Source organism: Dryas octopetala, chromosome 1, assembly GCF_963921425.1.
Source record: "Dryas octopetala chromosome 1, drDryOcto1.1, whole genome shotgun sequence".
Lineage (NCBI taxonomy): Eukaryota > Viridiplantae > Streptophyta > Magnoliopsida > Rosales > Rosaceae > Dryas > Dryas octopetala.
Genome location: NC_141366.1, coordinates 5,355,257 through 5,491,929, shown reverse-complemented (window position 1 = coordinate 5,491,929; position 136,673 = coordinate 5,355,257). Strand labels below are relative to the sequence as shown.

At 37.2% G+C, this 136,673-nt stretch overlaps 23 protein-coding genes and 1 pseudogene across 42 annotated transcripts in view; 18 read left to right on the top strand and 6 right to left on the bottom strand.

Annotated features, from left to right (window-relative positions):
• Positions 1–1,669: 1,669 nt before the first annotated feature.
• Positions 1,670–2,434, bottom strand: LOC147296879 (zinc finger BED domain-containing protein RICESLEEPER 3-like). The gene has a single exon (XM_086229776.1). The coding sequence runs from the start codon at positions 2,432–2,434 to the stop codon at positions 1,670–1,672; it is 765 nt and encodes a 254-aa protein (XP_086085902.1).
• A 2,922-nt stretch (positions 2,435–5,356) lies between these two features.
• LOC147296878 (histone H3.2) lies at positions 5,357–6,031 on the top strand. The gene has a single exon (XM_086235833.1). It carries the CDS (start codon positions 5,410–5,412, stop codon positions 5,818–5,820), a length of 411 nt encoding a protein of 136 aa, XP_086091959.1. The 5' UTR covers positions 5,357–5,409; the 3' UTR covers positions 5,821–6,031.
• Positions 6,032–6,252: 221 nt separating this feature from the next.
• Positions 6,253–7,501, top strand: LOC147296877 (trans-resveratrol di-O-methyltransferase-like; annotated as a pseudogene).
• Positions 7,502–8,219: 718 nt separating this feature from the next.
• LOC147296876 (uncharacterized) lies at positions 8,220–9,444 on the top strand. The gene is made up of 2 exons (XM_086229269.1): positions 8,220–8,501; positions 8,609–9,444. The coding sequence occupies exons 1-2, from the start codon at positions 8,334–8,336 to the stop codon at positions 9,194–9,196; spliced, it is 756 nt and encodes a 251-aa protein (XP_086085395.1). The 5' UTR covers positions 8,220–8,333; the 3' UTR covers positions 9,197–9,444.
• Positions 9,445–10,456: 1,012 nt separating this feature from the next.
• LOC147296875 (uncharacterized) lies at positions 10,457–12,894 on the top strand. Of its 2 annotated transcripts, XM_086247801.1 has the most exons (3): positions 10,457–11,233; positions 11,394–11,904; positions 12,774–12,894. In XM_086247801.1, the coding sequence occupies exons 1-3, from the start codon at positions 11,066–11,068 to the stop codon at positions 12,875–12,877; spliced, it is 783 nt and encodes a 260-aa protein (XP_086103927.1). In that variant the 5' UTR covers positions 10,457–11,065; the 3' UTR covers positions 12,878–12,894. The 2 variants fall into 2 exon arrangements, with proteins under 2 accessions (XP_086103927.1, XP_086103936.1); XM_086247810.1 differs by lacking the exon at positions 12,774–12,894 and having other exon boundaries at positions 10,460–11,233; positions 11,394–12,759.
• A 9-nt stretch (positions 12,895–12,903) lies between these two features.
• Positions 12,904–13,827, top strand: LOC147296874 (uncharacterized). The gene is made up of 2 exons (XM_086247821.1): positions 12,904–13,071; positions 13,148–13,827. Exons 1-2 carry the CDS (start codon positions 12,904–12,906, stop codon positions 13,667–13,669), a joined length of 690 nt encoding a protein of 229 aa, XP_086103947.1. The 3' UTR covers positions 13,670–13,827.
• Positions 13,828–22,433: 8,606 nt separating this feature from the next.
• On the top strand, positions 22,434–28,241 carry ETT (Transcriptional factor B3 family protein / auxin-responsive factor AUX/IAA-like protein). Of its 2 annotated transcripts, none has more exons than XM_086235795.1 (11): positions 22,434–23,364; positions 23,513–23,569; positions 24,004–24,186; positions 24,337–24,421; positions 24,557–24,647; positions 24,719–24,883; positions 25,057–25,176; positions 25,251–25,326; positions 26,248–26,407; positions 26,493–27,388; positions 27,933–28,241. In XM_086235795.1, the coding sequence occupies exons 1-11, from the start codon at positions 23,071–23,073 to the stop codon at positions 27,945–27,947; spliced, it is 2,142 nt and encodes a 713-aa protein (XP_086091921.1). In that variant the 5' UTR covers positions 22,434–23,070; the 3' UTR covers positions 27,948–28,241. The 2 variants fall into 2 exon arrangements, with proteins under 2 accessions (XP_086091921.1, XP_086091916.1); XM_086235790.1 differs by having other exon boundaries at positions 24,004–24,195.
• Positions 28,242–29,183: 942 nt separating this feature from the next.
• Positions 29,184–32,600, top strand: LOC147296872 (MLO-like protein 12). Its single transcript, XM_086229772.1, has 13 exons — positions 29,184–29,312; positions 29,408–29,620; positions 29,721–29,837; positions 30,234–30,294; positions 30,611–30,699; positions 30,806–30,880; positions 31,013–31,101; positions 31,265–31,314; positions 31,428–31,468; positions 31,594–31,767; positions 31,876–31,911; positions 32,032–32,160; positions 32,271–32,600. Exons 1-13 carry the CDS (start codon positions 29,184–29,186, stop codon positions 32,598–32,600), a joined length of 1,533 nt encoding a protein of 510 aa, XP_086085898.1.
• Positions 32,601–39,296: 6,696 nt separating this feature from the next.
• On the top strand, positions 39,297–40,126 carry LOC147296871 (glutaredoxin-C9-like). Its single transcript, XM_086256104.1, has one exon. The coding sequence runs from the start codon at positions 39,395–39,397 to the stop codon at positions 39,875–39,877; it is 483 nt and encodes a 160-aa protein (XP_086112230.1). The 5' UTR covers positions 39,297–39,394; the 3' UTR covers positions 39,878–40,126.
• A 2,964-nt stretch (positions 40,127–43,090) lies between these two features.
• On the top strand, positions 43,091–49,806 carry LOC147296870 (Guanylate-binding family protein). Its single transcript, XM_086229513.1, has 14 exons — positions 43,091–43,533; positions 44,652–44,813; positions 44,961–45,026; positions 45,282–45,425; positions 45,626–45,739; positions 45,943–46,044; positions 46,156–46,341; positions 46,456–46,545; positions 46,618–46,752; positions 47,031–47,153; positions 47,246–47,331; positions 47,413–48,025; positions 48,159–48,236; positions 48,311–49,806. The coding sequence occupies exons 1-14, from the start codon at positions 43,273–43,275 to the stop codon at positions 49,352–49,354; spliced, it is 3,204 nt and encodes a 1,067-aa protein (XP_086085639.1). The 5' UTR covers positions 43,091–43,272; the 3' UTR covers positions 49,355–49,806.
• Positions 49,807–52,763: 2,957 nt separating this feature from the next.
• On the bottom strand, positions 52,764–55,178 carry LOC147296869 (NAC domain-containing protein 73-like). The gene is made up of 3 exons (XM_086242819.1): positions 54,735–55,178; positions 54,427–54,619; positions 52,764–53,657 (listed from the first exon to the last, which is right to left on the bottom strand). The coding sequence occupies exons 1-3, from the start codon at positions 54,879–54,881 to the stop codon at positions 53,020–53,022; spliced, it is 978 nt and encodes a 325-aa protein (XP_086098945.1). The 5' UTR covers positions 54,882–55,178; the 3' UTR covers positions 52,764–53,019.
• A 4,105-nt stretch (positions 55,179–59,283) lies between these two features.
• On the bottom strand, positions 59,284–60,982 carry LOC147296868 (Protein kinase superfamily protein). The gene has a single exon (XM_086229181.1). The coding sequence runs from the start codon at positions 60,700–60,702 to the stop codon at positions 59,692–59,694; it is 1,011 nt and encodes a 336-aa protein (XP_086085307.1). The 5' UTR covers positions 60,703–60,982; the 3' UTR covers positions 59,284–59,691.
• An 8,333-nt stretch (positions 60,983–69,315) lies between these two features.
• Positions 69,316–73,311, bottom strand: LOC147296867 (HAESA-like 1). The gene is made up of 2 exons (XM_086249188.1): positions 70,478–73,311; positions 69,316–70,126 (listed from the first exon to the last, which is right to left on the bottom strand). Exons 1-2 carry the CDS (start codon positions 73,176–73,178, stop codon positions 69,735–69,737), a joined length of 3,093 nt encoding a protein of 1,030 aa, XP_086105314.1. The 5' UTR covers positions 73,179–73,311; the 3' UTR covers positions 69,316–69,734.
• Positions 73,312–83,745: 10,434 nt separating this feature from the next.
• LOC147296866 (protein DMP4-like) lies at positions 83,746–84,689 on the top strand. Its single transcript, XM_086250275.1, has one exon. The coding sequence runs from the start codon at positions 84,051–84,053 to the stop codon at positions 84,687–84,689; it is 639 nt and encodes a 212-aa protein (XP_086106401.1). The 5' UTR covers positions 83,746–84,050.
• Positions 84,660–87,250, bottom strand: LOC147296865 (Pentatricopeptide repeat (PPR) superfamily protein). Of its 2 annotated transcripts, XR_015123302.1 has the most exons (3): positions 85,404–87,250; positions 84,908–84,987; positions 84,660–84,794 (listed from the first exon to the last, which is right to left on the bottom strand). XR_015123302.1 is itself a non-coding variant. In XM_086250260.1 (2 exons), exon 1 carries the CDS (start codon positions 86,864–86,866, stop codon positions 85,427–85,429), a length of 1,440 nt encoding a protein of 479 aa, XP_086106386.1. In that variant the 5' UTR covers positions 86,867–87,250; the 3' UTR covers positions 84,848–84,987; positions 85,404–85,426. The 2 variants fall into 2 exon arrangements, 1 of the variants encoding a protein (XP_086106386.1); XM_086250260.1 differs by lacking the exon at positions 84,660–84,794 and having other exon boundaries at positions 84,848–84,987.
• Positions 87,251–88,308: 1,058 nt separating this feature from the next.
• APE2 (Glucose-6-phosphate/phosphate translocator-like protein) lies at positions 88,309–91,460 on the top strand. Of its 2 annotated transcripts, none has more exons than XM_086248987.1 (12): positions 88,309–88,641; positions 88,740–88,814; positions 88,916–88,981; positions 89,132–89,210; positions 89,355–89,475; positions 89,603–89,698; positions 89,893–90,005; positions 90,116–90,193; positions 90,295–90,411; positions 90,629–90,728; positions 90,860–90,960; positions 91,157–91,460. In XM_086248987.1, exons 1-12 carry the CDS (start codon positions 88,388–88,390, stop codon positions 91,172–91,174), a joined length of 1,218 nt encoding a protein of 405 aa, XP_086105113.1. In that variant the 5' UTR covers positions 88,309–88,387; the 3' UTR covers positions 91,175–91,460. The 2 variants fall into 2 exon arrangements, with proteins under 2 accessions (XP_086105113.1, XP_086105119.1); XM_086248993.1 differs by having other exon boundaries at positions 88,506–88,646.
• Positions 91,461–93,675: 2,215 nt separating this feature from the next.
• LOC147296863 (homeobox-1) lies at positions 93,676–103,909 on the top strand. 3 transcript variants are annotated; one of them, XM_086230181.1, is made up of 18 exons: positions 93,676–94,479; positions 94,580–95,032; positions 95,464–95,543; positions 96,581–96,982; positions 97,062–97,151; positions 97,229–97,393; positions 97,516–97,738; positions 97,985–98,085; positions 98,501–98,587; positions 98,688–98,840; positions 98,940–99,095; positions 99,175–99,384; positions 99,514–100,215; positions 100,300–100,854; positions 101,233–101,865; positions 101,950–102,054; positions 102,306–102,569; positions 102,818–103,909. In XM_086230181.1, the coding sequence occupies exons 1-18, from the start codon at positions 94,326–94,328 to the stop codon at positions 103,580–103,582; spliced, it is 5,298 nt and encodes a 1,765-aa protein (XP_086086307.1). In that variant the 5' UTR covers positions 93,676–94,325; the 3' UTR covers positions 103,583–103,909. The 3 variants fall into 3 exon arrangements, with proteins under 3 accessions (XP_086086307.1, XP_086086306.1, XP_086086304.1); XM_086230180.1 differs by having other exon boundaries at positions 93,678–94,479; positions 95,467–95,543; positions 102,815–103,909; XM_086230178.1 differs by having other exon boundaries at positions 93,678–94,479; positions 102,815–103,909.
• Positions 103,910–104,060: 151 nt separating this feature from the next.
• On the bottom strand, positions 104,061–106,112 carry LOC147296862 (uncharacterized). The gene is made up of 3 exons (XM_086230182.1): positions 105,721–106,112; positions 104,971–105,431; positions 104,061–104,684 (listed from the first exon to the last, which is right to left on the bottom strand). The coding sequence occupies exons 1-3, from the start codon at positions 105,883–105,885 to the stop codon at positions 104,246–104,248; spliced, it is 1,065 nt and encodes a 354-aa protein (XP_086086308.1). The 5' UTR covers positions 105,886–106,112; the 3' UTR covers positions 104,061–104,245.
• A 2,096-nt stretch (positions 106,113–108,208) lies between these two features.
• On the top strand, positions 108,209–118,291 carry LOC147296861 (uncharacterized). Its single transcript, XM_086236196.1, has 22 exons — positions 108,209–108,972; positions 109,060–109,174; positions 109,406–109,506; positions 110,121–110,212; positions 110,647–110,782; positions 110,917–110,985; positions 111,143–111,244; positions 111,445–111,543; positions 111,982–112,092; positions 112,482–112,688; positions 113,067–113,174; positions 113,576–113,671; positions 113,789–113,845; positions 115,056–115,202; positions 115,296–115,355; positions 115,481–115,585; positions 115,925–116,086; positions 116,244–116,317; positions 116,759–116,882; positions 117,313–117,401; positions 117,599–117,716; positions 117,806–118,291. The coding sequence occupies exons 1-22, from the start codon at positions 108,292–108,294 to the stop codon at positions 117,962–117,964; spliced, it is 3,012 nt and encodes a 1,003-aa protein (XP_086092322.1). The 5' UTR covers positions 108,209–108,291; the 3' UTR covers positions 117,965–118,291.
• Positions 118,292–118,656: 365 nt separating this feature from the next.
• On the top strand, positions 118,657–121,627 carry LOC147296860 (myosin heavy chain-like protein). 2 transcript variants are annotated; one of them, XM_086229068.1, is made up of 9 exons: positions 118,657–118,880; positions 118,953–119,080; positions 119,181–119,228; positions 119,379–119,492; positions 119,615–119,683; positions 119,802–119,858; positions 120,109–120,192; positions 121,129–121,212; positions 121,337–121,627. In XM_086229068.1, exons 1-9 carry the CDS (start codon positions 118,703–118,705, stop codon positions 121,412–121,414), a joined length of 840 nt encoding a protein of 279 aa, XP_086085194.1. In that variant the 5' UTR covers positions 118,657–118,702; the 3' UTR covers positions 121,415–121,627. The 2 variants fall into 2 exon arrangements, with proteins under 2 accessions (XP_086085194.1, XP_086085193.1); XM_086229067.1 differs by having other exon boundaries at positions 120,055–120,192.
• A 613-nt stretch (positions 121,628–122,240) lies between these two features.
• LOC147296859 (uncharacterized) lies at positions 122,241–122,957 on the top strand. Its single transcript, XM_086229711.1, has one exon. The coding sequence runs from the start codon at positions 122,321–122,323 to the stop codon at positions 122,768–122,770; it is 450 nt and encodes a 149-aa protein (XP_086085837.1). The 5' UTR covers positions 122,241–122,320; the 3' UTR covers positions 122,771–122,957.
• A 2,285-nt stretch (positions 122,958–125,242) lies between these two features.
• Positions 125,243–126,512, top strand: LOC147296858 (GATA zinc finger protein). Its single transcript, XM_086252777.1, has one exon. The coding sequence runs from the start codon at positions 125,285–125,287 to the stop codon at positions 126,209–126,211; it is 927 nt and encodes a 308-aa protein (XP_086108903.1). The 5' UTR covers positions 125,243–125,284; the 3' UTR covers positions 126,212–126,512.
• Positions 126,513–130,651: 4,139 nt separating this feature from the next.
• LOC147296857 (uncharacterized) lies at positions 130,652–133,096 on the top strand. 2 transcript variants are annotated; one of them, XM_086229578.1, is made up of 3 exons: positions 130,652–130,754; positions 132,244–132,402; positions 132,555–133,096. In XM_086229578.1, the coding sequence occupies exons 1-3, from the start codon at positions 130,743–130,745 to the stop codon at positions 132,828–132,830; spliced, it is 447 nt and encodes a 148-aa protein (XP_086085704.1). In that variant the 5' UTR covers positions 130,652–130,742; the 3' UTR covers positions 132,831–133,096. The 2 variants fall into 2 exon arrangements, with proteins under 2 accessions (XP_086085704.1, XP_086085703.1); XM_086229577.1 differs by having other exon boundaries at positions 130,675–130,754; positions 132,232–132,402.
• Positions 133,097–133,675: 579 nt separating this feature from the next.
• LOC147296856 (protein NUCLEAR FUSION DEFECTIVE 6, mitochondrial-like) overlaps positions 133,676–136,673 on the top strand; it is a 3,196-nt gene continuing 198 nt past the window's right edge. The window contains exons 1-6 of one of the 12 annotated variants that reach the window (XR_015123269.1): positions 133,676–133,904; positions 134,004–134,125; positions 134,934–134,971; positions 135,094–135,180; positions 135,700–135,771; positions 136,624–136,673. The exon at positions 136,624–136,673 is cut by the window's right edge and continues 198 nt beyond it. Coding sequence is in view for 8 of the 12 variants with exons in the window: in XM_086249962.1 (XP_086106088.1) it covers positions 133,750–133,904; positions 134,004–134,125; positions 134,934–134,971; positions 135,094–135,138 (360 nt within the window). In the remaining 4 variants the exon portion in view is untranslated. The other 11 variants (XR_015123275.1, XR_015123276.1, XM_086249962.1 and 8 more) reach the window with 11 other exon arrangements.

Sequence of the window (136,673 nt, the reverse complement as noted above, 5' to 3'; positions counted from 1 at the left end):
GGCCACTTCATAAAGGTTTACATTTTAATCATATAATGAGCTATTCTCCTGGTCAAGGCAAGAAACCTAAACAATCAAAACAAAATAAAGTGAGAATAGTCACACTTCATTAATTTAACCATCAACTGATTCAATCATGAGTTGCTTACCTCCTCCATGTTAGAATCAGCATTAGTTGAAACGCAAGTTTCAGATTCCATGACTTCTACCTCATTCGGGTTTGATTCTAATCATAAAACAAAAAAAATATATATTATTAGAAAACCTTAAAACAAATTAATTAGCAAACCTTAAAACAATTTTCAGATTACCTTTTATCTCCTTCCATAGCCAATCTCGAGCACACATCAAGGCCTCGATGGTATTTGAATGAAGCCAACTACGATGAGGGCTCACAATTCTGCCACTTGTACTAAATGCTGATTCTGAAGCTACTGTAGTAACTGAAATAGCCAAAATATCTCTAGCAATCAATTGCAATTTAGGATATTTGACCCCATTTGTCTTCCACCAAACTAATATATCAAAATCAGCATTCAATGGTAAAGAGACTCTTCTAGATACTGGTCAAACTCTAATCTCACACTGTGAGTGCTACTAGAAATAGCCAAATACTCAAGAAACTCTTGATCAACTTCAGGTGTAACATTTTCTGAAACAGTAGCAGTAGCATTAGAATCTTGAGAAGATTGATGACTTTGACTAGGTTTTTGTTGATACTCTCCAAGCAAGTCATACAATAACTTTTTAACTTCCTCAATCTTAAGAAAAGATGTGCCTCCATAGATTTTTAGGAAATAGAACTCAACGGACATCATCTTATACCTTGGATCCAAGATACTTGCAATTGCCATCAAGCAATGTATAGTATTCCAATACTTCTCAAACTTTGGTAGCATATTTGATGCCATTTCCTTCACCTCAGTCACATCTGACAAAACCCATTGTTCAATTGCCAACCTAATCTTGCAAATATTTGGAAAATAAAGATTGGCAGTAGGGTACTTGGACCCTGAAAATAAGTCAGACACATCATTAAAAAGCTTCAATTTTTCAGCTAGCACCTTTGTCTTTGACCAATCTTCTTCACTAGGCACTTTTTTGTATAGAGACTCATGCATTTTCAGCCGTGGAAAAACATCTTTATATTCCAATGCAGTGGTAAGCATGGAATATGTAGAGTTCCACCTAGTTTTGCAATCAAGCTCCAACTTTTTAGTGCTTGACAATCTTAATTGTCGAGCCACCTCGATAAACTTTTCTTCTCTCTTTTGAGTTCCGGTCCAAAATGCAACACTAGACCGAATAACCTCAATGCTCTCTTTTATAACATCTAACCCATCCCTCACCACCAAGTTTAGAATGTGCGCACAACAACGCATGTGAAAAAAGCGTCCTTGCAACAAAAGTGAACTAGAAGACAACTTCCCCAAAACTATATCAATCATGGCATCATTGGTTGTGCAATTATCTACAGTTAAAGTGGATACCTTACGATCGAGATTCCATTCCAACAAGCAATCCACCAAAACATCCGCAAGTACCTCCGCAGTGTGTGGACTAGGTACATATACAAACCTACCAAAAAATCATTCAAATTAAAAGAAAAATTAGTGAATTGATTACATCATAACATATTAAAAAAATTATAGCAAATAATTAAATAAATTTACCTCGCATGACGACTTTGCAACCTCCAATAATCATCAATAAAGTGAGTAGTGACAGTCATAAATCCCCTTTTTTGATTGCTAGATGTCCACATATCTGTAGTAACGGAAATTCTACTTTCATTGGTATCCAAGAGCTTCATTGTTTTATTTCTTTCAAACTCAAAAATCTTGAAGATGTCACTCTTAATAGTATTCCGAGAAGGAACCTTAAATAATGGATGTAAAGCTTGGGAGTACCTTTTAAACCCAACATGATCAACTATGGACATTGGATACTCATGGATAATAATCATAACACCAAGTTCCTTCCTTGCACTGTCATGGTCAAAGTTATACGTACCAAGTTTAAAGCTCCCATCACCACTTCTTGTAGGATTCAAGATTGATTGTGATATGCTTCTTTGTCTCTTCATAGGACAACATTTGATGTGATCATGTAAATGTTTTGTCCCATTCTTGCTATTCCTTCCTAGCATCCCACTACAATGATTGCAAACAGCTTTCATTTTGCCGGCAACAATACGCTTGCTGAAGTGCTCCCATACTTGTGACATACATCTCCTTTTACGTAAATTTTCACCCGTTGAATCACAAGTCATGGTATTTGGTACAGATTTGTCCCCCTCCTCAGTTGGTGTTGAATTTGATGATTGTGGAGTACTTGAGGGTCTTCGTGGCTGTGAAAGCTCTGTGAGTTGTGGCCCTTTTGAGTCTGTTTGATTTTCCTCATTTTCAGCACCATGACCGGAGCCACTAGTCATTTCTGTAGAGTCCATCTATAAACAATAAAAAGCAAGATGATGGCATGTGTCTGGCGAGACAGGATATGCCCAAATCTCCAAGAGTCCAAGAACGGCGCAGTCAGAGAGAGACCGAGTGCATGACTGAGACTCTGAGAGAGAATGAGAGATAGAGTTAGAGATAGAGAGTCAGAGAGTTTTTTTTTTCTTTTTTTGTGTTTAAGGTTTGGCGTATTAACAAACATACATTTATAAAATTATATATATATGTTAATACATTTAACAAACATACATATTAATACCCTAAACATATATATTTGTTAATTTACTTAAAAAATAATTTAACAAATATATGTTTTTTCATTTTTATAAAGCTTAGGGTTTAGGGTTTAGGGTTTGGGTTATTAATTTTATTATCTAAATTGAGTATAAATCTATAAATTGGAATAATAAGTTTAGGGTTTAGGGTTATTAATTTTATTATCTAAATTGTGTATAAGTATATAAATTGGAATAATAAGTTTAGGGTTTAGGGTTATTAATTTTATTATCTAAATTGTGTATAAGTATATAAATTGGAAGAATAAGTTTAGGGTTTAGGGTTTATGGGGTTTAGGCTTTTAGGGTATAAGGTTTAGGATATAGGGTTTAGGGTATAGGGTATAGGGTATATGGTTTAGGGTTTAGGGTATAAGATATAGGGGGTTTAGGGTATAGGGTTTAGGATATAGGGTTTAGGGTATAGGGTATAGGGTATAGTGTGTATGGTATATGGTATAGGGTATAGGGTGTATGGTATATGGTATAGGGTATATGGGGTTTAGGATATAGGGTATAGGGTTTAGGTTTTAGGGTTTAGGGTTTAGGGTATAGGGTATAGGGTATAGGGGTATAGGGGTTTAGGGTATAGGGTATAGGGTTTAGGTATAGGGTTATAGGGTTTAGGGTATAGAGTATACGGTTAAGGGTTATAGGGTTTAGGGTATAAGGTATAGGGTTATAGGGTTTAGGGTTTAGGTATTGGGTATAGAGTATAGGGTTATAGGGTATAGGGTTATAGGGTTTAGGGTTATAGGGTTTAAGTATAGGGTATAGGGTATATGGTATATGGTTTAGGGTTTAGGGTATAGGGTATAGGGGGTTTAGGGTATAGGGTTATTAATTTTATTATCTAAATTATGTATAGGGTTTAGGGTTTAGGGTTTAGGGTTTAGGTATAGGGTATAGGGTATAGGGTTATAGGGTTATAGGGTTATAGGGTTTAGGGTTTAGGTATAGGGTATAGGGTATAGGGTTTAGGGTTTAGGGTTTAGGGTTATAGGGTTTAAGTATAGGGTTTAGGGTTATAGGGGGTATAGGGGGTTTAGGGTATAGGGTTATTAATTTTATTATCTAAATTTTGTATAAGTATATAAATTAGAAGAATAAGTTTAGGGTTTAGGATTTATGGGGTTTAGGCTTTTAGGGTATAAGGTTTAGGATATAGGTATAGGGTATAGGGTTTAGGGTTTAGGGTTTGGTATAGGGGGTTTAGGGTATAGGGTTAGGGTTTAGGGTTTGGTATAGGGGGTTTAGGGTATAGGGTTATTAATTTTATTATCTAAATTGTGTATAAGTATATAAATTAGAAGAATAAGTTTAGGGTTTAGGGTTTATGTGGTTTAGGCTTTTAGGGTATAATGTTTAGGATATAGGGTTTAGGGTATAGGGTAGGGTATAGGGTATAGGGTATAAGGTTTAGGGTTTAGGTTTTAGGGGGTTTAGGGTATAGGGTATAGGGTTTAGGGTATAGGGTATAGGGGGTTTAGGGTATAGGGTTTTAGGGTTTAGGGTTTAGGGTATAGGGTATAGGGTATAGGGTATAGGGTTTAGGGTATAGGGTATAGGGGGTATAGGGTATAGGGTTTAGGGTATAGGGTATAGGGTTTAGGGTATAGGGTTATAGGGTTTAGGGTATAGGGTATAGGGTATAGGGTTTAGGGTTTAGGGTTTAGGGTTTAGGGGTTTAGGGTTTAGGGTTTAGGGTTTAGGGTTTAGGGTATAGGGTATAGGGGGTTTAGGGTTTAGGGTATATGGTATAGGGTATAGGGTATAGGGTTTAGGGTTTAGGGTTTAGGGTTTAGGGTATAGGGTATAGGGGGTTTAGGGTCTAGGGTTTAGGGTTTAGGTAGGGTTTAGGGTTTAGGTATAGGGTATAGGGTTTAGGGTATAGGGTTATAGGGTTTAGGGTATAGGGTTTAGGGTATAGGGTTTAGGTATAGGGTTTAGGGTTTAGGTATAGGGTATAGGGTTTAGGATTTAGGGTATAGGGTTTGGAGTTTAGGGTATTGAGTTTAGGGTTTTGGGGTTAGGGTTTTATTATCTAAATTGTGTATAAATATATAAATGGGAAGAGTGAACGCAAGAGAAATTTTTGGTCTGATGGGAAGTAGCTGCGGGAGAAAATTTGAGGTGCCGAGTTCGATCCCCTTCATTACATTTTTAATATTAAAATTTTGATTGTATATATTTGGTGTAGTCGGGGCGGGTTTGGGGTTGGCGGAGTCAGAACCATAACCTTTCTCGGCTCAGTGCAAAACACTGGAAACATTAAGCCCAATCATTGAGCATCCCGCTCCAAAAGGCAACAGAGCAGCCACGTCACCGATCGGTAATCCGTGTGCGAACCTCTCCAACCATCAACGCCCGTCGATTAGCAAGACATCTTGCGGCTACTGTCATCGCTTCACATCACCCCGCCAAAAATTTCAAACTCGCGCCCACTCACAACAAAAATACCTGCCACGTCAACGATCCGCATCTATAGTAACCCTACAAGTCACGCACAGCTGTCGATAAGGCTAGATAAATCAACAGTCACGATTATCCCCCCTCCCATCCCCAAGTTTTACACAGTCCTATAAAAGCCTCCAAAGCCACACTCACAAATCACTCAGCAAACAACCCCGCCAATCTCTGAAACCCTACAATTTCTCAACCTCCAATTCAATCTCTCAATGGCTCGCACCAAGCAAACCGCTCGCAAATCCACCGGAGGAAAGGCTCCTCGGAAGCAGCTGGCGACCAAGGCGGCGCGTAAGTCGGCTCCGGCCACCGGCGGCGTCAAGAAGCCCCACAGGTTCAGACCCGGAACCGTTGCGCTCCGTGAGATCCGAAAGTACCAGAAGAGCACTGAGCTTTTGATCCGAAAGCTCCCATTTCAACGCCTGGTTCGTGAAATCGCCCAAGATTTCAAGACCGACTTGAGGTTCCAGAGCTCTGCCGTGGCGGCGCTACAGGAGGCTGCGGAGGCGTACCTGGTCGGACTCTTCGAGGACACCAACCTGTGTGCGATCCATGCCAAGAGGGTCACCATTATGCCCAAGGATATTCAGCTTGCTAGGCGTATCAGGGGTGAGCGTGCTTGAGTTTGTAATGGGGTTTGGTACAGAAGGAGGAGTGGTACGGAAGGGTATGGATTTGATGAACGTCTAGTGTTCATTTTGGTGTCTTTGTTTTATGTAGGGTTAGATTGTTGTTTAGAGATGTAGATCAAATGTTGAAAGCTTGTAATGTAATATCTTCGTTAATTGAATTGAACGCTTGTTTTTGAATGGCATATGAAAGTTAAAGCTTTAATTCCCTGCTTTAATGTGTTTGATACTTTCTGACCAAAAGAAATTAAATATTGATGTTGAATCTAATAATGGGAATGAAATTTTGTACTGGGTTTTGAATACCTGGTGTGATAGGGCATGGACCTAAAAGCAATAGTTGGCTTTGTTAATATTGGGTTCATTAAGGTTTTGTTGTGCTTGTTAAATTTAGGTGGCAGTAAATAGTAATGTCATTGACCTTGCTAAGTGTAGGTAGCTGTAATGTCATTGCCCTTGCTAAGGGTAGGTAGCTGTAATGTCATTTACTTTCAGATCTTTATAAGGGTGGAGCTGTGACTTTTTTGTTCATGCCTTATTATCGCAGAATTATGGAAGGCCAGGAGGCAAGAGACTTGTTTCGAGCTCAATCTCATTTGTACAAAGTACAAACATGTATGCAACTTCATAAGTTCTATGTCACTGAAGTGTGCAGTTCAGCTGGGCATTCCAGACGCAATCAACAACTATGGTCAACCCATTACTCTCCCAGACTTGGTCACGGCACTTCAAATTCGCCTGATTGTGCACTCTGGCTTCTTTGCTACAAAACAAGTTTGTAAGAATCAAGAAGAAGAGGCATATGATCTTACACCGTCTTCTAGGCTCCTCCTGAAAGATAAGGTCCCTGGCTTGTCACCTTTTGTTTTGGGGGTGCTTGATCCAGTTCTTGCAACCCCATGGCATTTCTTGGGAAATTGGTTCCGGGGGAACGAGCTCACACCCTTTGAGAGTGCTCATGGGATGGGATTGTGGGAATATGGGGACCAAAACCCTGAATTTAACAGTCGTTTCAATGAAGCCATGGCCAGTGATTCTGGAATGATGAACTTGGTCATTAGAGAGAGTGCAAGCCCATTTTTGAGGGGTTGAGTTCATTGGTTGATGTTGGGGGTGGTACAGGAAAAGTTGGTAGGATCCTTTGTGAGGCCTTCCCTCACTTGAAATGCACAGTTCTTGATCTTCCGCATGCTTTTTTTCTCAAGGTATGCAATTTTCACTTTCAGTTATTCTTACCCTTGCTAAAAAATGTTCTGTTTTGGCATATATAATGTTAGCGGCTGTATAGCATATACAAGGAATGATATATTTCATGTTTCTTATTTATACTATATAAGACAAATGAGAATCCATGGTTTTGGTAATCTGATGGAAAATTTGAGTAATTGGCAGTGGACTTGACATATTTTGAGCGATGAGGAATGCTTGAAGGTTCTGAAGAAATGCAGGGAAGCTATTCCAAACAATGGTCAAAGAAAGGTTATCATCATAGACATAGTGATAAATGAGAAAGATGAACACGATTTAACTGAAGTAAAGCTCTTCTTTGACGTGTTGATGATGGTTTTGCTAACTGGAAGAGAGAGAAGTGAGAAAGATTGGAAGAAGCTCTTCCTGCAACTACAAGTTAACACCCATGTTTGGTTTAAGGTCACTCATTGAAGTTTATCCTTAGAAAAACAAACATGTACTGTCAGATTTATGTGACTGGTGTACTAATCAGGTCAACTTGCATACCGTGATGAATATATCAAATTACTGGAAGCATCCACTTCTCAATGAGTCGGGTCCAAATAAATTTTTAAATGCCAAGGAAAATTTTAAAAGAACATGAATGAACATCACCCCAAAGAAAGTCCTCATTCTGAAAGATCTATCTTTGAAATGAATATAATGTCAACTCCTTAAAATTTCCAATAAGTCCGCGCTGTCGCGGATGCATAGGAGATTACTCCAATTGAATAATTATTTTTATTAATAGAAAGAGTTGAATGATTATTGAGTTATAATGGTTAGGAGGCTTTTCCTACTTAGTCATTATCACCTTAAGCCCAACCTTTTTGCCTCGGAGGCTACATGGCCAAGACCAAAGCTGCAAACTAGAGGAATCAATACAAAGACCACCAACTCCACGCAACCACTCCAGTAACAGAGGGAGACCTCACAATTTGCATTTCAAGGTCTCCTCTCTGATAATCTTGCTCTTTTTTTGAGAAGTGTGGTAATCTTACTCTATGTATTAAGTCATCAGCACTTCTAGAAATTCAGTATTTTTCTTTTGAAGTGTCCTTATATTCTAATGTGTATTTGAAAATAAAATAAGCAAGTTGTTGTCATTGCAGCCCCATTAAGTTGAAGTCAAAGGTCCCTTAAACAAATCCCACAGGAAGTAAATGTGAATTCCTTCCTCCTATTATGGGAATGTATATAATCCCTTTCATAAATTAAAATATATTCACTCTGCCATTTTCATTACTCAGCAGTTTTGCAAACAAGGAAAGAAAATTATGGGTTTTGGAAAGGAGGACCTTGATTTGGTTTTGGTCCCAATTGGGTTGCTGATCATGTTTGTCTATCATATCATCCTTCTCTACAGATACTTTAATCTCCCTCACACCACAGTCCTTGGCTTCGAGAACAATGACAAAAAAGCTTGGGTTCATAGAATTATGCAGGTACTTAGAATCTCTCTCCATCTTTCAAATTTTATAACTTTCTCTGACCAATTTTAACCCAATACCAACTTAATTTTCTTTCCTATTCTGCCTACCTTCAATTGCAGGTTGAAAAAAGAGATATTGGCATGGCTCTCAATGTGATCTCATCGAACACATCAGCATCAACTTTCATGTGTTCCATCTCCTTGACTCTCAGTTCTCTTATAGGGGCTTGGCTTGGAAGCTCTACCAATAATGTGTTTGAGAGTGAAATAATCTATGGCAACACCAACCAAGCAACTCTGACCATCAAATACATATGCCTCTTGACTTGTTTTCTTTTAGGCTTTGCATGCTTTGTTCAATCAGCAAGGCACTTTGTCCATGCAAACTATCTGATAAGCACACCGGACAGTAACATTCCAGCCTGGTATGTGGAGATGGCAGTCATAAGAGGATGTGATTTCTGGTCACTTGGGCTCAGAGCTCTGTATTTTGCTCTTACTCTGCTGCTATGGTTTTTTGGTCCAATACCAATGTTAGTTTCTTCCATTGTTACGGTCATGGTCCTCCATTGCCTTGACACAAACACCAGACCATTGCATCAGCATGAGTTTCCGGGAAGTGAGATGGTTAAAAGGGTCGGTGAGAGATTGTCTGAGGTAGCTGTGAACATTCATCATCATAGAGAAAAAGTTGAAACTATGGTCTAATTGTTAATTTTGTTAAAAGAACCAAATTCTTGTTTGTAAATGCAATTATACATGCATTTTAATTTGGAGTTGTTGGGTAGTAGGTACCCCCTAGTTGTACTACCATTGAATATTAAGAATGTACTTTGATTCCAAAATGATCACCAAAAATGAGTTTTGGAAGCTATAAATGAGTTTTGCATTTCCTTTTTAAAATTATTTTTTATTGATTTGCTAGGACTAGTAGATATAGAATCTCTGCATCAATAGTTGAATTTCACCTAACCTGAAACGTGTTTTTTTTTTTTGGGGGCCATAACCTGAAACGTGTTTGAATACTCTATCTATAGGCAAATCAAGATATCAAGTTGTAAGATGTCTATAATATATTTGGAGGTAATTTGATTGACATAACTTGATTGAGTTGACTAAATAGAATTATTTTTTCACGATTATAAAGCAAGCTCACTGCTCACGTATGCATCATGCATGACTTGCTTTATAGGACATTACTGTCAAACCCACCTGTATATTGTATATATTCCAATCCATTATCCATGTTACACGCACATTTGACTTGCAATAGTAGACTAGTAGTACAACCCAAATTTTCCTTTGAACATAATTTAATCAATTAATCGACCCAACTATATATGTTATTAGGAATTATTACTAAACAAATTGAATTTAGATTTACAAAATTATTGAAAAGTACAGATAAGCTTTAAAAAAGCAGTATAAGATATGCTACGCTTATATTAATTTTTGGCTGAGAAACTTGAACCTAATCTGATGTTTCCATGGCAGCCACGCATGCAGGGCCAGCACCGTCTACATGTCACTACATCTATTAATAATAGAAATGGTACAGATCATCTTAGTTGTCTCTGCGATCATATGAACGTAATTTGTCTAAATAAGCTTTAGCTTCATCATACTTGTAAGGACCCATCAGGAAAACGACATATATAAATATGTTCATTTTTTTTTTGGCTTTGACACAAAGTTGCTTTCCATTGTGCCAAAACATTGGTTTTAGGTATCATTTTCTTGGACTGGATAGTTGTCTTGGTGAAGTGAAAAGGTTCACCAGCTCAAACAACTTAGGCCGAAGATGGTAGTCATTAATCCTTAGGCCAATTACTTAAACAAGATATATATATACTTTTTTTTTTTTTTTTTTTTCTGTTTTCTAATATTGGAGGGAATCGAATTATTAACCTATCCTCATCTTAACTAATTTCCCCACCCTCCCTCGTTGCTGGTTGAAATAAAAAAATAAACATAAGAAATATTAATGTAACATATAAAATAGATGTAGACCATGTGGTAGTAGTTTAGTCCTAAATTACCTTTTATAAGTACATTAAACTTGAGTGGTTCTAGTTTGTGAAATTAGTTTATGGTTATATGTGTGTGAATAAAAGAGTAAGTGGATTAAAAAACTCATTATCATTTTAAAAGAATCCATAAAATCTGGGATGGATAACTCTGTTGGACTTGCAGGCCCATTCCAGTTTTCAGACTGGATCATAGAACTACATGCCCAAATTATTGTATTGCAGCCCAGCTTTAATTGATGTCTGTAATATTGTTTTAAGGAATAAAGGAACCCACATAGAATATCCAGCATACGGTGAGTTGTGGTTTTAGCTCCAAGTATTTCCACTTCCTTTCATTTTTGGCAACAGCTTTCAATGTCAACTGGCTCCATACAAATCTGAAATTGGAAGTAAGCTCTCATTCCAGCCAATCCAAAGAGTTTTAAAGCGTACGTGCATTAAACAAATCCAAAACACAATGGACTGGTTCCAATATAAATAGAACAAGACCCCCATTTGCTTATTCCATTGCCATTAGCAGCACAAAGAGATAGGAAACCATCAAACAATGGAGTTTCTGGAGGAGTACATAGATGTGGTGTTGGTCCCAAGTGGACTGCTCATCATGTTTGTTTACCACCTCATCCTCCTCTACAAATACCTCAATTACCCTCTCTCCACATGCCTGGGTTATGAAAACAAGGACAAAAAGAACTGGGTTGGAAAAATTATGCAGGTCAGTACCATCTCCTTTTGTTGAGAGTATAAAATCCCCCGTCGAGAATTCTAAGCCTTAAGTCACAATATATAAGGTTTTTTCGTTTTTCTACTCATTGCCAATTGATTTTGCGTTATCTTCTTTAGTTTCCCAATTTACTTAATATTGGTGGCTGCAGGGTGCAGCTGTTACAAAGGATGTAAAAACAGCTGTTGATGTGATTTCCTCCAACACAACTGCAACTATGACCTTGGCAACAATCTCTCTAACCCTCTGCTCTCTCATTGGAGCTTGGATGGCAAACAACAACGACAACTTCATCCCAAGTGAAATAATATTTGGCAACAAAAGCACATCCATTATTTCTATCAAGTACATAACCCTGTTGACCTGCTTTCTCCTAGCTTTTTCATGCTTTGTTCAGTCAGCTAGGCACTTTGTTCATTCAAACTACCTACTAAGCACTCCTGGAGCTAATTCTGATTCAGATGTGAAAAAAACAGAGATAGCAGTTCAGAGGGGAAGTGAGTTTTGGTCACTGGGGCTTAGAGCACTCTATTTTGCTCTTAATTTTCTGCTTTGGTTTTTTGGACCTATACCCATGTTTGCTTCCTCTGTCATGACTGTGGTGATCCTATTTTTCCACGACTTTAAGAAATCAGTTAATAATCAAAAGGGTATAAATAAAGGTTTGATTTCTTGAGCATGAACTTTGTATAATTGAATCAAATTTTCATTGATGAATGCAAAAATTTCTGAAACCCAGACATCAGTTTTTTGTCGGGTTTTTTTTTTTTCTTCTTTTTTCTGATTCTTTCTTAATCCACCTAAGTCATGCTATTAAAAATTGTGTCTTCAACCACACGTTACATTATAAACCTAAGCATCATTTTGCATTTTGACTAATAGCAGTACAGCTCAAAATTAGAAAATTAATGTGGCATTTTTAAAAGTTTATAGTAGATTAAGCATTGTTTCATTTTCAGTTGTTATAAATATGAGATTCTATATATCACTCTAACATGGAACGTGAATATATCTATCAATAATTAACTTTATAAAATTGGCCTCCAAGTCCAGTAGTCTTATGTTGAACTAGCAGCCTAAATACAGAAGAACTTCTACATCATACTGGTCATTCACACTATTGTAACTTGTAAGTCTATACGACAAAGTTTATTATATTCATGTCATAGCATACAGAATACCTTCAAAATCATTGATAATTAAATTATTAGTGAAAAGATCTAAAAAACTAATCTAAAGTAATTAAAATTTAATTCCAAAGTCCTTTAAATACATGAGTTTTAATGGAAATTCGAGTTAGCGGGTTGTGATTTTGTGTTCTGTAAAGTAACAATCAAACCTAATCCGTTATCTTTCTGTTGAGTTAAAATTGTGTTAAAAGATTGCTACCCTAATGCATGAGAGGTAGTACAATAAGTGTAATATGTGTGACAATTGGAAGGTATTCAATATTCCCAAAGGCTGTAAAGGTCAACTAGCTCCATATATATATATATATATATTGGAAACTGAAAGCAGGTTCTGATTGCAGGCAATTCTAACAAAGTCAAAGCATGCTTTAAACAAATCACAAGCACCATGGACTCCTCCATTATAAGCACAAGAAGACCCTCTACTCCATTGTCACATTATTAGCAGCACCAAGAGGTAACTAGGAGACTATGGAATTTCAGAAGGAGTACCTAGATGTGGTGTTGGTCCCAGGTGGGCTGCTCATCATGTTTGTTTACCACCTCTTCCTCCTATACAAATACTTCCACCACCGTCTCTCCACATCCATGGGCTATGAAAACAATGACAAAAGAAATTGGGTTGGCAAAATTTTGCAGGTAAGTACCATCAGCCCTCTTTTTTTACCCAATTTTCTAAGCAAATTAATCCATTGATCCCCCATTTTAACTGCAGAGTGAAGATGTTAAACAGAATGTAAGCAGTGGGCTTGTTGTGATTTCCTCCAACATAAGTGCAGCTATGTACTTGGCAACAATCTCTTTAACTCTCTGCTCTCTCATTGGGACTTGGATGGCAAGCAGCAGCAATAACTTCTTCCCAAGAGAGATGATATATGGCAACACAGCCCCAGAAACTATTTCTATCAAGTACATGTGCCTCTTGATCTGCTTTCTCTTAGCTTTTTCATGCTTTGTTCAATCAGCCAGGCACTTTGTCCATTCAAGCTACCTGTTAAGCACTCCAGGAGCTACTGCCAATTTAGATGTGATTTATGTGAAAAAGGTGGAGAGAGCACTTCAGAGGGGAAGTGAGTTTTGGTCACTTGGGCTTAGAGCACTCTATTTTGCTCTTGATCTTCTGCTATGGTTTTTTGGACCTATACCCATGTTTGTTTCCTCTATCATAATGCTGATGATCTTGTATTGTCATGATTTCAAGTCAGAATCTGATGATCAAAAGGGTGCAGGTGAGTGAATCCCTGCTTCATATGCGGCTAGAAATGATGTATCTTGATTTCAAAGCACTGCTATGCATGTATTGTTGACTAATTCAAGTACAGCTCAAATATAAGGATTTTAAAAGATTAAGAAATTTTGTTTAGCAATTTTCAGTTTTGTAACGGGATTATTATATGAGATACTAACATGGAACGTGAATGTGTCTATTAATAATTAACTTTATAGTATTGACCTCCAAAATCTTTTTTTTTTTTTTTTTAGTTCCAACTCTTGAATTGTCATTCATGTGATAGTGGGCTGGATCTTTACTTCTCTCTCTGCCGTACTGAATATACTAGGGATGGGCCTGCTAAAGATACATGCACATTAGCCCTTAGTCTTTAAGGAAATGTTTGCCTTGACATGTGGGTTTAGGCTTACTTTTAGGGCCCATTTGATGTCATAGGCAGCATTTCACCGATCAATCAACCAGGGGCGGAATTACATGTGGGCCTGAGGCTCCGGCCCTCCAACCCACATGTAGTTCTATATATATTTTAGAAAAAATTTAAAAAAATTTATGAATTGTTTTGAAAATTTTAAGAAAAAATTATATAATAGCCCCCCACTTAATATTTTTAGATTTTTGGCGCCTCCAAAAAAAAATTTCTGGCTCCGCCCCTGCAACCAACTTTTAGGCTAAACCAAGTGAAATTTTAAAAGGATCCTACTGTTTGTTTTCTAAACCCTTACGTACTCACTATTGTTTGCTATCTAGAATTTAGAAAGCAAACAATAGAGTTTTTAAAAAAATTTCTAAACAGACAGTAGATATTGGTTGCAGGCTTGCAGCGCACCTAATTAGGCCCATTATGAAAATTTGACATTTTCTTTTGCGCATGATATTAATGTATGCTATAAATTTTAGAGACCAAAATGAAATACACCCCTCGATTTTCTTTTGGCCTCACAACTAAAAACACCCCTCGATTTTAATAAGCAAATTATGTAAAATACATAAATAAAAACAAAAAATCACAAAAAGAAAATCTATTTTTTGGTCAAACAAAAAAATCTATATAAATCCGGAAAAATAGGCATTCGATGTAGCACACTTATCATCTCATCCTGTGATTATAGCTCTGGGTCAGTCTCTGACGCCGAATTCAGTTTTGGCCCTTCGTGACCGTACGATCAAGGCAGCGTAACCTTATACGTAGCCGACAGCCTCTGCAGGGACAAAGACCGATCCAGTTCCTAAGTGGGTCCTATCCACCACATATCTCCCGCCACGTGTCCTCCGCATCTTGGGATATGAGTGCAAAAATTTCTGAGAGTAGATAGCCTGGGACGATAAATACATGCATTGCGGGGGTGATTATGCGGAAAGCCGGAAATGCCCTTATCAATTGCCCTCGAGGGACACGCGTACGGTGGGGAGGAAGCCAGAGAGAAGGAGCGTAATTACAAAAGAGTTTCATTGGGGCGCGTGCAGATGATTGACGTGACAAAAGTACGATGAAAGGCTGAGAGGGCAGAGGCAGGCAGCACCCGCGTAAAAGTCGAGGGGTCTCTGCAAAAGCGACGCCTTTAGTCATTTGGACCCTCATCAGTTGATCATGACCTTTTTCCCTACACTCCTAACCCACGCGCCACTGTGCGCGTCTCTATATGCATGTCGATTTCTGTGCTTGTATAGAAAATAAGAAATAGAAGAGAATGAAGAAGAGAGCGCCACGCGCGATGTTGCAGAGTGGGGTCAAGGTCCTTTGGTAGGGAATAGAGATTCCTGTTTGGGCTTGGGTCGAGACAATTAAGTGAGAGAATGGTGCTTGCTAGTTGCTGCTTAGCTTAGCTAAAACGGTGGTGGCCCACTGGGTTTCTAATGTATCACATGGTTGTGCAAGTGGGGACTAGGCTGAGTAGGTGGGGGTTGTGTGTATATTTCGATCGTAATGTGTCAACCAAACTAGATCAAAATATTTTTTCTGTTTTAAAGTTTTTGATTGCTATAAAATTACTAACCAAATTTGATTAAAAAAAACATTCAGAAATTCTTGTGTTTTTTCATTGTCTTTGAAGTTGTTTCAAGTCCATGAGAGTATAGAGCATTTGGAGACCTCGCAGTTGACTTTTATGGTTCTCGACCACTTATTGTGTCACAATTCAATAAAGTTTGAGGTTTCTAGGATTTGTACTTCAACCTGGATTGTAATTAGTTTATAAGTTAGAAATAGGTATTTAAGGCTTAGAAAAATATAAATTTCTCAAATCTTGATAAATCAAACTAAATAGTAACATATTGGTCAAAAAAAAAACTAAATAATAATATATACACGAGGAAATTGTTACAAGTATAAATTTATTTACATAACAGAATAACAGATATCGCATACAAACATATTTAAATAAAATGATGAATTAATGGCTGAAAAACAGATTATTATAAATTACTAGGAAATTAGAATGGTGTTGAATTGTTACCTACGTATAGACTGTGTTGTAGGGTAACGCTGCCGTTCCTCTTTTGGCAAATTTCAGCCAAGTGGAGGTACATCAGTTTCATCATATTTTGTGTGAATCCAAGAACCCACTTGCAAGTACTTCAATTACTTCATATTGATGGAGCAATAATTAATTGCGTTTTTACAATTTTACCATATGAAACAAAACAGATCGACAAGCAAAGGAGTAGGTCAAAGGACATAATGAGGAAGATTTTGGTTAAGAATCTTAATTAATTGATTGATCAGGATTAGGCATCATTAACAGAGCAGTATGATGTCATGTCACTAGGGTTATCAAGCTTTGTCTGTGTTGTGTGTTTTTTACCAAACGGTCTCAGTGACATTGCGCTATCATGGTTCACTTCTTTCGTCGTTGTCTGTCTTCAACTTTCCAAATTATCAAAAATGTCTTTTTGTAGCGTTTGCTTGAGAACGACAATAACTTTTAAAAGCTTGTTTGCTATATCGTATATGAAGATAACTTCTACTATTTCTATATACTTATTTTAGATATTATGTATTTATCTATGTTCTCTTTATATAATAATAATGTAAACTTAATCAAAAATGTCTTTACAATGGACTCCACATGTATGGTTGATTTTCTAGTGATTTCAATATATTCGCATTCGTACGTGACCGTGTTACTAAACTCTAATTATACCAACCAATGAGTTGGTTAAATTGTACATGTGTGATTCGAGCATCTTTAACAGACTTATCAAAAGTCTTTGACTGCTCAATTAGTCGTGACACGTTAAATAAATCATCTCTAATAATTAATACAAATGAAATTATCAAAATAAGGATTCAAAATTAGATCATCAGTTTTAACTAATGAATTTAACTCTTCAATTCTTAAAATATTTATAAAATATTAATTTGACTCTTTAAATTTTAATGAAATCTTTATTTGGTCATAAACACTTCAAGTTTTAATAATTAAGGTGACAGTCTTTAAACATGAGTAGTATTTTCCACCTCGGAAGGTGTTTGTGATTTAACTTTCGCTAACCCACATTATGATTCTAGATATTTTGTTTTTATCTACACAAATTATTTGTAGGAAGAGATTTATGTAAGCACCCATTATTATGTTGGACTCTCATCATAATTTATGAAATTTACTAGGGCTGTGTTTGACTATACTTTTAGAATATTTAAAAGTACTTTTAAACATTCAGAATATATAATGTTTGAAAGAAATTTGAGTAATTGAAGCAATTGTTAGTGCTTTTTTAATAAAGATCTTTCTCACCAGCGTTTCAAGTATATTTTTTTGAAGTATATATATTCCAAACAAACACTAAATCTAAGTAAAAGTAAAAAATAAAATTATACAAGACATCTGGAGAGAGTTGATAAAATTACTGCCATTTTCAATAACTTAAAAAAAAAAAAAAAACAAACAATGTGGGCAATTCCAGATTTCAATTGCCCTTAGCCTTAACTCTTAAGACCCTTAATAAATATGAACTGCCATATTAATCAAAAGCAGGTGGGTGCCCAAATAAATAAGAAGAGAAACAAATAATTTAAGAATCCAGGGTCAAAAGCAATAATTTAGGAATGAAAGGGTAAAAAAAAAATCTTAGTGCGGTGGGTGGGACTGACAGATAAGTTTAAAGTGAGGCAAAAGGGAAACAAATTATGATGCCATCCCACGCTCCTATAAAGGCAGCTGTGGACACGTCTGTTTCATACCACCCCACTTAATACACAAACAGAGTCACGCATCCCTATACTCTTCTTTTTTATAGCTTCAAACCCAAAAATTTTGATTTTGCTTTTACAATTTTATTTCATTTTCTTTTACAACTTTAAATGGGTAAAACAGTAAAACTATCTCAACTTAAAATGTATTATATGGTTCTTCTAAAAAAAAAAAAGTATTATATGCCAAATTTCATAGTTTCATTACCCGATTGCCTATAAATTAAAGTCTTGTACAATAATTCGAATTTATAATGCATGGAAACCTAGTAACACTGAATTAACTCATTAAGCTGCACTTGCATGGGTTGCATTGGTCCGGCCCCCAAGTGACAGAGCTCTTGCTGAGTTCTAAATGAAGCTAGATGCGGGTCTTGAATATCGAATTAATGTTTGTTATGAAGTTATGGATTCGGTAGTTGCAGATTTAAGAATCTTTTCTCGTTAGAGCAAAAAAATTATAATAAATTACTTATATGAACTCTTTTAAAGTATTTGATCAAGTAACTCGTGCTTTTTTTTCTTCTTTTTTTTCTATTATTCTTTTTCGAAAGGAGAATTAAGAAAATGTTGTTTATTACAAGATTAAGAAAAATATAAATATTACATTAAGTTATTAAGATAATTAATGAGACTAATTGAGTAGTAAATAGAGGCGATATACTTCACTCATTTTTTCATAAAACTTCATCACTAATTCCTATATAGATATATTAATCACACTCTAGTCAACTAGTCAAGTGGAGTCCCAGTGTCCCACTTAGCATGCAATTTTCTTTTATTTTCTTAGCATGAAATTTTCTTTTTAATAAAAAATGAAAGTCACACTCTTTTAATTTAGATTTGTTTAAATTAAGCTACCAATTGAGATTGTAAATAGCATAAAATACAAAAATTTAATTAGTAAAATTTAACTACGAGAATCTAATATGATTTCAAATCAAAACATGAGGACCAAAAATACAATTTATCCTAGAAAGAAATACCACTATTGGTATACAATGTTTCTCACCAAGTAATTTCAAATATATTTTGATTTTGATTTTTGTGACCATTAAGCTTGAGCAATATAAAATGGTCTGTACGAAACGCTCTCAAAAGGCGCGTGGTAATGGAAATGTTTCCTATACAGGATAAAAGCATAGACCGAGTCAATGCTCAAATGGGCATTGAGTTGTAACCCGATTTATCCGGGTTATTCACCAAAGCAGTACTTCTAAGCTAGAGGCTAGTACGCTATGAATACAGACCATAGCCTGTAGCCTTAGCCTATAGCCCTGTGGTTGGGTTCTTTCCAATTGATGATGGCACAGATAAAGACCTGTTCCTCTTCTGCAACACCTTTGTTTATTCATCAAGCAAATTTACAGATTTACCCTCTGGCACAGAGATTAGGATAATATATAATATACATATTTTTTTTGTGCAAATGTATAAATATATATTATATAATATATAATGAGTTAAATACACTTACACCCTGAGATTTATTGTCTTTTCACACATACCTTTGAGGTTTCAATAATTACACATACACCCTCTGAAGTTTCAAAATTATTACATATAACCCCTATAAGAGAAAAAAATAAATAAACAAAAAAAAATATTTGTATTGAGGTTGGACTTTATAACTTGAGTAATCTTATTAGGCCATTTACCCCTTAGCATCTATTTTTTGAATAATTTTTTATTTTTTTTATCTCATTATAGAGGATTATATGTAATAATTTTAAAACTTTAAGGGCTGTATGTGTAATTATTAAAACTTTAAGAGATATATATAAGTGTAATTCACTAAATATATAATATAGATATAGATATTACAATCATGTAAAGCTGAAGACTGCCAATTATGATGTCTACAAGGATGACACCTAAAATTTTAGTCACCATCTTCTTTGCAGTCTCTGTCTTTCCAACCTACATTGCCATTTAGGGTTCCTCAAATTTATGGATTCCAACAGTGACAAATAAATATCTGACACATGTTTTGTTTGTTTGTGTTTTGTACATCCTAATCACCTATGTTTGTTGAGAATATCAACAGTTAACTCATAATAACTCTATGGGTCCATATTTTTTATTACATGCTATACGCAGCTCTCCGGAAAATTTGTTTGAACAACTTTTGGATCTAGCTAGACTAACTTTTTTGGAAGTAATAGCTCCATCTTGCATGCCTTGTAATCTAACTCAAAATTTGGATGAAAATAAACAATGTTCCTCTTAGAAATACACACAAACCGTCAACAAAATCAATATGTTAGTATTTTAACTTAGGGATCCAAACCAGGTTAATAGAATCATCAAAACTCACCAATTTTTTTTTTTTTTTTTGAGTTAGGAAGAGAGGGATTCGAACTTTGGTGTAATTGTGGATAATTCTACGATCCTCCTAATTAGACTATCCAACAACAACTGCATCAAACCCCATAATATTTAATTGAATATTGATCGATTTAAATTGTATTAGATTTTAAATGTCTTTAGCTAAAAATTATATATAAACAAACCCCAAATTGAGATGCCTCATATTTTAAATTGTGGTCACTTAAAATTTTGTTTTTTTTTTATTAATCAATTGTTGTTTATGAGATTTAAACTCATAATATGTTTTGATAAAAAAAAAACTAAGTATCATCCACTTGACCAAATGATTATTGGCTTTTTTTTTAAGTATAGTTTGGCCATGTTTGTATGGATGAGTGTTCATTTTTATCTCATTTATAAGGAAATGGTTGTATGACTTTGATTCTTGATAAAGTAAAAAGTTGAATGTGTGATGCTATGTTATTTGTGGAAAAAAGAAGCTAAATTTTACTTTTAGTCCCTGTAATTTGAGATAGGTTCTACTTTTGTTCTTATAGTTTCAATTGTTATGATTTTAGTTCTGTATTTTATAAAATGTTGCAATTCAATAACATGTTAGCATTTGCGTCCATTAATTTGTGAAATTTATCATTGAATTGATAACAGTTTCTAAAATTTATAACCAAAATCCCAATAGTTTTTTAAGTACATGACAAAAAATGTAATAAATTTGATAATTTAATGAACAAAAATGTTAACGTGTCATTTAATTATAATAATTTATAAAATACATAACCAAAATCAAAATCATTGAAATTAAAAGAATCAAAGTAGAACCTAACCTAAACTACAGGGAATTTTAAGTAAAATTTGGCCAAAAGAAAATTATACATGCTAGGTTAATGTGCATACAGATGTTTGAAATAAAAGATGAACAAGCACGAACTTACCATGTGAAAATGTGCTACTCTATACAAGTATTTGACTCGGTCCACTTGAAAATAGTTGACATTCATCGTACAAGTATTTTCTACCCTTTTTATGCTTATATTTTAATTATTTTGACTTAATCACTTGGGCACTTTGTACTGCGTTTATGAATAAATAAGTGATGACTTTTATCTTCTCAAGTAGTCCGAAATTCCCAATAGGGACCATGCATGGATATTGCCAAGGACTGATATAATAAGCAATTTTGACTATAAAAGAATGCAATTCAATCTAGCATATTTTTATAGCTCCAAGTTTACAGAAAAATGAACTCACATCACTGTTCACTAGTATGAATTTGATCTTAATTAATCTGGAGAAAGGGAAGGACAATCTTTTACTTGTCCCCCATTTGGTTAGGCATAATGACCCACATTTGACAATGCTTTTTGCCTAAGAAACCAACAAATAATGAGCAAAAGGACTCCTATGGCAAAATCAAAACATGGGCAAATAAAGTAGTTGGGTAAATTGAAGCAAAAGTACTCTGATCAAGAATGCCGTAGTAAACACATTATGTGACTTTGAATATGGACCTATGGTTTTAAACCTTACCAACAAGGCTTGCCAAAGTTGAATGTGCATCACCTATCAGTATAGGGTGCAAAAATGGTAACGTAGTTTAGATCTGTGATGGGGAATAAGGGCTGTCCCGCCAAAGGACATATCCTAGAGCAGTAGTCTTTCAAACTTAATTAGCCATTTTAGATTTACTCATATTGTAATCCTTTTTTCCACAGTCTTCAACCAATAGGAGGAAAATTCAATCATACAAATATATTGTCAATCCTGCTTTAGTATCCAAAAATATAATATTTTTATCCTTAAATCTATTTATAGGTCATGTTAGTACTATAAACGAACTCTGTAATGGGTTTCGAGGGCAGTTATTTGTTAGTAAATTAATATTAGAAAAAAAAAGAAGAGGGAGAGGAGCCGAACAGGGTCTCTGAGAGAATGTGGTGGGCGATGAAGTAAGCTCTGGTTTCACAAAAAAGAAAGGGAAAATCTTTGTGTTCTGTTTTGGTTTTCTCAAAAAAAAAAAAAAAAAAAAGTTTTAAAATACATATAATTTGGGATTTTGGGGGGTTGGGAGGGAGAAAAGAGATTAAGGAAGGGAAGGGAAGGGAAGAGGGGATACGAGTGAGATTTGATGGAGTAGAAGGGGACAGAATAGACATCCGCCCGGAAATACAGGGAGGGCCGTACAGGGCACTCCCCTTTTCGGTCTCTCTGATATTAAATTGCAAATTAACTAACACATCAGTACATCACCACTCACTCCTCTCTCACTCTCTCTAACACACACTCTCATTACTCTCTCTTTCTCTTTCTCACTGTCTCTCTGCCACACATCACACCCAGCAGTTGCAGCGTTGCAGCAGCTGCTGCAGCTCAGCCCTGCAGACAGAAATTAGGAATTCAAAAAAGAAAAAGAAAAAAAACAACAACAACAACACCACCACCACCAACAAGACAAAACCCATAGTTTGCTTATTCAATTCAGCTTTTCTTTTTTTTTTCTTTTTTTTTTATTGGGTCTGTATTCAAATTTAATTTATTGGAAAAGCTTGATTTGATACCCAAAAGCCCCAGTCTTTCACCCCCAGAAAAAAAAGAGGAAAGAAAAGAGATAATAAGCAGAGAGAGAGAGCGCAAAGAGAGAAAAGAGAGAAAAGAGAGGTGGGCTGGAGTGTCCTTTTGAGCTTCTTTTAGCAAATGCCAAAGTTGCACTTAAACATCCTCACCCCCTCTCAAAATGCAGGCATGACTCCCCCTCTTCTGCTCTCTTCTTCTTACTCACTCACCTTCTTCTTCCTCCGCTTCTTTATATTATAAGCAACAGGGTCCCTTCTCCTTCTTCTTCTTCTTCTTCTTCTTCTTCTTCCTGTTGGGGGTGTCCGTACAGTTTTTGTTTATGGCGGGTCTCATCGATCTGAACAGTAGTACAACCGAGGAAGAGGAAACGCCGTCGTCTGGTTCCTCCTCCTCCTCTTCTACTTCCTCAGCCTCCGACGCTCTGGTTTCGGCCACGTCGGTGTGCTTGGAGCTGTGGCACGCCTGTGCGGGGCCATTGATTTCGCTGCCGAAGAAGGGTAGTGTGGTGGTGTATCTTCCACAGGGCCACTTGGAGCAAGTCTCTGATTTCCCGTCCTCCGCTTATGATCTCCCACCCCACCTCTTCTGTCGCGTTGTTGATGTCAAGCTCCATGTGAGTCTCTCTGCAACAATGCTTTGGGTTTTGCCTTTTTCGTCAATTATTTCTGGGTTTTTCTTTTTGCTATCTGGGTTTCAAATGTTTTCGTTTATGAGCAACTTGGTAAGAGTTTTCTTCTTCGTCTTCTTTGTTTTCGACGCAGGCGGAGACTGGTACCGACGAGGTCTACGCGCAGGTTTCACTCGTTCCTGAAAGCGAGGTGCGCTTTGTTCTGGGTTTGATTCTCTGCTTGTTTCCCTATAAAATGCATGAAAAGAGGAATTTGGTTGAAATTCCTAATGCTGATAATAGTTGTCTAAATAATTTCACAAATGAGTGTGCCAGTGCGGAGTATTTCATTTCTGAGAAACCAAAACAATTATAATTTGACATTCACTCTGTCTTTCTTTCCCGCTTTGGCATTTTCAAAGATGATGTTTTGTTAGTTAATCTCTCTGTCTCCATCTTTCCCATTTTGGCAGTTGGCATTCTTAGGAAACCACATAGGCTACTAAATTTTGAAGTAGTTACTTATCATTTATTCAATTCCATTTTCTATACTTCTCTTGGTGATTATGTCAATGCTTCTCATTTATGTGGTGTTATCTTGAGTAAAACATAGAGGTGATTTCATTTGTGCATTAATCTGTATAGGGTATTGAGCACAAATTGCGGGAAGGGGGAACTGATGCAGATGGTGATGAGGAGGATGTTGAAGCAATCGGGAAGTCAACTACACCCCATATGTTCTGCAAAACCCTTACTGCTTCAGATACTAGCACTCATGGAGGCTTCTCTGTCCCTCGTCGTGCTGCCGAGGATTGCTTTCCTCCCTTGGTATTTGCGGTTCATTTTGTTCCCCATCATGTAGTTCACTCTAATCTGTTTGAGACTTCCATCACCTGAAAGCACATTTCTAACAAATTTATGCGAGTCTAATCAAGTACAAGTTAGTATTGTTTTGAGATCAATAGATTGTGATTGTAGGATTACAACCAACAAAGGCCTTCACAAGAGCTCGTAGCAAAAGATCTGCATGGCCTGGAGTGGAGGTTCAGACATATCTATAGGGGTATGACATTTTTTGGGGTTTATCTTATCATGAAACTGTAGCAATCTTATTAGTGTTTTATTATGAACCATGTAAAATATAATGTTTTATGTTCAGGTTTCTCTTTTTTAATTCATTTTCTTTTGGTTTGAGTAGGGCAGCCGCGAAGGCATTTGCTCACCACTGGATGGAGTGCGTTTGTTAACAAGAAGAAGCTCGTCTCTGGAGATGCAGTGCTGTTCCTTAGGTATATAAAATCCTTCATTTCAAGAAACGTTGGATACTCTTATTCCCGCTTCTCATACGTATCTATAATAGGGGGGAGGATGGCGAATTGAGACTAGGAATTAGAAGGGCAACCCAGGTTAAAGGTTCTGCCACGTATCCAACTCTTTGTAGTCAGCAATTAAACTATAGCACTATCGCGGATGTGGTGAATGCTATATCTATGAAGACTGCTTTTAACGTCTACTACAATCCAAGGTAAATATGCTGCTGCATTCATTTAAGATATTCCTACAATAATCTTATAAGTAATCATTGTCTTTGAAACTTTAGACCTCTTTTTCCCTGTTTATGTTTATTTTATGCTGATTGGACTCCATGGTCTTCCAATTAATATGTATTGCCTATAACTGTCCATGTTGAACTTGTAGGGCCAGCTCATCAGAATTCATAATACCTCACCGTAAATTTTTGAGGAGCCTTGATCATTCCTTTTCTGCTGGAATGAGGTTCAAAATGCGTTTTGAAACTGAAGACGCAGCAGAGCGAAGGTTTGGCATGCTTGCATTTGAAGTAGTTAAAGTATTTATACTCAACATTTTAATGAAAATTTTGCTTTTGACAGATACACTGGATTAATAACTGGGATAAGTGAGCTGGATCCTGTAAGGTGGCCTGGCTCAAAATGGAGATGCCTAGTTGTACGTATTTTCTTCAGAGTCTTGTATATATATATTTTTTACTTGTTTTGGGAGGGGAGGGGGGTGGGGAGATCAAAGATAGAACTTCAAGGCCTAGTTGATTTTAGGTTTTAGATTCCCAGAACCTTGTTATGAACAAATTTGAGATAAGCCTTTTTGAACAGTGTTAAACCATTTGGCCACTGGACAAAAGTGCAACAAATGTTGTATCAGCTTCACCATATTCTAATTAGGATTAATTGCATCACTTATTTGTATGTATAGTGTGAAATGTCATGAGGATTTAGCACACTTTCTGGCTAAATTGTTTATTACGCTATGAAATGATAAATCGTCTCTAGTATTAGTCACAAAATTTGTCTTGTTGATTACTCACAGTCCTCCTGTGGATAGAAACTCTGGTTCTGTGATCAATTACATCTTGATTATTGTTAACACAGTTTCAACCACATCATATTAGAAAAAATGATTTTTTTAATGTTTCATAAACTTAGGTATTGCTTATTGTAGTTATCAACTTTAAGATCCTCAAACTATTAAGATTTTTTTTTCGTTGAGTTATTTTTGACTGCCTTCAATGTTTTGTTTGCTTAATTATCATAACATTTTTTTTTCTCTTTCTGTGGCATGACAATACTCAAGGAATTAAGTTTCGGATTTTGAGGAAATTTTGAGGTTCAAAAGTAAGGAAATTTCGAAAGAATTTCAATTTTGTTGGAAATTTAAACTAAAACAATTGAAACTTTTTACAAAATTTCGACAATTTCGTTTTGATAATATTTTGAAACCTCAAAAAAAAAGGAAATTTCTGCAAGGGAATTTTCAAATTTAATTCCATGACAATACTGACCTCTAATGTGAAGTATGTTCATGCCATTAGCACCAGATATGCTGGTTTCAAACATTTCTTTTCTCTTGCAGGTAAGGTGGGATGATATAGACACAAGTAAACATGGCAGGGTTTCCCCATGGGAAATTGAGCCATCTGGTTCTGTTTCCGGTTCCAATAGCTTAATGGCACCTGGTTTGAAGAGGGCCAGGATTGGCTTGTCTGCAGCAAAACCAGAATTTCCAGTTCCTAGTATGTCCTACATTTTGATTACGACATGTCATCTTTACACTTGTAGTTGAAACATCAGTGATTGTTTTAATATGTTTTTCTACAGATGGGATTGGAGCATCAGACTTTGGGGAATCTTTAAGGTTCCAGAAGGTCTTGCAAGGTCAAGAAATTTTGGGTTTTGATACTCCTCCTTTCAGTGGTATGGTTGGTCAGAGTCAGCATCCATCTGATACAAGGAGAGTCTTTCATGGTTCCAGTGGTTCTGCAAGTGCTGCTAGAGGGAATGGTCTCGGAATGAATTCTGACATTACCTCTAAAGGCATAGGCTTTGGTGAATCCTTCCGATTCCATAAGGTCTTGCAAGGTCAAGAAATATTTCCAAGCTCACCATATGGTAGAGCTCCAGCTACTAATGAGGCCCAGGAATATGGGGGCCCTGGAGTCTTTGATGGTTTTCAGGTGCCAAGCTTCAGAACTGGATGGTCTACCATGATGCAGAGTAGTAACGCACATGCGCACCCATCTGCCCCGTCTGTACAAGTGTCATCACCATCATCTGTGTTAATGTTCCAGCAAGCAATGAATCCAGTTGCCGAATTCAGTTCAGTATACAGTGGTCAGAACCAGGAGGAACAGAGAATTAAAAAACAAACTCCATATGTCTCTAAATCAGATGGTGGAAAGCAAACATCATCCTCCTTTTATGAACGCAACTTCAGCAGGGATGGTTATGGAAGCATGAATTCTTATAATCAACATGGTATTTCACCTCCTCCCCTTATAAGTCAATCAGTATTTAGGGGCAGTCAAGACACGGTTTCATCATGCAAAGGTAGCTGTAGACTCTTTGGTTTCTCATTGTCTGAGGAAAAACATGTCCCCAATAAAGAGGACCACTCCACCTCAAATCCTGGAGCTTCTTTATTTCCCAATGTTGGAGTGCGGTTTCATTCAAAGCCTCCATTGATGACTACAGCAGTTGGAATTACCTGTACCAAAGTAAGCAACCTCTCTGCTGTATGAGATGCGCTTTTCATTATTGCTTTGCAGTGTGTATCTTTTGTATGATACAGGATCACAAACAGGGGGATAGAAGTAGATACATTTAGTCTCTCTAAGATGGTATATAGTAGTGGGCTTTTGACTGGTGTGGAAAAAGGATGGAAAGTTGTTTACAAGGATAGTGAGGATTATACAGTGCTTATTAGAGATGATTCATGGCAGTAAGTGCCAAACTATTTACTTATTATCAATCTTTCTACTTTTTGTTTTATTTGCATCCAAGTATCAAAATCTACTCGCAGGTTCTTCAATGTCTGCATGGTATCAAAACTTAGATACCATGGTCAAATTTAGGGTCAAACTAGATGATTCGAAGTCATCATATAAGTGAACCGAGTTGATATGCAGAAGTTGCTTGCTGTTAGGTCATTTATTTGGTCAAATATCTCGTTCTGCTGCTATTGAGAATGATTTTTTCTATACTGATAGTCTTTTTCCCTTGAAGTTATATTCTGATTTTCTTGGTAACATTGTGTTGCAGGGAATGCTACCATAAGGACAAGAATTATGCCATGTACCGGTGAAGACTCTTGACACCGGAGGCTTAGTTCAGATTATGTGTGTGCTGTCATTTATATAACTTAACTTTGAGGTAAAAAATGTAATTAAGCGCTTCAAGTGACTTGATTGTATTATTATTGTTAATTCAGCTTTGAAAACAACAGTTTGTAGAATCTATTAATTAATTTCCTCAAGGACAGTCCTGAAAGAGGGCCTATCCAACTTAACAATGTCTTCCCAGTTGCAATTGTTAATCAATTTGTACATCGTCCCTAGATGATGTTTGTTCCATGATGGCCTGCTACATTCTGTTTTGTTCTTAATTATGTTATATTATATATCATAAACATAATTTTTGTTGAGTAGTTATTGTTGGAGAATAAACTAATTGAAAATTTTCAATTATTTTGATTCTCTCGGGTAGCATAACTGCTGAACAATAATTTTTGAGTAAAATTCTATTTTGCTTTCTCATATGAGCTTCTGAGGAAAACTAAGTTTTCACTATTTCTTTCCCTGGACTAAAATAGTTGACTTAACATCATTCTCATTGATATATGTATCAGTATCACTGCTGGTCCTATTTTCAACAAATTTGGACCAAATGTTAACCTGTAGAAATTTGCATGATATCAGCTATAATTGTGAGGAGCATGATTATTTTGAAGCTGGAAATTGCATGCAAGTCATGTGCTGTTGTAATCCGGGATTGAAAGCCTTAATTCATTGAGCTTTCGAATATTCTATTTTTAGTAGATGCACATCAATACAAGAAATTAATCAACTTTAAAGTCCATCCCAATTAAATTAATGACACATGCATATAACCCTAGGGAGTAGGAACCTCTCTCATTAATTAAGAAAAGAAAGTGACATCTCTGCTAATTTCTCTTACATTAAATTCATTAATTAAACAGTCCTCGTGGTCCATACCAGCACTTAATATAAAGAATAAATATGCTGTTGATTAGTCCCAGTTCCTGCTTTTTGATTCTCATATTTATTGAACGGAAGTGATAAATTGATCGAGCAGCAGTAGCGGTGTATAGGTTGGAAGAGAATGACAAGTGGGCTGTACGTGGTAGGCTGTGATGCGTTGGACTCGATCTTTGCCCAATTCAATATCTTATATATTGTATAATTCAGTTTGTATAATTGCTAAACAACAATTTGCTAGAGAAGTTATACCAACAACACTTGAAGACCCAGCTCACTCGTCAGATCGAGAGAGATGGCTGAAGATCAAAGCAGTACTACAACATCACTTGAAACTACACCGACATGGGCAGTGGCCACGGTTTGCTTTGTTTTGATTGTGATCTCCATACTCATTGAGTATTTGCTTCATCTTCTAGCCAACGTACGTACCTTAATTAACTTGCATGGATACTAATTAATTTATATATCTTGTTAATTATTTGCTAATTATAAGTTCATTTGTACGTACGTACGTAGTATTTTAATAAGAGGAGGAGGAAGTCTCTGATTCAGGCTCTTAATAAGATCAAATCAGAATTGATGCTGTTGGGGTTCATATCATTGCTGCTAACTGTGAGTCAAAAACCAATCGCAAATATCTGCATCCCAAAAAGCGTGGGTCAGTCTTTTCTTCCTTGCAAGACCTCCACCTTCGGTGATGCTGTGGAGGAAACCAAATGCGCTAAGCAGGTATACTTACTTATATAATTATTAATTAATGTCCACTAATTAACCAATCAATGATGATTAATTAATTATCAAACTTAATTAATATTGAACATGCATACAGGGAAAAGTGTCATTGATGTCTCGGGGGGGTGCGTATGAACTCCAATACTTGATTTTTGTGCTTGCAATCTTCCACGTTTTGTCTTGCGTCCTCACCTTCACTCTTGGTATGGCCAAGGTAATTTCAATTTCTCAATTCAGATACTTCTTCTACTTTTCTGCTGCCTTAATTAGTGTTACTATATATTACTTAATTAGTGTTACTGTATATTACGAACTTAATTTGATATCATATGCATGGGAACTGGGAAGTTTGGCCGTCTACTTTTGACTTTCAAAAACCTACAATTCACGTTCTAATTAGCTTCAAAAGAGAAAAAGGGAAATTGTAGAGGGACTTCCACAATTGTGAACTCTACCCAACAAACCTGTAATATAACTTTTTAAGACTAGGTTTTAATTAATTTCTTTCTTTTTCATAGATTTGGGCTTTAAACGCGGAAGTTGGATCCGAATTTGACCATAATAGTACTCACTAAGTCACTGACTTTTGTGTGAATATTTTATTTTTCAGATGAAGAAGTGGGAGTCTTGGGAGGCAGAAACGAGAACATTAGAGTATCAAGTTTTTTACGGTAATTAAGTTTCTTAATTTTTATATATAATTTATGAAAACAAAAAATTGCACAAAATATAGGTACACAACATATTTGTTCAATTAAAAATAGTAATGTTGAAACTTGAAAGATGATGGTGGGAACTGGGCAACCACAGTTCGCTATGACCAGCATGCTGTTCAAAGGCGGTCAACACTAATAAAAAAATGCCTAAATTGCGGTCGATCGGTGACAACTAACAACCATGCATGCTTTTGTTTTTTTATCTTAAAAACAAAAAAATCATGTGTTTTTGTTTTTTAAATTCACAAAAAGGAAACATGTTGGTGTGCAGATCCACGGAGGTTTCAGCTGACCCATCAAACCTCATTCGGGAAGCGACATTTGAAATGTTGGAGTGACCACCGCTTCCTCCGTTGGCCGGTAATTAAACTCAATCACCAATTAATGCTACTTCAATATTCATTCATCAAAATTAATTATAAACAAGGTTTAATGTTGTCCTTTGGCATCTATCTATTACTCACAGGCCTGCTTTGTGAGGCAATTCTATATCTCTGTTTCCAAAGCGGATTATTTCACTCTCAGACATGGATTTATAATGGTATTATTAACTTGTCAACTCATCCTCACTTATGTTATTTAATCTAAATATGGATGCACAAGTTTTAGTAGTTATAATAAAAACACATTGTAATTTGGTACTTCAATTCATTTTATTTTTCTGCTCTTCTAGGCCCATTTTGCAGAAGGGAGCAATTTTGACTTCCAAAAATACATAAGAAGGGCTTTAGAGAAAGATTTTGGCGTGGTTATGGGGATAAGGTAACATAATAATTAAGATGCCAATTCATGATCACAACAACATTCCTTTAACTGGGCATTGGGATAATAATAATTATTGGCTAGACCATAAAAAAGAAACTGAGAATTGGGATAATAATAATTATTATTATTAATTGTTGGACATTTTTATCATTTTTGGCAGCTGGTGGATTTGGATGTTCTCAGTACTGGTCATATTCTTCAATGCACAAGGTAACATGCCCTGTATCCACTTATTTAATTAATCAAATGGATCCAGCTATAAATATTATTAAGTTTGATTTGGCTGACTCTCCATTAATCATTAATTTATTGGGATACTGCAGGATTTTACAATTATTATTGGCTTCCCTTTGTTCCTTTAGTGGTAAGAAAATCAAATTTACTTAAAGCATGCGTGCATTGATTATTAACATAGAATTAATTAATTGTGATTAATTATAGATAAAAAAAAGTGCTGTAATTTTTATATGCATGCTTTGTTGTGTGCAGATGCTGTTGCTGGTGGGAACAAAGCTACAGGGCATCATAACCAAGATGTGTCTAGACAGCCATGATAAATCTCATGTTGTTAGAGGCACTTTGCTTGTGAAGCCCAGTGACCACTTTTTCTGGTTTGGCTGGCCCAAATTGCTCCTCCATCTTTTGCACTTCATACTGTTTCAGGTAAAATTCTTTAATTAATCCTATATTAATTCAAAGCCCATATAGATTGTAAAAAAATATCATCCATAATCATCTTTTAATTTATTGGCATTCTTTTGGAGCTTGCAGAATTCCTTTCAATTGGCTTTCTTCACATGGACTTGGGTAAGCATATCTTTCAATTTACTGTCTCAATTGATTCTTATGTACTATTGTTTTCTTTTTCCTTTTTGGAAAAAAGGGTTATCCCTTTACTAACATATGTAATTGTTTTGAAAAAAACAGTACAAATTTGGTTTGAGATCATGCTACCACCATGAAACAGAGGACATTGTCATAAGGCTGGCCATGGGTGTCATTGTACAACTCCTTTGTGGCTATGTCACTCTGCCTCTCTATGCTTTAGTCACACAGGTATTATATATTATATATACGATTGCCACTCTGTCACATTGAATGATGAAGAATTAATCTAGTTACATATATAAATTAAATTGGTGTGCATGTTGTTGATGTTGGTGCAGATGGGTACATCAATGAGAAAAGCTGTATTCACAGAGAACGTGGTTAAAGGGCTGAAGACATGGAGAGCCAGAGCGAGGAAGAACCTGGCTCTTAAGAGCTCAGCACGCCTCTCCTTGGATGCTAATTCGTCTCAAACTTCACTCTCAGTCTCACTAAACACTTCACTTTCTTTCAGTACTCATCATGATGCCTCATTCTCAACTGTGGAATTTGATCGACCATCTGATGATGCTGAGTATGTAGCACTTGAGATAATAAGGGGTGCGGGTGCCCAAACAGTTGCACAACCAAAACAACCAGCTCAGGCAGAGCTTCACCATCAAAATTAACAAGCTTTTTCATAATTAATAACTAAATTTCAAAGATGATCGATCAATATTACATGCTGTTACTCCATCTTTGGATGTGTTAGGGGGTGTACGTACAGTTATTATTACAGTTACTACTCATCTCGTCTATAATGTTCATAGCTTGAAGAGCTTAGGATTAGTGTAGTTTAGTTGGTAGGGTTATTTTTTGGACTATGAATGATTAATTGTTTGCCCCATTCAAGCTTTCCTCTTTTTTTCTTCTTGGATATGATTGTTTAGATTATCTCATGGCACATAATAGAATTTAGTAAGGGCTCATGGCAGTGGCTTTTGTCTGATTGTTTGGTATGATTAGGTCATATTGACGACTGATTAATTATAGTTTTATACACTTTAGGCCATGTGAATGGTCTATATACAAATATTCAGAGTGAACAAAATATTATACAAATCTATTATACGATTTGGTTGATGTATCCACGTCGCTAATTTTTAGCTTTGCGTCACAATATATAAGGTTATGGACTCTCTAATCGTTATTAATTGGTTTTAAATAAAATAAATTCTAACTTTTACATGATATCAAAGTCATATTATTTATGTGTTAGGCCTAGTACTCAATAATTAATCAACTTAACAATTTTGTTCCGAATTGATCAGAAAAGTGGCCATGGCAAATCTACAGCCACTAGCTTGAAACTGTTGTTTTGCCCTTAAGAAAGGGTGGTTTAATTATGAAGCTATTATTTGTTGTGTGTTTGCATAAAATTATACCTACAGTGCCTCATAAACTACGTCATTAGTTTCGCCTTAATGACGTTTAAAAGAGTACATGAACATATGATGTGGTTCACGGGGAAGGCTTTTGTCGTTGATGTTTTTATAAACTTGATGATTATGCAATTGTGGACTGATATATGCTGAAAAGACCTAAAGTAAGGAGCATTTACGCCGTTGATTCTTTGTGTTCACGTTAAGCATAGAGATTGTAGTGCAAAGTAGCTTTTTCGATTGTGTGATTTCCTACTTGTATACCCATTGGGGTTTTAGATGGGCCACACAAATCATTCATATCAATTATATTCAATCCAATGGGCCGGTGCGGTTTCAAAAAGTGGTTCCAACACATACCTTTTTTTTTTTTGAAGGATTTTCTAAACATCTAAACTTGTTGGTTGGACACCAAAGAGAAAAAGAAAGAGCAGAAAAGTAGAGAGAAATACGAGAGAGTTGGGATGAGAGAGGTGTTGTCCGGAAAAGTTTCAAGCTTTCCTTATTTTTAGTCTAAAACAAAAATTTACGGTTAAATATTGAAAAAATAAGAGTGATTTTAAAGGTAGATGAATACGACAATTATCTTAATTTCTTAAATATTGAGAATTATCTTAATTTTTTAAATATTGAGGGCTCTCAAATTTTATAATCCCCTATATATTTAAACATTGCATTAAGATTAAGTAATATACAAAATCAGTCAAAGCCCCTCTAAAATGTTGATTGCCTATAAAATTCTCAATAGTTTCGTTTTCATAAGGGAAATTAAAAAAAAAAAAAAAAAAAACCAACTAGACGATTATGTATGAGGATGACATATTTAGTGGATGCCCATGTCAGCGGGCTGTAGGTGGGTCATGAAGTGGGCTGTGTTCACGTAAGCATGGTGGGCCCTAAGACTCACTAGTCCTGTAACGTGGCATGCAATAGCGGCTACTTTAGACCAGTATTCAAACTTCCCGTGGGCTACTTTCTGTCGCCCTCTTTTTAAATAAAGGGAAATGCTAGATGCTTTCTTGTGCATTTTTTCTTTCTTATGTTAGTACATTACTTAATTTTATAATTGAAATCGTGTTAATACTGAAGTGTAATCTCATAATTAAAATTATTTATTTTTAAATTATTCTTGAAAGATTATTTTTGTAAAAAATGAATTAATTATACATTGTTATCAAATAATTAACGATAAATTTAATTATTACAAAAATTCTCTATTTATTTAATAACAGTTAGATAACTAAATAATTTATGATTCATTAAAATTTGTGCAGAGATTATCTTTAAAAAGTAATATAAAAAATAAATAATTACAATCGTGAGATTATATTGCATAATGAATAACATAAAAGAAAAGACTCTTAATTAATAATATAAGAACCTTCTTTTATGGTTATTTTTGGTTTTGCATACATAAAAAAGCATATATATATATACATTTTTTTTCTTTCACTTTTCTTAGTTTTCTTAGTTTCTTAGTTGGTTCCATGTAGAAAGATCCGACTCACAACAACCTTTACTCAAATTTTCAAAGTAAACCCCAACTTGCGCCCTTTTCTTGTTATTCTATCAATTGTTTCCCATTTCCATGCAATAGTCCAAGTAGGTTTTTTCTTCGATCTTGTTCAAATCTCAAACTCTCAAAGCAATTTGTTCGTACAAACCTAATTTGGTCATTGTCTCAACAAGAAAACAAAAACCCATTCCTGCAACAAAGAAAAACCACCCATTTCCAATTTGGCATCAACCTCCTCTTTCATTCATGACAACTGGTGATTTGGGATTTTAGTTATGAAAATGTATTCATTTGTATGTGACTAAAATGTATTTCTAAAGATTCAAAAATTACAAGATTCTAATTGTAACAAAAATATAATAATTTCAAATAATTTGAGGGAATATTTCCACATTCTATATCAATTATCAAGCATACCACAAGAGAAGTCGAACTTGGGAATTGTTAAATCTAATATGAAAGCTAATATTGTTCACAGAATTGTAGAAATGTGTAAATATCATAATTGCGTTGACCCCAAACGTGTAATTGATGAATGACATTTGATCAAGCATGTAACAGACAGATTGGTACAAAAAAAAAGCATGTAACAGACAGTTACAGCAAGAACTTGATGCCTTCGAGTCTTTGACTGCTTCATGAAAACGTGGAAAGAATTTGAAGCCGAAAAAAAAAAGGGAAAATGAAGATAGCGTCTACATCATTTACACGTCAGCAGACATTTGCAACGTGATCGAAAATAGATAAAGATGGGAGAACGCGTTAATTATCTGCATGATCCACGCCACGTGGCATCGGTGATGGTGATTGCTGTGTTAAGCAAGAAATTGTTGAGCGATGGTGTGTGACGGCATGGGTGTTGTCGTATTGTTACGTACTTACGTGTACACGAGCTGCGCACCGTCCGCGAGCGGCTTTGTCATTACACGGGTGTTTGGGATAATTGTTGAGAATTTGAGATCCCTTCCTCCACTAACAATAATGCATGCGAGACCTTGTTTCAATGTTTCTTTCTTTCTCTCTGAATGGCTCTGATTTTAAACGTTGTGTAATTTGGTTAAAATGCATTATTCCTTTCACTCTCTTCTTTTATGTTTTGATACCTGTTTCTGGATAAACCCACACCGATCCAACAGCCAACCATGGCTGGACACGTGGCCGGTCAGACCCAACTTCAGTGTTTGACTTCTCAGTGGTCAAACTTTGACCTCCAAATCATCACAGCTCGCCACTTCCTCTGTCAGCTCAAATCGAATCGCCACGCCGAGTCCTTCGTGCCCGGTCCGACCCGAACCGATGATTTTTCAAAGGATTGAGTGTTCATCTTTTCACGGTCGTCTCGGTTCGGCTCAGCTCGGCGCGGAAGGAATCTCCTTTCGAGTTCTAGCGTCAACTAGTTATGACTCGGAAGGACCCCTATCTACTGGATCGGTTCGGTTAGGAATCCCATGTCCGATCCGATCACACATGGGCTTCATGTATACACATAAGAACATGAGTTCGGGTCGGCTCGGCTCCCCGCCGCCATTTCAAGGAAGATCACGTTGGGATGAACCGCCACACTTAAATGCGCCTAACAAAAGTCTTCTGACAAATGAGACAACCCAGCCCACATTCATGACTACTGAGGCAGTTCACTTGAATCTTTCATACTTGCATTCAATGCAGCATTGAATGCAAAGGAGGTGGGTAGCTGTGCATGCGACTGTTCACGACCGAACGCGTGGATCTTTCTCAACCAGCCAACCACATGCAGGTAACTTACTCATCACAATTTCCTTTGCCTATATATACCAACTTATATGTGCAAAATCAAGGATCTAGCTATCAACCTCTAACCAGACAAACACTTACACAAAGCCTTCACTCATCCAAGAGCATACCCAACTTGCTGAGAATAAGCCCAGAACATTTACATTGTTCTTCCTATTCTCCCAAGTTCATCCTTTGTGCTTCCTCACCCACCATCAAACACACATCACTGACTTCATCATCGGAGCGTGTTTGGCCGGTACCACACCGGTCCATCTCCTTTGACCTTGTTTCTCTTACAAGAAGATCTCACGTCATCATCCAGCAAGACTTCGGATCAGCCTGGTCACAATTTCTAAGTTGTTGCATCACTCTTAAGGAAATTTGCATCAACAATACCCAAAAATCTTGCAGGCGAACTTGGATTCTAAATTTGGATTAATTTTTGGAAAGCAGAACATTAGCAAATAAATAAATGATCTCATATATAATTAAAGGTTTGTGAGAGGTAAGTTACATATGATCTCATATGCAAAAATTTGCTTAACAATCTAATTTAGCTATATACGTACATATTTTCAAAGTGAGAACAAATAATTATGAGTAGAGTGATATTTTAGCTTATTACCATTTTAGTAATAGTATTGGATGAAATGCCTAAAAGATGGTAATTAAGGTGAAGGAAATAAAGTTGCAAGAGAAAAATTTATCTATTAATAAAGATATAGGTTGATTTGATATTGTAAGAGATAGTATAAAAATATATAGTACCTAAACCCCCTAATCACAAAAAAAATTTGCCTAAACCCCCACCCATCTAGAAACTCTTTCAAAACCTCTTATAACTTATAATTCTAAATTACCCTTCTGACGTGCGCTGACGCATGTTGACATCACTGTAACTGAATTTTGGTGAAACTGTTTTTTTTTTCCTGGAATTGAAGTTTTTGCTAAAACTCAATATTTCGTTAAAATTAAAATCAAACACTGAAATTGAATTTCATTACACTGAAACTGAATTTCAAGAATTCAGTTACACTGAAACTGAATTTCAAGAATTCAATTACACTGAAACTGAATTTCAGAAATTCAGTTACACTAAATTGAAGAATTCACTTACTGAAACTGAATTAAGTGATGAAACAATTACACCTTGATTAAAATGCAATTACACCTTAATTAAAAAACAATTACACCTTTACTAGAACAATTACACTTCACTAAAACAGTTACACTTTTACTGAATTCTGTTTCATTAAAAAGAACACAGCAACCTTATCAAAAAAAAAAAAAAAAACAACAATAGAACAAGCCATTGAGATGAGAGGAGTAGCCAACAATACAACGTCGTCCAATCACCTCACGCGTGACGAGTACACGACAGTCGCCACTGTCTCGATCTGTTTCTATCTGCAAATTTGATTCATCATATTTCAAAACCATAATTTCATTTAAAATTCATTTAAAACTCATGTTTCACGAACTGAAACTGTTTAATCAATAAATGTAGGCTTAAAGTTCCCTATCCAAGAAACTGAATTTTCACGCACTAAAAAATGAATAAAATAAGGTTTTAATCACCACCACTCGCGGCGGAGCAGCCGCAGTGGTCGTGAGATTTGATTTTGGTTTTCTTGTTTCTTCAACAATTGGACCAATCCAAATACATATAATTGAAGAGCACAACGAGGTGAAGAAGATAGGTACGTGACTCGTCGTAAATGGCTGCCGGAAAAGGCAGATCGCCGGCGGAGAAGTCGCGGCCTTTGTGGCTTCGATCTATCGCCGTGGCTGATCGGATGGAGAATCCGAGCATACCATCGTGCTCAAGACGTCGAGAGGAAGAAGACTTGAGTGGTCCGGCATTCCAACTCCGCCAAAAAAGGCAGATCGCCGGCGAGCACCACCGATCGTAGTCGCGGCGATCTGAGCTATTTGGGCTTGATTCGGGGCGAGTGATGACAGAGGGAGGAAGAGGAGAGAAAGATGAAGTTGATGGTGGTGGTCTTGCTGGAAATCGTTGTTGGATGACGCCACACGCGCCGGCAACAGCCGCACGCGGAGGAGAGAGAATAGAGAAGGTGTGGGAATGAGAGAGAGAGAGAGAGAGCGTGAGGATGAGAGAAATAAAAAAAAACTGATTTTGAATAACAGGGTTATAATAGGAATATTTAAAAAAATGTGGGTCAGACATAGGTGGATGTTAGTTGACTAGGGGGTTTTGAGAGAGTTTAAGTGACTAATAAGGGGTTTTGAATTAGTTTTAATAAGAGTGAAGGTTTTAAAATAACTAAGCTCTAATTAAGGGGTTTTGAATAGTTTACACAAAAATATAAATATTATTATGTTATAATTTGTATGTGATAAAATATAAAAATTGTCATAATATTATTAAATTGAGACACCTAATCCAAAAAATTGCTGAAAAATATCTTAAAGGGAAAAAAAAAGTGATGATGGGGTGTGTGACATCCATGGCCATAGCCCATGGGGGGGACCTACTTGGAATAATCATCTGTCGAGTGTCGACCAAATTGAGTGAGTGACGAAACAACATGTCATCCACAGTAACCTGTGACGTACCACACTGCGTAACTGGCGTTGACGTTAGACTCTCTCTCTCAATTTATAAACCCCATTCTCAAACGCCTATTCTTCACCGCCACCCCCTCCCTCTCAATTCTCTCTCCCCACAGCCTACACCCACACACAATTTCAACTTTAATATTTGTTTTTTCTAGTAATTAAATTTCAAATTTATTTCATATATACTATGCAATCTCAAGCTATACCTTACGGAACATGGGGTTCGGGTAGCTCCGCCGGTCGCCACGTGTCACCGGCTACGGCACGTGACCAACCCGTGGCGATCGCCAGCAGGATTAGTAGCAGCAGATCAGCCGCCGCAGCAGCTGGCGTACAAAAACTGGTGTCAGAGAATGCCGTAACGGTCGTTGGGAGGCGCGGGTGCTGCATGTGCCACGTCGTCAAGCGGTTGCTGATTGGGCACGGCGTGAATCCCGCGGTTTTCGAGGTCGAAGAGGACGACGAGGCCGCTGTTGTCGGTGAATTGCGGAAGAAGATCGTGACCGTCGGATCCGAAAGCAAAGAAGAGATGAGTAATTGGGCACAGTCAACGTTTCCGGTGGTTTTTGTAGGTGGGAAGTTGTTTGGTGATTTGGAGAGGGTTATGGCCACTCATATTTCAGGTGAACTAGTGCCTATATTAAAACAAGCTGGAGCTCTCTGGCTCTGATCTCTAATTACTTGTTACAGAGTTAATTGCTTTCTTTTTTCTTTTTTTTTTCTTTTTGGGGTTTGAATGTTTTGCTGTGGTTCTTTTTCAAAAAACTTATGGAGACGCGAAATAGGAATGCAGCAAGTTTGTTTTCCTAACTCTGTATATCTTTGGAATTGGAGAAATACCACATTCCAATATTTGCAAATCATCATGTCATTTCTTGTTGATCATAAATAAATGCATTATTTAACAATAATATAATAATTAATGTAACATATAATTGGATTCGGTACATAATCATAATGTAATGCAATCTGTTTAACATTAATCTTCCGAATAACTGAACGAACCGGGTGCAATGTTTTCCGTCGGTAGCATATGGGATGCCACACGCATAATACCGGCCTGGACCAGATCCAAGTCTTGAGCATTCCTAGTCCATTCACGTTCAATCAGCTTGTGAATTGTGACACCACCACTTTTAATCTTAAAAAATAGAGGTATGACGAAATGACAACCTGACGTCCACTCATTAGTCAGTCCAAGTTTTGTTGTCCCATAATTTACCAATTTTTTGATGGAATTAATACCATTTTTTTTCCAAAACTATTTGTTTTTTAGATTTCTAATTTGAAAAATTAAGAATTCTAATTTTTTCAATTTTGCCAATTGAGGTTTTTCCGTTAATTTACACATTTTTTATCCAAATTTTTGAGGGCAAAATGATCCCTTTTATTTAGATCTTATCATTTTTTCCTCATGCATCATTTTTCCTCTTTTATTTATCACTAAATTCTGGTTGATCATCTCGACATTTTAGATGAAAAATGTATAAATTGACGGAATAATCTTAATTAACAAAATTGAAAAAATCAGAGTCCTTAATTTTTCAAATTAAAAGTCTAGAGAGCAAACTGATACATGTGTAATAGTCTGGGGAACAAAATGACATTAAACCCTTTTTAGATTTGTATGTTGCCATTTAAGTGGCAAAAAAAAAATTGTTGCCATTTAAAGGCTGCTATTGCAGATAATCACAAAAAAAATGAATGCAATTTTAGGCATTGCCACATATGCATGATGGCTGCTGAAGAGTTCATATTTATTTGTTTATTGAAACTGTGTATTTGCTTAAATATTAAACACATGGGCTATGACAAAGAGCATTATCTAATACTAATACGTACTAAGAGTTGCCTTTACAACAGCCATGAAGAGCTAGCGAGCTACCTCTCATAAAAATAACATTAATTCCAAAGTCCAAACACTTATGAGTTATGGCATAGCTCGAAAGCCAAAGACCACCCATTTTAATTATTAAAGAAAAATAACAACTTAACTCTCCTTGTGATTTATTGAATCTTTTGGCATCTCACCTCAGACATTCATGACATCACAGATTGTCAACATTGTAATTCCCAAATCCTTGCTATAGTCCGCTCACCACCTTCAGAAGCCAGAGCCAATTTCAATTTCGAATCTTATTATAGCCTGCTAGCAAAAAGTCAATTACAAAGTCTGTGAAACTGACCAATTATCAAGTATGACAATGCATCTGATAAGCGAACATCACGTTACACTTCGATAACTTCAACTACAGGGAAAAAAAAAGGACTAAGCTTTTTATTTTTTATTTTTTTTAGTTTTATAACTTTATTCCAAAAGTGAGATTTTTTTTTTTATTTACCTCATGGAGGAGAAATTCGAACTTGAGTCCAACTTTGTAAAAAAAAAAAAAAAACCACTAGATTTACGAACTAGTTTATTCCAAAGATGAGATTGGTTTTAAACTGTATGAAAGATCAATGGTAGCGAGCAAATTTGGTTTTAATACTCTCTTAAGTTTACTATTAGAAAAAAGCAAGTTTACAAGTGGAAGGTAATAGAAGAAGGTCCAAGGTGAAGAAATTTTTTCATATTTGACTTAAATTAAAGGAAATTACAGATTTAGTCTAGTTATTTTATATCTAGTTTAATTTTGGTTCACAATCTTTTTGAAGTTCTGTTTTGGTCCACTAGTTGTTCCACTTGTCTAATAAAGGTCCATATTTGTTTTCTCAAATTTGGACTGCCTTTTACTCTATCAAATCTCACCCAAATTTAACAAATATATACTTGTTTTAAAGTTATGCATTTCTTCTTTACAACTATATAAAGATGATTCAAATTGGAGTTCTAAAACTCAAGATAATTTACCCCAAAGTAGTGTACCCGAAATTGTCAATTTTTCAAACTTCACCCAATCTCAATTTTCTTAGATTCTAATACTCTAAGGGCCCGTTTGGCACTGCTTTTAAAATTGTCAAAAGCGCTTTCAAATTAGTAAAAGCGCTTTTGGTAGCGTTTGGCAAAAATAATTAGAAGTGCTTCTGAGTTATAAAAGCGCTTCTAAGAGGTTTTTTGAGAAGCACCTGACAAGTGCTTCCTCAAGAAACACTTTCAATTGCTTTTGCATGAACAACTAAGAAGTTTTATAAAAATTTATATGTGCTTCTTAACATAAGCGCTTCTGATAAAAGCACTACTAAATAAAAGTGCTTCTAAGAAGCAGTGCCAAACGGGCCCTAAATTTGTTTCTTTGACTAAAAAAATAATGAAATATAACTTATACTTCAATTATAATTGAAGAAAACACAACTCAAAAGATTTAAAGTCACAAATCTGGACCTTTATTGAACAAGTGAAACAATTAGTGAACCAAAACAAAACTTAAAAAAGATCGTAAACTAAAATTGAACTAGATATAAAATAGATTTGTAATTTTCTCCTTAAATTATAACACGTATATAATTAGATGCCTCCGCGAGATATCTTCAATAAGAATTATAAAGAGCGGATATGATAGCAGATGGACTTGCGAATTGGGTGCCATTTGGATCTGGGTCTTAACATTTGGGCCCCTCCCTTTCGATTTATGAGATCCTTTTCGATGACTTAGCCTGGGTTGCCAGGCCGAAGCCCAATTGTGCTTAGCTGGTTCCTACGGCATTGGGCCACCATTGTATCCACAATGAAAAAGAAAATGAAAAAGAAAAAGAAAAAGAAAAAGTGATAGTGGCGGTAATACGATATAGCCGACTACAAAGTTAGCTTTACAACCACGCTGTCGTTCCGAATTGAGGTCTACTTTAGCCTTCAATGACAAAAATACCCTTACCATAAAACAATTACCAGCACGACAGCCAGGCGCAAAATTGTAATATTCACTTGTGCCCGTTGTCACTGACTCACTGCTCTGTAAACCTCAGAAACCTTGACCCCCTTTCCCTCCCCAATTTTAAACCCTCCCTTTTCTTTCCTCTCTATTCGGAGGTGCACTGAAAAAGAAACCACAGGAAAACAAAAGCAAAGGAATTCAAAGCAAACGAAAGTAACGAAACAAAGCCGAAGCAAGACACAACGGTCCAAAGATGTTGAGAAGATTAATAGGAAGAGACAATACCTCCTCGGATGCCTCGCCGCAATCGTTGTCTTCTTCGCCGTCGCAGTCGTCGTCGGCGCCGGCGGTTACCGGTCCCGCGAGGCCGATTCGACTCGTTTACTGCGACGATAAGGGAAAGTTTCGGATGGATCCGGAAGCAGTCGCCGCGCTCCAGCTCGTCAAGGAACCGATCGGCGTAGTCTCGGTCTGCGGACGTGGTCGCCAGGGCAAGAGCTTCATCCTAAACCAGGTTAAATCTTCCTTCTTTTTCGTTTTCTAGAGAGAAGATAATGTAAATTTCATTCTTTTTGCTTTTGTTTTCTGTTTGAGAAGTCTAGGGTTTGTGATTGTAGGCATGGTAGTAGAATTAGCTTTTACAAAGCCTTCTTGCTTCTGGGAAAAGTGCTTTAAGTGTGCTAATTAGCTTAGAAAAACCTTGGAGGCTAATTTAAAGACTTTGCAACCTCGTTAATGGTGAAATATACTGAGGAAAGGATAATGGAGCTACACTACTCTTTTGTCTATCACTGTGTCAAATAATTGATATTTATGGAGCTCGTTGCTTGAAAACACATTGAAAGGCCAAGACTTTGGATCTTGGTTGATTCTATAATGACATGATTCGCTCTAGTTGGTTGAAGCCATACAATCTGAGCTTTATATTCCTCTCTTTCGTATCACAGTGGAATTACTTCACCATCTTCGTCTGTAGACGTAGGCTAAAAGCTGAATAATGTACTTCTCTGTGTTCTTTATGATTGCCTCAGTTTGTTGCTTATTATTTTTCTTGTTCTTGGACTTTTCACTGTAAGCCTAAACCATGTTTTCTGTTACAATGTTTGGGTATGATTGATTCTATGACATAATTTTTGTATATACAATGGGTAACATTGCTGTGCGAGATGTGAATTTTCAATAATATGGTCTGGCAACCAAAACCAGGGTATGAATCATGATTAGCTTCAAGATATTGAGATGAGGCCTAATGAGAAAAGCACTCCTCTCTCTCTCTCTCTCTCTCTCTCTCTCTCTTTCTCTCTCCCTATATGAATTTCTGACCATTAAGTTTTCTCTATCATTTTGGTATTAACATGGTGACGGTTCTGCACATTTTTCTTCAATGAGTGGTTTTTCCATTTATTTGTTCAGCATAACTATAGAATGTAGTCTTGTTGAGTCTCATTTATTTATATGGTTACTCAATTTACTGCTTTTTAGGAAGATTTATGAACATCCAAACTCAATCCTTCATTAGAAATTGAAACATTTGCCTCCTGTTACTTATTCATCAATTTAATATTTGCTTCCTACCAGTTTAATGTTACTATAAGTAATATAATGTGTTATGCTTGCTTTTCTGTGTTGTAGCTTCTTGGAAGGAGTAGTGGATTTCAAGTAGCATCAACTCATCGCCCATGTACCAAAGGGCTATGGCTGTGGAGTGCACCCTTGAAGAGAACTGCTCTGGATGGAACTGAATACAATCTCTTACTATTGGATAGCGAAGGAATAGATGCTTATGATCAGACGGTTGGCTTTCATTCCTTTACATAATAACATATTACTCTTTGTTTATTTTACAAGTATGATATTGTTCATTATCAATTGTATTCGTTTTGTGACTGATAAGACTTTTGGTGCTAATTGTAATATTTGTAACTTATTTTTGTCCGACAGGGAACATACAGCACACAGATATTTTCCTTAGCCGTTCTCTTATCAAGCATGTTCATTTACAACCAGGTTAGGAAACTTATGCTGAGGCTTTGATACTTTTGGACAATGCTGCTTGTTGAATATGGTTTATGGTTTCTTCTTAATTACCTGTCACTTGATGCACTTTCATTCCTCGAGCCTTGTGGTTCATGTGGGTAAGAGGTGGGGTGGGTTTGAAGGGGAAAAAAGTTTGCAATTTGATTCACTATCTCTGTTCACAGTGCCTATCTTTCTTCTAATAATTTTCTTGCTTCATTTGTCTATTTGTGTCTTTTATTTTAGATGGGTGGTATAGACGAAGCTGCACTTGATCGTCTCTCCCTTGTCACTCAAATGACCAAGCATATCCGTGTTAAAGCCTCCGGAGGAAAAACCACAGCTTCTGAACTAGGGCAGTTCTCCCCAATCTTTGTGTGGCTTTTAAGGGTAATTGATTTTGAACTCTTTTTTTCTTCTCTGTTCATCAGTGACAACAAGTACTGTAATATTATTATTCTTATGGTTGTGGTTCTTCTGCTATGATTATTTCTGTTATTATTGTTATTGCCTCATGAATTCACAACTTATTTGGGAGAATAGGTGCTATGGCTTCCCATTTATAGTAATGCTCAACTTCTTGTTTCCAGGACTTCTATCTGGATCTAGTAGAGGATGATAGAAGGATAACTCCCCGTGACTATCTAGAGATTGCTTTGAGGCCAGTTGAAGGCAGTGGAAGGGACATAGCTGCCAAAAATGAGGTATAATCGGCTCTTCTTAGTTTTAAGAAGATTTTGCCGTGTCAGTTCATACATGTTTTGTTAAACTGGCATTCTCTTGTTTTAGATGTACATTTGTTAGATATTTATGATATTCTAGGCACATTGAGCATTGGCATTTCTGAATTATGTTATCTTTGTTGGGCTTGGAGGTGCTTACTGTACTATATGAATGTTCAATATAGATACGGGATTCCATTCGAGCTCTATTTCCGGATAGAGAATGCTTCACCCTTGTGAGACCTTTGAACAATGAGAATGATCTCCACAGACTTGATCAAATTCAGGTCAGTGACTTACTGATGTCTTCAATGTCTCTCTTGTTGGTCATGAATTCAACTCTGCAACTTTTTTTTTTTTTTAATTATTTGTGCTGAAGTCTATGATTTTCTACGCAGTTAAACAAATTAAGGCCTGAATTTAGGTCTGGGCTAGATGCATTGACAAAGTTTGTTTTTGAAAGAACAAGGCCCAAGCAAGTTGGGGCAACTATGATGACGGGTCCAGTTCTAATTGGTATAACGGAATCTTATCTTGAGGCTCTTAATAAAGGTGCTGTGCCTACCATATCCTCTTCATGGCAGGTTTGTGTTTGTCATTAACTCTCTTTGTGAGTGATCTTTTTTGAGGCATCATATGATGTTGTAAATCTTTTTCTCATTATCATAATTCTTAGTATACCCATTATTGATTTGCAGAGTGTTGAAGAAGCTGAGTGCCGAAGAGCATATGATTCTGCTACTGAGGTGTATATGTCCACTTTTGACCGTTCGAAAGTGCCTGAAGAAGTAAGTTGATGATTCTTAAGTATTCCTTAATATTTGATGATTTCTATAACTCTCTAATTTCGGATTTTGTAGGCTGCATTGAGGGAAGCTCATGAGGAGGCAGTACAGAAATCACTGGCTGCATTTAATGCTGGTGCCGTGGGGGTTGGTTCATCAAGGAAGAATTATGAGGGGCTTCTCCACAAATTTTTCAAAAAGGCGTTTGAGGTATTGTATCAGATAAAAAAAAAAAAGTATCATAGTAGGCTGTGAAAAAAGGTAAAAGTGGATGGCAAAAAGAAATTGTTTTTATTGACCCCAAGCACATAGAATCAATTAAAGAAAAAGATCACAATCTTAACTATGTACTGTCTTAAAGTGGATTATTTTTGTAATAGACTGATGGTATATAGTTTGTGGACAACCACTTATGTCTATATGCATGTGCATAGGTTTCAGTGCATCTCTCATATACTGGTGTTCATTTGAATTGGTTACTCATACAGGATTATAAAAGGAATGCATATATGGAGGCGGAATTGCGATGTACAAATGCTATACAAAACATGGAAAGGAAGCTGAGAACAGCTTGCTATGCTGGTGATGCCAATATTGATAATGTTCTTAAGGTAAGTATATGCTCAACAGTGTGTTGCCCCATGATGTCTTTATTCATTAAGATTATAATTAATTGATTATGAAATCTGAATTTGTTTTCTAGGTTCTTGATGGTCTTCTATCGGAGTATGAAAAAGCAAGTCATGGTCCAGCAAAATGGCAGAAACTTGCCATGTTCTTGCGGAAGAGGTTTGCATTTGTCTTTTCTTTGCCTTTTTTTGTTGATATATGAGCGCATTTGTAATGTCTACTGCATGATTATCAATACAGTTTGGAAGGTCCAATACTTGACCTTGTCAAGAGACTAATTGATCAAGTCGGATCAGAGAAGAGCACCCTGACGTTGAGATGCCGTTCGATGGAAGATAAGTTGGGGTTACTGACCAAGCAGCTGGATGCTAGTGAGAAGTCTAAGGCTGAATATCTGAAGCGTTATCAGGATGCTATTAATGAGAAGAAGAAGCTAGCTGATGAATATATGGGCCGCATAAATAATTTACAGAGTAATTCTAGTTCACTGGGTGAGAGATGTTCTAGCTTAGTTAAGACATTGGATTCTGTAAAGCAAGAATCTTCAGAGTGGAAAAGAAAATATGAAGAGGTCCTGTCAAAGCAGAAGGCTGAGGAAGATCAAGCTAGTTCTGAAATAGCAATACTCAAGTCCCGATGCAGTGCTGGTGAGGCAAGGCTTGCTGCTGCTCGGGAGCAAGTTGAGTCTGCTCATGAAGAGGCAGAGGAGTGGAAACGCAAGTATGATGTTGCTTTTAGAGAAGCAAAAGCTGCTCTAGAGAAGGCAGCAATTGTCCAAGAACGGATGAACAAGGAAACACAAAAGAGAGAAGATGCTTTGAGGGAAGAATTCAATAGCAGTTTGGCTGACAAGGTGATCCTCTCTCTCTCTCTCTCTCTCTCGCACAAATGCACATATATATTTGCATGCACACTCCAAATCTCTAGTTTCCCATACTCTTAAAAATGGGCTTTGATTTGTTTTCTTTCTTGATAAAAATATGAAGGAAGAAGAAATAAAGGATAAGACAGCAAGGATTGAGTATGCTGAGCAGTGCTTGACAACTCTAAAGTTAGAATTGAAGGTGAGTTTGAATCTTCACACTTTTCAATGTATAAATATCAATGGTGATACTTGACTATGACATATTCTTTGCAGGCTGCCAAATCAAAACTAGACAGTTACGATGCTGAAATATCATCAAGGAAGGTTGAAGTCAAGGAGTTAAGTGAAAAATTAGAAGCTGCAAATGCTAAGGCCCACTCATTTGAGAGAGAAAAGAAGATACTGGAGCAGGAGAAAATCTATCTGGAGCAAAAGTACGAATCTGAGATAAAAAGATTTGATGAAGTCCAAGAAAGGTGTAAAATTGCTGAAAAAGAAGCCATAAGAGCGACTGATATAGCTGATAGAGCGCGTGCTCAAGCAGATATTGCGCAAAAGGAAAAGAGCGAGATGCAGAGGTTGGCAATGGAAAGATTGGCCCAAATTGAGAGGGCTGAGAGGAATATTGAAACTTTGCAAAGGGAAAAAAGAGACTTGGATGATGAATTAGATAGAATCCGTGTATCAGAGATGGGAGCTCACTCGAAAGTTGCTCTCCTGGAGGCAAGAGTTGAAGAAAGAGAGAAAGAAATCGAATCACTATTAAAATCAAATAATGAGCAGAGAACTAGTACAGTTCAAGTCCTTCAAGGTCTTCTGGACAGTGAACGTGCAGCACATGCAGATGCAAACAACAGAGCAGAAGCCCTCTCTCATCAGCTACAAGCTGCACAAGCAAAACTTGATTCACTCCAGCAAGAATTGACTTCTGTTCGCCTGAATGAAACAGCATTGGATAGTAAGCTAAAGACTGCTTCCCATGGGAAGCGTTCAAGGGTAGACGACTACGAAATGGGTGTGGACTCTGTTCAAGACATGGATATGAGTGATCGGATTGTAAGAGTTAATAAGAGGTCTAGAAGCACTACTAGCCCTCTAAAGCACACACAAGCAGAAGACGGTGGTTCAGTATTCAAGGGAGATGAAGATACCCGTAGTCAGCAAACCAATCCGGAAGACTATACAAGGTTCACGGTCCAGAAACTTAAGCAAGAACTTACCAAACATAATTTTGGTGCCGAACTACTTCAGTTGAGAAATCCTAACAAAAAAGACATCCTTGCTCTGTATGAGAAATGTATTCTTCAGAAGTCATAACCAGTTAAAGTCTTGTACAGGGATGGTAATGAGTAATCTAGAGTCGTTGCAGTGGATCAGTCCAGGACCTAGCGAAGTTCTCGGCGGCTTTTTCTATTTTTGATAGACCTCACCAGCATTTGTGCCAAAAGCTATCCTTTATTTTAGCGTAACTAAAGTTTAATATATTCATGCTGCTGGATGCTGACATCAACTCTTTAGGTGACATATATGAGTGGTTTGTATTTGTCTTTGTAGTCTGTTTATTTTCTTCTTTCAGCATTACAGGTGTGGGTATGTTCCTTCGATGTTGATTGTAGGACTAGACCGGATGTGTTTCAGTCAACCTATTCTGTGTTTGTGAATAGTCATTGGGGACAAACTTATTAGTGTTTTCTTGTTTGGAGAATGAATGGTAAGTGTATGGATTTTTTTTTTCCCTTTTAAATTACAATTTTAATTCCTTTTTGTTTTTCTGACACGTTGTATAGACCTAAATTTGAGCAACCTAGTGTTATTTGGTTAGTATCAATTCTTCAGGTACTAGAAAAGTATTCCTGATCATTTCTTCACTTACTTAGTTTTCCTCTTTCATTTTTTTAATCGAACTTGACTTTGAACTTTGGAAATGTTCTTTACATGATTTTTTTTATTCTATTAAATTAAGAGAACTATGCGACAGTTAATTGTTTTTTGGTTGACAAATGCTCTCATAGGCCGCATGAATGAGGAATCACCAACATCGTGTTAGTCCATTTGTCTTATACCAGAAACTTGTCCAATGTCGTAGATAGAGAGCCTTGCCCAGTCTCCAGTGGCCTTCTAGAACCTTCTACGCCTTCGTATAATTATATACTCAGGTTATAAAGACGGCATTGGCCTACAATAGGCAGGTTTTCTTTCCCTTCACGTTCTTATTTTTCAAGTAGAATCTCGATCTGTTCTTTTGCCCTAATATTAATTTTTTTTTTTTTTTGAGTAAGATAGCGACCATATAACAAAAAGTTTGAAAGAAGACTGGTAAGCATAAAAGAATATGATATCCACCTTGTTTTTTTGCATGTAATATGATATCTATTTTAGGATAACAACTATTGACCCAAAAAAAAAAAGGGAAAAATTTTCAAACAGGACACCTAGTTTGGGGTCAATCTTAGTTTAGGACACCAGTTTGGGTTTGTGCTAGTTTAGGACACATATTTAGGATTTGTATTAATGTGGGACAATCCGTCACCTCCGTCAAAAATTCCGTTAAAAATAGACATGTGTCATGCACATGACCTATTTTCAAGGGACAAAATGGACAATTCACCATAATATATTAAAATAATTAAAAATAAAACTAAAACAAAAAAGAAAGAAGAACAAGATGGCAGCGCACCCCTTCTCCACCCAACCCCAACTCACCTCCGGTGGCCATACTTGCCGGCAGTGACCCCACCATCCCCCCTCTCTATCTCACTCTCTCTCTCCCTCCATTTCTCTATTTCTCTCTTTGTCTCTTTTTCTCTTTTTCTCTGCAGATCGCACCCTCCTTTTTCTCTCTCTATTTCTCTGCACATCGCCCCAACCACCTCTAGCGGTGGCCTTACCCACCGGCGACGACCCACCCTCCCCCCTCTCTCTCTTTCTCTCTTCATCTCCGCACCTCTCTTCATTATGTTCTTCTCAAACCTCTCCACCTTCCTATCAGCCAAACGCCTCGATGTTGTCTGCAAAAACCCAATACACATATACAAGAAATTTATTCTCTTCTTTTGCCAAATTGAAATTGCTCATCTAGTCAGGCAAAAAAAAGAACAAAAAAAAAGCGAAGTGCTTTAATTATTTTCGAGATGAAACTTGCACTCAGATCCACACTTAACCAAACAAAGGTTACAAAACCCAATACATCAATAAGAATCCAAAAAAAAAAAAAAAAAATCAGTAAGATCTCAATATAAACCCAGATGAGAAGAGGAGAGATTCAATCATTCAAAGATAACCCAAAACCAAATCTTTTCACAAAAATAGCCTACCATAATAGTCAACATAAAACCCCAAACTATGAAAAACCAAAGACTTCATAAGCCCAAAAAGACAACCAAAAAAAAATGTGGTCGGCGAGGTGGTCGGCGTCAGGTGGCTGGGCCATGTGCGCTTGCAGGGGGCGCGAAGGAGAGAGAGAACAGAGGAGAGAGAGAGCGGCGGGCTGGCAAAGGGGACTGGTCTGGGGGGGTTGGCGCCGGCGAGAACAGCTCGCCGATGATCTTGGGTTGTCGGGGAAAGTGGCCGGAGGGGCTGGACTTGGGTGGAGCTGGGTGTGTGCAGGGAGTGCTGCCCGAGAGAGAGAGAGAGAGAGAGAGAGAGAGAGAGAGAGAGAGAGAGAGAGAGAGAGAGAGAGAGAAGAGAGGGTGGGTCGTCGCCGGCAGTAAAGCCACCGCCGGAGGTGGTTGGGGCTGAGTGAAAACGGGGGGGGGGGGTGAGATCTGCATCTCCCTCTTCAATCCTTTTTTTTTTTTTCTGTGTTTTTTGTGTTTATAGTTTTAAACTTTTTTAATATATTTTTAGTTTTAATCTTGTTTATTTTTAATTATTTTAATATATTATGGTGAATTGTCCATTTTGTCCCTTGAAAATAGGTCATGTGCATGGCACATGTCTATTTTTAACGGAATTCTTGACGGAAGTGACGGATTGTCCCACATTAATACAAATCCTAAATATGTGTCCTAAACTAGCACAAACCCAAACTGGTGTCCTAAACTAAGATTGACCCCAAACTAGGTGTCCTGTTTGAAAATTTTTCCCAAAAAAAAAACAAAAACTTTAGAATAACAACTAGAGTGGTGTTATTTACACCCACCTAGGGGGATAGGGGAGGAGAAGGTGGTGGAGGAGGAAGAGATAGGGCCAATTTGCGAGTAATATGGAGTGCGATGAATATTTATTTTTTTACAAAATTTTTTAAGGGTGTAAAAAATAAGGTGGGTGGGCAAATATGAAGGAGGGTGCCAATAGTACCACTCTAACAACTAAAATCCTTCACATAATTTGTGAGTATAAGAGCAGTAACAACTGATGTAGGATAATCTTTAATCTATGTGCCAATTAAATATTTTGAAGTAACAAATACATAATGGTTTGTATAAAATAAAATTGCCACAATAGAATTCATATATTTTTTTATCTAATAATTGTGTGCCTTGATTAATCAACAATCTTTTTCCTATATTTTTATTGTCAAAAATTTCTGAAGGAACAACGTGTAGATAAAAGGAAAATCATAATTAAGTAGTGGACAAAAAAAAAGGAAAGTCATAACTCATAAGTACATAATTATGATCTAGCAAAAAGAAAAGTAGATAATGACGAAATTAAAATCAAACCCATATATCAGACTAACATATAAAAGTTTGTATTGTATAATCATCTCTATACAGTTCCACTCCAAGATCAGCTGCTCAAGAACAGTATGAATTAATATTAAGAGTTTATGACCCAATGTCATTATTCTCCTTTTTATTTTTCCTCCCCATCAAAAATCTTAATACATGTAATAACTTATCAATACACAGCAACAACAACTGGCAAAAGAATCATTGTCATAATTGTGATTGCTGCCCTAGCAAGTTAGCTATAGCTACCTTAATAATAAATAAAAAAACTAGTTCCTCAATGACAGGCCATGAATGAGCATATATGACTCATTTGTTTGCATCTGCTGTTAATCGAATCAACGAAGATCCATCACCTTGGACAACCAAATTGGGAATTAGCTGAGGTGGGCTTTCTCTATTATGCCCCCCATGATTCAGATTATGATGCTGTTGATGATGATGATCATAGTTAATAAAAGCACCACCAGGAACATTGTAATACTCCATAAGACCTGCCTTCTTAGCCAGAGGAATATGAGGAGGAGCAGAATTACTATCATGCCCATGCCTGCTGCCTCTTATATTCAGCACACCTTTAGGTTCAAATGCCACATCTTTCATGGCTGACCCTCCACATTGCCTAGGCTGTGTTTGATAGAAAACCTTGGACACAACAAGTTCTCCATCCTTTTCTTCTTCGTTATTGCCAAGGTGGTATTGGTGCATGACCCAGTTGGTCTTCTCGGGCTTCCTTTGCCTGCCATAATTGGTGTAGAGGACTAGGATTTTCTTGAAACCCTTCACTGCACCGCCGGCGACTACTGGCCTTGTCTTGCCGGTTTTGTGCCACCTGGTCTCACTTCCATCGTCGTCAGTGTGAACCTTCCTCCGCTTCCTGGTGCCAGTGGTGTATGCCTTTGAAGGGCGGTGAAAGAAGTGGCGGATTTGTCCATCTTTGTTTACTCCTGCATGGACGTTCACAATGTCCAAACAAAATGTGTTGGGTTTTTATACATAAAATATCTCATAATTATACTTCACCAAAAAAAAATATTTCATAACTATATATATATATGTGTGTGTGTGTGTGCGCGCGCGCGCGCCAGTGCAAGAAAAAACAAATTATAGATTATGAGTTTGACTAGCTCCGTCCAATATATATATCAGAAAAATTGTTTAAAATTGATATGTAATAGCTAGCTAGCTAAGTCTCTCGAGGAGTGAATGAATATTGTTATAACATGCATGGTTAGATTAATTACATGGTCTACATGCATAAAAAAAAAATAAGAGAACTGATCGAGGCTCCTTAATATATTATATAGCTATATTCTGCGATTGCGTTTAGTGTTAGCAACTAATGCGTTCAACATTCAGATGCATATATAAAACATGTATTACTTGAGAACAATAAATATAGCAAAGAGAAAAACATATATACTAAATCAGTAAATTGAAGGAGAAGCAAGCAAAACCATGTGTTGGTTATATGTTGGTTTCAATGTGACACCTAGAAATAGACACGTATATATATTAGCACCGAAGAAAAAAACTTTTTTAATTATCTCTATTCCAAAAAAAAAAAAAAAAAGGAAAATATTAGACTCCCAAGTTTTTGTTAGCATGTCTAGGCTGTCTAGCTAGCTAGACATTATTCAGTCTCAAATCACAACATATAATTAATAACGTTCAAACCCATCAAGTTGGAATCAAATGAATGAGTAAATAAATAACCTGGTAACTTTTCTGGGTGAGTATAGCAGATTCCATTCTCGCCCTCAAGCGTTGGTATGAACTCGTCAATGAGGGGATGAAGCTTTCTAGCATCAGACATCACCTTGGCCTCCAAATGTTGAAGAATTTCTTGGTCTGTTGGATCAAATTTCACTCCTGCTGGTAGTCCTGGCAAATCATGAATTCCTCCTGCCTATATATACATATATTACACAAATTAATTGGCCGGCCACAACTCCAAAAACAAAAACAAAAAACAAGTCCTGTAAAACAAACAAATAAATCAAATTTAAATATATATAATATACCTGGTCTTGGAACTCTATATGATGGCCACAAGATGGGCATGTTGTAGTTCGAAAATCATTGTTATTATTATTATGAGGAGGAGGAGGAGGAGAGGGCTGAATTATCTGAATGGCCCTCTCATCATCTGAGTCGTTGCACCATGTCATGATGACGATCTATCTCTCTCTTCTGGTTTTGCTTTTGTTTTCAGGCTCATTCGATAACCCAAAGTTTCTTTTGTTATTTCCTCCACTTGTACCAGAAATCTTAACTCTCACAGAACTAAGCAAACCCAAAAGAGAAAAACTAGCAAGCAAGCTTAATTCTTCTCACTTTTAAACCACGTTTTCCTGCTTAGCCCACTTTCTTGCTTTTATGATATTATCGATCCCCTGCCACAAAATACTTTTAATAATTTCTATATATGATGGCTGTACGTGTTTTCTTGGTCGATGATATGTCGATCTGCACAACCTCAGCACACAGAGAGAGAGAGAGAGAGAGAGAGAGAGAGAGAGAGAGAGAGAGAGAGAGGGTAGAAAGGGAGCTATAACTAATAAGCTATAAATTAAAGAACGGGGAGGACAAAAAATTTCTACAAATAGAAAAGGTTGCTTGGACGTCAAGTTTGGTTATGCTTCTGTATATACGCTTGTATAAAAGAATCAATATATCTCCACTCATCCATCTAATTAATTTCTTTCTTTCTTTATTTAATTATTTATTTATTGGCTGCGCACTTTTTTATTTGTTTCTGTCTTCCCGGGGTTTGATTATAAATAATTGAAAAAAAGTTTGTTTAGGGAATTAATAAGTAATTAATTACAAAAAAGAAACCAAACTTAATTAGCTAAAGGGTGGCTAGAGTGGAGAGGGGGCAACCTACTGATTCTTAGGGACGTTTTACCTCTTTAGAGAGAGAGAGAGAGAGAGAGAGAGATGGGCTGGGTTGGGTTGGGTTTGGGACTTTAGCTGCAGTGTCAACCTAGAGTGTCCTTAAAGACATGCACAATTCTTAGACAGACACATACATACGAACCAACACACGACCAAATGAATCAACCATACACATAACATATATATATGGATGTATATGTATATAATTATTTTTATGAGATACCAATTCATTTACCAACCTGATCTGCTGTATATTCCCATTTCTCCTTTTCTTCACGTAGACTTCTCATGTCAAGCAAGGAATCACTCTCTCTCTCCCTCTGTCTCTCTCACTGCAAAGAGAACAAAAAAAAGACGCATATTTTGAGATGGAGGTGGTTGGAGCTTTCTGTAAAATGCTCTGTATCTGCAGTAATTACATCAGTTTGGACTGCTAATCTCTACTCCTATTAGTAATAGATGTAATGGGTTCTCTGCACATATGTGCATATTAATCCTATTTTAATTATCGATTGTTAATTAATTTGTATATTAATTATGGATGGATATGGATCCTTTTCAACGAATTGACAAGAAATTAATATCGTGATTAATTCAGATAACCCAATTTAAATGGTATACGCAGACATGTCACTTTTGGCTTAGGCCGCACGACTACGATTCTATATGTTCAATTCACCGTCTTATTTAAACCAGAAAAAAGAAAACAGTCCTTTCCAATGACGAGATGACACGTCGACTGGTATGCCAGCTGGGCTTGTCTTATTGGAAAGAGGCTGGCAATTGCAAATACACAGAAAGGGACAAGGTTGTAGGGGATCACTGCCCAGCCCAGCGTATACCAGCCGACAAATACACAATATCTGAAGATGAGCTTCTCAAGGAAGCCACGCAACAGAAAGCTTAAGCCTGAAGCTTTAGCCAGCGCTTTAGGATTTGATTTGTTTTGTTTTCATACTTTAACGTATGGGTTAGGGTTTTTGGGCCTTGTCTAGTTGTCCGACGTCGTCTTGTTTTGGTCTCCTCTGTTTGTTTGTGTGTGCCTGCGGGGATGTGTCTTCTCTGCAGCCAAAAGCCGCAAAAAATTATTCTCAGTCGACAAAAATTTGGTGAAGAATTGCATGCAGCCATATACAATTTCAAACAAAGCTGTAGATTATTAAAGCTTAAGTTCCCACTTCCATTAAGGTCATCAGACTCATGACCATGGTCAAATAGATGAGTATGGAGGAGAAAAGACAATGAAATTGAATAACCAATTGTTCATAGTTGAAATCATTGCAAGGAATCCAAGACTTTTTTGTGCATATCGATTGCTTTTGGGAACATAACTAGCAATTACTTTTTAACTTCCATAATAAGAAGACAAACATACAAAAAAGTAGTCCAATCGTCAATGCATTCACCAGTTGATTATGACTTTGATGACATTTCGTCAAGCTAGGAGACTTGAGTTGGATTTTAGCCCCAACTCAATAATATATGTTACCTTAGCTCACTAAATCTATTCAACCAATAATATATTTGTATATACGTTATTTAATTGTTGAACAAATTTAGTGTGTATAGCAGTTAGCCCTCTAGCCCAAGTAAGCTTTTTTTTTTTTTTTTTTTTAAATTACAAAATTTATGGGATCTTAGGCTTGTCAAAGTAAATGGTACGTAGTTCTTTTTCTTAAGAAGGAATTAATATACTAATAAAGTTGCAACGTGTAAGGAAAGAGAGATTGATGTTGAAAATATTGTAGAGAATTTGCGTGTTTAATTTTGTAGTTCAATAGTAATTACTTTCTTTTCTGTAGAGAAGATCCAATATTTATCCCATTTACCCATTAATTATATAGTAAATACTAGTATCAAACTATTAATAAATTTGGTAAAAAAGACATTGAGATACTTGGCCTAAAGGACAATCCTTGCGTGTAAAGCGCAACAATGAGCGTAAATTAGGGCGCCAAGTGCTCAGTAGGTACATCTGATTTTTTTGAACTATATCTGCTCGGCAGGTGCATCTGTATATTGAAGTGCATCTGCATTTTTTGAGCTGAATCTGTTCGTCAGGTGCATTTGTATATTAAGTTGCATCTATATTTTTTGAACTGCATTTGCATTTTTTGAGATGCATCTACACAAATTTTGTAGATGCAACAATTTTTGCAAATGAACTTGTTGAGGTTCGGTAGTTCTAGTAAGTGCTTTACAAAAAATTTTGGCCTAGAACTCAAGTGGTTAAACGGATTGTCCTTTTGACCAACATTTTTAGTGGTGGAGCCCTAGAATCTAATGGACCCATAATTATATTTATCACCATTTACCCATTACTTATATTTATTCAATTTATCAGCAAGAAAAAAATAATGCAACTTTCTTTACTTTTTGTTAAATCTTTTCAGCCGTTTGGCCCGTATCAAGCAACACTTCTTCTGAGAGGCTTCTTAGTCCGAAAAGGTCTGGGCCAGTAAAGTATTCAAGTTCAGCACAAAGGAACGGGCCTAGGCAAAACCCATTGGAAGAGACCGCCAAGCCGGGCCCATGATCTGTAGCACAGGAACTGGGCCGAACTGGCAAAGGCAAAGCCCAACTTGGGCTCAATGATCGATCTCTTTGGGCATCTGTCACTAATTTTCATGGGCCTTCAATCTAGTAACAGAGAGGCCTGCTAACAAGTTTATAACATTTTGCAATTCTTTTACAACATTTTGCAATCATATTCCTAGTTTCATTTTGTAAATCAAATATTAATTGACAAATTTAATTCCGGTTACTAGTTTCCTTTCTGGCCTGTGTGTTATTTCAAATAAAATCACATCAGAAATTAAGAGCAAGTAAATCCATTGGTGCAACATTGTACCCACCATCCTTGTTGGTAGATCTACCAGAACAAACTATGAATAGCAGGATATTAAGGGATGAACAATGTTTATCAACCCCTCAGATAGTGCCAAAAGACAAAAATATAATTCTAATAATAGTCAATGTTATAAGTTATGGAATGGACCTCAAATTTTCAGCATTGCAGGTGAGAACAGGAGCAACAAGCACTCAACCACCATGCAATTGAATATACAATATGAATCCCCATCATTAAATTTAAGATATTTCTATATATATATATAAAGGGTCCTTCTTATAAGGGATCCCTCATTTAGTGTTAAATGAGGGATCACCATGTGTGGCCCATACCGGTTGTTTTGTGTTAATCCGAACCGTCCATTTTTTACATTTTCATTGATAGATCATCCGTGCAAAAATTCAGGCAAATAGAAAATCGTTTACCTGTTCGTTTAAGTGGTCAAAGTTTAAAACAAATGGACGAACAACAAATTCCTCTATAAACACCTAAACTTTGACGGCTTAATCGAACGGGTAAACGATTTCCGATTTGGCTGATTTTTTGCAGGGATGATCTATCAATGGAGATGTAAAAAATGGACGGTTCAGATTTACACAAAACGACCCATGTGGGCCCCACAAAATGATCCCTCATTTAACACTAAATGAGAAATCCCTTATTGAAAGGGCCTGATATATATAATGTGTAACCAATTGATATTCTTTTTATTTAGACAAGTTGTATAGTCAAACTCTTAAAAAAAAAAAAAAAAAAATGTATAATCAAATGATGGGGCAATGACGAGCAAAAAGAAGGACTCAACAGAAAGAGAAATTGATTGCAAGAAAGAAACAAAACAAATGGGTCCCTTTCGGCACCAAAAGATCCCATTCAACACGAAAACAAGATTAAATTCACTGCCCTGAAAACAAAGGCACCGTCACACCTCTCATTTCAACATTCCTCCAAACCCACCTTCAAATATGCTGCTATTTACACTTGTGAAAATGACTAGTTGTTTGTGCACAGTGTAAATTTGTATGTCATACAAACAATTTTAATCGTTTTTCATCTAATTCGTATGTCATACATACACTGTATGAAAAATATATGAAACTAAGTCAAAAGAAAAATCCCAATTTTCAATTCCAAGTTGCTTCTTGATTCTCATTGGATCCTAACAATAGCAACCTTTTTAGAACAGAAAATTCATGCGATTCCTTGCTGACTTTATGAAGATCATCCACTCAATCCATCTCCAAATTGTTGAGAATGGTTGCCACCTGACCAATTGAAGGTCTGCTCTTTCTGGAATTACTAACACAAGCTGAAGCAACTTTAGCCAATCTAGCAAGAGGCCTAATATGAGAAGGAATAACAAGTCTTGGGTCCAAAAACTCACTAAACTTCATTTCCTTAATCAGTGGCAATGCCCACTTCACAAGCCCTCCTTCTTCACATAACCTCCCACTCAAAAGCTCTAACAAGACCACCCCAAACCCATACACATCACTCTCTTTGCAAGCACCACCACCCCCTCTTCCTCTGTCACCCCAATATTCATTATCCACATACCCCACTAGGCCTCTCTTCTCTTTGGGTGCCAAAAAGGAGAGCCCATAATCACAAATCCTAGCACAAAAATTCACATCTATCAAAATATTTGAAGCCTTCACACACCCATGTAATATATTTGGAGCCGCCCCTTCATGCAAGTACTCAAGCCCTCTGGCTGCCCCAGCTGCAATCTTTAATCTCTGGTTCCAATCCAACAGAGATGCCCCATCTGGGTTTTGATGCAAATAGAAGTCTAAACAGACCATGCCCACAAACTCCATCACTATAATTCTCTCACCTGGGGCTTCTGAGTACCCAATTATGGGCACTATATTGGGGTGTTGGGCCAAGGAAAGTGACCCAAGAATTCTTGAAAACCCAAAACCAGCATTGCTCAAAACAAGCCTTGGATGAATCCTCTTCACTGCTGCTAGCTCATCCTTGTCAATTATGGCAGCATATACAATTCCCAAACGACCCTCACCAATGATCCTGCGACGGTTGAAACCATCTGTGGCCACATCAATACTAGTTAATGGGTACACTTGGGCACAAGCCTTGACTGGTACTTCTGGTTCTTGGGATTGAACTGGTTTTTTGTTGCAAATTAGGTGCATAAGAAAGACAACACCAAGAACAATAAGAGATGTGGAAAGGAAGGAGATGGCAAAATAAAAGGCAATATGCTCACTGCCATTCATCTTTTGTGAGTTTTGTTGGCTGTGTTTTTGGATGGTTTCAGGGTTATACAAAAAATGGCTGCTTTGATCAAATTGAGTGGCAGAGAAGGGAAGCGGGAGAGGAAGAGGTTGGCTAGTCCATAAAGGTGGAGTGTGGAAATGGCCTAATGTGGTTATATATGGCTTTGAAAGGTAGTAAGATCACAATCACAAAGAGTTAAAGTCTGAAAGAGCTAGAAAAGTAAGAAAAAGGGAGCATCTGCTTTGAAAATTGGGGTGGATTGGTAAGAAAATTTGGAGCTCTTGGTGTAAGTTTAGTTATGTTGGTTCATAGTTGGCCTCCTCCTCTATTTTAAAAAGAAATCTTATTTTAAATACAGGTTAGAGACATTTAATTTACAATCAATTTTGCTTTGTCATGCTTAGGTAGGAATGGGGTTCCTTAATTTCTGCTATCAGAGACATTTTGCCTTGTCAGGAGTTGAGAGGATAGAATATCTCAAACTTTTCACTAATCCATTTGGGTCATCCACTCATCCATTATTGTTCATTTGTTCTTGTCTTGTTTGGCACAAATAAACAAGTTTAAAGTTAAATCAGCAGCAAAAGTGAGAAAGGAATTGGTATAATCTGTTAGAACAAATGGTGGTGAATGGCTCTTCAAAAACTCCAGTAACTCAAATATACAGAAACACAACAACCGTCACGAACGATCTCGAACTCGGCTTCAAGGCACGTATGTAAATACGCTTTCTTTCAGACTTTAATTGCTCCCACAACAGAGTGTGCAAGGGGATTGCAATTAAGCCTTGTGGATACAATGAAGTCTCAAAAACTGATATAGTAGCCTGCGTCTTGCACCAACGAAGATCTACCCCAAACAACTTCAAGAACTTGAACAAGAACACTCAAGAGATACACACTTCAATGCTCTAGAAAATTGAAATGTGAAAGCTTTTATATATATGAAAGATGGAAGATAATAGAAAGAATTTTTTGTTGTTTTTTTTCTGACCATATGCCATCTCCTTATATAGAGATATTGCAGATGTATGTGACTTTTCCAGAAGTCACCATACCTCTTCATACATGCCTTTTCATTTGAGACATGACTTTTAAATGAATTTTTATCAATTAAAAAAAAAATTAATTCTAGCTTGTAGAATTGTGTCTATTATGAAGAGGTGCAACTTTTAATGATTTTGAAAATCATCTAACAATCCTCCACCATTTTCAAAATTATTTATGAAAATAATATATATTTGAAAAAACGGTTTTTGAAAATTCCTTGAGTATGTTCTTGGAAATTGAATGCCTAGACTAAGATGTCTTTCGGACTTAAAATCTTAGTTTTAGTGAAAATACTTCAAAGTTAGAAGAAATGACAAGTAGCCTTGGCTTTGAACTTGTTATTCCCTCCATCTAACCGGAAGTATCTCACACATTCTTTTTCACATCTTGGTTCCATCCATATGTTTGTAAAACTGACCCGTGGATTGGCCTTGGGTCTATATCCACTTCATGAGTGCTTTAGAGATAAGTCCTTTAATCTCATAGAAAGCGGCACCACCTTCTACACTCACATAGGCAAGTATGAAGTGCCTCTGTAATTCCACACTTATCCATACTTGTTAAGGAAAAATTTCAACCTAAACTATACATTACAGAAAACTAAGCACTATAAACCTTGGGATGATATATTTATATGCATAGTGCTAACAACCACACTAAACGAAGTACTTTGCTCATTGAACCCAAGAACTTGAAATTTCTTCAAGCGTTGAGTTGAGTTTCCCTCATTCGTGATTTAAGTAATGGACTTAAGACCCATCCCTCTTGATGTTTTCATCACCAAGTCCCTTGCAAGACCCTTTGTTAATGGATCTGCCAAGTTCTGGCATGATTTCACAAAATCAATGGTGATTACTCCATCTGTTATAAGTTGCCTCACATAACTATGTCTTAGACCTATATGTCTTGACTTTCCATTATAAACTTGGCAGTAGGCACGTGACAAAGTTGCTTGACTGTCACAATGTATAGAAATTGGAGGCATAGGCTTTGGCCATATTGGGATTTCTACTAACAAATCCCTTAACCATTCGGCTTCTTTACTGCATGAAGCTAAGGCCACAAACTCAGATGCCATTGTTGAATCCGAGATACATGATTGTTTCTTGGATCCCCAAGAAATAGCGCCTCCGCCAAGTAAGAAAATCCATCCACTTGTGGACTTATGATCATCATGATCAACCCAATTTGCATCTGTATATCCTTCTAGAACTGAAGGATAACCTTGATACCATATGCCATAATCCATGGTACCTTTTAAGTATCTAAAAACCCTTGAGATGGCATGCCAATGTTCTTGGCTTGGATTACATGTAAACCTGCTAAGTTTACTAACTGCAAATGCAATGTCTGGCCTGGTGCATGTCATTGCATACATTAAACACCCTATCACCCTAGAGTATTCAAGTTGATCAATTGTTCTTCCTTTATTAGAAATTAACTTGACATTTGAGTCAAATGGTGTAGAAACTGGTTTACTATCAAAATAACCAAATTTCTTTAATATTTTCTCAATATAATGTGATTGAGTTAATACTAAAGAATTACCACACTTCTTGATTCTTATACCAAGAATCACATCTGCTACTCCCAAATCTTTCATGTCAAAGTTTGAAGAGAGTAGAGTCTTTGTTTCATTTACAGTTTCTAGATTAGTTCCAAAAATGAGCATGTCATCTACGTACAAGCATATAATAACACCCACATTTTTATTAAATCTACTGTAAACACACTTGTCCGATTGATGGACCTTGAACCCATTGGCAATTATGACTTGATCAAATTTATTATGCCACTGTTTGGGTGCTTGTTTCAAGCCATACAATGATTTGACTAATTTACATACCTTATGCTCTTGACCAGGCATAACAAACCCTTTTGGTTGGTGCATGTAAATTTCCTCATCTAGATCGCCATTTAAAAATGCGGTCTTTACATCCATTTGATGGATCTCCCATTTATAAATAGATGCCAAGGCAATGAGTATCCTAATAGTTGACGTTCTTGCAACTGGTGCATATGTGTCAAAGTAGTCAATACCCTCTTTTTGGGTAAATCCCTGAGCTACTAACCTTGCCTTAAATTTTTCGATTGTGCCATCGACCTTCATCTTCTTTTTAAAAATCCATTTGCACCCAATAGGTTTAGAACCGAGAGGCAAGTCAACCAATTTCCAAGTTTGGTTGCCCATGATAGAATCCATCTCATCATTAATAGCTTCTTTCCAAAAAGCCACATCTTGTGATTTCATTGCCTGTTCATAGGTAAGAGGGTCGGGCTCTAGACTTGGTGTAACCATAGTTTGCCGACTGATTGTATCCCTTGTTCCATCAACAAGATACACAACAAAATCAGGTCCAAAAGATTTATCAATCTTTTTCCTTTTACTTCTTCTAAGTTCACCATTTTGACTTGAAAAAGTATTTCCTTGAGAAGAGTTTGAATTTTCAATTCGTCTCTTCCCAAGAGGTACTTCCACTCTTTCTTCAAGTGGTGCATCCGTTTGATTTTCAAGTGGTGTGTCCACTTGTTTTTCAAAAGGTACCATTTCATGAGAATCTTTAGAAATGGACTTAAATCTAGATTCATAAAAAATGACATCTCTTGATTCTATAACGGTATTAACATTTATAGAATTATTTGATTCTATAACTAAAAATCGATAACCCTTGCTATGCTCTGCATAGCCCAAGAAAATGCACTCAATGGCCCTTGGACCTAACTTGGTTATCTTTGGTTGTGGTAACCTTACAATGGCTCTACAGCCCCAAATTCTAAGATAACCCAAATTTGGTTTCCTTTTGAACCATAATTCATATGGGGTAATCTTGGACCTTTTATTAGGTACCCGATTTTGTATGTGACAAGCTGTTAATAAAGCTTCCCCCCAATAGCCTTTACTTAAACTTGCATTTAAGAGCATGGCGTTTACCATTTCCATTAGGGTCCGATTTTTTCTTTCGGCCACCCCATTTTGTTGAGGTGTGTAGGCAATGGAAGTCTCATGGACTATACCTACTTCTTCACAAAAAGATGGGAATTGGTATTCCCCTCCTCTATCTGTTCTGATATACTTAATTTTGGTTTCACATAAGTTCTCTACTTCAGTTTTGAAGATTTTGAACTTATTTAATACTTCATCTTTTGAAGTCATAAGATAAACATAACAGAATCTAGAAAAATCATCAATAAAAGTAGCAAAATATTTCTTACCACCCATAGTGGGTGTGCCATGTAAATCGCATACATCGCTATGTATTAATTGTAAGATAGTTGAAGATTTTTCAATCTTGGGAAAAGGTTTTCTTACAATTTTTGTGTGTGAACAAGTAGTGCAAGAATCATTCATATCATTTATGTGTTTAGGAATTAAATTAAGATGAACCATATCATTTATCTTTCGTAAGTTCACATGACCCAATCTATTATGCCAAAGAGATAAAGACTCAACAATATAAGCAGAAGTAACACTTTTATTAATATTCATCATAAACATGCCATTACAATAATAACCCTTTCCTACAAAAATCCCACCCTTGGTCAAAATAAATTTGTCGGATTCGAAAACAAGTTTGAATCCATTCTTATTGAGTTGACCACCTGAAATTAAATTTTTTCTTATTTCAGGAACATGGTGAACATTTGTAAGGGTTAGAATTTTTCCAGAAGTGAACTCCAATTCAACAGTGCCCTTGCCCTTGACTGTGGCGGTTGATGTATTACCCATATAAAGAACATCATTTTCCTTGCTTTCTTCATATGTCTTGAAAAAACTACGATCTTTGCAAACATGTTTGGTTGCACCCGAATCTATCCACCATGATTTGTCATCATTAATAGAATTAACTTCGGATATCATAGCCACAAACTTGTTGTCTCCTGTTTGTTTATTCTTGAGTAGACGACATTCATTTTTATAATGTCCTGGTTTGCCACAGTGAAAGCATGATCCTTTCTTTTTCTTGTTTGACTTGGAGGTCACCTTGTTGTGGTTGTTACTTTTTCGTTTCTTCCCTTGGTGAGAATCTTTCTCAACCATATGGACCTTAGAGGATGTACCATCCTCATCCACCTTATCGCGAGTTTTACATTCTTCTTCAATGCGAAGGTGCTGTCCAAGTTGCTCAAGCGTAATATCCTCAGTTTTATGCTTGAGGTCTTTCTTAATTTCCTTCCAGGAAGGAGGAAGCTTGTCTATAATAGCAGACACAACCACGGTCTCATCCATATTCATTGTATGATGAGAAAATTGGGTTAGCATGTGTGTTAATTCATGGAATTGTTCGATAATGGGCCTAGTATCAATCATCTTATAATTGAAAAATTTGGATACTAGAAATTTCTTACTTGTAGCATCTTCAGATGTATACTTGGCCTCCAGCGCATCCCAAATTGCTTTTGCACTTTCATATTCTTGGTAAATATCGAACAAAGCATCAGACATAGCGTTGCAAATATGCCCCTTGCATATATAATCATCGTTGTCCCATTTGATCCTCCTCCTTTGTGTATCCAGTTCCTCATTCACATCTTCTTCTGGTTCCGCAGGTCTTGGTGTAGTAAGCACATAAACCACATGAAGACTTGTCAAGAGAAAATGAATCTTCTTTTGCCAACGACGAAAATTGGTGCCCTCGAATCGATCAAGTTTGACAAAGTTTGCAGAAAAATCTTTTAGTGAAGATGCCATTTCAAAGTAATTAAAGTCTGAAAATTGTTAGAACAAATGGTGGTGAATGGCTCTTCAAAAACTCCAGTAACTCAAATATACAGAAACACAACAACCGTCACGAACGATCTCGAACTCGGCTTCAAGGCACGTATGTAAATACGCTTTCTTTCAGACTTTAATTGCTCCCACAACAGAGTGTGCAAGGGGATTGCAATTAAGCCTTGTGGATACAATGAAGTCTCAAAAACTGATATAGTAGCCTGCGTCTTGCACCAACGAAGATCTACCCCAAACAACTTCAAGAACTTGAACAAGAACACTCAAGAGATACACACTTCAATGCTCTAGAAAATTGAAATGTGAAAGCTTTTATATATATGAAAGATGGAAGATAATAGAAAGAATTTTTTGTTGTTTTTTTTCTGACCATATGCCATCTCCTTATATAGAGATATTGCAGATGTATGTGACTTTTCCAGAAGTCACCATACCTCTTCATACATGCCTTTTCATTTGAGACATGACTTTTAAATGAATTTTTATCAATTAAAAAAAAATTTAATTCTAGCTTGTAGAATTGTGTCTATTATGAAGAGGTGCAACTTTTAATGATTTTGAAAATCATCTAACATAATCAATTTAATACTTCCATTAATTGAGTTTTAGGATATGACAACTGAAGTACAACTCTATCAAAGAAGAAGGCTTTTGAAAGTGGAATTCTCTACAGAACTTGCTCAAGATTGCTTAGAGCATGAGAGCATCTTAATTAATTCCTGATTACAATTAATCTTTATGGGGTAACAATGTGAAATTTTGATCTATAACACACCATTTTAAATTTTCAATATTCAACTGCAGGAAGAGAATAATGCTTTTGAAGGAAAAATCATAGTCTTGTCAAGAAGCTTTTTCTTCTTTCTTTTTATGGCCATTTATTTTGTGTTTATGAAACAGTTTGCAAACTCATTCTTGAAATGGGAGAACCTAAAGTGGATACCTGTCTTCCCAAGACTAAATAACTAGACATCTTGTTATGACAGTAGAAATATAACTGACCACATGCAAGAAAAAAATAGAAACAAACTCCAAACAAACAATTACTCAAACAAGTTTGAAATGTTTTTTGGAAGTGAGTGTAATGATTAAATTTCTGGGTCTGAATAGCAACTTCCTATTAAATTTTCATTCTGGGTGTGAATAGCTAAGACTTTCCGTTCGCGACCTGGCCCATATGGACCTAAGAAGTACTGGACAAGGCTAGACAAATGCCCACATCAAGTCTCATTTTGATATGGTCCAACCAATCCAATGTATCTGATATATTTTTTGGGCCATGGCAGGCCCATGTTAATATGAGTACAGAATTAAGGATGGTAATGGAAAAGATCGTATCTACTTAGATTGTAGATATAATGCAGTTTTGTATTAGGTTTCTATGTGTTTTTTGTTACACTTTTAGCGTATAATCATGGAAGCTGTATGGTTAGGATATAACCTAATCAATAGTTACATCTTTTTTACACTAGAAAAAAAAAAGGATAAATATATGTGAAGGAAGGCGTTTGGTATTCTATTTAAAAAAAATTTTAAAAAATTTTCTTTTTTGTTTCGTCCATAAATATCAAAGGTGAAAAAAAAAAAAAAAAAATTTTGAGAAGGATACTAAATGTCTTTGTAAATGATCATGTGTAACAATGCTTAGAACGATGGGGTTTTATTGAGAAGATTTGGGATGATGGGGTTTATGTAGCTAGAAATGAGATAAATTGTAACATTGAACTAGATGTTGAACATTGAACATCTTAAACAAATTTAAAAACTAAGATTAATGGTAATTAAATCTCACTTTCTGCATAACCATTTTGTCTCTCACATCCACATTTTATCTTCCTATTGAAACTTTCATCATATTATAGTAATTTCTATCATTGTACATACATTGCATAGGTTTAATGCCTCTAATTAACTCTAATGTAACATGGAAATATTTTGAATGGGATGTTAGTACAAGAGTATGGTAAGAAATAGTGATAAAAAATCAAACAGTAATTAATAGAACGGAAAGGTCTGCACTAACAAACTGTGACCAATAAATAAAGTTAGGGAGGGATATTTATCGTTTTATAGCCAGATGTAGTAGGGAGGGATCTTGGATCTTGAATCTTGAATCTTGATCAGTTATGCTCTCCAATAACTGCACCGACCTACATCCGCTGCCTTGGCATCAATGTGTGGTTGAAAGTGGAACACAGATTTGGATTCACAAGATGAACAACAACAACTGATATGAGAGACAATTTACTACGCCTGTCAGTGGGCCAATGGTGTAGTGTTGTACTGTAAAAGCTTGAAGCTACTTCATGTATATGAGCCCTGCAATGCCTTATATTCGTGGTGGTGGGCCATTTCAGTAGTAGTACACTAGACTGGGCAAGTACATTTTATAGCATACTGTAGCAGAAGCAAGACTCTTGTGATTTGTGAATTTCTCCACCCTCTTTTGGCTTCCTCTGCATACTATTCCTTGTACCCCAGACCTGTTCTGATTAAGCCATTTTTGAAGCTTAACTAAGTTGCCTGCACCAACCAACCATCCAAAATCACAGCTTTCAATAGCTTGGAGTAGGACCTCTCTAAATCACCTCTCTTATGTCCTAGTCATTTTCCAATATATCCAGGCCCTCCACAAGTAGAGAGAGAGAGAGAGAGAGCACAAACAAGAGGGGCACTTTCATTTAGTTAGGGTGGGACCTGACCCTACACACCTACCATATTAATACACATATTATAGCTGTCAACTGCTCATATGGGTCTATTAATAAACAGGTTCACACAGCACAGACATAATTGCAGAACATTGTCACAAGTCATAAAAGTAGAATTGGGTATAGGGGTTGGCTCATAAATGCCAGAATTCCCATTTCATATATCATCACCTGAGTGATTTCAGAGAAAAAGCACACTCACTAAACAGTGCATACATCACTTTCATCGAGGCCTGTTAATGCAGGGAGCTAGCTACTTACTTAAACTTAGTTGAAGAAAACTTTGGTGGTTAATCATTTTACAGTATCGAATATTAACCCCTTTTCCTCACAACTCTTTTCTTCTCCGAAATAAATTTCCCTCCCAACTTTGTTTTCCCAAACCCCTACTCTGAATGAGTACTGAAACCAAAAACCAAGAGGGGGTGAGAATGATATTTGGGAAGTTAGCTTTTATAAAGCTCAAAAACTTGTAAATCAAAGCTTACATATAAACTTCCCCCATATCCATTTTTTGCATTGCAACAAGCCATGTGAACTTGTCAAGCTACACTTCCATGATCTGAGGCATCTTCATAGTAATAGGGTGACAATTTTCCTTCTTTTTTAGTTGTCTGGGGATGTTTCTCTGTTACCACTTCTTGCAACAATTTCACCACCCTTCTCATAGATGGACGGTTGATTGGGAGAGGGCTGGTGCAGAGGAGGCCAATGTTGAGGACCTTGCATACTTCTTCCTTGTAACAAGAATCAAGTTTGGAGTCAAGCACATGGTCCACTCCCTTCTGATCCAAAGTGGTGCAGACCCACTTCACCAAGTCCTTTTCTCCGAACTCTGGGTCAACTGGGAGTCTCCCAGTAACCAATTCCAGAATAACCACACCAAAGCTGTATATATCACTCTTCTCATTCACTCTAAGAGTGTATGCATATTCTGCAACACGATTACATTTACAGGATTAGAATGGCAGGATAATATTTTAATAACTTATGTAAAGTTTGACTGTTTGAAAGTGATAGGAGATATTTGCAAGAGTTTTGAACAAAGATTGTGCACCCCACATTTCTCTAGTCTGTATATGAAAGATTTTTTTTTTATTTTTTTTTTATCAAAGTCTTTAGATGAAAGATCATACTGATCATTGTGTGGAGCACAATGCAATAAATTTCAACCTCAAAATTTAAACTTTCTACAAGAACATGTATGTACAGCATAAATTTAATAGAATTAAATACGCAATTTGAGTAAAAATCACATAGGTGAATAAGAAATTTACGCACTAACCTGGAGCAATGTAACCACAAGAACCTGCAATGACCGACATGGATTTAGGTCCTTTCCCGGATGCATCAACCACCTTGGCTACTCCAAAATCCGCCACTCGGGCTCCAAAATCACCATCCAACAATATATTGTTTGATTTCACATCCCTGTGAACAATAGCAGGAACACAATCATGGTGCAGATAAGAAAGCCCCTCAGCAGCATCTAGAGCTATCTTAAACCTCGTAGGCCAATCCAGCAACCCTCCTTTGCTACTATGTAGCAAATCACCAAGACTACCATTTGGCATGTACTCATAAACCAAGAGCTTGCAGTCCCTAGCAGTGCAGCAACACCAAAGCTTCACAATGTTCTTGTGCCTAATCCTCCCCAACGTGTCAACCTCTGCCTCAAAGCCATCGTCTTGGACCCAACCTTTCTCCACATCCCCATTCTCGCACTCCTTCACTTTCCCTCTCCATAGCTTCTTCACCGCAACAACCTCTCCATTACTTAGCACAACCTTGTAAACTTTCCCAGATGACCCACTTCCAATCACACTATCTTCATCAAGGCAATCCAGTATCTCATACTCGCTGAAACCCAGTTTGTGAAACGACATCAACGTCCATTTCGATTTGTCTATAGCTCTATTGGCCTTCTTAAAGTTCTTGTACTTCAAGTAAAACCAAACCACGCCCACCACAAAAACTAAACCTGCTAGAATGAAAATGGACCTCAGCAGCCATATATAGCCCTGGCTTTTAGCCTCAGCTCTGCTTTCACATAACCCATCCAAATCTCCACAAAGACCAGGATTTCCCAGAAAGCTATTTCTATAAATTTCCTTAGCAAACAGAGGTGGAAGCTCACCCGCAAGCCGATTGTTTGACAAATTGAACACATTGAGCTTCAAATTCTGCAACCCAAGTGGGATTTTCCCGGAAAATCGATTCCCAGAAAGATCAAGGTAATTAAGCACGGACAAGTTCCCAATTCCATCTGGGATTTTCCCAGAAAGTTGGTTATTCGCCAAATTGAGCTCGTTGAGCTTTGCCCAAGATTGGATCCTACTTGGAAGCTCACCAGAGAGGTCGTTGTTGTGAAGGTCCAGAGTGCCAAGCAGTCCAAGATTCGCAATGCTCTCTGGCAAAGGCCCACTGAGCCTATTCTCACCTCCAGAAAACTCCATCAGATTCTCAACCCACCCAATCTCCTCCGGTATCGAACCTGTGAACTTGTTCTTCCCTATGATTAAAAGCGAGAGGTTCGACGCTCCGGCAATGGTCTTGGCTATCGACCCAGAGAGGTCATTATCGACAAGCTCAAGCAAATACACGCGCGGCAGTCCCCAAAAACCCACAGGAACTTCCCCGGTTAACCGGTTGTGACCCAACCGGACCCGGGTCAAGCTCTGACACTCACCCAAACTCGCCGGAATCTCGCCGGAAAAAGCATTTCGAATCAACAGAACCTCTTCGAGCTCTCCCTTATTGCAAAGGCTCGCCGGGATATTACCCGAAAACTGGTTGCCCGAAAGGTCCAGCCATTTGAGTGGCGAGTTCTTGCCGAGACTCTGCGGTAGCTCGCCGGTGAGTTTGTTCCCGAAGAGTCTGAGCTCGTACAAGTTGGGCGAGTTCGCAATGGTCTCCGGTAACCACCCCTCGAAATTGTTCTCGTAAAGGTTGAGGCTTTCGAGCGGCAACCGGCACAAGTCGTCCGGAATCGGTCCCGTCAACTGGTTCATGGACGCGTCGAGCAGTCTCAGCTTCGTCAAGTTCGACATTCCCAGAGGAAGCTCTCCGGTCAGCGAGTTGTTGTATAGCTCAATCTGAACGACGCTCTCCAACTCACTGAGCGACGACGGGATGGGACCGTGTAAATCGTTGATGGCGAGGTCCAAATCGGTGAGCTTCTTGAGTCGACCCAGCGAGTCGGGAATTTGGCCGATTAGGTTGGTCTCGGTGAGCCAGAGGACCTGGAGGTTGGTCAAGTTACCGAGCTCCGGAGGGATCCGACCCGGAAAAAAGGGGTTGTAGGAGAGGTTGAGCGTTTTGAGCGTGGTGATGTTGCCGAGGAAGGGGGGTATGGTGCCCTCAATGAGATTGTAGACGAGAGAAAGGACCTCGAGATTCTGGAAGCGGGCGAAAGTATCAGGAATTTGTCCGGAGAAATTGTTGCCGGTGAGGTCGAGGTACTTGAGGTTGGGGAGGTCGGGTAGGGTGCTGGGGAGTGTACCGGTGAGGAGGTTCTGGGAGAGGTCGAGGTGGGTGAGGTGAGTACACGTGGCGAGGTCGAGAGGGAGGGTGGAGTTGATGGAGTTGTTGTAGAGGGAGAGGAAGGTGAGGTTGGGGAGGCGGCAGAGGAGGGAGGGGAAAGGGCCGAAGAGGTTGGCGTTGGAGAGGTCGATGGAGCGGACGACAGGGGAGGGAGTGTCGTGGCAGGTGATGCCGAACCAGGAGCACGGCGTGTCGTCTTGGTCGTTCCAGGTGGAGAGAGCGGAGTCAGGGTCGTCAAGGGAGTGCTTCACGTGCTGGAGGTAGAGGCCCTCTTGGTTCAGAGAGAGGGTGCTGGGGAGTGGGGAGAGGAGGAGGGAGAGGAGGAGAGGGAGGAAGAGAAGCATTCTTGCTGTTTGTGACTTGCTGTTTGCTTCTACAAACTGTGTGCAGACTGCAGAGACCTCAGAGTGAGTGTCAACTGCTTCAATATTTGGCATGCTCATATATGTGAGCTTTTTAGGCAACACAAAAGTTATTATTCATGCTGTTGGCCCGTTGGGACTAAAATTATGACTCAGAGGAGGCTATCATTTTCATGGCTGTACCGTGTACCCCTACTTTATTGTCTATCTTTACCAGAAACAACAAAAAATTTCTGTCAAGTAAAAGATAATTAACTAAATTTTTTTTTCTGCCCAAAAAAAACTATAATTCTTGTTTTTCTTTTCAATGAATGAGGATCAACTTGGGTTTTAAAAAAAGTTCATAAAGAAGAAAAAATCTGCAATTTTTAAAATTACTAATCTATAAAAGTAAAATCAAATATAGTTTGATTTACAATGTAGTAATATTACATGCTATATATTAAAAAAAATACATATGAAGTTAATTAATTTTAAAATTAGATAATAAATAATAGGTCGATCTCATTGGTTATATCATGGAATGATAGCACTTGTGAGTGTTTTGAGGACTAAAATTGTATAATAGATAAATCGTTTTATGTGAATATAAGGTGCATGAAAGAGTGAAACTGAAGCACACACGATATTGGTGTGCAATGAGGTTTGGATCAAGCGTGAAGTTCTAAACTTAAACATGTGAGTGAAGACTACAGCATGACGGTTACAATTGAAAGTAGCGATTATATTTGAGTGTTGCAAAGGATAAACACACAATCAACATTCCATAAATAAATGCCAAAAAGAAAATAAGGCCAGCTCTTGTCATATATTTATTATATGTGAAGAAAAAAGGTTTTTTAGTTAACCCAAAAAACATAAATATTTGTTATTCTTTGAACTATAGTAAATATAATTTTCCTTTAATATGGACGAGGTTATGGTCTTAGAAGTTAAGGCAAATATTCACTATCATTCAAGTTACAAACTTTCACAAAAAAAATGTTTATGTGAAGGTCTCCATTAAAAACCACATGATTCAGCTCATAATTAATAACCAATTCGAAGCATGCATTAAAACACCACTTCTAATAAATGTTAATACTAGGTTTACCAAGGACACACAAGTAAGGTAATTGAAAAATAAAAATAAATGAAATTGTACAGAACCAGTTAACAAAATTTAGTGCTTTATTGGCGCCCATATTTATCAAAATGAATTAATAACGAACCCTTAAAACAATGAATAAAGGATATAGACTTTTTTGTTGGTATGTAATTAGTTTGAATTTTTGAAAGGAACCTCCAAAGGTTAAATTTGTCTCAAACTCTCAATCAATTCGTTATATACTTATATTGTAAGGCGAATTAATTACTAAATAGATGCCGTACACGTGGCAGATCCGTCCGTAGATTCGGCACGCTTAGCCATTGTCCAATGCCCGTGTCCAATAGGATAAGGCTGTAAATTCCAGAAGTATTGTATTTATTACAGTTATCTATCAACCATCCGATCAAGTTGACGCCCAAGATTCGCTCAAGATTTAATCAGACGAGGCCAGAGACAGAGGAGCAGAGATTGTGTGTGATCACCGTAAGAACCATCGGTAGAAAAATGAAGAACCCAAGTGACTTTTATGTTGACCAATGTCCAAGATTTTGGAATCCGGGCACTTTTGCAAATCACAAAGGAGGGAATTTCAAATTTCCAATATCTGGACTTTGGATACTGGGATTTGCAAAATGACCCTTGTTTTCAAGCTCATTTTTAAACTCTATAATTCCATAAATTTTTTATTTTATTAATTTATAATTCCATCATTTTTTAAAATATTTGTTTTTATTCTAGAAATAGAAAAATTAAATTGCACAAATGATCCGATAATAAAAAAATAAGTATAAGGCGAACTATAAGTTTAAATATATTAACACTAACGCATTAAAATTTACTTAATACGTATTATTTTGCATATAATTGCACGTATTTGAATTTTACTTTTATGGTGTGTTTGGATGGGGGAAAAAAACTCAGAATTTAAACAAAACTCAGCATTTAAGAAATTACATGCTCTAATTTCCTTGTTTGGGTCAATAAATACAGAATTTTGTAAATTCTAGGTGGAAAAAAACTTGGGATTTGAAGGCTGTAAATTTCAACTTTAAATTCTACATAAATTGGTGTCATTTTCAAAATTCCAATTTTTACAAAAGAAAAATAAGTCGTGTCGACCATGTTGACACTACTACCACTGCCGCCAACATCACCATCATTAACACCACCACCCCCGCCACCCTCGCCACCACCCCCGCTGCCGCTGCCGCCACCACCACCAACACCAAGAACGCCACCACCGCCATCACTGTCACCACCACCACCACCACCACCACCATCACCATCACCGCCGCCATCACCATCACTGCCATTTCCAACACCAACACCACCACCACCACCACCACCACCGCCACTGCCACCACCAACACCCCAATTTTAGCCACCACCATTTCTCCCACCGTTTGTGGGCCATTACCCCTACCAATATGGTCAACTCACTATAAACATCATTTTTATTAATTGTTGCCACCATCACCATCACTCTTTTGAATTGATGCATCAAAAATTAAAACTACCATAAATTCCTTATTTAAACTTCATTATGTTTATATGTTATCCAAACAAGAGAATTTATATATTCTAAAATTTTAAATCACATCGTTTTAAATTCCGTCATTTGTGAATTCTTTAGTAATTTCAAATTACTTCATTCAAACGCACCATTAAAGTCTTCACACGTAATTAAAAAAAGATTGTGAGGCTTTTACTCGTTACCCTCAACAAAATAGAAATATAAAAGTACATAAGCATGTACAAGTCTAGCGACAAAAGAAACATGAAACCAACTATAAATTTGGGCATCGTAAATTCGGGTCCTCACTAGTGATAATATACTCAAGCTTACGTTAATTTAACATACTGTTCTAGTGGATGGTTATCTAGTTACTAACAAAATTTAAGAAATTCTTTATATGGAAGTTTTACATTTTTAGGCAAAGTGGATGGTGGCATTTTGTATTTTTGATTCAGAAATGACTCACCAAATCAAATGTGGTCAAAAGAGCAATTTGGAAACTAATTCCAAATAAATTATCAAGGGATATTTAGAGATGAGACATACATAGTACATGCATACATTTTCGTTAAAGAGACAGATTTGGCTATATTGCAGAAGGTATAGTGAACATGCAGAAATTGTATGTGCAATTTTGAATTTAGCAGAGGCTACAGTTGATGCAAAAGGAGTTTAAAGTCTTAAAGAGAATGAGACGAATGAAATTACCCACTGTGTATTAGCAAAACTAGTAGTGATCGAGAGATATGCTTCTGAATGTTTTCCAAATAAGTCAAATAATAGAGCAGTGAAAGTTGGCCACATTGTTCCAAAATTTTCCTTTTCTCGACATTTTCCCAATTGTTTTAACTCCACGAAATTCGAAACTCGATCACTGCCATTTTATTTGCCCCAAAAATGGGCGAGTACAGAGCCCCATACCCAGACACTAGCCACGTTAAAATGGTCGGCCTCTTGTTGAATTGGGACCTGGTGATGCCTACGTGTGCTTTTCATTTTTTGTTATATATCTAAGTGTAACTCTTACTATTACTTAATTACATATTAAGAAGTAAACCTTTTTTGTCTATATTTATTGTATTTGTCTTTTTTATCATATGTTAGGTCACATAATGAAATATATATATAAAATTTTCACTCGCAATAATCAAGAAGTGAAAACTAGGCTCAAGTATGTGTTTGAATCTCTCTAATAATTTGTAATGTACAACAGACTTTTGTCAACGCATAATCATGTTTATAGAGTAATGCTATACTTACCAACTATATATTGAATCGCTTATCATAAAATAATGTGTCCGTGTTTATTTACTCAATTCCATACCAACTTTAAATCATATTTATTTACATCGATCATCTCTGTTAATAAAATTGAATGAATATACACATTATAGTAGGCCTATCATTGTTTAGCATTTTTATCCAACAGCTTTAAAACATAATAAGTGGTTTGTTAAAATACTACTGATAAATGTCCTACGACTCTTCTACGTACAGATATTAACATGCATAATTGATTTATATATGATTCGTGTTGTTTGAAATGGTCTCAACAACATAATGTATAGCACCTCAAAAGGATCAACCGAACAACATATCAAGTGGTGTTTACTCAAATTAAAGAGGAGGCTGCAGGAGGCAGTAGATGTCAGATTTTGTAGATGGAGAATGTAATGTCATTATTTTGCTTGCCATTATCAATCAATTCAATGCCAAGGTTTTTATGAATGTGCATTGACGCATTGTATTTCTTGTTGGGATTACATTCAGGTTCCACCAACTCAAAATATGTTCAAAATTCAAAGGCCAACGGTAGGTAAGCAAGTCAAAATAAACTTCAAAACCGCTGAGCCCACACCCTCAATTAGGCAGCACATTTACAAATCACACTGTACATGTTTTATCTTTATTTTGTTTCCTAACAAGGACAATTACTTGTTTAACCTTGAAAATTACAAGAAAAAACCAAATATGGAAAAAGATGTTAGATAATGGCTGGGGCACTTAAAAAAAGAGTTTTGTGTGATGTTGATGGTAACATTCTGGGAAGATGAATTGAAGCCACCAAGAAGCTTTAAGACTTGGAGTAGACTTTGGAAGAAAAGTGAATGAAACCAAAGGCACGTGCTCAACTCAACATTTTCCAAGTTGGCTGCTGGAGAACCATATCCTCCTCCTATTCCTAGCTTCCAAAATCCAAATTGGATATATTTGTACCACAATTTATTTATTAAAAATATGTGTGATGGGTGATAGTGTATCACTATTCACTAACACTTAGATTTCTTCTTTCCTTTTCTTTTGGGCTTCCTTCAATTCATATATGCGAGTAAATGTACAGTGGAGTTAATTTTTATGTCGGAAACACGTGTAATGAGTGCTGTCTGGCATTGTGGCATTGACATCAATAGTATAGAGCACTCTATCCGAAAACACCATAAATTGAGCCTCTAACTTATCAACTTTGGTTTAATTTCCTTAAACATGCCACCTAACGGATGTTAAAGCATCCACCTACCTCTAATTTAATTGCGACTTGATTGGCATCTGCTTCAATCCCTGCAAATGCTTTTAATTGCAACGACATATATATATTTATGGGAATTTTCACTTATAAGACATACCATGTTATATTACTAGAATTTGATAAAGATACAAATATCTTATGACATACAAATTTAACAGTGAAAAAATTTATATTTTCATAATGAAAAAATATGAACACGTTGAATTTCAAGAGTTAAAAATGTATTTCTATATTATCCATATTTGTATGGTGGAATTTTATATTATTAGACTGTAAATTTGAATTATTGAGTAAATTTATAAATCCTTCTACAAATGAGTGGTATCAAATTCATAATATGTCATATACATATATCTAAGTACTTGAACAACCGAAAAGTCTTTTTTTTATCGCATATATATATTTTTTTTTTCACCTGCCTTGTGATTCCACAGTATTGGTTTGGTGAACACTAATGTAGATCATGGGGCTTGTCACCCGCGTGAAAAGAGGAGGCTCAAGTGACAAGTGCACACTCCTCAGACCATGCATGCAGTTGCAGACAAAAGGCCAAGTGAGCTTGAAACCTTTACCAAATATATATTATTCAGCAAAGTAAAAAACAAAGCTATCTAGCTTTACCAAATGTATACGATAACGTTTGCATGAGGCTGGCATTGCACATTTCTAACATGAACAGCAGCCATGTGTGTCTGCCTACTTGTGTGGTGTGGATATATGATGCTACTTGTCACTCTGCTGTTGGAAGCTATATAATTGTGACAAAATCATTGCTTTTTGTTTACAGGAGACGCATACACTTATGATTCAAATAGAAAAAAAGGTAACTTTGATTCATGAAAAGTTTTTTAGGTCCTCTCTATATTATGGCTTTGTAGACCATGTGTATGTCAAAATTGCTAGCAGAGGGTTGCATATTAGGTAATGACTATTTTGTACCAATTACTGTTGCAATTAAGTGGGATTAATATACTTATGGTTTGTTTGGAACTTTGAAAACATTAACTGCTTAGATAGTTTGTAAACATAATCGTGTTTAATTAGCAATTTCTTGGTAGCTAGCCAAATTGCTAACCGCTAATGGATTAACAAAATTTATATCTGCAGTCTACTAGCTACAAACTAAAACAGACCAAACCAAGAACCTTCAGAGTTAATGATGATTAATTAATTAAACTTATAATTTAATTTTTGGTCAAAAAGAAAAAGATGAAGCACTAGTACTGGTCCAAGTTGTCCAACAACTGAAAGAGAAAGACCCAAGTTAGCACCTTCCTAATTCAATGATGGTTTCTCTTTATTGCAATAGAATTAAGGAAAACAATTCAATCCCTGAAACCAAAAATACAAAAAGCCCTGAGTGCAATAAGTACTTCTCTAACTTCAAAGCAGCATAGCAGAAGCAGACCCATTACCCTTGAAAGATTGGGAGGTATTTTGTGGAACCTACCAGCCATTCAGCCAAGATATATAGGGCCAAGATCGATCTAAGGCTTTTACAAACTTTAAGGGGAAAATAGGGTCCTGATTCAGTACAATATAGTTGATAAAGATACCAAAAAAAAGAAAAAGAAAGGCTAGTAATGACTATGGTGGATCCAACCCATTTGAGTCTGTTCCTAACCACAATCATAATTGTCCTCTCATGCTTCAACTCTACCTTTCTCCCATCCCACCATCTCCCACTTTATCAAATCCCCTTTTATGTTAAAAAAGACACTTCTGAACTGCTTGTGGAAATTTTCTCCCATTTGGACACTCCTAGCCTGCATGCTTTCTCTTCTTTTCTAACAAGCCCTCCTCACTTTCCTTCACTTTCCTCCTCTTCTGAATCATTAGTTGTGGTAGACTTGGCTAGATCCCAAAAGATTTTATTCCTCTTTAATTTTTATATTATAGCATATGGATGTGTTTGGGTCCTTTTTTTTTAACAATTAAGGATGGATTAGAAAACGAATGCAGATCACGATTATGTATATTCTAATTCTTTAAGATGCATATATTCAAAGGCTGCTCATCCTCCAATGTGATTTAAATGAGAAAGGTTGTGGCAAAGAGAACTTTTTCACTTCTTTACACATTTTGGGCACAGTTCATGCTTAATGGGAAACCAGCACCAAATACCCAGCTCAGCTGTAGACCTATTTGGATATAAAGAAGATATATAAACTGGCCATCCTATAGCATGCACCGACTACTAAATTTAAACAAAGCAAGGATTAAACATATATATAAGTAGGATTATGTTATGTGTTAAAAGCCCATTGGAGTCCAAGTGGAGGAATGAAATTTTATCATCTCTAACAAATCATTGAAAGACGTAATTAAATTCTTTGATTTCGAATTTGATCCAATTGCCCAAAAAGCCTATTGAAGGTTGATTATGAAGTTTGGTCATGCCCGAAAGTTGATCACACTTGAAATTAATTTGATAACGAAGGTTGATTATACTTATAAAGTTATAATCTCTCCGATAAAATCACTATTCAATAAAGAGTTTATATATCACTATTCAAAAAATATAGTGTAAACGATGTTTTGGATGCACTAATAAAAGAGTCGGGGTGAGAAGGGTGAGATAGAGAGGGGCAGATGCAGCGACAGCACAAGTGATGAAGTGATGAAGTGATGAGTCTCTTTTTGTCGTTTTTAATCTTCCTGAAAGGCTGGCGTATGGTGATCGGAGAGGATCAAATGTAGGACGACCCACTAGGAATTCTTTAAGCTCAAGAAAAACCAAAGAGTGATGTGTAAGCTGTAAAAGTGATTGATGGATGACTACCCCTTTCAATAGATTTGTTGCTTCTGTTTGCATGCCTATCAACAATTTTGCACACATCAGCCATGACATGATTCGACCAAAAAAAAAAAAAAAGGCATGACATTGAAGTATTGAACTTTGGGAGAAAATTCAAGCCATTTTCTACAACCTAGTTGCCCAACAATTTTGTCATCATCTGCCCAATTTAATACAAGCTCATTACTGGCCAAAAAAAGAAATACAAGGTCATTAGATTTAGAGTATTTATATATATTTTTTTATTGAATGAAAAATCACTTTCAAAACTATTCTAACTTTTGCATTTGCTAGTGTTTTTTTTTGCATTTGCTAGTGTTAATTAGTCCAATTTAGTAATATTCTTACTTTATAAAAGATTAGGTAAGAAAAATCGTGTTAGTTCGACGCACTGCATTGAGTTTCATAAGTATGAAGGTGGAATCCAAATAATAATGCAAGGGAGGGAAGATTTGAATTGAAGATATTTTTTAATTAAGTGAAGAGAAATTAGGAACAGATGTGACACATCACATATGCACCATTCATCATTGGCGTAAATCTTATATGGGGCGTGCCCCAGTGGGGCACCTCTCTTCATCATTGTCTTATCTTTGCAGAACTCGTGACCATCTGGCCAAAAAAAAAAAAAAAAAACTGGTGACCATGAATCACATTCTATTTCCTCTGTATTTTCATTTTTATACGTATGCATGCATAATTTATCAGGCAACTGCTATATTCTTATTCCTTTTCCTCCTTTAAGTTGGAGAATGGTTGGTTCTAAATACAACATTCTGAGAATCCAAGCAAAGTATAAGATTTGATTTCTCACAAATATAGGAAAAAGGATGATAGCTATTGAATTCTAATGTGTAACAATCTTCATATACAAGTTCTATACAAAGCAATAAAGCATTAATTGTACATCATTTCTTGGCCATATATACCATCATTGTTGTCATTTCTGGCTTTCCTAACCAGTCCTGAAAACTGATGGAAAAGTAGCAACAAATCAATTGGTACTAGAACCTGCAAGGTGAACCCAACCAACCCAACTAAAGGTTCATGCCATCAATTAATTAGTGAGAGGAAAATGAATTTCTTTCCCATGACTTTTAAGGTTAACACTCTATGATCTACATGTTCTGTGAGTAAAAGTTGGCTCATTCTCATTGGAATTGAGAGAATTCATCATCACACCAGCACACCCTTCAGTCTTCAGAACCCCTCTCTCTTTCTCTCTCACCAAATGATTTGCTTGTGCATTTGTAGGGTCTATTTACAGATGGGGTCAACTGTAAAATGTACTGGGAAAACCTTTTTATTTCATAGGCCACCACATTGTTTTCATACAATCTAGCTTGAAGCTCCTAAAGAAACAAAATTATTATAATACATGGGTCCATTTTGATGGTGTCATTATTTCACAATCTTGAAATCATTTTGAGGAGTAAGAATGCTAGGGTTGGTACTTGGTAGTGATGATGAATGCAGGATAAAAAAAAAAAAAAAGGTTATTCATAAAATGGAAAGATATTAATACTTTCCAAGATTCTCCTCTGAAAAGCTACTTGACAAAAAAAAAAAAAAAGAAAAAAAAGAGTGAGAATATTGAAAATAATTTTCCTGGTAACCTCAACTAGTTCATGGAATTAAAGCAACTTCACAGCTCTGAGCCCCTGGCTGGTAGACACTTACCTAACCATTTGGAATTGGACCAGATTCGGAAGTCTAACATAGTAGCTCAAAGATTAAAAACATGAAAAATTGGAAATCGGAAAAATGATAAAATATATACCAACTCTGTGATGTAGCACATTTGCACAAAAGGAGCGAGCCCATGCTACATGTAAAGGAACCAACCCTCTGAAATATAATATCAAGTAGTGCGCTTCTTTTTACTTTAAACATATTGGACCTGAAAATGTACGTTATGGTTTAAGTTTGTAACGGATGCCAAAGCAGGTGTAGAAGCTACAACTCTCTATCTCTTCCCTTAGGCCTTGGCAAAAAGTGAAAGAAAGCTAAAAGGCTCCTCTACAGCCCTAGCTAGGCTCAGGCTCAGGACTTTGGCATTTGGCAATAATATATGGTCCTATGGATGACACATAACACAATTTGGAGGCAACTGAATTTGTCAAATTCTTTGAATATGACATCTCTAGAGGACCTTGGGCCAAAATGGTCGCATGTCTTGTCTCCTTTGTTGTATGGGCTACAGATCGACACAAGGTGGGCTGGTTTTTGTTTCTATTTTGCAATGGACAATGAGCTCAGCCCAACCCAAAAGTTGGTATGGGCCTGAAATCGAAAGATTCAAGTTTTTTGGTCCGATAGATGTAAGCTCTAAGCGTGGCAGGTGTTTCATTGATTGTAATTCCCAGCTGACGTTCATCAAAGTTATAACGTGCAAGGTACAGTATGACACTATATGATCCAAGTATCCAACGAACAGACATTCATGTGTTGAAGGAAAAACCAGAAGGAAGCCTAATAAATAAGAAATGCGGGTCTCCACCTCTAAATTAAGAAATATTAATAAATAAATGAATGAATAAAACCTCTGAAGGAAGCCTATTGCCTTTGAGCATTGCGTTTCAGCAACAAACAACAAACCCCTGTAACGCCAAACTTGTTGAACCTCATCTCCCCTCCCACTCTCTTTTTGACAACTTTATCGAGCATTGTCTATAACGGTCATGAAAACTTGATGGACACTTGGGCCTAAAAAAAACATGGAAGCTTGCTTAATTTACATTTGGCCAATTACACTAAAAATAACCTTATCCAATCACTTTTAAGCACTACGTAACTACGTAAGAGGCCAAAAATTCCCTTCCCGGAAATCTGCTAGCTGCTTTAGCCAAATTTCAGTTTCAGTTTTAGGTTGCTCATCCTTGCAAGGCATAACTAACCACCCTTCCCTCCCTTTACTTCCACTCAAGTTTCATTTCTATTCACTATTTATAAACAGAGTTCCTCATAACAAAAATGCTAAAACAGACCAAACATTCAAGGGAAAAGAGACTTGAAACCTTTCAATGGAGATCAAGATCGAAGCTAAGGTATCCCGGGATGATGCTGAACAAAAACTTCCCCTCTTGCAAGATACACCAAAACCTGAAGCAGATGAGAAAAGAACCCTGATACAGAGAGCCATTAACCAGACATTTCAGAGTACAGCTTACTTGGCCAATCTTTTACCTACCGGAACAGTTCTTGCATTTCAGCTTCTGGCACCCATATTCACAAACCAAGGTAACTGCGACTCAGTCAGCCGGTCCATGACTGCTGGCCTTGTAGCACTCTGTGGGGCTTCATGTTTTCTATTGAGTTTCACTGACAGCTTTAGGGACAAGAATGGAAATGTCTGTTATGGGTTTGCAACATTCAAAGGCTTATGGGTCATCGATGGATCAGCCACCCTTTCGCCAGAAGTTGCTGCAAATTTCCATCTCCGGTTTATAGATTTCATGCATGCCTTCATGTCAATACTTGTATTTGCCGCAGTAGCACTATTTGATCAGAATGTAGTGAATTGCTTCTATCCAGCACCGTCTGATAAGGCTCAGGAGATTCTCACAGCATTGCCGGTTGGCATTGGTGTCTTTTGCAGTATGTTGTTTGTTGTGTTTCCAACCAAACGCCATGGAATTGGCTTCCCCCTGTCTGCACACTAACAACTCCTCTTTTGTTTATTAATACATATTTTCCTGCATGCTGCTTAAAGTTGTGGAACTATGCACATTCAACCTTATTTCTTCCATTCTGGCTTCCTCCAAGTTCTGTCAATACCAGTTATATAACTATTCATTCTGTCTGTATATCTTATGTTCAAAATTAATGGCACCTCTAAAGAATCACTTTTGAACACCCGATTTCTTGATCAGATACTTACAAAGATTGTCTCAGGTACTTTTTTAAAAACTGCATGCTATACATATTTCTCTTATATGGCAAAGAGTGTAGTACATTTTCCTGTATTGCACGAGTGAGGTATGTAAATAATACGAAAACTGTCCAAACTAACAATGTCAGGAACTAAAAGCAGATAAGAGTTATGAATTAAATCAAATAGATCGAGAGAAAGGACAATATACTTCAATATTGTCCGCCAAAGATTTATTTAGAGAGAGAGAGAGAGAGAGAGAGAGAGAGAGAGAGAGAGAGAGAGAGAGAGAGAGAGAGAGAGAGAGAGAGAGAGAGAGAGAGAGTACATGTACATCCACTATGGACAGTTACCAATGCCATAATTCTAAGCATGTGATTCATGAATCATGTGTTGTGCAAGTCACCATATTCTGAGAGAGTAATGTATAACTTCTTAAGAAAAAAGGGCATTGTGGTGAACAATTTTTTATGATTGGAAAAAAAACAAGTATCAGAGCACTTACTAGCTCAAAACTCAAATTCAGATTTATGTTTCTGGCTTAACCAATTCACCCATCAGCTCAGCCTGCAACAACTCAGCAGGTTCACGCACCTTCCTGCGATCCCAAAACCCATCTACCACAGCACTCCATATTCCCTCATCCGGAACACATCCATCAAGCACCATCTCATCAACAATTCGATAAGCTTTGTGCAGGTCCCCTTTCTTACTGATACATTTCACAAGAACATCAAAAGTCTTCACATCAATAGAGAAACCCCTGGTACGCATGCTAAGATACAACTGAAAAGCTCGATTTGGATTGCTGCTACTACACAAGCCTTGGACCACTGCATTGTGAATCCTAACATGAACGCTCCAAGTCACTCTGTTGGGTGAAATCCCGCCAAGGACCATCTCATCAAGAAAGTTTGCAGCTTCCTGGAACTTGCCAATATTACAGAAGCCACTTATTATTTTCCCATAATGCCCTGCATCTGGTTTCAAGCCTTGAAGCTTCATCCTGTCAAGAATCTCCAAAGCTTCTCGAAGCTTTCCTTCTTCACAGAGTCCATGAAGCAAAGAACTATACGTGACCATGTTGGGCCTAAGGCGATTGCTAACCATCAAGTCGAATAGTTCCATTGCTTGTGATGAACGCCCACCCTTGCACAAGCCATCCATCAAAGAGCTGTAAGTAAACACATTTGGAGTAATACCTTTGAATTTCATGTCTTCAAACAATCCCATAGCTTCATCCAAATTGTTAGATTGGCACAAACCATGTATCAAGGAAGTATACGTAACAACCGAGGGCAAACAACCTTTTGTTCCCATCTCATTGAACAGCTCCTTTGCTTCAGCAATCTTTCCTAATTTACACAATCCATTAATCAAAGTACCATATGTATATGAATCTGGGGTGCACCCATGATTGGCCATCTCACGAAATATTCGAAGAGCTGCATCCATGGAACCACTGTTCTTACAAAGGGCTTTAATCAAAATATTAAGTGAAACAACACTAGCTGGAACACCCGCTTTTCTCATATACTTGTAAAACCTGAAAGCAATCTTTAAGTGGTTTTCTTCAACAAGAATGGCAAATATGGTAATGTAAGATTTTTGGGTTGGTTTGCACTGGAAGTCCTCCATCTTGTGGAAGACCCTGATGGTATCCAGCGGCCTGTGAACGCGACCATACCCTCTGCAAACAGAGAGGAATATATCTTCTGTAACACTACACTTCTCCTCCTTCATCCTGTCAAGTAGCGCCTCCGCTGACCTGAACTGGTTTGCGGAGACTAGTCTAGAGATCATGAGACCAAAGGTGTTGTGATCATGCCGAAAACCATTGGTGTACTCGGCTGTTGCCGAATCAAACACGAGAATAGCTTTGTGTATGTCCTTTTCAGCTCTTATTAGCTGCTCAACTTGGGAAGTTGTGATTTGTTTCGACCACTTGAACAAAGTTTTGCTGCCCATTGTCACTCACTCCAAATTATGTTTCAGTTTGCACAAGAAACTGAAGCATGAGTCCAGAACCAGAATGAACAGCACTACCCACAAACAATATGACAATAAGGAACTCGGTGGCGCATTTCATCAAACAGGTTGCGTGCAGTATAAACAGGTTGCTACCTTGTACCTGCTGCTGCTTGTCAATTTGTCATAAAACTTGTTTTTCTCTTTCTGATTCGGCGTAATTCCGTCACCTTCGACGGTCCGTGAATGGAGGGCGAATACTCAACAGCATTACCAGTTTGGATCAAGTGAGACATGCACAACTTGAATCGGACCCAGAGGCGAATGCTTTACGGTCTGTAAGTATGGATTGGATCCAACGATAATTACGTTGAGTCATGTAGTATATGGATTCGGCCCAACAAATCGTGAGTTGAGTTCACCCAAGATTGAATCGTGTCAAGCTGGGCTTGGGCGTTGGGCTTGTAGGTTGGGACTAATGGGACATGCATAAATCTAATTATTTAATTATGAGAGCTTCACATACGGGTCCAATATTCTCTTTAATAAGAATAAACAATTGTAGTCGCAAAACTTGTTGTTTGCATCAAATCTGATGTCTTGTCCGAATGTAGAATCTACTGTTTATGATGGGTTCTATACTTTGTTGACGACTAGGGACGGAGTCAAGGTTTTAGAGTTGGACTATCTTGTCTCAAATTTAACTAACCCCTTGTAAAGAGTCAAGGTTCTCCATTTTTAAAGTGCCTCAGGCTTTCAAAATATCGATCAAAGTCAGTTTTGTATGGACTGCATTGTGATTTTAGGTTATGCTTACTTGCTTAGAAATTTTTGTTTCATTTTTTATGTACAAATATTTTTTTAAAATATTTATCTTTATATATGGTTTTGATTTTTGAGTAAGAGTATTCTGTCATTGATTGAATTATGCAATTTAATTTGGCACACAAATAAGAAAGCTAGCTTTAAGCTTGAAACAATTTTGTTCCCGTGACAAAGAGTTAAAGAAGAGCAGTACCCACCACAGCATGATCGATGACCATCAATCCATCACGGATTCACAGTGCACATGCATAAGAAAAAAGGAATAAGGATCGATTAAGCCATTAAGGAAACAGAGACGATAAGGGATTGAAAACATTACCGTCCTCGTTGCTCGTAAGCCTTTCGCTGGGGATAAGGCGGCCCCACCACTCACACATCAGATTCACACACTCGCACCCCCCATATCATATCCACCCCCACCATACTTCTCCCCCACTCTATCCCGCCCTCCCCAACCTCACCACACCCTCCGATTTGACCACTCAATCTCTTCATCCAATCGCACACATGGATGTATTTTGTTTACGTGTTTCGCGCTGTACCCGATTAGACCCGAAGCGAATGAAACCAAAAGCAATTAACCGCTATCGGACTCACTAAAACGGTTCGAATTGCCTCTGCTGTTTATGTACTCAGAATAAGAGCTCACTCCCAAACCACACTTCCCTCTCTCTATCTTCTTTCCCCTCAACAATCATGGAGTCGCGAGTGTTATCACGCGCCACTGCATTTGCGGCCGTCCCGCAGCTGCGAAGATCTCCGAGAGAAAACGCCGCCGTTTCGTTCGCCTCGGCCCGCCCGATCGGCACCGTCGGCGAGGGCGGGAACGTCATATTGGGGAGGCAGCTCCGCCCAGCGCTGCTGCTCGAGAGCTCTCCGTCGAGGCGGGAGATTCTCCGGCCGTGCCTCGCCGCCGCGTCGTCGCCAGCTGAAGGGAGCGATTCCGCCGGGTGAGGTCCGTTTCATCCGTTCTGACTCGGTCTGACTCGCCCACGTCAGCCCCCAACTAACGAATGCTTTTTTGTTGTCTGACTCGGTGTTCTTGCAGGGACGCGAAGGTCGCGCCGGTCGGGTTTTTCGACAAGTACCCGGCTCTCCTTACCGGGTTCTTCTTCTTCATGTGGTAACTGTCAGCTGAAACCGTTGATTTTTGAAAGAGTTTTGTATTAAATATTTATTTTATTTTATTTTCGAAACTACGAAGATGTCCTCGGTCGTGCGCAGGTATTTTCTGAACGTGATTTTCAACATCATGAACAAGAAGATCTACAATTACTTCCCGTATCCGTAGTAAGTGTGCCGTTTATCAGATGCTATGCGTAGGATAACACGTGTTCATTGTTTAGGCGCACGTTAGCTAGGTCGTACATATTTTCGATAACCTGCGCGGTTCTAGTCATTTTCCGACATCCGATGAGAGAAACTTTGTTGTTTGTGCAGTTTTGTATCAGTCGTGCACTTGGGTGTCGGGGTGGTGTACTGTTTGATCAGCTGGGCCGTGGGCCTTCCTAAACGGGCTGTAAGTGAAACCCCTTCAAGCCCATAACTCATACATAATTTATTAATTTTGATTTAAAAAAAAGAATAAGTAATGTACAATGACCATACCGTCCTTACTTCTTTATTGGTAAATGTCATGTGACTGGTGTTTCTCTCCATGTAGCCTATGGACTCCAAGCAATTGAAGCTGCTGCTCCCTGTTGCAGTGTGCCATGCACTTGGCCACGTCACCAGCAATGTCTCATTTGCAGCCGTTGCTGTCTCATTCACACATACAATCAAAGGTGAAACAACAGATATATATGCTCTAACAGATTTGGGAGAAGGAAAAATGATTATGTGTTAGTATAACCAATGTTTATCAAGTGCACTTTAGTTATTGCATTAACATTGAATTTTTATTTGTTTCAGCTCTTGAGCCATTTTTCAATGCTTCTGCTTCTCAATTTATACTCGGACAACCAATACCCTTGTCTCTTTGGCTATCCCTGGCTCCTGTTGTTCTTGGTATGCTCTTCTCTTTGTGTTCATTCAGTTTTTTCTAGCTCCATTGCTACCTTTCTAGTTCCAACCCCTTTAGGACTTGATACTTGATTTATAGAATTTCAATCGAAAATTGTACATCATGCAGATTCCGAAAAACTATGAGCCATGAAAATGAATTACCACAGCACTATGCATTCCATGTTTTTAAAATGCAGGTGTGTCAATGGCATCACTGACTGAGTTGTCGTTCAACTGGACCGGCTTCATTAGTGCTATGATTTCAAATATCTCCTTTACTTATAGGAGTATCTATTCAAAGAAAGCCATGGTGAGCTTTTCTGATACTTTTGTTGGCCTTTTGTTTTGAATAGGACAGACGAGGCTGCTCAGACATGGTGAGCTAAGGATTGCTTTATAACTTTTTTATTATTTTTGCAGACTGATATGGATAGTACAAATCTCTATGCCTATATTTCAATCATTGCTCTCTTTGTCTGCATTCCACCTGCTCTCATTGTAAGTAAAACTTCACTTGTGATCCCTGGAAGTTTGATTCTGCAACTGAAATAATAGTTTTGATGAATATTTGTGGTTCCATGTCCTGTCTCATATTATAGGTAGAGGGACCTCAACTGCTTAAGTCTGGCTTTAGTGATGCAATTGCTAAAGTAGGTCTTGTCAAGTTCGTTACTGATCTCTTTTGGGTGGGGTTGTTTTACCATCTCTACAATCAGGTACGTGTTTTTTCTTTACCATCTACGGTAAGTTATGGTTGTATGACTTTGATAGAAGGATAATCTTCTCACGATAACTCAACTGTTGATGTAAGTTTTACCCTTTTGAATTAAGCCAATGAATAGTTTTTTTCTGTTATTGTCGTTCATTGTTTTGTAAGTTGTTCAGTATCCTGTTATGAAATCATAAGAATGATTATTGTTTATAAATTATCAGCTGGCCACCAACACCCTGGAGAGAGTGGCACCTCTTACACATGCAGTTGGAAATGTGTTGAAACGTGTGTTTGTGATTGGCTTCTCAATCTTGATCTTTGGTAATGTTTTAATCTTTTCTTCAGCTTGATTCCGCTTTTGATTTTCTTCGTTCCTGACTTCAACTTTTTTCTTTTGGATCTGTAAAGATTTTCAAATTTTTTTCCTTTTTATAACATTCTGGTGCTTGCAGGTAACAAGATTTCAACACAAACTGGCATTGGAACAGCCATTGCAATTGCAGGAGTGGCAATCTACTCTTACATCAAGGCCCAAATAGAAGAAGAGAAACGAGTGAGTCAGATATAGCTAAATTTAGTTTGTGCATGTTGCAGTTTTATGAAATACATTTTGTTACAAACAATAGTCTCTTTCATCTAATTTCTGCATTCATACATGTTTGTTACAAACTATATGCACCCTTTATCATGAGTCGGTATTTCACCCAAATTATCTGTCTAATATCTTTTGTTTTTTTCCTTAAACCCAGCAAGCGAAAGCTGCATGAGCAGACAGGAAGAATGGACAAGGGAAATCTTGCATTGTAAATTTCATAAATTCCCCTCAGAAGAAATGGCAAATTGAGTATCTATTATCCATGTGATTGTTTATTTTCCCCTTCCCCCTCTCCCCTTTTTTTTCCATTGATTGAGAGTACAACAAACACATTCTAATTTGCAATGGTCTCATGTTGACTGGAAATAATGTATCAATTTTATCTGTCTTTCATAATGAGCTCTTAGTATGGAAGCCCAAAAAGGGTTAACAGAATAAAGATTTTATATTTGAGTCAATACATTGTTATGTGCACAAACATGCTTTAAATTCCCAATTTACACACACACATATATATATATTGTGTAGATATTCAATGATTCTAAACTAAAGTAATGCTTTGGAGGAAAGGAGAGGAGATGTACAAGTGAGACTTAAGAAGAAACATGCATGTCTTTGTTTCGACTGCTAATATAATGCTATCATATTCAGGTCATAGTCAGGTTAAGGGGCAACAGTAACTTTTGGCAAATGAAAGTACTAGTAACTTCTGGACCATGTTCACCACAGAGGAAGAGTCAGCTATTCACTTAGACCATGTTCACCTTGAGTCCTCGGCCTGCTTCCACACTTTGCTATGAGCCTTGGAGGCCTAAGTGAATGGCCCAAACTTAAGCTGTTATCACCAAACTTGTGTCCAGGTGAATGGCAGGGGTTAAACTGAAAGATGGGTAAAATAAATTCTTATTGTGCCACTTCAATGTGTATTATATTGAGAAGGCAAACACTGACCTCCACTCGAGACCTAAAAACTTGTGTCTTAGCCACTCATGCAGGGGTAAGGCCGTAAGGGTAAGGACCTTTCAAAAAGATAGTTTAGGACCACTACAGTTAGGGTAGGATGCATCCTCTGCTAAATGTCTTTTAGCATTTGCTTGGCACAAGTTAAGAGCCAAAGGAACAGTTGGATCTTGGGTAGGATACGCATCTTCCAAATGAAAGCACACTTCCAATTAGGCATCTTAGTCTCTGCTGGCCTTACTCTTGATCCTTCTATTATTAAGGGTTGGGTATTGATATTTGTCTGTTCTAGTGCCCATTAAGATGTATTTTTGCCTAGCTTTGTGACCCTTTTTGGTGTTCTGCCCATGTCATAAGCAATTTAAAAGAGTACTTTATGTTAAGAATTTGCACCTAAAAAATTTCTCTAATACGTGACGATAAATGCAAGATTAATGCAGAATATGAGAGAATGTTCACACACTTATGGTCCAACGTTTGAACGCTCTCTCACATTTTGCAATGATCTCGTAACAACACTTCGCGTTAAAGAATGACTCCTTAGATAAGTTATCAATAAGTTCTTACATCAAGTGTTTATTAGAATTTAATTAGTTATTGACTTGAGAGTAAATTCTTGCATTCTTGTGATCACTTGGATTTAACTTTTATGCGATTAGAATTTAGAAACGTGCATTTTGTCAAATTTCCAACCATCTTTATCCATTCAATCAAATCTACTAGTCAATATCAATTCACAATGAATTTTAACGTGGGTTGATTCTAACCATTAGATATAAGAAACTTAATGATCAATGTGAGAATTTGCTAATGGGGGGGGGGGGGTATTCCGACCACCCAAAAATGCTGAGTTCACCACCCCATTGATTTTTTACCCATTTTTGCCCATTTTGCCCCTGCATAAAAAAAAAACTCACCCCTCCAATTTGGCCGGCCACCCCTCCCAGCTCTCCCCGCCGCCGGCGCGACCCAACCCAGCCCTCCCCGCCACCGGCGCAACCCACCCAGCCCTCCCCTGCCATCTTCTCTCTCTCCCCTCTGTCTGCCTCCCTCCCTCACTGATGACCACCATAGGTGGCCGGCGCGACCCCATAAACCTCCAGATCGGGGGTCGCGCCGGCCACCCATGGTGGTCCGGTGAGGGATGGAGGCAGACAGAGGGGAGAGAGAGAAGATGGCAAAGAGGGAATAGAGATCGGGCGAAGGGAGATCGGGCCAGGGGAGGGCTGGGTGGGTCGCGCCGGCGGCCGGGAGGGCTGGGTTGGGTCGCGCCGGCGACGGGGAAGGCTGGGGTGGGTCGCTCCGGCGGCGGGGAGGGCTGGGAGGGGTGGCCGGCCAAATTGGAGGGTGAGTTTTTTTTTTTTTTTTATGCAGGGGCAAAATGAACAAAAATGGGTAAAAAATTAATGGGGTGGTGAACTCAACATTTTTAGGTGGTCTGAATAAACACCCCCCCCCCCCCCTTGCTAATTCCTCTGGCAATATAAATTGCTAATGTCCAAAGCCCAGCCCAATGATGTCCAAAGCAGACAGGGGGGCCCACCACAGCAAACCGGAAACGTTCGCTCGATTCTCGCACCCAAAGATCAGACCCAATGATCCCACAAAACCCAAACCACCAAACAGAGGCTTCGAAAACACACACATGCTGCATTAACTTCACTCAAGAAAAAAACAAAGAAAAAAAAATTAGAAAAAACGTGAAGAACCTTAAAAAAAAAATCAACCAAAATTATAAGTTATAACAAACACTGTAACGCAAGGAGTCTTTTGCATTCGCTGACTGGAACAAAAACACAAAAATAAAAGAAAAAAAAAATCGTTTTGTTGGGTTTGTGTTTTAGCCCAATCACAATTCACAACATTAAAACTCGAAAGGGCTGGTTTGACACAAAATTGAAACTACCATCGAATTAAAAAACAAAAGACCAAATGAAAAGAAAATAAATAGAAAAGTGAAAAAGAAAATAAGAAAAAGAAAATTATGGAAGGTGGAATTAGAGTGAGGAAAGACTGTTGGTTTTATGTTCCTGATTTTGCCTTTTCCTATTTTTTGATATTATTATTGTTGTTGTTCTTGTTGTCATTTTTTCATGTCAATCCCGTAATTCACATTTATTTATTATTCATATTATGCTTATTATTCCACCATCATGATAATCCAACGCCTCTCTCTCTTTCTCAATCTCAATCTCTTCCTTGACTATTACGGTGTTTTTGTTTAAAGGAAGAAAGAGAGAGAAAAAGAGAAATCAGATTCGTGGTTGTTTGTTTGTTTCCGTTGTCCATGAGGATTGGGAATTCTAGGGTTTGAAGCTTTGAAGGAAGAAGCTTTCTGCCCAGATCTTGGTCTCAGTTCATCAATGGAGGGTGCTTCAGAGGGAGAGAATCAGAAACAAAATCATGAAATCAATAATAGTAATAGTAAATTCAATAATTCCAGTGAGGGACAGAGCAAGCCCAAGCGCCAGATGAAGACGCCGTTTCAGCTTGAAACCCTCGAGAAAGCCTATGCCTGTACGTTCAATTCTTTAGCTTTCTAACTTTGATTTTGACTTTGTGTATGTCTGTCTGTGAAAATTGAATTTTGTTTTCTTTTTTTTGGGGTTTTGATTAGTGGAGACGTACCCATCGGAGTCGATTAGGGCGGAGCTTTCGGAGAAATTAGGGCTTTCCGATCGGCAGTTGCAGATGTGGTTCTGTCACAGAAGGTTGAAGGACAAGAAGGAAGGGGGTCCACCGAAGAAGGCGCGGAAATCAGTACCGGCTTTGCCAGAACCTCCTAATGATGAGTTGGGGCACGGGTCTGAGCCGGGTAGCGATTATGGGTCGGGTTCGGGCTCTGGCTCAAGTCCGTTTGGTCATACGGAGTTGCGGAATGTGGTGTCTAGGAGTGTGGGTGACGATATGCCAATGAGGAGGAGGTATTACGAGTCTCCGCAGTCGATATTGGAGCTTAGAGCCATTGCTTGCGTGGAAGCGCAATTGGGAGAGCCATTGAGGGAAGACGGGCCAGTTCTCGGGATAGAGTTCGATCCCTTGCCCCCTGATGCATTCGGGGCACCTATAGGTATAACTTTTGGGCGTTCTGATTGATTATGCAGCTCAATTCAATAAATCCATGCACATGACTTATATGGGTTTGATTGCTGCATCATGTGGAGAATTTTGTGCTTATAGTTGTTCAGTTAGTCTATCGTGGTCTGTCTTTCTTGAAGTATATTTGTACTTTGTACTTCGTTCTCTAAGATAAACTGAAAATATCTTGATGACTTAATTTTTCCCTGTGTTTAATCATTTAGAGTTACAAAATTTCTCATCTTGTATTGAGTATTGAGTATTACCCAAAATAGTTGCTTTGGAATCAGGAAGTTGCAAAAACATACGATTTAGTGCTCAATAAAAGCTTCATTGTTACCCTAGTATATTTTTCCCTGTTGTATGAATGTCGTATGCAATCGGTTTGCTGCTAACTCCCTTTTGATTTTGTGCTTGGTGAAGCAGTTGCAGAGCAGCAGAAGCGGACTGCCCATGCCTTGGAGGGAAAATTATATGAGCGCCATGATGCAAAACCAAATAAAGTCTGTCTCTTTTCTTTGTTAGAATGATAGTTTTTTATGCACTGTATGATGGCATGCGTTATGATGGATAACATCTGCCATATAAGATGCTGGCAAACCACCATGTATTGGTTTTTTATTAGTATGATGCATCCTTTAAATGGGAGGGGAAACTTCCATTTGATTTCTTTTAACGAATAAATATGCCAGTACCTTGTTCTCCTGCTTTCCAGTGTGCCATAACCTTTTCTGCTAACAAACTCTGCTAAACATATACTTTTTTCAAATGATGTGATGTCTTGAAATAAATAGAGAATATTTTTTCTCTTCTATCATATAATCATAAGATAAATGCACCGTATCTTAATAATTCCCCTCTGGTTCTCAAGCTTGTTTCTTTTAGTTGCATTTCTCGAGAAGTTCTCTGGTTCTGTATTGACTTAGGTATCCTCAGAAGCAGCCTTGACTAGGTATTCTGGCAACTTAGCTAGTACTAGCTGCTTCCTACATAATTTTTCTATTGAAGTCTGCTGCTTTTGTGCCTTATATTTGACAATATTACTTTATGGCGAGTCACTTAACCTGTGAAAAGGAAAAAATTATTATTTTGTTGGGAGTTGGACAAACTTAGGGTAGGTGGTGTTATTCTTGTTTTGCTATCCCCTCACATGAGTAATGTGAGATGACTGCAGCAGTATCTAGATTTTTCCTGCCCAGTTTTCATAACTCTTTTTTGATTGAAAAGGCTGCAAGAAGTCCCAGTTTGAAATTTTAGCAAGAGTATTTGTAGCCCTGTCTCAATCTTCTTAACTTCAATATTTGAGGGTAATTTAAGGTCAGGTTTTGTTGCATGACTGATATCCAAAACAACTTATTATTCACTGTCTAGATAGTCTTTCTTCCTTTCATCCCCTTTTCTCCCTGTAACGGGAGTTTAGATTGTACTGTTGGCACTCTTATCTTTTTTTGATGTATCTATAGTCTTAGTGCTGTGGAATACTTGTGCAACTCAATTTCTTGTTGCTCAACATATTGAATTAGTATGAGCTTCATCTCAGGCTACTCCAAGGGTGCACCATGAATATCCATTTCTTCAAGACCACTCCAGTATTCGGTCCGATGCATATGCACAAGCCCCTCAATCTCATTTTCATGATTCAGCAATTGATGGTCCAACTGCCAGAACTTCATCATTTGCAGTTGGAAATGAACAGTTGTCAAGGGTTCATGGTGTCCATGGTCACGGGTCGCGAGTTCGTCTTCTGTCTCAGCAGGAGCGGCAAGCAGTGGCCTTTCCATCTCCTGGTGATGATAGCTGTGTTCCACAAAGGGACTCCTATACTAACGTTAGAATGAATACTCAGTATACTGATCCCCCTATTATTGCTCCGGAAAACTCTAATGTATTGTCTGATGGTCAAATTAATGACACTATGCTGAGAATGGAGAGGAAACGCAAGGTATATTTATGCACTTGAATTTTATTTGAAAAGTATATTTTCTGAACCAAGTATTTATCTTAATAGTTGCCTCTTGTAGAGTGAAGAAGCTAGAATTGCTAAAGAAGTTGAAGCTCATGAGGTTCGGATCCGGAAGGAGTTGGAGAAACAAGATATTCTTAGGAGAAAGGTTCTATTTCAAGTCATAAATATTTGTGCCGGAGTATAGCAGTTTGTATGCTGATGTTTTGAATTTTCTATTAATAGAATGAGGAACGAATGAAGAAAGAAATGGAAAGGCAAGACCGTGAGAGACGAAAGGAAGAAGAGAGGTTGATGCGTGAAAGGCAGCGAGAGGAAGAGAGATCAAAGCGTGAGCAAAAACGTGAAATCGAACGAAGGGAAAAGTTTTTGCAGAAAGAACATATTAGAGTAAGCTTGAGGACCTACTAATGCAACGTGTTTGTTATGTATCTGTTATTTTTATAGCATAAAATGATAAATTCTTGTTCCTCTCTGCCCTTTTCTTTTTCTCTCCTGGGTTCATCTTGCAGGCTGAGAAAAGGAGGCAAAAGGAAGAGCTTCGCAAAGAGAGAGAGGCAGTGAGACGCAAAGCTGCACTTGAGAAGGCTACTGCACGCAGACTAGCTAAAGAATCTATGGAGCTTATTGAGGATGAGCAACTAGAACTAATGGAGTTGGCTGCTGCAAGCAAGGGATTATCCTCAATAATTTGTATTGATCTTGACACCTTGCAAAACCTTGATGCATTCAGAGGTAGGTTTTGGTCAGCATTCTTCGCCAAGAATTTTATTCTTTTCTTTTATTCTTTTCATGTACGCAAAACATGAATACTTTTTTTTTTTTACCCTGTGCACCATGCATCAGTATTTTCAAACTCTCTATTGATTTTAAATATCAGATTATCTTGTTTGATCATGAGATTGTCTTCATTTGTTTTGTCTCATTATTTTCTGTAGTAACTCTACAAATTTTTCTGACAACATTGTTCTTGTCCTTTAGGTCATCTGGCTACATTTCCACCAAAGTCTGTGCAATTGAAAAGACCATTTGCAGTTCAGCCGTGGATCAATTCAGAAGAGAATATTGGTAACTTTCTCATGGTGAGTCCTTCCTTTTTCCTTCTACATGAGATTTTAAAATACACTATATGTGTGATATACTCTATATTCTTGTATGGGTTATGGTTACATAATTTCCTTGTGTATGCTTCATGGCCAGTAATATCTATGGTCCAGACTCTGGCTATTTTCTGTGATAGTCTCGTGGTGGCTCTTTCTACTTCCTGTTTTTGCTTGTGTTTACTAGTTTCTTTTTGTATTTGACTGTATTTAGAAATGAAAGTTTCAATATGCTCTGACTGGCATGTTATTCTCGTGGTCATTAGTTTACCTGTGTAGTTATAATAAAACTCCAGTAAGGTCATATGCATGTTAATTTTACTAGATTCTTTTTATGCTGATATTGTGAATTAATGCCTCCAATTTTGATGATTAAATTTATGATGGTGTTTGACAGGTTTGGAGATTTTTGATTACTTTTGCTGATGTTCTCGAGTTATGGCCTTTTACTCTTGATGAGTTTGTTCAAGCTTTTCATGACTATGTGAGCCACCAATGAGTTCTTATATTTCAAAATTTGGCATTCTAATTAATTTTTCATATGTTTCTTGCCGCTCTTAGATTTTGTATCATGTTGATATCAGGATTCAAGGTTGTTAGGAGAGATTCATGTTGCCCTCTTGAGGTTGATTATAAAAGATATTGAAGATGTTGCAAGGACGCCGTCTACTGGATTAGGAATTAATCAAAATGGTGCTGCTAATCCTGGAGGTGGACATCCACATATTGTTGAAGGAGTAATCTCCTCTCTCTGCATGCCTTCGTGTTTTTTTGTTCATTTCATTCTTTTTTCCTAATTGTTTATCAAATTTATTGATTTTTACTCTCTGTTTCAGGCATATGCATGGGGCTTTGATATACGAAACTGGCAGCGGCACTTAAATCTGCTAACATGGCCTGAAATATTCCGGCAATTAGCACTGTCTGCTGGTTTTGGGCCTCAGTTGAAGAAAAGGAATATCACATGGTCATACTTGCCTGATAATGATGAGGTTCCCTTTTCAATTCTTTAGTATATTTTTTATTTTTTGGGAAGAAAATCAAGACTCACGGTACCCCTTGGACTTGCAGGGTAAAGGCTGTCAGGATGTAATTTCTACTCTGCGCAATGGTTCAGCAGCTGAAAATGCATTTGGAATAATGCAAGAAAAAGGCTTATTAGCTCCACGAAGATCTAGACATCGGTTGACTCCTGGAACTGTAAAATTTGCAGCTTTTCATGTCCTTTCACTTGAGGGAAACAAGGGATTAACTGTGTTAGAACTTGCAGACAAGATTCAGGTGAGTTTAAATTAATGTTGACAGAATCTCTGTTGTGACAAGAGTTAAATCTTTGTGGTATTGAAATTTGTTTGCCTCTTTCCTGATTTTGATTTTTTATCTGTCTGTTATTTGTTCTTTTGCTGGAAGAAATCTGGCCTTCGGGACCTGACAACAAGCAAGACCCCAGAGGCTTCAATTTCTGTTGCTTTGACAAGAGATACTAAGCTTTTCGAAAGAATAGCTCCTTCAACATATCGTGTACGAGCTGCTTACAGAAAGGATCCCGCTGATGCTGAGGCCATACTTTCTGCAGCCAGGAAGAAAGTTCAAATATTTGAAAATGGGTTTTTAGCTGCTGAAGATGCCGATGATGTTGAAAGAGATGACGCAGATGAGGTTGAAAGAGATGAAGACTCTGAATGTGATGAAGTTGATGAGGATCCTGAAGTTGATGACTTAGCTACTCCATCAGTTGTAAAGAAATCCCCTGAGCATTATAATGAAGTAATTACTTTCTCGGAAAATGGCAAGGAAAATTTATGCAATGATGTTGCATTAAATTTGCAAAATGAGTTTGGTAAGGACGTTTCATCTTCCCCCATGAGTGGTTTCAAAGATGCAAACTGTCCAAGTGCTTCCTCCAAGCAGTGTGTTTCTGGTGTAGATATTAGTGCTAGTAGTCTTGGTCAAGAAAATATGGAGATTGATGAAAGCAAGTCAGGTGAATCATGGGTTCAAGGGCTTACAGAAGGTGAATTTTCTGATCTCAGTGTGGAAGAGCGTCTTAATGCCCTTGTTGCCTTAATTGGTGTTGCAAATGAAGGAAACTCTATCCGTGTTGTTCTTGAGGTAAAACTTTTTTTTTTTCAAATTTGTGAAAATCAATATATTGTTGTCTTTTTTGTGCTATATTTGACACCAAGAGTTCAACAGGATCGCTTAGAAGCTGCAAATGCTCTTAAGAAGCAAATGTGGGCAGAGGCACAGCTTGATAAAAGTCGCCTGAAAGAAGAGAATGTTTGTAAGTTAGACTTTCCATCTATTATGGGAGGCAAAGCTGAAACACAAGTTACCGGAGCGGAGGGCAGCCAAAGTCCTGTTCTGGATGTTGATAATAGAAACAATGAAGCATCCCCAGGCACTACAGAAAATCAAAAGTCAATTCATGGTTCACAAGGTGTTCAGAATCACCTTAACGATGTCCCTGTTGAAAGGAGCTTAGTAGCTCAAGATATTTCCATGGGTCCTGAAAACTTTTTAACTCAGCAACTTGCATATGCATCAAAAAGGTCACGCTCACAGTTGAAGTCATATATTGCACATAGAGCAGAAGAGATGTATGCATACAGGTCTCTGCCTCTCGGTCAAGATCGCAGGCATAATCGATACTGGCAATTTGTTGCATCTGCATCAAGCAATGATCCTGGTTCGGGCAGGATTTTTATTGAATTAAACAAGGGAAATTGGAGGCTTATTGACACCGATGAGGTACTTAAATGCTTACAGTTATATGATCCGTTTCAGGGCTCATTCTCATGTGTGTGTGTGTGTGTGTGTGTGTGTTTTGGCTTTTATACTGTAGCGGTGAATAATGTTGATGGTTATGCACTGAGCCACATGTCACCCTTCTTAGGAATAACCATTGTTGACCTTTTCATCCCTTTTTAAGTGAATAGGACTGATCTAAGTTGGTATACGCATGGTTTGCTTCTGAGCAAAGTTGATTTCTTATTTTCTTCTTAATAAATATGTTGCTGATGCTGAATGAGAACAAACATTCTTTTGTCCCAATTGTTTATAATTATATTTGATTAGAACCTTGCATTTCTTCATTGTTATAATCTGTTGAATCCATTGTTTGCGTAGGCCTTTGATGCCCTTTTGACGTCTCTGGACTCTCGGGGGATTAGGGAATCCCATTTACGCTTAATGTTGCAAAAGATTGAGGCATCCTTCAAGGAAAATGTTCGGAGAAATGTGAATTGTCCTAGCATTGCAGGCCAAAGTAAAATCCATGTTAAAAATGAAGCTGATGAAATGGATTCTAGTCCTGATTGCCCTTCTGGTTTTGACAGCCCTGGCAGTACTGTTTGTGCTTTGAATTCTGATACAGCTGAGACCTCCTCTTCTTTCAGAATTGAGCTTGACAGAAATGAAACTGAGAAAAGGTCTGCCTTGAGAAGGTATGAAGACTTTCAGAAGTGGATGTGGAAGGAATGCTTCAATTCATCTACGTTATATGCCATGAAATATGGGAAAAAGAGATGCGGACCGCTATTTGATGTTTGTGATGTCTGCCTCAGTTGCTATTACTTTGAAGATTCCCATTGCGGTTTATGCCATCAGACTTTTGGTGCTGTGTCTAAAAATTTTAACTTTTCCGAGCATGTAATTCAATGTAAAGATAAGAGGAAGTTGGAACCTTGGGATACCCATATTCCAGGTACTTCTCTTCCCTTGGCCAGCAGATTGCTCAAGGCCTTGATAGCTCTTGTTGAGGTGAGATACTAACAACCTTGCATCTAATGCATCCATGGTTGATTTTCAGTTTGGCCTATAAATCATGCACATTTTGATTGACAGGTATCTGTTCCACCGGAAGCACTTCAATCGTTTTGGACAGAGGAACGTCGAAAGACGTGGGGTGCGAAACTGAATGCATCATCATCAGTCGAAGAACTTCTACAGGTTTTCCTACCTTTTCTAGCTCTGTTCTTATGATTGAACCTATATCATGATCCACTAAATTCTGGCCAACGATAAATTTTTTCCTGATTTTAAATATACAAGAAAAATGGAAACATCATGTGCTTTTTCTCTGTTTTATTATATTCACCAGTGATTGATTGAACCAATGCTAGCATGGTGCATGATACTTCTATTCCTGATACAAATTTTTTATATGATGAGTTGCTCATTTTTTACCAACTTCGTTGCAGATATTGTCCTTGTTAGAGACTGCAATGAAGCGGGACTTTCTGTCATCAAATTTTGCAGTGACAGATGAATTGCTGGGCTCCTGCAAACAGTCAGGGGGTGCTGTTCGTGATTATCTAGACTCTGGATCAATTCCTTTACTTCCTTGGGTACCACATACGACTGCAGCTGTGGCCCTGAGACTTTATGAGATGGATTCATCAATTACATATATACAGCATGAGAAACCTGAGCCCAATGGGGACAAGGAAGCCAGAGAATATATTGTGAGTTTTCCTTTTCTTTCCTCTTGCTCTCATTCAGGGTAATATTACTGACACAAATGCACACAATTTTTTTGCAAAAATACAACTCTTATGAAATCCTTAAGACTGCAGTTCTAGTCTTGTATAGAATTTGCTATCCACAGATGTAAGTTGAATTGATGTTGCTGGTGTTTATACAAAATTACAAAGTTTCACCTTGTCATTGGACAAGTGGTGTTTCTGAATGTGCTTTTCCTTGTCCACAGAAGCTTCCTGTGAGATTTACTCCTCTGAGGAATGATAAAGAGATTGAGCTAACAGAAGTAGACCACAATGAACACATAAGGGAAGAGAACTTTACTCACCTGAAAAGTGCACGAAACTTTAAACGTGGGCGAGGAGGTCGTGAGCAGGGACGTGGTAAAAAGTTGCAGAGAAAAGTGAATGATTCCAAATCTGGCGCAAATCGGCGAAACATTAGGGGTAATGAGACTTTAAATCAAGGGTTTAGACCGGTGGGACGAAAAACACAGGGGCAAGGGAGTGGACGGGGTCGCCGAACTGTTAGAAAGAGGAGAACAAAGAACAGGGCTGTCGAGGGTACACTGATGGGCCGTATGACTGACATACGCAGTAGCCCTGAAAGTGGAGGGGCATCTCCGAGAAACTTGGGTGAGGACTGGGATGATGAAAAGATTGATATGATCCATATGAAAGGTGATGAACAAGGAGAGGGATATGAACAAGCAGAAGAGGCATTGGAATCTGACGACGATGAACAAGCAGTGGGATATGAACAACAAAAATGGGATGCTGGATTTGATGGGACCTCCAGTGGATGGAACAGGGGTCTACTAGAAGCGAGTGATGAGGATATGGATGCTTCTGAAGATGACAATAATGGTATTGAAGAAGTGAGAGAGGAAGATTCAGAGGGGGATGTAGATATGAGTGATGCCTCGGATGAAATACCAGACAGGAATAGAAATGATGATGGCACAGATTCAGCAGATTCAGATGACTATAGTGATTGAAGTGCCAAAATCTATATTGCCCGTGTAAGCATCCGAGTTTATGCTGGCTGCAATGTACTTTTTGATATTGCAGCATCAACAGCGGCTGATCTCATCCTGGTATTGGAAATCAATATTGGCCTCCACCAAATCTTCTTCATTTTTGTTATTATTATTACCTTTTTTTTTTTTTTTAGTTTATGGATGAAATCATTATTGGATAGTCCAGATAGAAGTATTGGATAGATGTACTGCAATAGGTCTGCGCCTCTGCGGTGTAACGTGTAAGTCATGCAAGCGTGTAACAAACATTACCTAATAAAAAGGTTGAGCAAGTTATACTGCAAATGTCATTTTATAGAAGATTGTATACAAAGTAATTTTTTATGGGTGGTATATTGGTTTTACAATATTATGGTTTTATGGATTGTATACTCTTTGAGAATGCGATTGTTATGATTATGACTAATTGGGAATTTATGGGTTATCAAATTTTATTTTTTTTTCACTCTAAAATTTTATTTGCTACTCTCTTAGAGCTAGAATTTGCTCGATATAACTTTTCTGGACAAACAAATGTTTCAACCTTACAAAGACAAACTAATTATACAAATCCATGCCATCTCAAAAAAAATATTCACACAGTCCCAGATTCCCATAGCACATTTTGGGTAACAACCAAATCTAAGGCGCCAAAAGTTTCTTAATTCCGGCCTTTTGTTCAGAAGTTAACCTGGTTGGAAACTTGACATTGAATTTGACCCTAAGGTTGCCCCTCTTGGAGGGATCTTTTGGTATGGGCATACCCTCCTTGGGGACTATCTCCTCATAGTTTGGATGAATGACATTGTTGATGGGGATGGTGAGGGTCCTTCCATCTAGTGTGGTGAGATGGACAGTGTAGCCTGTGAGAGCTTCTGCGAGCGAGATCTTCAGTGTGACAACCAGGTCATTCCCATCCCTTGTGAATGTGTTGTGTGGCTTCTCATCAATTATGAAGACGAGGTCTGCAGGAACTATATTTGCTTGCTCATTCCCTTTCTCTGGGAAGGTGATCTTTGTTCCCTTTTTCCAGCCAGGCTTGATTTCAATGGTTAGGATTTCCTGCACTGGCATGGTCTTTCTGCATAACATGATAAATAGGTGTCAATGAACCAGAAAAATGAATCGAAATTAAACAACCTAGGTGACAATATTCATGTTCCTAGCAATGACAGCAACTACAGCAATTCAGAGCTGGCTATGATGTCTTTACCCCAATGTCACCAATACTATACCATCATCATCATCATAGCCACCATCCTAATTTATAATGACATTGAAATCAAACTAACATTACCAACTTAAGATGCAAGAAACAAAGGCAAAAGTAACAATACAATTTATAAATTGAGTTAAATAAGACTTACCCACTTGCATCTGCAATTTCTCTGGATATCTTCATCTTCTTGGTAGTTCCCTTATAGAGCTCCTCAAGGCTACAGGGCAAGGTGTTCTCTATGGGAGTAGCTTTTCGTGGACCCTGACTCATCGGCCGGGCTTCTCCAAATGAAGTAAATATGTCATCCCCAAACCCCATTCCACCAAACTGTGATCTTGCACCCCTCATGCCACTACCAACACCGCCACCTAGTCCACCTCCCATTCCACCTCCCATTCCACCCATTGGGCTCGAGAACCCAAAAATCTCAGCAAAAATGTCGTCGGCGTTTCTGGGGTTGAAGAAGAAAGAACCACGAGATTGACCATCCCCAGTTTGGAAGAAAGTAGCACCTTCAGGCCCCCCAGTTCCTGGGGGTGGCACTTGGCCTTTTAGCCCCTCTTCACCGTATTGATCGTAAATTGCTCTTTTCTGGGGATCACTCAGAACCTACCAAGTCAAACACACAGGGGATCAGATTCTAGCATTACTATATGAAAAAATTGAATCTTGCTGTCATTCAAGGAAGGGATTTTTAGATTTAAATATGGGTAATTTAACATGTGGGATGACATAGAAACAGGGAAAAAGGCAGAAAAAACAAAGTGAGGAGCTTGTGGGATTTTCTTTAGTGGGTAATCGTGAAAAACCCAAAACCCAGATGACAAATATTTTATTGGTAGATTGAAAGAACAGTCTTTGCAGTGAATGAATGCTATGAGAGATAAGGATGACCAACCTCATAGGCCTCGGAGATCTTTTTGAAATTGGCCTCAGCTTCTTTCTTGTTGTTGGGGTTCTTGTCAGGGTGCCATTTCATGGCGAGCTTTCGATAAGCTTTCTTCAAATCCTCATCTTTAGCGTTCTTGTCAACCTGCAAAATCTTGTAGTAATCCACACCCATACCTTCTTCTTCTTCTTTCTCTTTGTTAATTTCTTTCTTGAATCTTTATTCTGCTGCTGGAAATGGTGGTGTTAAACTTGAAGGCTCTATATACTTGAAAATTTCTAATGGGTCTGTTGGAAATGAATTCTCATGCGGTGCTCTTATTGGGCTGGTAGCCAGATTCTTTCATGAACAGAGCGATTTTGTAGAGAGAACGAGAATGTTGTGGAAGTTTCCAGATAGAGTTTACTACTTTACTGTGTATCCACATCTACACCAATATTCCGGTTTTATACCGTTGTGATTTGTAAATAGTCACGTGGCACATAAAATTTTCTAGAGGAATAATGACACACCCAATTTTCTATTGGTTTATAATTAACAAAAATTCCCATCTTCTCATCTCCTCTTCATCTGTCGGTTGTCGTCACCTACTCTCATATCATCTTTTTTCTGTTTTTGTTTATTTATTGCTAACCAAAGCTATGGGAGAGGGACTTGCTTATCCCTGTTATTTGGGGACGTGGCATCACCTCTCTCAGACTCTCTCACGCTTTCTTTCTATGTGATACCACATCCTCAAGAACAAAGATAAACAAGTTATTTCTAAGCTATGGAGGTCAATCGACACCCTTTTTTCTATTTCTCCCTCATTTGTATACTTTACTTTATCTACACTGAGGTTGTCAATTTTTGTTTGTTTTAATATGAAAAATGGAGACTCAAATTTAAATTTTTTTTAATATTATAGATATAAATAACACTAGTCTAGTTACATTGTAAATAACTTGTTCGACCAAAAAAAACAATTGTAAATAACTTTTATAAATTTTTCGGTATATAAATATTTTATAATTTATATTTAATGATAAAAACAAGAACTTTTAAGGGAAAAAAGAAAGTTGAAGGGATATAATGTATGGATACAACTTACAGGCATTCTTTTTCTGGACGGGAACACTATGTTTAAAAGGCAGGCCCAAGTTGGAAACCCAAGTAGGAGTAAAAAGAGCTGCCCAGCCCACGCATAGCGGAAAAGATGTATAACACGGTGGCAGTTCTTCTGCAGGCTCAACAAACGACACGTGTCTGCTTCTGTGTCGTACTTGTGTTTTGGGACTTGTGAGTCGTGACTCACTTGACTCTGGAGGACGCCACGGTGGACGTTAGAGGGCGTGGTTCCTGTTGTCCTCCATGCCTTTTGCCAAAAAGCAAAGTAATGTCCCTCTCTGCATGTATCCACGTTCCACTACATCACTCATCCCTTCATCAGATCCAAGATTCATTTTAATCACCTTTCTCGTTATATTAGCTCATAGAAAATAACTTAAAGAAAAAAAAAGAGAGAGGGGGATGGGATAGCAGGTGGCATCCTGTAAGTTCTTCTCTAGCTCATAATATCAATTTAGTGATTTAACTATTATATTATATAATTAATCAATGTGGTGGTGTATCGGTAATTCAGTATGGTCTAACATTACTTTTTGTTTAATCAATCTATGAAACTCTCAACATCATAAAGAGTTAGTGATTTCTGAAATTGATTTCCTTATTTGATTTGTGTAATAATAGAAAATAAAAATTGTTCAATTTTTCAATTATACTTTTATTTATTATAAATAATAAATAACAAATATTAACAATTTTCTTGCATAAAGTTGATATTTGTACATTTTTAAAAGGATATAATTGTCTTGAGAAAGTGTAATTAATGTTTTCTCATAAGAAGGGAAAACAAAACTCAGGCTTAGAGAAAAGATTCATTTTTTTTCCTTTTGGAGGCATCCGATTTTCATGTGAAATGAAAAAATTTCTCATGCTTACTTACCTTACCAAGCATGAGAATACAATTATTTTCTCATTACTAAGTTTCTAAAACTTGAAAAAGTGTGGTGTAAAGCGAGTGTCAATAAAACTTTCTTCACGTGGAGTAGCACCTCTCTTCCACGTAGAGTAACACCTTAAAATTCAGTTAAATTTATAATACTTCATTATTATGACGTTTACAGTTATGATCACACATAATCATTTTCTTTCGAATTCAAATAAGACTGTGACTAAATAATCTTAGTTGTTATTTGTTAGTGTTTTTGTGAGAAGTACTATGCTCCGGTCAATTTCAGAAAATGTTATTTTTCTAATTATCATAGAAAGGATTATTTTATCTAAAAATGACATTGAAAATGAGATCCCAAATTTTAGGGTTTGTTTTGGTTTGCCTAGCACTAATTTAAATTTCTTAATTACGTAATACTCAATAATAACTGATTTTAAAAATTAAAAGCAAAAACAGTTAGTTGATGCCCTTTTTCCTACTCCCGCGGGCAGTAAGTCACGGACTCACAGTATTGGCAGTCAAAGCTCCTCCTTCAACCTCTAGAGAGTCGAGACCAAAGCTCTCACTCTCAATTCTCACATTCTACAATGTCTACGCTACCATCACGCTTTCTCACCATCAATGACGAATCAAAGCTCGCATTCTCATCTTCCACCTCTCTGTTCCCACCATTTCCCTCTACTTCTCGAAACTCACCTCCACCGTCCATCTTCTACGCCTCCAATCATGCCACCAAACCGCTACGCGCTTCCGCCGCCCAACCTCCCTCCGCCATGTCCTCCGTCACCGTAGATAACTCCGAGTCCGACCCGTCCGCCACGCAATTCGTGATCCGAGCCCGCAACCGCATCGGCCTCCTCGGGGTCATCACCCGCGTCTTCAACGTCCTCGGCCTCTGCGTCGACAAGGCCACCGTCGAGTTCGAGGGCGACCACTTCGTCAAGCGGTTCTTCGTCACCGATTCCAACGGCCAGAAAATCGGCGATCAGGAGAGCCTCGATAGGATCAAGAAGGCCCTTACGGACGCCATCGAAGGCGCTGGCTCGGTCTCGGTGGGTCCCACCGCGACAGGCATTGTGGTTCGCAGGCCGGGCCTGGGCTTGGACTTGGGCTCGGGGGAGGGCAATGCTAAGGCTGAGAGGATGTTCCAGCTCATGGACGGGTTCTTGAAAAATGACCCAATTAGCCTTCAGAAGGATATTCTTCACCACGTTGAGTACACCGTTGCCAGGTCCCGCTTTAGTTTTGATGATTTTGAGGCTTATCAGGTAATTTCTCATCACAATGTAAAGTTTGTTTTCGCTCCTCAATTTTGGCGGGAAAAAGTTGTCATTTCGTTTTGATACTTTTTGTAGGCTCTAGCACTTAGTGTAAGAGACCGGTTGATTGAACGTTCTCTTGATACTCAACTTTACTTCAAGAAGAAAGACCCTAAGCGCGTATACTTCCTCTCGCTTGAGTTTCTTATGGGTATTTATGTACTTCTAATGGAGTTGTTTATATACATTCTATGCACTTTTGGTGATGTTACTGTCTCTTAATCATAAGCCTCCGTAGACTAATTTATTGATACCCATTAAGTTGATCTTCCAGTGATTTGACTGGTAGTTTTCCATGAGTTCCCAATTCAAGTGTTGTATATATTTCTTTGATGTAGTTGCTGCCTTGCTGCTGAAACGATATATGTTTTTCCAATGTCAGGTCGTTCCTTGTCGAATAGTGTCATCAACCTTGGCATCCGGGATCAATATGCAGATGCTTTAAGCCAGCTTGGCTTTGATTTGGAAGTTTTGGCAGAGCAGGTTAGCATGGGAACCCTTTTTTTCTTCTTTTGGAAAAAAATTCTATTCAATTTTCTTCCGTATTTGGAAAAATTAATGCAGTGAGTTTTTCTTTATTTCTTTATTCCCTATTTTATTTCTTAATAAAATGGGTGGACTAGGAAAATGATATACTTCCCTTTCCTCTAGAGTTATAAGGCTGATCCCCTTAATTTATATATTGACTAAAATTATAATTTGTGTGAGGGTGTTGGGGGATGATTTATTTGAAGGGCTGAACCCCATACTTGCCACCACTATTCCCTCTGTCTAAGTGGGAGCAACATAAAAATAGTTGTTGGAGTTGCTATGCTATCTTTGGTGTTATTCCCCCATTATGATCTCTAATTTGTGGTTTTGGCATCAATACAGGATACATCATAATTTATTTAACAAAAAATTTACATATGCAACTGCTAATGATGGCTTGGGCATATCACATATTTATTAAAAGGGAGAAAATATTTACTCTAGCTCCAATTGGAAACATATATAGGTTCTTTTCATTCATGTATATCAATAGCATATAGACTTTAGTTTTAAAATAGATGGGCATTTATTTTTTCTTGTATAAGTTATTTTCGTGATGTTTCAAGGAAGGAGATGCTGCCCTTGGTAATGGTGGCCTAGCGCGTCTTTCAGCTTGTCAATTGGATTCTATGGCAACTTTGGACTATCCTGCATGGGGGTATGTCGACTCTTTGATTAGCATATAATAATTTAATTAGCAATACCCTATCTAAGTTCTGTCTCTAACAATAGGATGACTAGCCCTTTCAGCTCTGTGGTATCTTCCTCCTCTAAGACTGGAAGTCTAGGGAAGGGAGGGTTATCTCTATTGTATAGCCTGTTATTCCCATTTGATAAAGAAATGCAGCAGCCATGATTCTTTGCACTTCATAAATTAGAATAGAAACACTGTCTGGTGAACCCAAGAAGCCAGTGGTCCCATAGGAAGTGTTTTTATGTGCCTCACTTATCACATGTTGCATGCTCAATGGCTTTGAGAACTGAACGTATTATTCAACATGAAAATTCACAACCTTTTTATTGTGGAACTAGTTTTTACCAACAATTTCTTACATAGGAGGTATTTGGTGATGTTGCATCTTCAATTTGTAGTTATGGGCTACGCTACGAATATGGATTATTCCGCCAGGTTATACTTGATGGCTTCCAACATGAACAACCAGATTACTGGTTGAACTTTGGAAATCCTTGGGAGACAGAGCGGGTTCATGTAACATATCCAGTGAAGGTCTGTAACGACTATCATCCTTTGTTGGTTAATTGTTTATTTCTCATTTAATATTTTCTTGATATCCATTATATTCCCTACTAAAGCTTCAAAAAATTTTGATAATTTTTCTTATTATTATTTCCGTGGATAAGTTCTATGGGGTCGTTGAAGAGGAAGTTTTGAATGGAGAAAAATGTAACGTTTGGAACCCTGGAGAAGTGGTAAGGCAATAAACTCTGTCGCATTATTTAAGGCTGTACTCCTTCAAGCAAATCCTTTGATATTGTTTAGTTTATATATGCAAGATGGTTTGCAACTTTTAAACGTTATGAATATAATTGGTTATTTCAGCTTAGTGGTTTGTCTCCACACTGCTAGGTAGAAGCTGTGGCTTATGATAATCCTATACCTGGTTATGGAACAAGGAATACCCTTACTCTCCGCTTATGGGCTGGAAAACCAAGTGATCAACATGATATGGTAATCTTTTACTAATATTTAATGTTATGCAATTCCAGAATGCATCTTTCATAATCAGTATCTCACGGAAATCCCAAATGAAAGAGTACTACAGTATTCTCTCCTCCATTTTTTTTTCAAGTTTCAATAGAATCCATCTCTTTCCTCCTATAAATTTTAGGTGAAACTAATTTTCCTGTGCAATATTTCCTCTTATGCAGGAATCTTATAATACTGGAGATTACATCAATGCTGTTGTTAGTAGACAGAAAGCAGAAACTATAAGTAGTGTTTTGTACCCTGATGACCGTTCTCATCAGGTTTGCTTGTCTCTTCTTAATTTGGTCATTTATTGTATAATTATAATGTATTTTAAAAATATATTGTCTTGTATCAGAAGATGATCTGTTCTTGCAGAAACTGGCTACTTCAATGAGATGAATATTTTCCATAATGCTTACCATTAAGGTTTTGTACATGCCAAGACAGTTTATCAACATAATAATGTCTGGTCATTCTGTATAAAAATTCTATGGATAGATTTTTTTTTTGGCCAGGCAAATTGAATACTCAAACTTAGGGGTTTTGTACATGCCGAGACAGTTTATCAACATAATAATATGGTCTCTGAGTTTGGAAGAAAGTCATTAGCTCAGCTACCCAGCTCTCTTTTCCAAGTGGATGACTCCTGTACATTCTCACTCTATTGTTGCTTACTGTATAGAAATAATTCCTTTTGAGTTTATTCTGTCTTACAGGGGAAGGAACTGCGGTTAAAACAACAATATTTCTTTGTCTCAGCATCCATACAAGACATAATTCGGAGGTTTAAAGATGATCACAGTAATTTTGATGAATTTCCAGAGAAGGTTTGAATCTCAGTAATATGTGTTTGATCATATGTTGAGCTGTACGGGAAAAATGTTTTATTACTCGCAAATGTTCTTGCTACATGAAATTATTGATAACAAGATGATGATTTTTGCTTGAAGTTAAGCTCATTCTGATTCATATTTTTAGTTCTCAATCTATTCATGTTTACAACCCAATTTTCTGGCTTATTTCATGATGCAAGTGTTCTTTAATGATCATTTTGACATTGCTGTTTTAGCTACAGTGGACTAAGGGATCATTATTATTTATTTTTTTTGTCTTTTGGCATATTGGAAATTCTCCCTCCCTTTTAATTCAGTCATTCAGGTTTGCTTTTTCTGTTTTTCCTTTTTTCTTTTGGCTCATTTTTCCTTGTCTTAATTAGGTTGCTCTGCAGCTGAATGATACTCACCCATCTCTTGCGATAGTTGAGGTCATGAGAGTGCTTGTTGATGAAGAGCATTTGGGTTGGAATAAAGCATGGGACATTGTTTGCAAAATGTTTTCTTTCACAATACATGCAGTAATAGCCGAAGGGTTGGAGAAAATCCCTGTTGATTTACTGGGCAGTCTTCTCCCACGCCATTTAAAAGTGTGTTTCTAAAGACTATTTTTTGACATGAAAATTGCATTTTATTGTTAGGGTTTCTGAAGACATTTGCATTCTCATTCTCCAATAACATTATCTTTAATCCATTTACCTGAAAAGTTATATATATATATATATATTACAAAATTATGACAAGATGAGTTGTATGCTAGGCTTTGGAAATGTTTAATGAATTCATGAAACAGTTAATCTTTACTCCTAGAGTTATCTTTCCATCAGATTGCCATGCTTTCCTTGATCCAGAAGCAAGCTTATAAACTAATTATAATTTTCTATATAATTATCTGCTCGATAACTAGTATTTTATGAAATGATTATTTTTTCACTTAAGTAATTGTAACAAGTTTTTTATTGATCCAGATTATATATGACATAAACTTTAATTTTGTGGAAGAGTTGAAAAAGAGGATTGGTTTAGATTACAATCGGCTGTCCCGGATGTCAATTGTTGAGGAAGGTGCTGCAAAGGTACGTCTAGAAGCATCTTATATTTTACTTCATAGTATAAATGATTTTGTTCTTGTGGTAGATATATGATTCTGGTCTTATCATTGTGGTTGGCGTCTGATATTACTGTAGTCTTTTGTATGCTCTATAGTCTATCCGTTACATCATTGTGCTTTTTCTTGCAATCGTATTAACCCTTTCTGTAATACTATGCATAATCCTTTCTTACATGATGACAAACAAAAGAAGAGGATAGAAGAATGGGGGTTTGGAAATGTGTACATGTCAGTCTTTTGTACTTATATGGGTTTTTGGATTTTTTTTCCCTTTTAAAGTACATTCTTAAGGTTTTTATAGCATTTGTTGGTTTGATGTGAAAATTTATTTGTAATTTGACCATTAATTACCATTTGAGTTGACAGAGTATCCGAATGGCAAACCTATCGATTGTCTGTTCCCATACTGTGAATGGTGTTTCCAAAGTACATTCAGAGTTATTAAAAACAAAATTATTCAAGGTAATATGTGTTCCTTGCATTATTACCTTTTCTCCTTGGCTTATGACTAAGTTCAAGATACCCAAACTTGTTATAATACCTTAAGTTAGGCCATCTGACACCTTGTCTCTTTCACAGGACTTTTATGAGCTGTGGCCTGAGAAATTTCAATGCAAGACAAATGGTGTTACCCAGGTATATAGTTCATAGTATCTTCTATAAAGTGCATACTAGTTTCATTAGATTATTTTATTCTGTTTATGTGGTTGAAGAAGAATGGTGAAATATGCAATTCGGAAGATGGATTTTGATGGCCCTTGTAGTTTGTGCTATTCTAAATATCAAATGGGGCTGAGGGGGCAAAGTGTTCCTCAGAGTTTCAGTTTTTCAACTACCTCATTTGAGAATTAGATTGGGATGCATCGGCCTTTCTTAAATATCTATTAATTAGATTTTGACTCTAATGCTGTCTGTTGGTGACTACTTAATTGGAAGTTCGGTACAGTGTGACTTAGCATGGATTCCTGTACAATCTACTGTAGTGAATTAACACCCCCTGTGATCTTGTCCTTGATGTATTCTAGAGTTAAAACAGATATAGCAAACAACACACAATATGGCAGCAAAAGTAAACACAAATAACACCAAGATTTGTTATCGAGGTTTGGCAAACTTTGCCTACGTCCCCGTGTGATCCTTAGAGAATCACAGCTTCACTATGTATAGAATAAGAGTACAAGAACTTATTGAAACCCTAGACTACCCAACTCGCAGCCACTCTCTTCTCTCTTGCACAAATAGCTCTCTTGTGTTTTTCCCTCTTGAAAAACCCTTCCCTTGAAGTCACTCACCCTTGAGTCTCTAACCCAAGTCTCCCCTTTGAGTTTCTTCCCTAGAAGTCTCTAGCTATACTTATATTTTCTATGAGACTTGCAGCAGCCTATTTATAGAGCATAGACTTACCAATTACAATATGGATTCCTTATCCTAATAGAATTAGGTAATCTACCTATTAGCTAATTATATTCTCTTGTACACAAGGAAAACCCTTTAGAACTCCTTCCCACACTAGGAAAGTCTTGCGCAAGTCCTATTTGTCTTCCAAAATCGTACCCCACTAGGAAAACACCAAACTACCCCACTGCCCAGTCACCCTATTGCTCTCGGCCAGACCTGTAGCTTCCTCCAGAAATTTCCGACGAGACAAAAAACACAACATCTACATCTTGTTTTGATAGGTTTTCTATTGATGCATATGTAAATGCATACATATACATGCATATATTGCTCAGCGTCGGTATACAGTTGATATGCAGCTTATATGCATATGATAATTAGATATCATTAGTGGTATACAGTTTATATGCATGAACATGTGATAATGTACTGAAATTTGATTTCTCAGCGTCGCTGGATTGTGGTGAGTAATCCTAGCCTGTGTGCCCTTATCTCAAAATGGCTTGGAACAGAAGCTTGGATTCGTGATGTTGACCTTCTAACTGGCTTGCAAGAATATGCAAACGATGCTGACTTTCAACAAGAATGGATGATGGTACTCTAGGCTTGATATTTGTGCATCTGCTTTGGAACCAATAATATATTATGTTCTGGCTCTTTCTTTATTGTATATAATTTCATGTTGTAGGTTAAGAAGGTTAACAAAATGAGGCTTGCTGAGTACATTGAAGCAATGAGTGGTGTGAAGGTTTGACTGCAAGTTCTTAGAATTTATATTCGGTTCTTTTTTCTTTCCCTCTTTTGTCTAGAAGGTATGTCCTATAGAAGCTTCCTTATGATCTTACATTCACTATGCATCAATTTTTTATGCAGGTTAGTTTAGATGCAATGTTCGATGTGCAGACAAAGCGAATACATGAGTACAAAAGACAGTTGCTTAATATACTAGGCATTATCCATCGATATGACTGTATCAAGGTGAAGCTGGTTTTCTAGGGTGAATATTCCATGCTATAGTATTAGAACTTATTAACAAATAAGCACCAGATACCTTCTAAAAGGAGTTATCTTACCATCCTATAGAAATTGTACATCTTTATTTCATCTTCTTGTCACAGTAAACCTAAAAGTTTTGGCTTCCATGTTGGTGGGCAGTAACATGTTGACTTTGCAATGAGATTTGACATGGTGTTGGAACCATGCCTGATCTCAGTAAATTGTGTACCATTAGATGCTTATCATTTATTGGGTTTTATATCATGTTCTTTCTTCTTTCCTTTTACCTCCTTAAATAATTGCCAGTAATTCTTGCTGCAGCACATGGAGAAGAGTCAACGGAGCAAGGTTGTACCTCGTGTCTGCATTATTGGAGGAAAAGCGGCTCCTGGTTATGAAATTGCAAAAAAGATTATCAAACTTTGTCATGCTGTATCAGAAAAAATAAATAATGACACTGATGTCGGAGATCTTCTAAAGTTGGTAAGAGAAAGAATTCTGTACCTCTGCATGCGTTCTTCCTGTCCTTGTTTTGTACAATTATTTAGAGGAACTAGCATAAGAATAAAGTCTCTGTTCTTGCACTCTATATATGGCTTCAGTTATATGTTATTTTAATGTCATTTCTCTGTTATTCTAGGTTTTTATTCCTGATTATAATGTATCTGTTGCTGAATTGGTAATACCAGGGGCCGACCTTTCTCAGCACATAAGGTTTGTAAACTATGCATCTTGTAGATTTGATGGACCCCTGCAAAACACAATTGTTTAAAAAGCTATTTTGAGTTTCTTGGCCTAGCTCAAATTTTATTGCACTTTTCAGATTTGATATGTTAACATTACTTTTCTTAGCCAAGTCCTACTTTAACTGTGAAGCTCCTTTTAGAATACTGTAAAGTATGAAACCATAGCCCGACGACAAGCTGGTTCTTAGGTTATTATCAATCTCATCATGTTTTTCAATTAAGTTTTTGATCAAATAAAATTCCCCAACATTAGTGGTGTTAAAGTTAAGGGGGGGGGGGGGGGTACATGTACATATGCCTTACTAGTTATTTCTTGCATGGTCATTCACACGAAGTTTTTATTTTCCGGAAACTATGTAGTATGTAGCATGCACATACTGTTGCATAACATGTGATGATTCCTGTGCAGCACCGCAGGACATGAGGCTTCTGGAACTGGCAGTATGAAATTTCTTATGAATGGATGTTTACTCTTAGCTACGGAAGATGGGTCTACAGTTGAAATTGTTGAAGAAATAGGGGCAGACAACCTGGTAATTTTTTCATAAGGTTATACAAGGATATCACTATGATATGAATTGGTCTTTGACTTCCTCTAATAATAGATGGCGTGTGACTGAAAATAATATGAGCATTTGTGAGAATGGAATGGCTGACTGAGATTTACCTAGCCAACTTAATATAGCTGGATTCAGTTTAGCTGATTGGGATGTCGAGTATTGTTTACCAAATGGGATTTGCTTTTGGTAATTGCTAGAGCATGGCATCTATATATCCACGGAGCCCATATTATTTTTTATTAGATGGAACTCCGTTTTAAGGGAGAGGGGGAGTAAAAACCACCATTCCATTATTCACACAAACCCTTCAATGGCTTATCGGCACTATTTTGAGCTTTTAGATTGGTAATATATCTGTTGATAGTATAGCAGAGATAATTGTCTGAAAATTTGCTTTCTCCAGTTTCTATTTGGTGCAAAGGTTCATGAAGTTCCCATGTTGCGTGAGAAAGGACTTGATGAACTGCCACTGAAATGTGCCCGTGTTATAAGGTATGCTATAACAATCACCTTCACTCAATTTAGCCAGTTGGTGATTTGTGACCAGTCAAGAATTTTTAGATTTTGTAGATGGCATGTATTGGATGCCACTTCTCTAGATTTTCCGCAATCAATTCTGTGTGATGCTTTCTGAGCAGGCTGTTTCCTCAGAGTTTCTAATTCTGCTGTGATATTTATTTTATGTGTAGGATGATCCGAGATGGTTATTTTGGCTTTCAAGACTATTTCAAGTCTCTATGTGATACTGTAGAGGGTAACGACTTCTATCTGCTTGGTGCTGATTTCGGAAGCTATTTAGAGGCCCAGGTAATTATTTTTGTTTTGTTGGAAGTCCCAAAGTTTGCATTTTGGTGTTGCATTATAACTTAACTTACTGTTGTGCATGGGATTTACAGGCTGCTGCTGATCAAGCATTTGCGGATCCGAAGAAGTGGACTCGGATGAGCATCCTTAGCACAGCCGGGTCTGGGAGATTTAGCAGTGATAGAACAATCCGAGAGTATGCTGAGGAGGCTTGGGGAATTGAACCATGCAGATTCCCTTCTCATGTCTAGCGTACTAGTAGCCGTAGGATCATTTACAGATTTCAATCAATGGTCAATAAGCTTTCTAATAATACGGCTGTGCCTCCTTTCCATCACTATAGACTATAGAGACAACTATTACTGCTGTATACAGTATATATACTTCTTTTGGAATTCCAAATGTATTGGCGATATATAGCCTATAGCTTATAGAAAATCATTTAAATCTGTAATTGCTAGTTTACAGTTCGCTTAATAATAATACAGACTGTCGGAGGAGATGACGTGTACTTGAAGATATGGTTCGATAATGCAACCTTGTTCCTGAGAATGTCTTCTCCAGTTACACAAAATTGAAATTTTACACCTCAATTAGTTTAATGTCCATTTTTTTCTTTTTTAAATTTTTATGCTTAGGACTGCCAAGAGACGTTAAACTCATTCTACTTAATTTAATTATTTGGTGTTCATAATTAGTAAAATTATAATTATGGAAAATGCTATATAAACATGATTATAAATCTCAAGTTTTAAGAGCATTTTCCCCTCTTTATTATCCCTTATTAATATAGATATAAATATATAATGTCGTTTTGATATTTTTATTACGGATTTTATTTAAATTGTTTGTTAATATTTTTGTATTTCAAATTTTGATGGACGGACGAGGAAACGCCGTCGTTTTATCGTTTGATACAAGATTTCCCTATGAAATTCTGAGATTGAAATGGCGAAGCACAGGCACAAGTCAGCTCCTGCAAGGACAGAATGAGAAAGGAAATTCTTGGAATTCCATTCCTATTCCTATTTCCCGCCTTTTTCTCGTCTCTCCTCGCTCTCTCGGAATCGGCATGTTCAGCAGCTTCAGCTCACCACAACAACAACAACGACGACAACTACTCCAGCTGCGAGCTGCACCAATTCAAGCTCAAGATCGCTCACTTAGGTATTACTTCCACTTAATTCTTTCCTTTTCTTCTTTTTCTTTGATTTCTTAGCTATTCTTTATGTTTTGCAGAATCACTTCTTGCGGAAAACATTCAAATTCTGAATCAGAAAATCGTTTCTATCGAAGAGCGCGAGAAGCGCATTGACGACATGTCGCTGGAGATTCATCATTTGCAGTCCGTGTTATCCTCTCTCAAGGTTTCTTTTCAGCTTCAACTTCAAATCTTCAACTATTCTAAATTAACCGAATATTAAAAAAAAAAACTGTATGAGTGTTAGTTGTATTTGTGTATCACAGGGAGACTCATTGCTTGATGATGAACGGCTTCGTGCTCTAGAAGAAGAGGTTCATACTTCTTTTCTTCTTCTTTTTATCTTCTTTTTTTTTTTTTTTTTTTCAATTTTCAGTGAATAATAAGTAGCAGAAATTGTTCATTGTTGGATGCATATTTGAAAGCCGAACTAGTTTGAGAAGTAGGCTTTGGAATGTGCTTAGGTACGGCTTCTCTGGGCCGATTCAAGGAAGTTCAACTTCGATCTTCATGTTTTGGAGTCTAAAGCACAAGATGCTGAGGATAGACTTGAAATGGTTGCCTCTGAGGCTGAAAAGGTCATACACCGATACACTCTATCTGATATTGTTATTTTATTTTTGTACCGTGTATGATCTTTGACTGTGATGTTGTTAGTGTGTGTTAATTTTGCCATTGGCTTCTTTCGCTTTGATTTCAGATGGCTGACATTGTTACAGAACAATGGATTCAAATTCAGCGACTCGAGCAGGCTCTTCATATTACACAAGTATATCCTACATTCCTACTTGAAACTAGCTTCAGATTCTTTATTTGATAAGTGTTTCTAATTCACTAATATTTGATAGTTTCTTTCTTTGTTTGTTTTTTTCTTTAATTTTAATTAGATGAGGACTGTGAGGGCCCGAAGGCAAGTAAGCTCTACAAGATGCACATTCTTGAAGGTAATATTAAATACCTCACAGCAGTAGTTCAGAAAATTTGGTCTATATGAGAATATGAAATTCTGAATATTTGTGAATGTCGCTGGAACTTAAATCCTGTCGGCACTGACTGCATCAAGTCTTCTCAACAATTGACATCTATTTTGTTTTACGAAAGAGAATCTCACATTAGCTCATAAAATCTCATGGCTTGCAGTTCTTCAACAACCTTTTTGATGACCTCCACCACCTTTTTGATGACCATCTGCAGAAGGTGCTTGGGCCAAACTATTTCTCTCGAGCTCTGCATCAGTCAAAGAGAGCCTTTGCAGCATTTAAAAGGTTTCACCATGAGGTCTGTACAAAAAATCTTTTGTAATTAGTATGTGACAGATGTCGGAAAAAGAAAATATTTCTTCAATGTTCTTACTTCTTGGGAGCCTGAGGCCATTCCTGTGATACACTTTATTGAGGTTGTATACACTTTTTATATCATAACATTTCCAATTTTTTGTAGTTTTTTCGTAATATCAAGAATCTTGAAGGCACAATCTGCTAAATGTTTATCTCACTTAAACCTTGAAAATGCTGAGCCATATAGCTTTGTGCTACATTGCCCATAAAACATTGTGGAATGTTGTCTTTCAATCATTTACAGAGAGAATCAAGTAAATGTGATGCTAAATCAGGGCTTTTGATTAGTTTGATGGTCTCTTCGTACCTCTAAGATGATTAGTTGTGAAATGGTGAGAAATTGCATACTAGATACTGTATTACCCAGAATATTCTCATTTAACAGGCTCTCATACCAATCCTTAGGCTAAATTGTTGAGGACTGCTGCATTGGTTTGTTAAGTATAAGGCATCTTTGCTGTGTGTGCCCTTGTCCTGGCAGTTCAAGCACCCTTGTCTATTGGTTTGTCTTTGTTATTCCTTTGCAATGTATTATATTAGGTTATATAAAGTCAATTTGAAAAATACAAATTAAAGCACACACGCACACCCACAGTCACACACCCTTTTGCATCCTTTTCGCATGCCTGGTTTGGAGTGGCCTTACAGCCTAGGCATTGACTACAAACTTCTGTTCTGCAGTGCACCCTCATATGCTGATTTGTCTTTATCATGCTATTACTTGCCCAGTGCGTCAATTGTGTGTACGTTTATATTAGGTTGTATAAAGTTAATAAATCACACTTGCTTCATCTTTCCATCTCATAAATCATAGTCATTAACTAGACACTTCTGTTCTGTTAATGAATTCGTGAAAACCATATTTTTCTTTTTGCAGTTGCAACATTTCATCAAAGAAAAATTGGAAAAGAATGAATTTACTGCAGTTCTTGCCAGTGAGGAGGAAGTGGTTTTCCTTTTGGTGTGTAGTCAATGTTTTCCTCTTTGATATTTTTTCTTGCTGACACAACTTTTTCTAAAGAAGTACATTCACATCTAAGTATTTTCTTGTGATATTGCCCTTACTCAAAGTTGTTAATTTGCAGGCCACTGCGTTCATTGCCTTCCCAATAGTGAGTGCTTTGTCGTGGCTCGTACCAAAATTCCAGAAGCTAGAACCTTAACGAGCTGTAAATGGAAGAAATTTCTCCAGAATTTAATAATTGCCAACAGATGTAAATTTGATAGCTATAGTTTCCAGGATCAATGATAGTACCCATCTTGGGCCAAGTCATGAGTTTCGACGAATTGATCAATGGCTGCAAGAGAGTGACATGAGCCACTTTACAAATACGAATCAAAGTTTAGATTCTCTTTGTATTATAGTTTTAACAGTATCTGTTGCATATTTTTGTTGCATAGTTTTGGTTCAAGAGGAAGCTCATGAACCAAAATTCTTTCATCAGTTACAACATTCTGAAGCTGACAGATTTACAGGGGAGATGAGGCTATAAATCCCAGCCACAACCAACCAAATATAAAGCTTGAAGAAAAAACTACTAAGCCATATAGATCATTTCCTAATCCAATTCACTCAAACTGATACATTTTATAAAATTTACTTTAATGCGATCCATTTTGATGACTTTATATTGATATGTTTGATTGATTAACATTTTTTTTTATATAAAAACCTAATCTAATTTGGTCGATTTTTGTGCTTCATTGTTCTTGCAGAAATTGTAAGTAATTCAAAGTCTCAAATGAATTATGTTGGGTACACGGTGTGCCCAAAGATGTGTGATTATGCTACATTTTTCCTACTCTTCAATCTTCACGTCAATGCGTCATACCTAATTTATCAAAATTTGTGGTTAAATTTCATCATTTTTTTTTTAATTTTATAAAAATTATGTATTGCATTTCAATCTTAAGATAGATTAAAATGGATTATATAGTTTACAAATAAAATGGAATTAAGTTTTACCAACATATGAACACTCGTCTTTATTTTTATCTTGGTAAAATATGTACACCCTTTTGGCTCTTCTCAACCTCATGTTCAGACAGAGCGAGATAAGCACGAAAGAATGGAAGAAGACACAACATGGGAGCAAAGACTCCATGCCTTAACTCATATCCTAATCAACCCCACAACCACACCACCTCTCCACTCTCAGTTCTTCATCTCCACCCAAATCCCATGCTATCTAAACTGGGACTACCCACCAGTCCTCTGCACCAAACCCTCCACAACCTTCCCTTCTCTTCATCTGAAATGGGGCATCTCTCTCTTCCTCAAAAGGGTCTCCAAATTTGGGCTCCCTGAGACTTCTTGGAGGTCCAAATGCCCATATCACCAACCCCCACCATTGATCCTTGCAAGAGGAGTAGAGGAAGCTCGGTGGGGTGAAGAGCAGAGGAAAGAGTATTTTAGGAAGAGGCTCAGAAGAAAACCACTTGGGGTTAATCCTGCGATTCCTATTTTGGTTCCTAATCTGTTGTTGTTTTCTCTTCTGCTTTGGAACCCATTACCTTAAAAGTCGTTCCCTATGATTCTATCCTACTCTTGTATCTGGGACTCTGGGAGGTCTATGTTTTGTTAATGTTTTTGTTATGTATAAATGAATTGGGTTTATATTAGCTTTCAGCTAAAATCAGTAACCTTTTCAGATATATGATGTATTATTAATGTTGGGTTAACAGAAATTTGTTGTTGGTTTTTTACATCATTATTTGTAGATCTTTTGCTGACTTTTATATGTAGAATTTTCGTAGTAAAATATGCGAACCTAGAACTACTCATTGAAAGGAAAGGACAAAAAGAAAAAAAGAATAAAAAAAAAAACAATGGGAAGTAGGGAGTAGAATCTGATCACCAAAGACACTCCACTTTGAAAGGCTGAAACTATAAACTATCCTTCCGCTAATCACGCAACAAATTTCACTTAATTCAAGAAAAAGAAAAAAAAAAGTGAAAAAGAAAAGAAAAAGAAAAAGTTTTGGGTGCTTTGTCAAAGAGAAACGTTGACAAAAGCATTTTGTTTTGTTGATGGGTCTGCGGATTGCCGGTGGGTGAACCCCATTTTCCATTGAGGAAGGAGGAAGAGAGAAAGAGGGCCACTGTAGGGTCACCTTTGTGTAGTTGTATGTATCAATCAATCAGTTGCTTTGATTCTCAACTGCTATACCAAAACATTGAAGACTTACTGCACATGCAGTCATGCACTTTGAAATAAGTCTCTAATTTCCCACATTAGTTGACACAGCACTTGCCACATGCAAACTTCAATACCAAATGCCATTTACTACTCACTAGGACTGCATTAAAGCTTGATGTGAAATTTGGGTCTTGGATGTAGACACCACCATATTCAATATTTGTTTTTGTAAATGTTCTTAGCCCCTAAATACAAGCTACACACTCATGTGTCTTTTTCTTAAACTTAGCTGGATATATGCAAAAAACAACCTACATAATGTGAAATCAACTATCAGTTAATTAAAGACATTTCTGTGTAAGATTTTTCACCTCAGACTGCTTTTTCCATAGGTTTTACTGCTTTAAGACCAATCCATTGGAAGGTAGTAGGCTTTTGCTTTACAAAATCACCTTCATGATAGTATGTGACTATGTGCCTGTTCTTTCTTTCTTTTGGCTTTTATGATACCACTAGAAACAGTGCTTGGGGTTTTGGTGGGGGGACAGGAGCTAGTGGCACATGTACAGGCCTGGAAGCTTCTCTGACCTTTCCTCTCTTTTTCCTTTGAACAGCTTATTCAGGTTCTAAGATTTGGGGGTACAAATGTAATGTAATTAAGTGAGAAGTGAGACATTTTGTTTCTGCCTTTCCTTCTCTTGAGCTATAGCACAATCAAGTAGGTAATTTAGATTTAGGGGGAACAAAAGTAGGTAATTTAGCTACTTTATGTGGCCAAATTTAAATGAATAAATAAGAAAATAACCATTTTATAATGAAAGAGCAACCACAACCTTCAACATTTTCTTTACTCTCTTCTCTTTTTTCTGGTTAGAGTTTAATAATTTAGTAGACCTCCCAGTAGTTGTAGTTTGCATATACATTTTAGTACTCTGGTCACTAATTGTACCCCATCTACTAAATGAGATAGTTATGAACTTATGAAGTATCCATCTACTAGCAAAGAATGGTTGCACACTTGCACCAGATATAATAATACTGGATAACTTCAACTTTTAGTTATACAACTTAAATAATCCAACTAACAGAAGCCGAAACACTAAAAGACTGGGTTAAATTGCAGGGACAGCAGTAAATGAGCTGAACTACATTACTCTTTACTCTTTAGTCTTGTTTTGTAGTAAAGTTTAGATGCATCTCATATTAGACCAAACACAGAGAGCACATGCTGTTTGCACTATATGATATGATATTATCTGCATTCCCCACCCACTCCACAATCCACGCATAATTACACGGCTATGTCAATGATGTCAATGTCCTGATCATCCCAGCTTTGCACCATGTAATTTCCACATTATCTTTGTGACTATAGCCCTTATATTTCCCTCAACTTTAGGGAACATCATGAACACCCACAATTAAAGTTCACATTCCTCATTTAATTTAAGGGTATATTTTTGGCTTGCTTAGAAGAAACGAAAATTCAAAGCATGATTAAGCTAGATGTTTTTTTAGCAATGCTTATCAGACTATAAAGCAAGTCCAGAGTCAGATATGAGTGGCTTTTCAGTATAAAATTAACAGATAATTATGTTGTTTAATTTCCTCACTGAGACAATTTGCATGAAGTGCACCTAAGGGAAAAAAGCAATGTGTAATGAAAACTAATTAACTAGAAACAGGCACAAAGTGCTCATTGTTGAAGTTCTATATGTCAAAAGGGACCACAATCATCACCAATCCTTCTGGCCCATTTGCACCTAATGAGTGGAAATATTGGGTGAGAAAGTGAAAAAGGTCCTCTATATAAAGATTGGACTACCAGTAACTCTCTCCAGTACTATACTCTCCACAGTCTAGAGCTAGCAGCACATCTTTCACTTGCCATCTATGGCTCCTGCTGCAAAAATTTTCTCTTTTCTCTTCCTGGTTTCTGTCCTCTTCTCTCAACAAGGTCAAGCTAGAGACAGCCAGTTCTTTAGCAAAGTGACCAATGTCAACACCAACACCAACAATGTGAAAGAGACAGAGCTCCCCAACAAAGAGAGCACTGTGAACAAGCAAGAGCCAGAGCCAGAGCCAACCTTCATTCCAGAGACCCAAAATGGATATGGTCTCTATGGCCATGAGTCTGGCCAGTTGCCTCCCACTACCACCACCACTACCACAACCAATGGTGCACCCTACACCACCACTCCAACATATGGTGCACAGTTCACTACCAACAACAACCTTCCATATGAAACCGAGTCCGAAAAGGAGCACACCTATAACTACCCCAACAAATACAACACCCACTATAACCCCAACAGAAACAACTACTACAACAATGAGAACAACTATGAGACCAGTCAAAATGGCATTAGTGGCACAAGGCTGACACAGAGAAGCTACACCACCCCAACCAGCCAAAACAGCAACAACTACTACAACAATGAGAACAACTATGAGACCAGTCAAAATGGCATTAGTGGCACAAGGCTGACACAGAGAAGCTACACCACCCCAACCAGCCAAAACAGCAACAACTACTACAATGGTGCCACCAACAAGTACAATGCTGATGAGAGGCACGGCATGAGTGACACAAGGTTTTTGGAGAATGGAAAGTATTTCTACGACGTTAACAGCGAGAAGAACTACAATCCAAACCAGTATGAAAACTCGAAGGTGGTTGATTCAAGAAACTGGTACAACAACAGGGGTTACTTTGGCAACAACAATGTGAACCACAACACTTATGAGTCTAATAACTCCATGGAAGGGTACCAGAATGAGGAGGAGTTCCAAGAGAGTGAAGATCAGTTTGTGCCATGAGGCCCATGAGCTGTGTGTGGTCTACAATTAAGTGGACAAGATGATATTTGTACGTTTTGGCTACCACCACCACTTTGCTGTTTGATATATTTATCATGATAATTATGTCGGAAAAACATAACTAAACATAGATTTTTATGAAATGTTTCTCTAATGTATTTTTGATTATGTATCTTGTCTCTGTGTTTGCATAAATGCATAATGTTCATGCTTTGAAAAAGCTGAAGTTTGTGGAGTATAAAACAGCCAATAAAGTGTATATTATCTAGCTTCTTCATATAAGATCATTTTAATTTGCTAAGTTTTTTGGTCTTATATATTTCTGCAAAAAATCACCTATATAACTAATTATGGGGAAGTATGAGAGTCATACTTCAGTAAGACATGGAAGGGGCAAAAAGGAGAAGGGTGGAAGTGGTATGTGTGCATTTGTGACCGTCCTTTGTGGTTGATTTGCATACTTTAAGAAGGCCAATAAAGTTTCTCAAGCCAAGGTCTAAAGGAACAAAGTAGTCAATTCAACAAAGTGTCTAAAGGATAGTAGACACCTAACTGCTTAATTGACAATCAAGAGGATGAATTTTACACTGCAGCTATATTGAAAATGTAAAGCTTATAAAAAACCATAGTCATAAGAGAAACTGTATCTATCCTAACTTTATGATATATTTATGTACTTTTTTCTAAGTATGCAGATGCTAATTTCAACCATGTTACTCAAAAAGAGTGTCTGATATATTCTTGCAACTTTTAATATTAGTACCATTCATTTTGCAGCCCAATATCAAATGGGTAAGTCTGATTCAACACCAAAATTTGTTCAGCAAAAGAAAAAAGAATAAGAAAACAATCTCGAATAATTGCTTGATTTGAATGATGGTAATGAAATGAACTACTTCGTGTGAGGCAAAATCTTGATGAGGTCAGTACTAGGTAGTAGGTGATCACCACCCTGGCTAACGACATGGTCATCACCTACGTTCACCTAAGCCCTTTGACAACTATATATGGTAGATCTAAAACCATGTGGTAAAAACATGGTAGACTCAGGGTTGCTTTCAAACTTCAAAGAATATGTCAACAATAAAAATTGGAGAAGTCTGTGTCTTCTAACCATCTTTCACTGTTTTACACATCCACCCACCCAATACATGTATAATAATAAGCATTTACATTATAAACTAACCACTTAATAGGGACCCCCAATTTTTGGTCAAGTCTTAAAGCTATTGCAGAAAGGGAAAAACTAGCTAGGAATCAAAGAGCTTTAAAACCCCACCAAAAATTTCCTCTTTTTTTTTTTATATTTTATTTTTATTTTTACATTCCCTTGACTTATCATCAAAATTTGAGCAAGTATGTTTAATTTCTCTCCATCTTCCTCATCCATCCACGCAACGCATGCACGCAGCATTAATTATAAACTACCCCAATTAATTGGGACCAGATAGGGGTAACAGGGGTTCTCTAGCAGCAAAAGATATTTTGCAATTTAGGTACTGGGTCTTTATGGATAAGAAGCCCCATTTCACCCAATTGGGTACTACTATACGACCCAAATTATAGTCTATCATTGCTGTAGCACTCATGATGATGGTGGTGGAGTAAGGAATAATGTGGAAGAAGCATGTATAGGACTCATAATCACCCCCACCCACTACTGTTAAGTATTACCCCCACAACATCAAATTTTCAGTTTCATCATAGTGTCTCACTGTCTATATCCTCAACTAAATCTACCATCTTACTGTAAAATAAACACATACTTACACAAAAGCCTGAATGCCTGCTCAAGCAGTAAAACAAAGCAGAGGAAAAAGGGAAAAGTATACTTCTTAGCTTCAGATACCATTGTCTTCAATTTGAAGTATGAACTCTTCAATGGTGTGCTATGCAATGAGACAACAACCTTGGTTGATGATCTGAGGGTGGCTTGGGTTGGCTGGTTGGCTACTAAGCAAGCCTCAAATTTACATAAACTAATTAATTTCTTTTGTTTTTTGGGCAAATAACTAATTAATTTCTTACAGAATCCTTTTCGTTGAAGAATCGTCAATCAAAAACAATAAGATGGTAATGGGCCAATGTGTTAACATAGCACCGTTGGTATAAGCCTAATGAACTTTTCCTTCTAAACCCTAAACCCAACAGTTGCTTCAGAGATCCACTGAAATATAAGCCCATAGCTTGTCCTAAAAAGATGGGCCTATCTTCTGGATGCTCAAGCTCAAAGAAATACCAAACATTCTAGAGGAGGTTGGCTACTCAATTATGTAGCCCACTATAACAACAATTTGACAAGAAGAAAGGGAAAATATGGCTAGTACCTTTTTGTCAGGATAATAGGGACACCATCTGATTATACTATCTAGTGTATTATCTTTCTAATAGAGATGTGACTCACCAATACAAGTGAGGCCCGTCTCTATTAGAGATATGATATACTATATGGTACAAAGATATGGTCTCTCTATCACTATCCTTTTGGTTATTGGTAAATGGCCAATTTTGTAATGTGATTGCAACAAGTAGTTGAGTTCATATAAAAGAAAGTTACAGGGGCGTGTTTGCCGTATTCCTAAGGGACTTGGCGGGGCTTTTTGGTTTGCTAGCGACCAAAACAATACTTTTTGTGTGCAACTGTGTTTGTCACGTTGGGGAAATTGGTCCCGACCCTTTTAGTTTTGGGTCCCCACCTGACCTACCCAACTAATCAATCCTTATGATTACTCACTTTCACCCCCACCTTCATCTCCCAAAGCTACGATTTTTCTTTCCTCTCTCAGCGTCTCAGATGTGCCCACGTCGAAGTACCTAATAAAACCCTCCCACCCATATATATATATGCCTTTCTCTCTTTCTAATTTTTGTGCCGTGAGTTCTTGGTGAACATGCATATCAGCTACTGGGTTCAAAAGCAACACATTTTTATGTTAAAATATGAATACACAATGCTCTCATATGCATGTGTTACTTGAAAAGTTACAAGTCCTTGGAAAGAAACTATTTTTGTCTAACTCACCGAAATATGCACTTATTGTATTGGTGTCTGATGAGAGAATCGGACACAGTGAATGTGTAAACAAAAATTTTGTTGTATCAAAGAGAAATAGACACAAATGGTGTTATACATAACTCATACTAATATGATCAATTTAATTATGATAATTAAGTGACCAAACCTTAGCTTTTCTTGTTCTTGCATGATTGATCAAAGTTTCAACTGATTCAAGGACACGAAATCAATGACACATGTAGAAAAAGGGGTATGCAGTGAATGAGTATAGCAACCCAAAACTGGATCCATTTAAAGTCACATGCAACCCCAAACTCCAATTTTAGTAATGGGATTGGTGGCCAGTACTTAAAGGCCCTTAAACTTCGAGTCACTGCAGGCATGCCAAGCACAGCTAGCTTGTCCGATTACAGCTGCCTCCTTTAATTTGGATTTTTCACCTGCCATCAATGCAATTCCAGTGACTTTTAGGCGTGCCAAGCTGCAATTTCTGAGTGCATGCACATGAAATCAATGGCATACGTACCCTATTTGGTAACAACTGAAAATTAATGTTTGAGCAATTACAGGCTTTACAGCTTCATGTATAACTGCATTTAAGTACGTCCTTGGTCCCATACCATGGATGATTAGTCCAATATGGACCACAATGCTAAAATAACGCAACCTGTTAGAAAGTTCTTGGAAATGTCAACGCACTCGAACTTTAAACTTGTACAATACTGTATGACAGCAACACTTTTCTTTAGTGGCACTATATATACCACAAGAAATTTGCAAATGAGTATTAATACAAAATTAGTAGTGTCACAAGGTTTGTTTCATTTGAATTATTTTGTGCATAAACCTGATATGCTATCTTGATCATGACAATTATCTGATTCATGTTGTCATACTTACACTGCAATTAATCTCAAATTAAGGTTAACATGTCATAGTCAATACTGTAGTTTCGAACTTAAGGATAAGCAGCAAAAATAAGTAGTGCAACAAACACCCCCATCCGTTTTGAAAAGGTAGCAGAGATTGCTCAACAGCTTCAACCCCCTCATATTTCCTAATAAATATATGGTTCTCATGTCTAAATGAAGCCCACCTAACCACTTGGCTCCCACATGGTTCTGAATATTCAACTTCAATTCTTGCACGTCTAACTGCACCAAGAACACACTAAAAAGATCAAACTGTTGTGATTATATATATATATATATATATATGTTGTGATCAGACTAAGATTTGAAATATGGTGATGAATTAATTAATTAATGCATGATTTGATGTATGTCTGGACCCTGGTAACTATCAAATGCTAATTAAAATAAAGGTTGTGTAAATTTCCAGTTATAGCTGGACTGAACATCGAGGTGGGACCCAAGCTCATTTAATCTCCTATTGTAGTCATTTTTAAGGAAGAAGATAAACAACCCAATTGTTTTCTCTATAAGGTTTTCATAGTGTGTGGATTTCCTGTGATAATCTTCTCCTTTCTTCTCTACTGATCAGACTGTCGAAGCCATGGTCATGGAGGTAAAATTCAGCCTTACATTGGAACTCTTATATGTTTCTCTATGATTTCTTCTTGTGTTTGTATTTGTATTGTTTTTCTGAATGATTGGTCAAGTTTCTTCTCTGTTTGTTGATTTTCCTCTTCTGGGTATTTACTTATGTATTTGGTTTTCAGTGTTTGAAATTTTGAATAGAGTTTATAGGTTTGATGAGAACTGAAACATAGTTTGCCTCTGGCTCTGGTCATGGTCACATACTCACAGTTATTGCTGTTGAATTGGGTTCTTGGTGAGAGGCTGTCTACTTTCACTGCCTCTTCTAAATTTAAATATGTAAAATAATTTCTTATTTTGTGGCTAAAATGGGGGCTTCTTGGATGTTCTTTTAAGAAAGTGCAACTGGAACATGCATGCTTGTAATATCATATTTCTAGTCTTCTGGATATGTGAGTATCACCCTTTTCTTCAGAATAAGGCTTCTTTGATCTGGGTCAGTTAAATATCAAGAAGAAGAAGAAGAAAATAGAGTGTTAGGCAATCTTAGAACTCTGTTTTATTTAGGACAAAGTGTTCATCTCTCAGCTTTAATGATCATTATTTGAGACTTTTATTTGCCATAAATCAGTGGCTCCATGACTTAAATGTTCTTTGTGAGTTGCATCTGAAGTTTTATTACTAACATGTTATTTTACAAAATTATTGGCTGTATATTATGTTGATGTTAAAATTCCCCTAGTTGAAATCTAATTAATTGAAAATTGTCACAAAACAGAGGTTTTAGCATGACACTGATTAATTAAAATGCCAAAAATGTTATTGTCTCTGTAGATAGAAAAAAGGATAAAGAAAGACTGGGATAATAAAATATCCTAGTCTAGGATGACTATGTAGAGAAACAAAGGATAGAGAAAGACTAGGATGAGTATTTGTATAATCCTTTTTTTGCCTCAGCTTTTCTGCAGGTAGGGTAGTCCATACCAAATCTTATAGTCCATTTGTAATATTATTAGGATCATTAGGACTGCATATTATTTTTCCTAGTCGCCTATTCTGAATCTCTGATAGGTAGCAAAATGTTTCATCAGAAATTGGTGGAGCTGCAGTTAGAGTGAGCAGGTAGACCTAAACAATGCCACTAGTTCAGAGGTCAACACCCTATGAATCAGCTACTATTTATATGGTTTAATAATCACCACCAGGGAGCTAAGATGTTGATGATTCACCCTCTTCCACTTGCTCCCCTACCAATTTTATGCAAAACTTATGTTATTTTTTAAACAAAGAAAACAATTTATTTTCAATATTCTTGTTTGTTTGTAGTGTTGTTCAAAAAAAGCAGAGAATAAGAATCATGCTTTCTGGTTTAGTACCTGCTGAGAGAAACTTTCCCATTTCTCTTTGCTTTCTTAATGACTTCTGTTTATCAATATACTAGAAAGATGTGATTAGCTAAACACTGATGGATTGACAATATTAAATGGTGATGTTTAAATTGGTAGCTTCAATTCCAGGATTATGAAATGCCCCATGGATGGCCTCTTGGGCTTGAGATCATGAATATGAGACTAAGAGTTGTGGAGAGCTTACCAGCTGCTGCTGTAGGACACCGTTCTTTGCATGTACCCTCTACTAGTTTCACCTCCTTTTCATCCTCCAACCTTGACACTGAGGTAATTAATTTAACTGACTATAACCATTGATTAGTGACTATAACCCTTAATTAGTGACTATAACTATTCTCATTCTCTCATCCTTTGATACAATTCTGATGTATTGGTGGTGGTGGTGATGCTGCTTCTGCTGCTATTCTCAAATCAACCAGTCCACAGCATCCTTCTTCCAAGACCACAGCACGTCACTAGGCCGGTTAATTGGTTTTAGAACGGGTGATAGAGGACGCTTATACTACCCGAATTCAATTCGCTTCGAAGAACATGACAGGATTTCCATTAGGGGTGGCTCACATTCTGATGTCTCCAGAAGACATCGAGTAGACATGTCACGACGAATTTGCATACCGCTGCTGCTTGGTGGTCTGGTGAAGATAAGCCGCAGTAAGAGCAAGTCTAAGAAGGCAATGTTTGATGGTAAAAGCTAACTACATTTTCTACACTGCCATTCAAGGGAATAAAACTTCCAACACATAGTATCAATTTGTGTACTAAGAATGGAGAAATGAGTTACTCACTGTAAATCCTGAAAATTTTATCCCAGTTGACATGTTGAGATTGAGAGCATTGCATTGTACCTTAGTCCTTTGCCAAATTGCTTGGTCACTTGGTTTGGAATTTCACTATCTTGTAATGTATTACTAATATCACTCTAAAGCTCAGGGAGAGCATATTCCTCAACGAATTTCAAACAGTGTCTAAGTCTCCAAGATAACAAAGTTTGGATTGTGATCAAAAGGTGATTGACAGTTTGGTTAAGGTCCACATGATAAGCTTGGTTAAATTCTTTAAAAAAATAAAAACCCCTCACATAAATAGTTGTTTTAAAACCAATACAAATATAGTTACTTTACCCAAGGTGTCTGATTTTATTATTTTTTTGTTCTGAGGATAATACTTATTGTTTTCAAAGGTTAATTGCAAGAACATATTATGCTTTTTTTTTTTTTATTTAAGGAAGGGTGTTATACAAAATAATTACTGACATTTTAGAGAGGAACACTACTAAACTAATAATTAGTTGATACATATTTATTTTTGTAGATTAAGAAAGCCCTTTAGTTATTATTTTTTTTTTTAATTCTTGACCAGTTTAAAATCTAGAGATTATTTAAGATTTAGCCATTTAGGTTAGAAAATTAATTAAATAAAAATCTAAAATTTTAAGATTTAGTACAATTAATATGAATCAGAAATACCCGTTAATATGAGCTCCAATGATATCATGCCACGTTGCTCAAACATAGGAGCAGATATACACACAAATACACGAGAGCGCTACTCCAAAGTCCCAAAACCTTCTCCGAGTTCTCACCAATCCTAAAACCCCGAAAACCATCATTAGCCATGTCCTCCTTCGCCGCCAGGTCCGTCCTCCGCGCCACCGCGGTCCGAACCGCCGTGGGTTCGAGAATCGGCTCCGCAGCCAGACCCAAGCCAGCCTCCTCACCATTTCGCACCGTCAAACAAGACCAAAGCCCCCTCTCTCATCGCATTTTCAGGTAAAGAAAAGATGTTTACATCAAACCCTAAATCTCATTATTACTTATTCATTGTCTTCTCCATTAACATGTGTGATACATCGTTTTGAGCTTATGAAGGTCGCCTGTGGAGTTGAGCTGCTGTGTGGAGACGATGCTTCCGTACCACACGGCCACAGCCTCTGCATTGCTCACTTCGATGCTCTCCGTCTCGCCCCGCTCTTACGGTTGGACCCCTGAAGGTATTCCCTCTTTTTCTTTGAGTTATAGCTTCGTAATTTGTGATGGGTATTTGCTGAAATGCGTTGTTTGTAACATTGGAATTGGAATATATGTTGTGGAATCAGCTGATTTACTCGCGGTTATGTTCAATCTTATGGTTTCTGTGTGTGCATTACAAGTCGTGCTATATCGGAATTTGGAGTCATTAGTCAAGCTGTGAGTTGCAGAAGAGAATTTTTGCGTTGTAGGTTTTATTTGAATTCTCAGTGATTGCTAGTTTATGGTCTGAAGTTTGAATTTTGTGGTTGCTTTAATTTCATAGTGTTTGCTCTTTTGTGCCTAAAGTGAAATCGAGGGCCTTTAGTGATTCTTTACTTGCCATCTAGGTATTTCCTGAATCCCAGTTATATGAAGAAGCTAAATTTAAATATCTATGCCCAGAAGAGAATGCTGAAGGAGATGATATTTAGTATACGGAATAATGAACTGAATAATATTATTTTCTGTATTTATCAGAATATGATTGGCTCCCATGATCATTTCATGGTAGCTAGGCATTGTCTATAAAATATCTAAAAGCTAAGTTTGAGTATGAGTTCCAATGAGAGACCTCCATAAATTAGAATTATTAGGCACGCATGTCCTTTAGCATTAGTTCAAGTCTATCTTTTCAATTATTTCAATTTCAATTTTTTGCATAAGGTGTATCAAAAAGTGGGCAACTTTACATGCACAAAAATTTAATATTTTGCCTACAATCAGGATGGCATAATGATTTTTTCTTTAAATTCTTCAAATTTTTCTTTTTTCTGAGGGGGGTGATGTTAGATGATGATGGATGGAAGTGTGGCCATGACATTAAATCAGTGAGACAATCTTTCTGCCTATTTCTTCCAAAGTTTCTTCTTTTCATTGGGTGATCCCATCTTTCTTTCTAACTCTCTCTGTCTTGCACAATGAAAGAATGCATATGCTTTTTCTTTTGTAGGGCAAGACAAGACTAGATGAGGATCAAGCATCAAATATGGAGTGACTTGGATTTGTTTTTGTTGTCGATTTTTGAAAGTGTTCATTGGTAACTGTTTGCTTCAATAGACTAGATGAGAAGACCATCAATCTTAGTTAATGTGGAATATGAGAGGATGAACTCTCCTTTTTTAGTAACATTGAAATTTTAAGAATTTCTTTCTTTATCCCTTATTTCAGTTATTTATTTTGGATTATCGTTCATTGGACATAGTTGTCTTTTTAGTCCTGCGTTCTTTATAGTTATTGTTTTAACCATTGGGCAGAGTAATTTATTGCAAAATGGTAGTGTTGACTTTTAGTGTAACATTTGTATTCCTTGCATAAATGTGACTTTTGCAATTTTCTTTCATTTCCGGTAAATTAAATTTCTGATGGCTTTCTGCGATCTGGATCATGAAAGATTGTATGGAAATGCAGAAGTGTAGTCCAACGTGAAAATTCTAGCTGAACTAACTTTTCTTTTTTCATTGTTATTTATGTCAGTATAATCATATAAGGATAGTGGTAATAATAATAATAATAATAATAATAATAATAATAATACTGCTTTGTTGTATTCACTCAGATTGCAATGATGATGTATGATGAATATCAGAGGGTTCGAGCAAAGTTTTATGTACTTGCGCTCTAAGACAAGGTGGTGAAATACAGCTTTTTAATAGGGTTTATAGATGATTCTTGTGTGTTTATATAGCTGGAAAAAGGTGTTGAAAAAAATTCTTCTAATTCTTGATGTAGAAAGGAACTAAACTCATTTATGGGTGCTTCCTAATGGTATTTTGGTTGAAAAAAAAAAAAATTAATCTGTTTGTACTTTGTAGTGTGACGATGATGATGACGATGATACATTAACTAGTTCAAGGATTGCACTTATGTACATTTTGGTTTCACTTTCAACTGATGGATTCATTGTATTTTCATCTCTGGAGGAAACATTTTCTGTGTTCATGTTTCTAATCTAGTTGCTTCCTCAGCAAACATTTGTCCTTATGTTGGATCTCCGTTAATTGCATAGAAGTCAGGATAGTCTGGTAATTCCACTTCATGTTTGTAGAATAATTTGGGAAATGCTACTTGCTGAAATCTGTTTAAGGATAATAATATATCTTTCTTCAACTTCCATTCAAACTCCAACTTCCATCCTAGAAGATTAATTTGATTCTCCCCCGTGCTGCCACCTTCTGCTTCCAAATCCTTCCTAAGCTTTTTTTCTTGACTTTGGCTGTTTCTTTGTTTAGGGCTGTGATGATTCCTCATTAGCAGACTTCAGACTTTGGCCTGGAGACTTGCCATGTTGCGCCTCTGTTTACCTTGCTTATGAAGTTTTAGTTGTGAACCTTATTATTTTGTACTTACAAACAAATGACTGAAATTGTGCTTTTGTATCTCATTATACATTTTTTTTATCCTAAGAGCAAGTTATGGTAAAAATAGTTGCAAAATTTCAAATAGTTTTTGTGAAAATTTATTATCCTTTCTTGTATTGTAGATGGATGATTGTTATCTGTTGGGATGCGGTGCATTGATCGTAGTTTTCAT

What these genes read in the sequence shown, in the direction of transcription:
- LOC147296879 (XM_086229776.1), bottom strand. Translation starts at nt 2,434, where the DNA reads ATGACTAGTGGCTCCGGTCATGGTGCTGAAAATGAGGAAAATCAAACA.
- LOC147296878 (XM_086235833.1), top strand. Translation starts at nt 5,410, where the DNA reads ATGGCTCGCACCAAGCAAACCGCTCGCAAATCCACCGGAGGAAAGGCT.
- LOC147296876 (XM_086229269.1), top strand. Translation starts at nt 8,334, where the DNA reads ATGGGTTTTGGAAAGGAGGACCTTGATTTGGTTTTGGTCCCAATTGGG. An exon ending in GGGTTCATAGAATTATGCAG is followed by an intron (nt 8,502 to 8,608) that starts GTACTTAGAATC and finishes CTTCAATTGCAG; the next exon opens with GTTGAAAAAAGAGATATTGG.
- LOC147296875 (XM_086247801.1), top strand. Translation starts at nt 11,066, where the DNA reads ATGGAGTTTCTGGAGGAGTACATAGATGTGGTGTTGGTCCCAAGTGGA. An exon ending in GGGTTGGAAAAATTATGCAG is followed by an intron (nt 11,234 to 11,393) that starts GTCAGTACCATC and finishes TGGTGGCTGCAG; the next exon opens with GGTGCAGCTGTTACAAAGGA. An exon ending in TCAAAAGGGTATAAATAAAG is followed by an intron (nt 11,905 to 12,773) that starts GTTTGATTTCTT and finishes TTCTGATTGCAG; the next exon opens with GCAATTCTAACAAAGTCAAA.
- LOC147296874 (XM_086247821.1), top strand. Translation starts at nt 12,904, where the DNA reads ATGGAATTTCAGAAGGAGTACCTAGATGTGGTGTTGGTCCCAGGTGGG. An exon ending in GGGTTGGCAAAATTTTGCAG is followed by an intron (nt 13,072 to 13,147) that starts GTAAGTACCATC and finishes TTTTAACTGCAG; the next exon opens with AGTGAAGATGTTAAACAGAA.
- ETT (XM_086235790.1), top strand. Translation starts at nt 23,071, where the DNA reads ATGGCGGGTCTCATCGATCTGAACAGTAGTACAACCGAGGAAGAGGAA. An exon ending in TTCCTCCCTTGGTATTTGCG is followed by an intron (nt 24,196 to 24,336) that starts GTTCATTTTGTT and finishes TTGTGATTGTAG; the next exon opens with GATTACAACCAACAAAGGCC. An exon ending in GTTCAGACATATCTATAGGG is followed by an intron (nt 24,422 to 24,556) that starts GTATGACATTTT and finishes TGGTTTGAGTAG; the next exon opens with GGCAGCCGCGAAGGCATTTG.
- LOC147296872 (XM_086229772.1), top strand. Translation starts at nt 29,184, where the DNA reads ATGGCTGAAGATCAAAGCAGTACTACAACATCACTTGAAACTACACCG. An exon ending in AAACCAAATGCGCTAAGCAG is followed by an intron (nt 29,621 to 29,720) that starts GTATACTTACTT and finishes ACATGCATACAG; the next exon opens with GGAAAAGTGTCATTGATGTC. An exon ending in ACCGCTTCCTCCGTTGGCCG is followed by an intron (nt 30,700 to 30,805) that starts GTAATTAAACTC and finishes TATTACTCACAG; the next exon opens with GCCTGCTTTGTGAGGCAATT.
- LOC147296871 (XM_086256104.1), top strand. Translation starts at nt 39,395, where the DNA reads ATGCAATCTCAAGCTATACCTTACGGAACATGGGGTTCGGGTAGCTCC.
- LOC147296870 (XM_086229513.1), top strand. Translation starts at nt 43,273, where the DNA reads ATGTTGAGAAGATTAATAGGAAGAGACAATACCTCCTCGGATGCCTCG. An exon ending in ATAGCAGTTTGGCTGACAAG is followed by an intron (nt 48,026 to 48,158) that starts GTGATCCTCTCT and finishes AAAAATATGAAG; the next exon opens with GAAGAAGAAATAAAGGATAA. An exon ending in CTCTAAAGTTAGAATTGAAG is followed by an intron (nt 48,237 to 48,310) that starts GTGAGTTTGAAT and finishes TATTCTTTGCAG; the next exon opens with GCTGCCAAATCAAAACTAGA.
- LOC147296869 (XM_086242819.1), bottom strand. Translation starts at nt 54,881, where the DNA reads ATGACATGGTGCAACGACTCAGATGATGAGAGGGCCATTCAGATAATT. An exon ending in ATATAGAGTTCCAAGACCAG is followed by an intron (nt 54,620 to 54,734) that starts GTATATTATATA and finishes ATGTATATATAG; the next exon opens with GCAGGAGGAATTCATGATTT. An exon ending in TCACCCAGAAAAGTTACCAG is followed by an intron (nt 53,658 to 54,426) that starts GTTATTTATTTA and finishes ACGTCCATGCAG; the next exon opens with GAGTAAACAAAGATGGACAA.
- LOC147296868 (XM_086229181.1), bottom strand. Translation starts at nt 60,702, where the DNA reads ATGAATGGCAGTGAGCATATTGCCTTTTATTTTGCCATCTCCTTCCTT.
- LOC147296867 (XM_086249188.1), bottom strand. Translation starts at nt 73,178, where the DNA reads ATGAGCATGCCAAATATTGAAGCAGTTGACACTCACTCTGAGGTCTCT. An exon ending in TTGTGGTTACATTGCTCCAG is followed by an intron (nt 70,127 to 70,477) that starts GTTAGTGCGTAA and finishes ATCGTGTTGCAG; the next exon opens with AATATGCATACACTCTTAGA.
- LOC147296866 (XM_086250275.1), top strand. Translation starts at nt 84,051, where the DNA reads ATGGAGATCAAGATCGAAGCTAAGGTATCCCGGGATGATGCTGAACAA.
- LOC147296865 (XM_086250260.1), bottom strand. Translation starts at nt 86,866, where the DNA reads ATGGGCAGCAAAACTTTGTTCAAGTGGTCGAAACAAATCACAACTTCC.
- APE2 (XM_086248987.1), top strand. Translation starts at nt 88,388, where the DNA reads ATGGAGTCGCGAGTGTTATCACGCGCCACTGCATTTGCGGCCGTCCCG. An exon ending in ATTCACACATACAATCAAAG is followed by an intron (nt 89,476 to 89,602) that starts GTGAAACAACAG and finishes TATTTGTTTCAG; the next exon opens with CTCTTGAGCCATTTTTCAAT. An exon ending in TCTATTCAAAGAAAGCCATG is followed by an intron (nt 90,006 to 90,115) that starts GTGAGCTTTTCT and finishes TTATTTTTGCAG; the next exon opens with ACTGATATGGATAGTACAAA.
- LOC147296863 (XM_086230178.1), top strand. Translation starts at nt 94,326, where the DNA reads ATGGAGGGTGCTTCAGAGGGAGAGAATCAGAAACAAAATCATGAAATC. An exon ending in AACTTGCAGACAAGATTCAG is followed by an intron (nt 99,385 to 99,513) that starts GTGAGTTTAAAT and finishes TTTTGCTGGAAG; the next exon opens with AAATCTGGCCTTCGGGACCT. An exon ending in CTATCCGTGTTGTTCTTGAG is followed by an intron (nt 100,216 to 100,299) that starts GTAAAACTTTTT and finishes AGAGTTCAACAG; the next exon opens with GATCGCTTAGAAGCTGCAAA.
- LOC147296862 (XM_086230182.1), bottom strand. Translation starts at nt 105,885, where the DNA reads ATGGGTGTGGATTACTACAAGATTTTGCAGGTTGACAAGAACGCTAAA. An exon ending in AGATCTCCGAGGCCTATGAG is followed by an intron (nt 105,432 to 105,720) that starts GTTGGTCATCCT and finishes TTGACTTGGTAG; the next exon opens with GTTCTGAGTGATCCCCAGAA. An exon ending in GAAATTGCAGATGCAAGTGG is followed by an intron (nt 104,685 to 104,970) that starts GTAAGTCTTATT and finishes CATGTTATGCAG; the next exon opens with AAAGACCATGCCAGTGCAGG.
- LOC147296861 (XM_086236196.1), top strand. Translation starts at nt 108,292, where the DNA reads ATGTCTACGCTACCATCACGCTTTCTCACCATCAATGACGAATCAAAG. An exon ending in TTGGACTATCCTGCATGGGG is followed by an intron (nt 110,213 to 110,646) that starts GTATGTCGACTC and finishes TTCAATTTGTAG; the next exon opens with TTATGGGCTACGCTACGAAT. An exon ending in ATGTAACATATCCAGTGAAG is followed by an intron (nt 110,783 to 110,916) that starts GTCTGTAACGAC and finishes TCCGTGGATAAG; the next exon opens with TTCTATGGGGTCGTTGAAGA.
- LOC147296860 (XM_086229067.1), top strand. Translation starts at nt 118,703, where the DNA reads ATGAGAAAGGAAATTCTTGGAATTCCATTCCTATTCCTATTTCCCGCC. An exon ending in CCGTGTTATCCTCTCTCAAG is followed by an intron (nt 119,081 to 119,180) that starts GTTTCTTTTCAG and finishes TGTGTATCACAG; the next exon opens with GGAGACTCATTGCTTGATGA. An exon ending in CAAGATGCACATTCTTGAAG is followed by an intron (nt 119,859 to 120,054) that starts GTAATATTAAAT and finishes CATGGCTTGCAG; the next exon opens with TTCTTCAACAACCTTTTTGA.
- LOC147296859 (XM_086229711.1), top strand. Translation starts at nt 122,321, where the DNA reads ATGGAAGAAGACACAACATGGGAGCAAAGACTCCATGCCTTAACTCAT.
- LOC147296858 (XM_086252777.1), top strand. Translation starts at nt 125,285, where the DNA reads ATGGCTCCTGCTGCAAAAATTTTCTCTTTTCTCTTCCTGGTTTCTGTC.
- LOC147296857 (XM_086229577.1), top strand. An exon ending in CCTCCAACCTTGACACTGAG is followed by an intron (nt 132,403 to 132,554) that starts GTAATTAATTTA and finishes CAAATCAACCAG; the next exon opens with TCCACAGCATCCTTCTTCCA.